General features: G+C 45.3%; 1 protein-coding gene across 1 annotated transcript; it reads left to right on the forward strand.

Moving 5' to 3' along the window:
* The first annotated feature begins 12,087 nt into the window (after window positions 1-12,087).
* On the forward strand, window positions 12,088-83,393 carry NUAK1 (NUAK family kinase 1). The gene is made up of 7 exons (XM_045553051.1): window positions 12,088-12,606; window positions 43,079-43,199; window positions 60,429-60,580; window positions 63,452-63,517; window positions 74,008-74,127; window positions 75,972-76,104; window positions 78,844-83,393. The coding sequence occupies exons 1-7, from the start codon at window positions 12,349-12,351 to the stop codon at window positions 79,995-79,997; spliced, it is 2,004 nt and encodes a 667-aa protein (XP_045409007.1). The 5' UTR covers window positions 12,088-12,348; the 3' UTR covers window positions 79,998-83,393.
* The last annotated feature ends 60,786 nt before the right edge of the window (window positions 83,394-144,179 follow it).

Genomic DNA, 144,179 nt, shown 5'->3' on the forward strand with positions numbered 1-144,179 from the left:
GGTTTCTTTGTCCTGTCCTTTCCCCAGCTCAGGGGATTCTAACCTGGAGCCTGAAACTCACTACATTCCATTTCATTTTAAAAAGGGGATGGAGACCCTGAAACTAAACAACTACCATGTATTTTACAAGTGGCCTTCACAAACATGCTTTTTTTTTTTTTCCCATTTTGACAGTGTCCCTACAAGGGAGGGTATCATTATTCCCATTTTATAGGTAGGGAAACTGAGGCTCAGAGGGACTGTGTGATGTGGTGGGACATGTTGGTAGATCCACATTCTAACCTGGCTCTAATCGAATAAATAACAATGGACACACACTCAGCTGACAAAGTTTTTGCATCTTTCTAACTTTTCAACCCATTCACCCAAAAAACCTGGTGGAGAGTTTTATTGTCATCCCTGATCTTACGGATCACACAACTAGTGACAGGCCTGGCCTCCTAATGCCATATTCTATTCTCTTTCCTTCATAGCATTTCTCTCTGGGCTCCTCAAATTCTTTGAGCTTCTATCCTGGAAGTCAGTATAATAATTTTTTTCTGTAAAGGGCCAGATAGTAAATATTTTAGGCTTTGGCAGCCACAGAAACTCTGTTGAAACTACTTAATTCTGCCCTTGTAGCTCAAAAGCAGCCGTAGATGTACACAAATAAATGGGTGTGGCTGTATTCCAATAAATCTCTATGGCACTGAAATATGAATTTCATATAATTTTAAGGAATCATGAATTATTATTCTCATTTGATTTTTTTTTTGCAACCACTTAAAAATGTAAAAATCATTCTTAGCTTTTGTAAGGCACAAAAACAGGCAGCAGGCCATAGCGTGCTGGCCCCTGCTCTATCTTCGTCTGTAAAATTGGGGAACAGTAGTAATACCTCTGTCCTGGACTTACAGGGATTAAACGAGATCACACTGGTAACATGTTTTGCGCAGAGTCCATCATCGCCCTTATGTCAAACTGTAAGAGCATGAACTTCCCTGGGCCTCAGTTTCCCCATCTATAACAAGGGAAGGTTTGGCCACTTCTAGCCCCAATAGTCTGTGAATTTTTGCCAAATTACTGCTTCATAAAGAGCTTCTACTGCCTGCCTTCTCCTTGCCCTGAGGACATCTGTGTCTCCTGGGTCTACCCAGAATTTCCCACCCCACCTGCTTTTTCCCAGCCCTAGGCGTTAGGTATTGTGTGCCTAGGCCTGCACTGAAGTGAACTAGATTTCTTCTCCCTGTTGCTTGGAGACGTTTTAGTGGGCAGACCCAGCCACTTGGTGGAGCTGTGGGAAGGTGTTTTTCTCATAATGGCATTTAGATGTTTCTACCGGAGGAGAACTTTGGGTTTAAAGGCTGGGACACCAGAAATGGTGCTTCGGGAGAAAGAGGTGTTGTCCACACCTGTGCGTGTGTTCCCAGCGTTTTGTCCACATCCTGTTAATTTGGGCGGTTGGGGCTCTGAATTCTGATGTTTCAGGACTCCCGAGTGGGGCTCTTGTACAGGAGGGGCCAGGGAAACACAGATCTCGCCGGATTCTCAATCCAAATTCTCTTAGTTGCCCCTTCTGTTGTGGAGGGAATCAGTTTCTCTCCTGACCTTGTATAACACACACTTTCTTTTTGAAGCCATTAGGTATATAATCAAATGGCCTTTACCTTTCAATGAGCTGACTTTTTGTGACTTTTACGTAATGACTGTTTGAGATGTGATGTCGCCTAGGTCCTAGCTGCTGTGTAGCCAAAATACCTGGGTTTGGGTCCTGGCTCCCCATTTGCAAGCTGCAAGACCTCAGGTTAGTCTTTCAATCTCTCAGCACATTCTATGAAAAATGAGGAAAATAAAAATATCTAGTCCCAAGTAAAGTATCCTTATGAGGATTAAAAAAGACCACTCATGGGAAAGTGTTTTGCAAACTGTGAAGTATGATACTGATGGGAGGCATTAGAAACTCCTGGAGGGCAGAAGACTGTCTTATACTTTCTGTCTGCATCCCTGGCACAATGACTGCATCATCATAGATGCTCAATTATTAATATTAATAACATCCATTGAGTGAACGAGTGGACAGGCAGATGCAGAGCGTCATGAAGGGGTGGGCAGATTGGAAATGTGCCTGTCATTATAAATTAAGGGTTTCAAAGGACGAGGCTGGGAGAGAGAGCGGGAGAAGCAGGCCCTTGAGAGGAATTTGGGGCACGCGTCTCATCTGCCAGGAAGGCAGCTTATGTACCCCTCGCTAGCTGGCTGCTGGGCAGCCTGGCTCCACTAGACCCAGCTGCCAGGCCCGGGGCGATCTAAGCCCTGGGTGACTGTCCCAGAGCAGGTGGGCCAAGAGCTTCTGCTTTCATAGGCAGGCTGGTGACCTGCCTGGAATGCCCTCCCTCTCGTGCCTGCTTTTAGAGCCTAAGTCCCTGGTGACAGTAAACATAACGCATGCAGGGCCTGACCCTGAGCCACTCTGGGTCACGGCAGGGTGGGGCTGAGGGACCTTTCTCCCATGGTTAAAAAATACAAATAAAAACAGCACAGGTAAATATAGGCAGTTATGTAGGAAATCCATGTCCCAAGCCTATTTTTTCCTGAACTTGTTTTTTTGTTTGTTTTTTTTTGGGGGGGGGGGGCAGAATTACTTGGGAAATTATAATTGTTTTACATAGTTTCGATAGACCTGTTAGAATAAATCTAATAATAATTTTATTATTTAAACAGTAATAATAGCGGTTCCCATTTTGTCAGTTTTTACTATGTGGGTGCCATGCTAAGCACTTCATAGACATTATCTTAATTAGTCCTATAAGATATTAATCCTGTAGGATTATATCCCATCAACCGTATGAGGTAAGTATTTGTACTAGATCTGTTTTACAGATGAGGAAATTGAGGTTCAGTTTCTTCCTGGGGTCATAGAGCTAGCAGATCAAAGAGCTGGAAGTCAAACCATTCATTCAGCCATTCATTCATTCCACAATGATCACCTGCTGTAGACCAAGTACCAGGGGTTCCTGGTACAGGAACTGGTGTGAATAGTACAGATAAAGATCCCTGCTCTGTGGAGACAAACATGACAAATAAATAAATGACATACTATGTTGCACATTGCTAAATGCATTGGTGAAGAATAAAGCATCTTGGGGAGGAAAGGGGAGCCAGGAGTGGGGTGGCCAGGGTGGGCTGCGGTTTTAAACAGAATGGTCAGGAAAGGCCCCCGTGAGAAGGTAGCATCTGGGCAAGAAGTAGAAGGTGCGGGGTTGCTGAGTGGCCTGGGTCAGAGCAGAACTTTGCCACCTGAGAACTTTGTCCAGTTGGCACATTGGTGTCCAAGGAAGATTTGGATTCACCTTTCCCTCAGGTTCGTTCTCACTCTCTTTCTTGGGCTTATCCAGGATAGAAGATGGGATGGTAAACTAGAGAGAAAGTGAAGGTAGTAAAATAAATTCATCTACCCATCTGTCCATCCACCCATCCACCCATCCATTCCATGTTTATAAGGTACCCATGACAAGCCAGATCTATGCTTCTATTAGAAACAAGAATAAGATCTAGATCTGTGCTATTGGGATATAGTAGCCACTAGCCTTATGTGGCTACTGAGCACTTGAAATGTGGTTATGCGACAGGAGAACTAAACATTTTAATTTTATGTAACCAAAATTAAAATTTAAATGAAAAAAACATTAAGTAGTGTAAAATATATATGTTTTTGTGAAATACAGCCTTATTGTTTTGCTACAGTTTCATTTCACTTTAAGCATTGAAAATTTAGTTCTGAATTGAGAATTATTCTAAGTATAAAATGCACAATGGATTTGGAAGATGTAGCTCAAAAAATGTAAAATATCTCAGCAGTGAGTTGTTTATATTGATTACCTATTGAAATGATAATATTTTTGACATATTAAGTTAAATAAAATACATTATCAAAATTAATTTCTCTTGTTTCTTGTTTTTAATGTGGTTGCTAGAAAAGTCAAAATTAACTGTGTGGCTCTCATTATATTTCTATTGGACAGTACTGTTCTAGACCTGGCCATTCCAGAGCTCCCAGGCAACCAGGCCTGCTGGACACACAATTGAGTAATTGTAATACCATGAGGTAAGTGCTATAATAGACACAGGAACTGAGTGCTCTGGGGACAGAGAACTGAGTCTTCAGTTCTGCCCAGCCCAGGATCAGAGGAGAGGTGACGTCCTTAGCTAGGTCTCTGAGTTTGTCATCTGGAAGGCAGGAAAGGGAGCATCTCAGGCTTTGGGTACAACATGTGCAAAGGCCAAGAGGGATGAAGTAGTGAGAAGTGCCCCGGGAATGTAGGGTGCTTGCAGGGAGGAGGTGACGTGGATACAAATCAGGAGAGTACTGTTAGGGTCAGGCCATGCAGGGAAAGGGACGTGAGCAACTACTCAGCAGGAGATGGGAGCATTGCTCGGCACCTGTGTGCCAGCCACTATGCCCGATGCTTTCTCGTACATTAGCTCATTCATTGATGCCCTAAATATTTGTTGGGTGCCTACTATGTGCTAGGCATTGTTTAAGGTGCTGACTATATAGCAGTGAACCAGACAGACAAAGCCCCTGCTCTCACAGGGCTGATATGCAGGTAACGATATCCCGGACAAGGAGGAAAGAGAACAAAACCAAGGTCAGAGAAGTCGAGTGACTTGGGCAAAGTCACCCAGCTGGTAAATGGTAAGCTGAATGATTCTAATCCAGGAATCCAGGTCTTTTTAATGCTATGCCAATGATCTCATTGCCCTGCCCTGTGTGTCGCACTACGGGGTTTGGTTGGGCTTTGTCCTGAAGGCCATAGATCAGCGGAGTCTTGGAGGAGGGAGACACAGGGTCAGACGTGTGTTTTAGGAATGAACGTGGTGGTTGTATGGAGGAGGTATGGCACTGAGGACATCAGCTAAACTATTGTGCTTCTTGCTTTGTAGTTCTTGTAGGTGCTTCTTAGCATTTGTCATAGCCACCTGCTCCTTTTCCCCGAAATCACTTCTTTCTCTCCCTAAGTCTATCTTCATCATAGCGGCTAGAGGGAGACTTTTCAAACCCAAGTCTGATTATGTCACTGCTCTAATCAGAATTGGGCAAGCAATGACTTTCTGCATGACTCAGAATAAAAAGTTCTAACCCCATCCCACAAAGCCCTATAGGATTTGTCTCCAGACTCAACACTTACTACTCTCCTTTTAGTCCACCCACCCACAGTGGCCTCCTTACTGTTCCTTGAACACGCCAAGGATATTTCTGCCTTGGAGTCTTTGCACATACCAGTCCCTCTGCCAGGAAGGCTCTTCCTCTAGATCTCCAGATTGTCCCCCAGACACCCAGCTTGTACGCTCCCTCACTTCCTTGAGGCCCGTGTTCAAAAGCCACCTTCTCAGACTTATTCTCTCCGGCCCACCCTCACATTCTTTACTCCCTTAGCCCACCTTAATCTTCCTGCTAGCCCTTACCATTGTCTGACACGTCATGCTGCACACTTATTTGTTTGTGGATCATTGTCTCCTGGCCCTGATGAAGTCAGGGACTTCTTTGTTCGCTTTTGTACCCCCAGTACCTAGGGTCACGATGGGCCCATGGTAAGCACTCAGTTACTATTACTGAACACTTCAGCCCGTTCAGGGAGCAAAGTGTCCCGAAGAGCTTTTGCTCTCTCTCCCCACCCTGCCCAGAGCCCTTGATTTTACCCCGGGCCTCTCCCATCACAGCCAATTGGGGTTTTGCTCCCACATGACCCCAGCATGTCCCTGCAGGTGACGTATTTACTCTCCTGACTCTCCAGTGGCCACTCTTTCCAGGGTGGCCACAGTGGCCACGGTGTTGTTTCTGCGCTGGAGTCCTGCCAGTGCCTTCTCTGCTGATGGAAATTTACCACGTTTCAGTTTCTTTTTTCGATAATAGAATCTTCCAATGAATTTCTGCTGTTTCATTCCCTTGGGAAGCAGCTCTCTTATTTTTCAGTATAGAGTTTATGACAGAGAAAGCAAAGAAAATAGAATTGCTGCCAACTGTCCACTTGCCCATCCCCTTTACACGTGCACCAAGAAGGGAGGAAAGAAGGAATGTGCAAGGAACGTGAGCCTGGAGTCTCCCAAAGGCATCAAGAATGTCAGTGTGGAGGGTGTCGTAGGTCATCTCTTGTTCTCTTGGTTGTGCCCCTACTGCGGTGGATACCCCAACTGATGCTCTTCCCAACAGGGTCCCCCGGCCCTCTCAGTCATCACGTGCATGAGAGAAATAAAATCTCAATCTGGCTTATTTTGGTTAAATCATTGTAATAGCCACTGATTCTATTCATACTTCTGTTTCCTCAAGTCATCCATCAACTCCCATGGAACCTTCTCTTGTACCCTTTTATACACAAAATATAACATCAGTGGCCAGGTGGCAAAAAATAGTAATAGCTGACATTTATTGGGTGCTAATACCTGTATCTTGCTGTTCTTGTGGGGTTTTATTTTTCCATTAACTCATTCAATCTTCAACAAAAACCCTTGAGAGAGGCATTATTATCGCCCCCATTTTAAAGATGGGAAAACTGAGAAACAAAGAGGAAGTTGCCCAAGATCATACAGTTAGAAAGTGGTGGAGTCAGGATTCGAACTTGGCTGGTTTTAATTCTGGAGTCTCTGACCCTTAGTTGCCATTCTTACTGTGACTCTAGCCACTTAGCAGGGGAAGAAGCATAGCTGTCTGCTTGGGTTTGTAAATTCTAGTTTTATTTTAGTTACATATTCCACATTCAAACAGCCTGGGTTGGCCCAAGCAGTTTGGTGGCTGGAGGTCTGTTGAATGCTGTCAGTTGTGCTTACTACTCATAGACTGGAAGCTTCATGAAGATGAGACCAGGCCTGTCGTGTCCTGGTGCATCCTCAGCCCCAGATGCCTGGCGTGTAGTGGGAAAATAACACTGTTGAATGAGTAAATTTGTTTCTTACTGTTTTATGACTGTCAAATATTCCCCTTATTTAATCTTTGATACGTGTAATGCAGGACAAAGAAAAAGAAAAATGCAAGCCCCCCAGCAATCTCCTTTCTCCTTAAACAAGTAAGCAGATATAGAATGTAAAAGTGGTATTTTTGGTTCCCACTATTCAGGTACTTGTTATAATGTAACATATAAACCCTCTAATTGCAGGGACTTAACATGATAGAGTTAAGTGTATTTCTCACTCATACACCACTTGAGTGTCCTGGTCAGAGAGTGCTTTTACCCTTCAAGGTGATGTAGGGACCCAGGCTTCTTTTTTCTATGGCTTCACCATCCCCTGGGGCCACCAAGTCCTCTGCTTCTAGCTAGGCAATGGGGAGAAGGCACATCCACTTTTTAAACACCCTGGCCTGGGTGCCAAAAACATCTCTTTTGCTCATGTTCCATTAGAGAGAACTAGTCTCATGGCCATCCTTGGATGCAAGGGAGTTCGGGAAATCTGTCCCCATCTGAGCAGCTGCCTGCCAGCCACAGAAGAAGTGTGACGTTTTTTGAGGATGATTAGCTTGCTTCTGCCACAGTGAGGACTAAGTACTTTCTTAGGCTGCTATTTAAAGTAAGATGTCCACCAGACAACATATTTAACTTAGAAATGTCACAATCTTAGGTAAGTTTTCAAAACCTCATCTAGAAAAATGGAAGAATGGTATCCATCAAACCATGGGCACTAATCAACATGAGCTTGGAATAGGGGTAGAAACAAAGCCTTAATCCTAACTGTAGTTACTGTTTGATCATAGACAACTTACTTAACCTTCTTGAGTAGTTTTATGCAGTTTCGTGATGATTAGAGGTGATATGTATATATGTAAAGGTCCTGGCAGACAGCAGATAATAGATAAGTGATAACTGGTATTACTATGTTTTCTGAACAAAGACTTATTCTTTTATTATTTGTAATTGGCACATAATTGTACATTTTATGGGGTACAATAGGATATTTCTATACAATGTATTTGTATACAATGTGTAATGATCAAATCATGGTTATTAGCATATCTGTCACCTCAAACAAAAATCTGCTCTTCTAGATATTTGAACATATACAGTACATTGTTAATTGTAGTCACCTCACAGTGCTATAGAACTGCAGTCCCCAACCCCAGGGCCATGGACAGCACCATCATCAGCGGTGGCATTGGGTTCTCATAGGAGCACTAACCCTGCTGTGGACTGTGCATGCGAGGGTTCCAGATTGCGCACCTTTGAAAGCCTGATGCCTGATGATCTGGGGTGGAGCTGGGGCGGTGGTGCTCCCCAGCCGCTGCAAGCGCAGATTGTCACTGGCAGAGAGGTTTGACCGTACAATGAACTACAATGAACGTGGTGAGCCTGGGTCATCCCAGGACTTCCCCACCCCCCTCCCTCCCCCCCCATCCCTGGAAAGATTGTCTTCCATGAAGTCAGTCCCTGGTGCCAAAAATTTGATAATGGCTGCAAACACCAGAATTTATTTCTCCTAACTAGCTGGAGTTTTGTATCCATGAACCAATCTCTGGCTATTCACTCCCCACATCCCCAGCCTCTAATAACCACTATTCTACTCTCTACTTCTATGAGACCAACCTTTTTTTGCTTCTACATATGAGTGAGAACATGTGGTATTTGTCTTTCTATACCTGGCTTATTTCACTTAACATAATGTCCTCCAGCTCATCCATGTTGCCAGAATGACAGGATTTCTGCACAAAGATTTCTTGAGTAAGCAAACACACCTTCTTTCTTTTAAATTGCTTTGAAAATAGAAAGCATAATGAAGGACAAGTAACGAGCCTTATGCAAATAAAAGACGTAGGATAGTGTCGATGTCATGCTTCCAAGTACAGATGTTACAACATCTGTCCTGTATCCAGCTCAAAACCAGAAATCAGAGTCTAATCAAGCAGTATGATTAAACTGCTCATAATTGCTCAGAATTCTAGTAGGAGCCATGGAAGATGAAAAATAAGCATAATATTATTTTCCATGATTTATTGAGTGTATATATTATATCACTAATCCTTATACCAACCCTGTGGGACACATTGTTGTTACCACCGCCATTAACACATATCTCGTTACCATTGCCATTTTGCAGATGGGGGAACTGAGGCCTAGAGAAGGAAAATAATTGTCCAAGATATTCATAGTAAGTGGTGGAACAGGGATTTGAACCCAGCCAGTCTGACTCTAGAGCTCAAGTTCTTAATCAAGAAGCCTGGGCTCTTGTTGGAGGAAATGCTTTATCTATGTGAAAACACTTGCACACAGTGCGTGATAACATTGTGCTGAAGTGTGGTTCCAATTATAAATACTGTAGGAATTCAGTCTGGAGAGAAATTCCCAGTGCTCGGGCATAACTGTGTGCCAGGCATTGTACTGGGTGTTTCTCATCCTTCCCAATTAAGGAGAGGCAGCACGGCATACATGGGAGGGGAAGAACAGGAGCTTTGGCACTGGACAGGTAGGGTTTAAATCCTTGCGTGGCTATTGACAAGCTGTACAATTTCAGGCAAATTACTTAACCTTTTGATACGGTTTCCTCAACTGAAAACAGGGATTGTAACAGCTATCTTACAGACAAGGGTTTACTGTCCTGAAATGGTACCCACATATGGTAGGTACTGTTCATTCAACAGATACTGATTAAGTCCCACACACTTGCGAGTTAACACTGTCAGCCAGAATAAACCACCTTATACTGCTGTAATAATACCCCAAATCTCACTGGTTTAACACAACAAAAGTTTACTATTCATTCACACTACTTTTCCAATGCAGGTTGGCTGGGACTGTTCTAACATCTTTACCTAGAGACCCAGGCTGGCTTGGGGAAGCTCCAACTCTCTACTGCCGTAATTGTCAAGATAGGAAAAAAAGGACATAGGGATTTGCCCACTAGCTCTTAAAGTTTCCATGTGGAAGCAACACATACCACTTCTGCTCTCATTCTCTTGGCCTAAGTAAGTCCTATGGCCACATCTAACTTTACGGGGATGGGCTGGTGGATTCCTACCACATCCCAGGGGAGGGAAAGAACTAGAAAATATTTGGTGAACAGTTTTAATTACCATTACAGACACGATCTGTTTACCTGTACAACAGATCTGCTAATCCATATCTTAGGAAGAGGAAACTGATGCTCTGAGAGGTTAAGTCATTTGACCAAGGTCACACAGCCAATCCACTGGGAAACCAGGACTCAACCCACATGCTACTCACTCTGATTCTTGAATCTATATGCACCATGTCCACTGACTCTGTAGAAAAGCAGAACACAGTTTCAGGATGGGGGCAGGGAGGCCCTGCAATATAGTGGACAGAACAGGAGTTAAATAAACACAGCCTTTGTGTTTGTATTACGTGATTGCTCCTGGGGAAGGCAGGCAGGGACAGAGGGGTTTATGTCAAGCATTGGCAGAAGAAAAATTTGGCCAGATAAGAAGACCAAGCACCGGCGTGCAGCAGAGGCAGGTGTGGAAGACATGGTGGCGGCAGTGTTTCAGGCCATTACTCTGGCAGCAGGGAGGGGTGTCACCGGGCGGACAGGCTGTTGCAGGAGTCCAGGATAAGGTGATGAGAGGTAGACAGGAGTGAAGACGGCAGGAATGCAGAGAAAGGGATGAACCTGAGAGCTGCAGAAGAGAGTCCAGCGAGGTTCACTGGTGGAAAAGTAAAGAACCGCTGGACGATTTGCAGAACACACCATACACTCTTTACACTTCACTCTTCCTATCCTAGCTGGTATACTGTACCATTTATACAAAAATTCCCTAAGGCCTCTTTTTCTCTTGTCTTCCTTATTTTTTCTTGCCTTTCCTTAGGAGAACGGGGACAGCCTCGCTGCAGTGGGAGGCCCTTTCTGCCTGACCGTCGCCCGCGGTGTGGGGTAGGGCCCCTGTTACCACCGCCAGGGCCCGGCCCTCCCAGTTAAAGGAGAAATCCCAAGGCCCAAGGGGGCCAAGGGACCTGTAAGTGGCCTGTTGCTCGGCAAAGGGGTTGCTCAGCAGGCCCGGGGCCCTGATCCATCCCAGGTCCCTGGTGTGCCCACCTCCGATGGCGGCCTTCGCCGGCAGGGTGGGCGTCTCTGCGGACCCAGCTCTGTCCTGGCGCCTTTAGCGCCCCATCCCTTACAGGCACCCAACTCTCCTCCCCTCCAGGGCGGTTGTCCCCGCCGGGGTCCTAGATGGTGTCAGAGGGCCGGCGGTTCGGCGGCATGTCCTGGGTTCAGCCTCAGGGCCTCACTTCGTCCCCAACTCCGCCTGTCTTCGGAAAGGGCTCGGGGCCGGGGCCAAAGCACCCCTCTTGGGGCTCCCCGGGGAGCGCAGCTGCTGCGGGCGGGCGCAGCCCTTCCCCAGCCGGAGGAGGGGGACGCGAGGCGGGAATGCCAACCTAGGCCGGCGGGCAGGGGTGCACACTGCGGCGGGAGGGGACGGTGACTCACCGCCTGTAACCCAACACCGCCCCGCCGCCCCTCCCCCCGCCTCTCCCCAGCTCCGGCCTGGCTGCCGCGGCGACACCTAAAAGAAAATGAAGGGGCGTCCGGGCCCGTGGCGCCCCCGGCCGGATCGCGAGCAGGCCCCGGCGGCCACCGGCTCGGAGCGCTCGCGCTGCCCCGGCTCCGGGGCTCGGCGCGCCGCTGCCGCCGCCCGGACGCGAGCGGGCACCGAGGCCCAGCGGCCGAAGCGGGAGCGGGCGGCGGCGGCGGCTGCGGACGGGCCGCGGTAGCTGCGGCTGGCGAGGCCGGGAGCGCCCGGGCAGGGGGCGCCCGGGCTTGGAACCCCCTGGTCCCCGTCCGTCCGAGCGAGGACAGAGCCCCCCTGGCCGCCGCCGCCGCGGCCTAGGCCGCGCCGCACAAAGGGCGAGTTGCGACACGCACCCATCCCCCTCCCAGTCGGGGTGGCCCCGGCCGCGGGTGGCGGCGGGGAGGTGGGGGAAGCCCCGGCGACACCGCCCCTCGCTCCCCTCCCCCCGGGGCCGCTCGAGCGCGCCGTCCCCGCCCCCGCCGCGTCTGCGCGTCCTCCCGGGGAGGGGCTGGGGGGCGCGGCGCCCCACATAACACTCCCCCTCCTGCGCTCGGAGCCACCCCTTTCCCCTCCCTCCTGCGAACACCACAGCCTCCCCTGCCACCGCCGCCACCTAGCCCGACGCGCCGCAGCTCGCCGCGGCCGGGGGGCGGTGCGCGGACCGTGCGCGCCGGGGGCGCCAGATGTGGAGTCCCCGCCGCCGCCTGTGACCCGCCGCAGCCCGAGCGGCATCGGGCCGCCTCCTCAATGCTGCGGGGGCGACACTGAGCGCACCCCGGCTTCCCTAGGCGGGGACCCCGACACCCCGAGGACTGTGCCCGGTCCTGTCGTCTGCAGCCCGGCTCTCCCGGTGTTTGGACATGGAAGGAGCCGCTGCGCCCGCGGCGGGGGACGGCCCCGATTTGGGGCCGGGGGCGCCGGGCTCTCCCCGGGAGGCGGGGGTGGGGGCGACTGCAGCCCCCGCAGCGGCGGCGGCCCCGGAGCCCAGGAAGCCGCACGGGGTGAAGCGGCATCACCACAAACACAACTTGAAGCACCGCTACGAGCTGCAGGAGACCCTGGGCAAAGGCACCTATGGCAAAGTCAAGAGGGCCACTGAGAGGTTTTCGGGCCGAGTGGTGAGTGGGGAAATCCCGGGGGGACGCCGGCTGGACGCGGCTTGGGACCGAGGGCGTGCGGGGCGGGGGTCTGCGCGCCCTGGGGCTCTCTTGATAGTGAGGGGGCTCCTCGGGACCCCCCAGATAGACTCCTCACTCTCCCCCCAGCACCCCGTGACTCAGGCGTGTCTCTCTCTCAACACTTGTTACATCCTGTCTGCACATTTTTTTCTTTCTTTTTTCCTCAAAATTGATACCACCAGCAAAGTAGTGTTTTAGAATTTGCACTTTGCAGCGTCAGGACTATCGGGGTCTTCCTTATGGGCACACATGGTCTGAATGACCATGCCCCGGAACGCCTTATTTCCACAACTCCAAAAGACCCACGTTGTCCTCAGTTCAGAGCTGGTCCCTCAAGTCCCATGTCCTGTAGGTGTCCTTACCCTGCTGCTTCTACCCATCTACCCACGGACACTCTGCATCCTCCTATTCAGACTCTCCATCACCCCGGTGCTGTTGTGGCTGCAAGGGAGGGCAGACTCCTGCCTGTTTTTAAGAGAGATGGTTAGGGAGCAAAAATAAGTGCTACTGCAAGCTTGAGGATTGTGACAGTTTGCGTCTGTCTGGCTTCTGAGATAACCAAAATGCTCAGGGCATGGGTAGCTGTGCAGAGCGCTGTGCTGAGTTGCAGCAGATTCAGTTGCGTTTCTGGCCCTGGCTGCAGGGCTACTAAATTGCTTAGAGGTTCCTGGCCCAGCTGCCCTTGTGACAGCTGAAACCCTGCCAGGGTCCCAGCACCATTTGCACAGCTCCAAGGAGTGCATTGAGTGCCCTGGGGTCTCTCTGCATTGGCCTGGCCTTGGTTTGTTGTCATTTTCCTTTCTGCAGAACAGGCCCTTGAAATCCACACTGCTTGTGGCTAGAGAGTTGGGTTCAAAGTGACTGACTGTTGCAGAAAGATTTTGTGTGGTGTGTGGCGGAAAATTAGCATGGTTCTTTGATTTGAAGCAGATCAGATGTATTTTAATGGATTTAGGGCCAAAGTCAGAAACTCATTATGGGACTCCTCATGTGCACTTTTGGGGGGTGTTTTGGGGTCCAGGGTTGCTTATAAACTTGACAAATGACTGCACAGAAAAAGCAAAATGAATTGTCAAATAAAATGGTAGGTTGGTATTGACATTTTTCTTCTGCATTTGTGCTGGGACAGTCCTATGGAAAATGAGGACCTGTCAGCAAAGTTCAGCCCCCCAATTCTCAAATATATGGATACCTAGATAAGCCCCTCATTTTTTAGATTTGATGTTTGGGTTGATGCAACTTTATTCTATAACTTTTTTTTAAAGTCTGTTATCAATTAATTGGAAATTTAAAATGTAATTTGTTTTCCTTCTTTTTAAAGCTGCCTCTGTAACAAACAAATTCTACAGCAAGCAAGTGGTTGAGAATTCACTCTGGGCAGGTGCCATTTCTGTAGGTTGAAAATTTTAGAGGAGATGGTTGGAAAGATGTCTTCTGCTGAATGCGCTTTCAGGTTTGTGGAAGAAGAGGCTGAGGAACGTGCACTTCATTCATGCTTTTCTTCTGAGGTGATATTCCCCAGGCTGGATGTTGAATAAGCAAAAACTAAGCTCAGCTCCTTGCTCATGTTGTCTTAATAGCTGTTGAAGAATCGCGCTGGGAAGTTGGGAAGCAGAATAATGAAAAACAGACGCAGTTCGAGCTGCAGGTTGAGAATGTGAGAATGCGAGAGGTTGCTGAATGGTAAGGGTTTGTCTGGGGTCTATGAAAGGACCCCAACATCTAAATGCTGGGGAGCTGCCTCAGACTGAAAGAATGAAAGCTTGTCTCATGGCAGATGCTTTTCTGAGCTTCAGTAGGGCTTCCTGTCTGGTCTGCTCCTAGCTGTCTGATCCACAGACTAGGTTAGACTGAGAGAGTGACTTGCATCAGTAGGCAGGAGCCTGCCTTTCTCTTTTGGTGGGTGTCTCTCTCTTTGCAGAAACGCTGAACATTCCGTCCGGAGTTAGTCGAACGGCCAGTAGGGGGCGCCCTGAGAACGAGAGAGGCTTATTTCTCAGCCGCAAGACTGAAGTCCTGCTGTGTTATTGTCCCGCCCTAGTTCATTTTCCCATTGTGCTATTAATTTCAGCTAAATCTCTTGTTTTACCCCAAAATTATGTAAAGATTTTGAAGCTGGCAGCAGACCCAGGCCGAGGAACTGGCAGTCCCCAACTTGCTTCATTTCTGCTTTCTCCTTGAGAGCTAAGCTCAGAATATAAGCAAGATCATCTGGTGAAAACCTTGCATTAAACAGATGGGAAGACTGAGGTTTGGATGCAGGGAAGTCCTCCTTGGCCCCGAGTCCTCTCCCTGCTGAGCACACTGCTCACAGATGGTGTCAGAACTTAAGTGAGAAACAGGAATTGTCAAGTGGAAAATTTCCTGTGCCTGGCTGAACAGAAAGTAACACAAAACAAAAAATTGGTCAGCAAGTTATTCTTGCCCACATAGTGCCTGATGACTCAGAATCTGTCAAGAGCAGCAAGAAATTTTCATCTCAAGTATGAACTTGGAGTTTTCTTCCAGTTCCAGTGAGGCACTAAACATCTACAGCTTGCTCTGGAGGTACAGTTGAGGAGGATTGAGAGAGCACTGTCTTAATTCTGCCTTTTCGATCTTGGGGTAAAATTCAGAAGTGATGCTTTATTTTTGTTTGCAGCAGTGCCTTTTACAGTGTCCCTCAAAAGGAGCAGTGGTCCTAGCTGGCCTTGCCAGTGTGAGTGGCTGAAGTCAGGTGCCGGGTATCATGCAAAATCAGCATTCCTGTCCAAAGCAGGGGCCCTGCTCAGAGAGGAGAGAAGTTTCTAAAAAATTAAGATGTTGTGGCTTGAACTTGCACATCTGGAAGGGCCTTCTGCATAAAACTCTCTCAAGAGAGTTGCAGAATCAGGAGCTTGGAGGACAGCTGGTCCAGCCCTCTGCGTGGTCCAGGGATGCTCCTGAGGTCTCACAGCCACTGCTTAAGCATCTCCACAGATAAGCACTTGAAAGTGGCTTGTTCCAGAGACTAACAAGCCCAACAGTGAGGCACTCTCACAGAAAGGCCAAGAGCCCTGGATCTAGCCCTTACTAGCTTAGTGACTTTGGGCAAGCTATGTAACTTTTTGAAACCCTAGCTTCCTTGTCTGTAAAATGAACTACAAATAGCACCAACTTCATGGACTTGTGAGAATTGAATAAAATAATCTATATAAAGCCTCAAAAGGGGAAATTAACCAATTTAGTTCCTCCTTTTATCAGATTTTTTTTTCTGATCTCATTTAGTATTTCCTTTGGATTTTAAGACCATCACAGAGGCATGATGCATTGCATCACACAGGGAGAGGTAGAGGAAATAATCAACTTTTCAGGGTAATGAAAGTAAATACCACATTCATTAGGGAGGTGTACTCATAGGAAGGTGAGATAGTTGGCCAGATTCAGATGGGATCTGAACACATGTGTAAAGTCTAGCATTTGGACCTTGTTTATTGCACAACTTTTATTTTGATATAGTTTTGGGCAGGGCCTCTGTGTTGTAACATGGCATGCATTTTCTTTGAGCCAAACTCCCTGAACCTTCAGACTGAACAAAGCATTGCCAAAAAATCCAAAACCAAAACCACACAACTTCTGGGGGAGAGGTATCATGTGATCCACCTCAGTGTCAAGGGCCAGGTTCACCTTTCTCTCTGCACAGGTTATCTCTTGTGAGCAGTGTATGGTATGGTGTGAGCTGGAGGCAACGTCCCAGGGAAAGGTCTGGGATGGGAGTGGCAGGACCTATGGGCAGTGTCCCCTCCCAAACCCTCAGTCTGCCATGGTGCTCCTGGCCAGCAGAGCACTAGCTTGGGTGATGGGGTATCCTTACCTCACAAGCCAAGTGATTTGATCAAAAATGGGTGTTTCAAGCACTGGCCCAAAGTTACTCATAGCCTTATGCTGGAAAACTGTAGGTCAGGGAGGCAAATTAGCAGCCTGGCCTGCCAAGCCAGGGGATGTGTGGACATCGCATATATGGTAGCTGAGGTACTGTGTTGCAGCTAGGCCCAAACCCAGTTTCAGGGTAAGGGACTGCTGCAAACATGTGCTCCACACTTCTCATCCTTGAGGTGGGAAAAATAAGGCACAGAAGTGTTAAGTGACTCTTCTGAGGTTGCACAGCTGTTAAGTGACTGAGCTGGGTGGAAGACACATGATTCTTAGTTTGGTATTTTTCCATCACTCATTTAATAAATCTTTACTAGAGCAAGACATAGGCCTCACTCTCGAAGAACTTACAATCTAGTAGCAAAGATGAAATGTACTTACAAATATTGAACTAATTTCAATCCGCTCAACAAAGATTTATTACCATCTGCCATGTGCTACTCCCCATGTTAAACGCTGACACGTAGACATGAATAAGACCCAAGAGCTTCCAGTCTGGTGGAAGAGACAGTAAGTAGTTGGTAGGCCATGAGTAACTCTTTTATAGAGGCCTCAATTGTTTCAGGTGATTTTCAAGTTGGCATGCAGCACATTGACGCTTAGTTCATCAAACTGAGTTTGATCCTGGGCAGGAACACCTCCTCCCTGTATTTCCACTGCTACTATTATTGCTACCAGCTGATATTTTTGAGAGCTTGGGGATCCGCTGTTCCACTTTACAGACATTTTCCCTCATTTAACCCTCACAACAACCCTATGAGATGTGCACTCGAGTTAAATCCATTTTACAGATGGGGAAAAGGACACGTAGGGAGGGTAGTTAAGTTGCCAATGGTTGTACAGCTGGATGGTGTCAAACAAGTCTGTCTGTTTGGAAACGCATTGCTGCTAGAGATATTAAGAACCTTCCTTAATATAGCACAGCTGTTGACCTCTGGATTTGGGCGTGGTACTTCCCTAATGGTGCCAAAAGAGCAGCCATGGGGTGAGTCTTTTCCCAGGTGGTTTTTTGTTGCTGGTCAGGAAGGGGCTATAGAGAAGGGCCAGGACATACTGGAGGATTAGGAGAGAGTGTCCTCCCCCAGCTAATAGGAGGGTAAGTGGTGTTGAAGACGACCCTTGATTTGGGTTTCAGAAGACTGAAATGTGGGGCATTCCAGGCAGAGGGCAGATTCCAGGGCATTCATTCATGTGTGGGGAAAGGTAGTCAGTCCAGATGGCTTGGAATGCCGGGTTTATGCTGGGATGCAGTGGGAGGCTCGATTGGTCAGGTAGGGTGGGAGTAATAACAATAATTGAAAATAATAATAATAAATAACAATGGCAGCTAACACTTCATGAGTGTTTGTAACATGCCAGGTACGTATTAACTGAATTCTCATGACAATCCTGTTATCCCATTTTCTGGATGAAGAAACTGAGTCACAGAGGTTAACTAGCTTTCTCAAGGTCACACAGCAGCAGAGCCAGGGTCTGGACCCAGGCAGTGTGAATGCAGAGGCCTTGACCTTAACCCTCCCTCTAGAGGTGTCTGAGCTGGGTTTAGATCACAGCAGGGCTCTGAGCCCATCAGTTTGGTGTGCTGGCTTGGAGCAGGGAGGTTTTCGCAAGAGTTGAGGTTTGAGAAGATAAGGATCGGAAGGAACCAAGTTGTCTGCTTCTTGTGAGCTGTCTGCTTGTTGGACCCTGAGGAGTGTGTTTTAATGAATCAGGTCAGGGAGCTCTCCACCTGGACACACACTGAGTTCTTTGTTCCCCAAGCAGCCTCAGACCCTGGAATTGCTAGGGTGCCTCGGGGGGTGAGCTGGTTCACTTCCCTGCCTGAAGACAGAAATGCACCCACACCATGCCAGGATGTCTTGATCTCGCATCCTCCTGGGAAGCAGCAGGAGATAAGAAGTTGAGTCAAGGTACTTTGTCTGTTCCTGTGCCCTAACTGTCTTGAATCTGTCCCACATTGCTGCCTATTGTCAACGCCTTGCACAGTGCCAAGCACATAGTAGGTCCTCAACAAAGGCTTATAGGATGGAACAGAAGTGAATGAATTGAGCAAGAGAATATCTTGGGAGGTATAGACAGTGTAGGTTATCATTCGTGACCTCAAGGGGCTTTCAAATTTGTTGGGAAGGAAAGACAAAGGCTGGAAATGAATGACGGGTTGCGCAGCAAAGTCTGCAAAGACAGGCAGACCCTTCCCTGCACGAATTCCCCTTCGGTTACATTTGCTCATGCATTCGTTAGGGAGAGATGTATATCCAGGGCTTGTCAGGTTCCTGGCCATGGCTTCCTGTCCTCAGTGGCTCTGGAGTCAGACAGCAGAAGTCTCATTTGTCTTTCCCACATGAAAGTCCTGGAGCATCTGTAAGTTATGATTTGTGAAGTATCTGCTTTAAAGCAGAATGCATTTATCATCATACTGGCCCAGACGACACTGTAGAGTGCAGGAATGAGAGGATCCCAGGCCCCAGAACAGGAGGGGCTGGGCCAGATGACCCACCCGTGAATGGAGTCTGGCTGGATTGATAAAATTCCCTGGAAACAGCCCAGGAGCAGCCAGATGTTGGCTTCACGGCGAGGCTCTTCGGTAAACTTTTAACTGCATGTTAAAATCAGGGCCGGGCGGTTCCACTCCTAGTTCTCCCCGGGAGAAATGCAAGCATATGTCCACACAGAAACTTGTACACAATTGTTCATAGCTGCATTATTCGTAAGAGCCCCAAAGTGGAAGCAACCGATGAATGGATAAATAAAATGTGGCATGTACATTTTATTTATGGAATATTATTTGTGATCTATTCCACAATTTTATTTATGGAATATTTATGGAATCTTATTTATGGAATGTTATTCAGCAATAAAAAGAAACGAAGTACTTAATACATGGCTGCAACATGGATGAGCCATGAAAACATTATGCTAAGCGGAGGGAGCCAGTCACAGAAGACCACATACTGTATGATTCCATTTCTACGTAATGTCCAAAATAGGCAAATCCACAGCGACAGAATGTAGAGTAGTGGTTGTCAAGGGCTGGCGGTGGGGTTGGAATTAAATGGAGAGTAGCTGTTAATGGGCGTGAAGTTTCTTCTTGGGGTGACAAAAATGTTTGAACATGGATTGTGGTGATGGTTATACAACCCTGTGAATAAACTGAAAACTCCTGACTAATGATATGTGAATTATATGATATGTGAATTATATCTCAATAAAGCTGTTATTGAAAAGAAACGTGGGGCCTCAGGGTGGAGGGTAGGGATGGGGTAGGAAGCCCATATCGCTCAGGCCTTCAGGAGTCCAGCCTGGGATTTGACACGCCATTCACACTCATTCTGTGTAAGAAGGAGAGGTCAGCATCCTGCGGAGAGCCCCGGAACCAGGCCTCCTGCATCCACGTTCACCCCACCCCTTAACAGCTGTGTGACCTTGGGTTAGTTATGAATCTTAATCTCTGTTTTCTCATCTGGGGCTCATAATAGTTCTTATTTTATGGATTGTCCAGAGGATTCAACAAGGCAATGTAGCTAAGCATTTCACCCAGTTCTTGGCACATAGTAGGTACGCAGTAAGTGCAGCCAGGGCTACTGCTAGTCTAAAAAGCACCTTTGTCTGAATTAGAAGACCTCCTTTAGGTGGGTATATTTGAAAAGGCTCCTGTCCTGGCCTGAAGCAGCCCCCCAGGCTGGTGGTTCTGCGAGAACAATGTGGGCTGGATACCATTCATTTGCTCCCCTGGCCAGGTGCCCTGCGCGTGTGTGTTCTGCACATCTCTGGCAGCCCTGGTGGTAGCTTTCGTCATTCTTCTTCTTGGCTACCACTTGTCGCTACTCTGTGGCTGAAGACTCGCCATGAGAAAGACGTAGCAAACATACACTGGTGCTGGGCACACCTGCTTTTCCTTTCAATCTAGCAAGAAACCAGGTAGTGTTTAACGAGTGCTTAGCAATGTGTGCCCTGCACTGTGGGAACGTTCAGAGAAGAATATGACAAGTCCTGCCATTGAGATACCCAGAATTTAGTTGGGGCTAGGTCATTAATGCATCTAGAATAATCTGAGACAGTGGAGTAGTTTGAGTATAGAAATGAGGTGTCCAGGAAGAAGTCAAGGCTATAGAATCAGACAGACTTTAGGGTTCAAGTTTTGCCTGCTACTCAATAGCTAGATGATCCCGGGAAAGCAGCATATTTTCTTTGGCTTCTGTTATCTCATCTAGAAAACTTGGCTACCCATATCCTGCCCAGTGGGATTGCCATCAGAAATAGGATTCGGATGTTTCCAGTGCAGAGCCTGGTGCTTAGTAGGCTCTTGGAAGCCAGAGCAGGTATCACTATTTTGGGGAGAAGTACTAGCACGTTGTACCTGGCCACCTTCTTATCTTGGCTCTCTTTGCTTAAAATCTTCCCATGGGGCGCGTGGGGACTGAAGTCTGAATCTGCCATGTCCTTCAAGGGTCCTGGGTCTGCAAACCCCCACTTACTCCTATTCCTCTGCCTCAGGCATGAGTGTTTCCTTCAGTGCACATGAGCAGTGAGGGTTGGAGTATTTGTCTGGAGGCCCCCTTCCTTTCCTCCCACATCAGAAAGGCAGCAGGGCTGCTGTGTGTCTCACTCAGCTGCAGCCTAGGACCAGGTGTGTTGAATGAATGAATGAATGAACAAATGAACACCTGCCGGTAGAAGGCGCTGGCAATCCTGGGAAGGCAGAGTTCCGTGAGGGTGAGAGGCAGCAGGGAAGGCCCCCTGGGACTCTGTGCACCTTTCCTGTCTCCCCCGCCACCGCTAGCCACCACTATGCACAGCCATGCAGAGTCGCACATGGCCAGGTGCCTGCAGCTCTGCACCACAGCCGGAGAGGAGGCTCGGGCCCACCCTGAACCCATCTCCCACCCTTGGCGGCTGCTCCCAGCAGCAGTTCTGCAGAGCTCTGCGGCGTCCTCGGGCTGCTCCCACACTTGCCCGGCTTCCTCTGGAGAGGCCAGTGCCTCATCTGAGACAGTCAGCTCTGCAGAGCACGTAAGCTTTCGATGCAAAATGCATCTGCGGGGTTTTCAAAACATTTCTCCCTGGGTTGTAAATCAAGTACTTTAAGAATTGTAAACCGGCTGGAGTGCAGAGTTAATGTATGTCTGGAAAAAACACCATCATGATTTGCCTTTTAAACTCGAGAAAAGAATTCCACTTCGTTTACTTTCATTAGAGATATTGAGATTTCCAGTGGGAAGGCGCTAAGAGGAGGCTGCGGTAGGTGTAGCTCCTGCCCTGGGAGGGGCGGGGGATGGTGGCGTGCAGGCGGCTCAGGGCTCAGCTTTCATCTGTTCCGCTGAAGGGCGATTTCCCGGTTTCAGAAAGGTAGCTGCTGCTTTCTCTCAGTGTCTCTAATGGCCCCTTTCCCTCGTGTCTGTGTCAAGCTGCTGTTATTCATGTGGCTCAAGGGCCACAAAGCATTTGATTGCAGCAGGTCCTAAGGCATCCTGGCTGTGGCTGTTGTCATTTCGCCATGAATTGGGCTCAGCTCCTGTGTGGATCCCCCAGCTGCCAGAGGACACTCACGTCCCATCTTCTACAGGGTGGCGGAAGGGAAGCAGACAGTCTAGTCACAAATAGAAAAGGGAGACTCTGGAGCCAGACTTCCTGGGTTTGAGAGCCCACCACAGACCTCCTGTGTAACCTTGAGGTAGTCAGCTGGGACTCAGTCTCTTCATCTGTGAAATGGGAGCTGCCGTGAGGGTAAGTGCGTTGTATGTCGAGTTCTCAGACACGTATGTGGCCCACAGGAAGCCGTCAGTGTTAGTCTGGGAAGTCGCCCTCCTGAGAAAGGCAGGATGGGGTCTCGTGCATCCCTGTACCCCCAGCAGTCTGGGCACAGGGCACTGTATGCAGTAGGCGCTCTGGTGTTGAACGCCCTTGCTTCACCTGTGCATGGGGGTGCTGAGACAAAAATGTCTTCAAAGGTCCCTTCCAGCTCATAGAAGAGAATCAATCCCAGGATTTGCTGAATGAAATTGGTGAAACGTAGACTTCATTTCCTATTGCTCGGTTTTTGGCAGAGGGACTCCTTGCTGGGGGAAGGGGTGGTATCTTCAGTTCTCAAAACTGCTTTTCAAGCGTCAGGAGCCTCTCATGACAGAGAGCTGCTGCCTGCGCTGGGGAGGTTTTCTCGCCTTCCCTGCTCTCTGGTTCCGTGGGATGCGCTCTGTTCGGCTCAAGGCAGCTATGACCTTCTTAATCATGTCTATGAGGTGGGTTCTGAACGTGAATCTGTGTGAGATAGAAAAGAACCTTCCGGTTTTCCCATGTGTAACATGGATGGTAGGGGTGGAATTTGCCTCCTAGGTTGTCAAGAGGATTCCTGGACAAAACACGTGCTGAGGACAGTGCCTGACACGCAGTCAGTGTCAGTCAGCGTTAGTGGTCCTTAGTAATACTTGAGATTCAGAGGAGGACAAGCTCATGTCCTGCCGGCTTGCTCGGAGGGGTCTTGCTCATTCCTCAGATGTGTAGATTCCAAGTGGGCTTTGCTTTTGGTCCCAGTGAGGCCAGATACTGGTGGCTGCCTCTGCTCTTGGTTGTGCTGCAGGGTCTCCCTGTAGACACCATTATTCTTCCCATGGCTTCAGCAGTGATTGACAGGCCTTCAGCACCCAGGGAGAGCTTGGCTTCTTGATCCTGGTGACAGGTAGGCTGGAGGCAAGACTCCAGGGAGCAGGAAAAGACTTGGGAGGGGCCCTCTCCCCAGGAGCAGGGACGTTTGTGGCAGTCTCCCTTAAACAAGACACTTGACTGATAGGTTTACTACAACTTCCTCCTTAAAGATGAACACATGAAGCTACCTTTATCGAGCACTTTATATTTGCCAAGCCCTGCGTTGAGCACGCTGCCGGTATCGTCTCTTTGAACTCGTAGAACCATTCCAAGAGATAGATGCTATCACTGTCCCCTCTTGGCCGCAGAGGGGAACCAAGGCCCAGGGCCACACTATTTGTAGCTTGGGGATGATGACAGGCATGCAACTCACATCTTTCTGAGCTCCAAACTGTGACCCTAGTTTGCTTCCTAAGAAGAAGGAGAAATACCTCTGTCATTTTTTCTTGTGGCAGGTGTTCCTTCTGCCTCTCCCGGGTAGCAGATTTAAAAATATTTATTCAAATATTTGTTGAGCTCCTCCTCAGTGCGAGGCCCTGTGCTAGGCACTGGGGGAGACAACAGGGAATAAGATATTGCCCCAAAGGGGCTCACCTACCTCTTGATTCTAGAAAGTGAACCTAATTTTTACCATATGTAAATCCTCAGTCTTTGTGGTCCACGCTTAACCTTCCCTGCTGCTCCATTTAAGGAGACTGATTTCCTGTTGTATTTTTTTTTTCTTGGCTTTAATCTCTCAGAATTTCATCACTTTGCATCAAACACATCCATTACGCAGCCTTGGCTTCCTCAGTATCAATTAGAAGAGATGCCAAAAAACTTTGAGAAGCTCTCAGTGGTCCTTGATGCAATATAATTACCTTGTGCATTTCTGAGTAGATTTGAAAGTGAACTGAACTCTTTCATCGATTAGCAGAAGTCGTGGAGGAAAGAGGCTAATAGTCCATTTCTCTGGTGAGCTCAGAGCCCAGCACGTGAACACATTTGGATGGAAAGACAGGGCAGGGATGCACTCACTCCGGGGAGTCCCCCGTTTTGCATCTTCCTCCTGGTTAATGGGTATCTGTTTTTCAGGCAGAGTCAAGTGGAACGCTCAGGGAGGGGCCCTGAGTGGGCGTGCAGGCAGCTGGGAGCAGAAATCCTGGAAAGGAGAGGAGAGGAGTTAAGTGGAAATCTCCACTTACTGAGTCGTAGCCACCTGCTTGGTCGTGTAGGAAGATCTAGAGCAGAGGGAGGATCCTTCCCCTGACAGTCCTAATAGCAGGAGACATTTATTGAGCTATGATGGGTGCCAGGCACTCTTCTAACTTCTGTATCTGCTTTCTCGCCTTTGAACCTGTGTGATTATCATGTTCATTTAGCAGATGACGAAGCAGAGGCTTAGAGGGTCTAATGACTTGCCCAAAGTCACAGAGCCGGGATTTAGGGCCGGGTTGTCTGACATCAGGGTTCACGGTCGTAACCACTGGGATCCATGGCCTCTCATGGGTACAGAACCTTGGAAGCTTCTGCAGCTCTCTGCTTTAGTTCTTCCTCAACCTAGCAGGATGCTGGGCACCTGTTTGACTTCAGACTTAAAGCTCAGAGAACTCATCTCCATGCCTGTGAAAGTAGCAATTTGAGGAACTCAGTTCCATAATCCCAGTCATTCTGTGTCTTACTCATGTATCTCCTCCTGGTGCCTAGTTCAGTGCCTGGCACACGTTAAGAGGGCAATAAGTATTTGGCCAACGGCTGTGGAGTGTTTGGAGTCTGGGAATGTTGTCAGGAGACTGGGGTGCTGGTTCCACCATTGCCACAACTTAAACTATGAACTTTGGGCAAGATATGTCCCTTCCATGGCTTCGGCTAACTTATCTGTAAGATGAGTGCTGTGGGCCACATTTTTGTTTTAGGATTCATTATTTATTCAGCAGATATTTATTGAATGCCTGCCCTGTGTCAGATACTGCCCTGGGCAATGGGGCTCCAGTAATAATGAGACAGAGGAGGTTCCTGCTCCCTTGGAGCTCACATTCCAGTCCCGTCCAGAAACTACATTTTGGGAGTCTTCATGTTTTGTTCCAGAATTGCCTCAGAGCAGCAGTTGCTGAATTCTCCTCTGGTTGTCTCCCTCCACACTAGAAGGCAAGCTCCACCAGGGCAGGGATTTTCATAATTTTTGTCTACTGATGTATCCTATGTGCCTAGAACAGTGTGCTTGGCAAATAAATCTCATTGACATGCGGGCATGCATGATTGGTGGCAAGATCTCTTTGCTGATGAAATCTCAGGCTATAAAAGTTCTAGGGCTGGCCGGGCGCGGTGGCTCACGCCTGTAATCCTAGCACTCTGGGAGGCTGAGGCGGGCGGATTGTTTGAGCTCAGGAGTTCGAGACCAGCCTGAGCAAGAGTGAGACCCCATCTCTACTAAAAATAGAAAGAAATTATATGGACAGTTAAAAATATATATGGAAAAATTAGTGGGGCATGGTGGCGCATGCCTGTAGTCCCAGCTACTCGGGAGGCTGAGGCAGAAGGATTGCTTGAGCCTAGGAGTTTGAGGTTGCTGGGAGCTAGGCTGATGCCACGGCACTCTAGCCCAGGCAACAGAGTGAGACTCTGTCTCAAAAAAAAAAAAAAAAAAAAAGTTCTAGGGCTAAAGCCTAAGAACAAAATTCGGGAGCAAAAGTCTCATTTTCCAGGAAAAACACTGTCTTTATACAGGCAAGATGCAGCTGAGATTGGGAAGGTTTATTATTATCCCTGCTAGTTGAGGGATTAGGGAGTCAGGCAGGATGCCTTGCTTTTCATCTGGTGATGCTTTTTTGCAAACCGCAGAGAAAACAAAACAAAAACAAAAACTCTCCCTTTCCCCCCACCCCTTTGCGTCAAGCAGAAAAAGCACTTGCTTCTTAAAACAGCTCGTTAAGGAAGAAGTTATAACAAATATTTTGCATTTTTCTGGTGGCGGCACAGTCTGAATTCCTTTCAGCCCCACAATGAGTTCTAATTTTATGAAATGTTTGGATTAGCCACCAATTTTCTGGTGGAATTTAGGAGGCTTGTATTCGTACTTATGCTTGAAGTGAAGAAATCTCATAAAATCCGTGCAGTGTCTCTGGCCCAGTGGGACGTTCTAGCCAAGGACAAAATGACCATCAACAGAGTGACAGAGAAGAAAGAGATCTCTCTGGCAGCTGTGGCCCGGCTTTGCCGAGGTAGTGTGATCTTGCATTGCAGTATCTGGGACTTGGCTGGGCTGCATACCATTTTCAACTGATCATGGGCTATGAAAATTCCAGCCCAAGCACAATGCCTTGTACCTGACCTTGTTCTTTCAATTCCCAGAGCCAGGGAACATTAGGGTATCTGGTAATTGGGTGAGAGACATTTGATAACATGTGGTGCTCTGTGTTCCCCTCCTCATAGCTCATATTGCCTTGTGTTGTCATTTCCAGCTCACATGTCTCTCTCTGCCTCTCTACCTGCACTGTCTAACATGGGCACATGGGGCTATTAAAATTAAAGGTAATTATAATTAAATAAAATAAAAAATTCAGTTCCTTGGTTGTATCAGCCAAATTTTAATTGCCCAATAGCCCTGTGTGGCTAGTGGCTGTCATTGGATGGTACAGAACAGATCATTTCCGTTATCATAGAAAGTTCTTTTGGGCAGAACCAGTGCTGTTGTAGACACTGAGTTGAATGAGTACAGGGACATGCTTGGCCCCTTACCTTACTTCATTGGCTCTTTAGCACTTGCTGTGATCTGTAAGTATCTCTAAGCACCCTTGTTCGTCATGTTTGCTGTATAGTCAGTGTCTAGAATGGGTACCTGGTATGTATCAAGCACCCAGTACTGAATGGGTGATTGAGCATTGCTTTATATATGCTTAACACATGCTGGGGTTTTGAACAAATGGAATGAATACTTCTGGGGTTGTAACCATTGAACGGATTCATCTGATATTTGTTGAGCATGGACCATAGGTTGGGCATTCTGTGAGGCTCTAGAGGTACAGTGATGAGCAAACCAGAGACATGGGTCCTTTAGTTAAGGAGCTTATTCAATCCAAAGGTTCGTAAATTTTTAGGGGCATGTGAATTTCCTGGGTGTGCCTGTTAAAACGCACCATCCTCGGCACCTACCCCAGAGTCTGATTAAGCAGGGCTGGGGTGGGACTTAGGGACACCTGGGTATCTGGCATTTTAAACAAGCAGCTCAAGTGAATGTGATGGCGATGGCCCGTGGTCTGCATTTGGAGAAACACAGCTCTTGACACTAGGAAGCTGGTTTCTGTGTCCATCTGGGGACACACTTCCCCACTTCTTCAGTCCACACCTTCTCTTGTGATAAATGAAGGGCTCTTATATTGGGCCTGAAGCTTGAGGTCTCTTTTGCTGTTATCTTATCATGGAGTAATAATCACGGCAAACAATTGCATAGCAGTAATTATGAGCCAGGTGATATTCTTAGCATGTTAAGTCACTGACCTAAATCCATCTTCATGGTAACCCTAAGTGGTACACACTGTTATTATCTCCATTTGACAGGTGGATAAACCGAGGCAGAGAAAATTAAATCACTTGCCCACATTTATGCTCCTTATAAGTGGGATTCAAACCCTGAACTGCTGCGATACTGCTGCTCACGGCCACTGGACTGTGAGCAGCTGCCTCCTGCATGCCGGGGGTGCCTTTTGTCTTTTTCTGCCAGTTGCTTGGAATCAAAGTTTAGGTATATTTATGAAATACCTGTTGGAGATTCCCATGTGTGGGTGTTACCAGCTATGTTGGTCTGTAAATGTCCATCCCTGCCCTCAGGGAGCATAATTATTGAGTGGACATTCCCTTGGGGCTGCTGTGAGTGAGCCCTGTGCAGTGTGCCCACGTGTGAGACCTGCACTTGGCTTGATGGCGGGACAGAGCCACAGGCAAAGATGTCCTGAGAAAGTGTCGCACACAAGGTAGGTTTTCTTCTAGACAGGAAAAGCAAAGCAAATCTTAAAGACTGGGTTTTCCCTCATTTTGCTGTTTGTGACTCGGTTTTTATATAGTTTTGCTGTTTCACCCAGTAGGGGTTCTGTGTGTGTGTGTGTGTGTAGTAGGGCTCCACCAACCCGTTCTCTTAGCACTCTTGTTCATACCTGCTTTTCAGAAAGGGTGTGCCTCCCTTCCCATCCTTTTCTAACCACTTAGAAAGGCAGGAAACCTCTTAAGAGTTGGGAGCTGCCCACAACTCCTGACCCACGTGGGAGGACTTTGAAGAGAAGAGTGAAAGGACGTGGGGTTGCCGTGCAGAGGCTCCTGCGAGGTGTGTGCCCCCTGCAGGGCACACTAGGTGAGGCAGTTTACATGCATTATCTCGTATGATCTTCACAGCAACTCTGTGGGATTCTCACTTTACATGTTAAGAAATTGATACTAAGAGTGACTGATCTGCTCAAGTAAGCAAGGTAGCATTGGAGTTAAAAACCCAGGTCTGCCTGATCCCACTGTGGGCTCTTCCCACCACACCACTGGCTTCCCGTCCTGGCTGAGCATTAGAATAACTTGGGGGCTTTTTAAAAACTCTGATGTCTGCCCTACCGCTGGCGAACTAAATGAGGCTGTCTGGGCACCCAGGTATCAGTATTTCAGACAGGTCTCTGTGTCATTGTCACATACTGCTTAGGTTGAGAGCCATTGGCGAGCTTGCTGATGGCAGAGGTTCAAGGGTCTGTACTCCCCAAAGTGTCCCCAAGCTGGGACCTTGCTCACAGGAAGGTGAGTCCCCTCCTCCGTCCTCGAGCCAGTCTTCTTGCTCCTTGGGCCTGGTGCGCCCACAGCCATCGCACTGGACCTGGGCCGGGACCTTTTGCTCTGTTGCGTCACAGGCTGCCCGTAAATCGGCAGCCGCTTGTTTTCTTTTTAGGCCCCAGTTGTAGTGACCTTCGTCTGTCTGTTTATTTCAGGGAAATAATTCCATCCTGCAAAATCAATTCCCTGGGGGCTGCAGAAGTACATTTGGAGGGACTTCTGTGAGTGGGGTGACCTGAAATGGCTTCTCAAGAAGGCTGCAGCTGCTCCCTTTCTCTCAGCTCCTCCCTCTTGGCCCCGGACATCGTCCCCTCGGCCACCCATTTGGGAGGTCTCGCTGTGCAGTCCTCATGCGCACGTGTCTCTGCGTAAGGCCTATTTGTTGATGATGATAATAATAAAATGATGATAAGAGCCAGCACTTTGGGAGCATATACTGTATGTTGGGCACAATCCCGGGCATTTTGTTTATGTTATCTCACTTCATTTTGCCTTTTTTTTGGAGACCATGAGAGTAAACCTAAATCTGAAATTGGGCTTTTTATCCTTAGGAGAGGGGGCAGTGACAATGGTGCCACAATTTCCTGGCCTTGTTGGAGGGCGAGGTGTTTCATGGACTATAGGGGCTGCCAGGGGGTGGGTAGGTGGCTGAGGGAGTGGATGGGTGTGGAAAAGACAGAGAGTAGCTCAACTTCAGCTTACCACGAGCCTCGGTCAAGGGAGTGGAGGATACAGATTAATCTGATGCCCTGGTCAAGTGGAAATACGAAGTTATAATAGAGAGCTCTAAATATATGTATATTTTTCCAGGTAATTGAAGCTCACCCATTTAAGAACCAATCCTCTTAAATATTGTAGGCATTTCTTAAGGAAATCTTCCTTGAGTGGATGCACACTTTCTTGCCCTTTTAAAACAAAGTATTAGTACCCCAAAGGTAGTCAAAACCTTTGCTTCATGACTCAGGGTAACTTCTCCTAAATGGCCCTCAGTGCTGTGCCTTAAAGTTCTCATATCTGCTGTTTATAGGTTGTGTATCTTTTCCCTCATCAACTTTCATTTCTTTTCTGTGACCTCTTTAAAACATAAAATTCTTCTTTTCCCTGCGGCAGAAATAGTGCATGCTCAATATCGAACACTCACCAGGCACAGAAAAGTAAAAGACTAAAGTCTAAAGGGAAAGTTTGTCGTCATGTCTTGTTGCTGTCATTGAGGCGTGTCTAGCGGCTTTCTAGTTCCCTTGGTCCAGATTCCCTGCAGAGTTGCTGTGACTAAGCTTGTTAGAATTGTGTTAGTAGGAACACTATGGGTGACTGTCTTTGCGGGGGTAAGTGCATGGATTCGATGGCATTTCTCTGGGTGGCTTTTCTAAGGGCTGATTTCCCTTCTTCATACGGTCTTCGGGCCTGAATGGGCCCTGATGGTGAATCTAGGAAGTTCTGTTTTCTCGTGTAACGGGCTGAGCTACATTGGTGGGAGCAGGGCCATTAGGGTCACCCAGTTAGTATGTGGCTGGGCTGGGTCTCTTGACTCATGGTCAAATGCATTTCCAATTTTGCTACTTCTTAACCTGTGTTTTAGATCATGGGTTAAGGGATAAGTGGTTTTGGAATGAAGGAGCTCTTGCTATATCTGGATACTTGAAACCAGGAGACACCTGCCTTTACCTCAGTCATCTGGGTTGCCCAAGTGACAGCTTTTTTAACTTCTTTTTTGAGGGAGTAAGAAGCAGAATGTAGTCCCCTCTTTAGCATGCCAGAGCCAGTCTCTGTTGGAACATCAGTCTTCGATTAATACTGAGATGGACTGAGAAACACACTTGAAAGCAACTTGCATTATTATCCGTACATAGCTTACATTTTATGACCTGCTTAAAGATGCAGGGAGCATAAATCTTGGGAAGGATTGTCTTATTTACTTGGGCGTCTTTTCTGCAGATGGGTTGCTCGCATTAGGGCCGGCTGGCCTCAGATGTCTGCTCCAGGATATTTTAGCTGAACTGTATGAGTCCATTAAACAAATGTAAGAGTTTTGGGGAAAGAAGAGCTATGTCTCAAACCAAATGTTTTACATGGAGAACATCTGGGGAATATTGGTATTCGTGTGTACAGTACATCAGAAAGCAGCTTGGCGCGGGTCCGCCGGGATGTTTCTGGCCTGTGGTTGCTGGATTTGACAGTTTTGTTGTAAGGGAACGGTTCTTATGAAGTGCTGCCATCAAGGCAGTGCTTGATCCAGGAAGGAGTGTCCTTGTTTAGCCGCACACTCAAATTGTTCTGATTAGCTCCCCAACCAGACCTTCCGCGACATTTGAACAATCTGATATCTGAGTTAGTTTTCCCCAAGGCTTAAATTCCAGAGAAAGGAAACATCACAGTGCCAGGGCTACGAATATTTCTTCTTTACAGCACAAGTCATAGATGTGACAAAATGTGGAAACAGGTGTGGGCCCGTGGACGTAGCACTGGCCACAGAACCCAAGTACCCGGGTTCAAACTTGGGTGTGGACCTATTACCTGTGGGAACTTGAGGAGTTCCTTTTCTCAGATTCAGTTTTCCTCTCATGCAAAATAACTAGCCTGTTTCACTGGGCCGTGGGAGAGATAAAATAAAATGGGGTGGCATTGTATATGTATAAGCAGGAGGTCATTTATCCAACATGCTATTGCCTCTGAGCATTTGTGGTCCTATCTACAAGTACAGAAGCAATGTGGACCAGGCCGGAATCTGGGTAGACTGACTTCATCAGCTGGGCCAGATTGGTGGTAGTGGGTGCATAGGTAAGAAAGAAATAATTATTATAAAAATTAAAACATGGTATTCATCATTTTTGATTCAATTCAACTCAACAAATATTTATTGAAAGTCTACAATAGTGCCTGAGGCTCTGCTAGATATTGAAGACAGGGTAACCAGGCAGTTGTGGGTGCTGTCTTGCAGTCTCCGTTTGCTACGTCAGGAACCATACACGACCCTCCTTTTTAGTAGGCTATATGTTGACTGTGATTTAGGTAGCATGGACAGTGAATGGTAAATATTTCGTCGGTGTGAACGTTCTTTGGCAGAGAATATGGTTGGACTTCTTGCAACTTTGTGCGGAGTAGGTCAAAGCTATCCTTACCGAATCCCTACCCACCAAAAAGGGGCAAAATCCTACCATAATTTAATATGGCATTTTGTGGTATTAGAGAAGTTATTGTAAAAATTAACATCTGAGTGGGCCCTGAAGATGGCATTTTGACTGGTACTGCTTAAAGTGTACTAGTCAAGTGAAACAGTCGTAGGCCCACGGATGGAGGCAATGGCTGAGTGTAAGGCACCTAGTATGGGAAAGGGACAGCAGAGACACTCGCTTCCTTGGCTCTTTATTTGGGATGGAAAAATGAACAACTGAGCAAAGTAAGACTCAGTTGTGGTTTGAATTGATTCTTGTTTAGGAGTGTCAGTAAGACACAGGGGTGCAAGTGGGAAGTGACATGTGGAAGGACTCCTCAGGAGGCCCCAGCTCTGCAGGTACACATGGGTTTGCCTGTGTCTCACACAAGAGCACTTGCTGGGCAGGGTCTTCAGGCCTTAGAGCATCTCCTGGGCCAGCTTCAGAGTCATGTGCCCACCTGTTGGCATGGGGAGGGTGGAGTATCTTGACTGATGGGCACTTTCAGACTACATCCAGTGGGGTGCGGGGTGGTCCCCACAGTGAAGTCAGGGCAAATGGATGTCAGGCAGGGGGCCCTGTGTCCCCTGCCCTCTCTGATTGGATTGTAGGCAACTTGCAGGGCAGGTCTAGGTCATGTTCTATAGGACTAGATCAATGCCTTATCCAGAGCAGATTTTCCAAAATTGCTGGCTGGGGAATTAACTGATTACCACATCATTTTAGGGACATGCCTCCCAGACCCTGGCCAGTTCTGCCCTTTGCCCAGCGGCCTCAGCTGGCCCCAGAGGGAGCAGGAAGGAACACAGAGATGTGCTTCTGAAGATGGAAGTGGTTTAAATATTAGCTTAAGAAAAAAAAAACACTTTTGGTGGGGGCAAGGCAGTACAGCCTTGGTGGGCCTTCTTGTCCAGATATTCTGATTCAATTTGTAGTTTTCAAACTTCCACTATGTGCCAGGCGTGGTGCTGATTGCTTTGTCAGTGTGCTACAAAGGTTAGGAGTATGCCCTTCAGGTTGTCCAGACCCAGCTCTCCTGTTGATTAGCTGTGTGCTCGAGGGCACATTGCTTAACTCTCACAGACTCAGTTTATATCCATTGAAAAAGCAGAAGTAATAAATGCTTTTGCAAGAATTTACTGAGAGAGAGGTCGAGAAGTTTAACAGAAAGGTACCCAGTGCCTGGCATGTAGTAAGGGCTCTATGACCGGTAGTTACTGTGATGACTGTTAGCTATTATTGTGAATCATCCCCCAATCCCTCTGGACTGGGCACTGTTTTTGTCTTCATCTGAAAGATGAGGAAGTTTGGGCTCAGTGATTTTGGGGACAAGAAGGGATTCAACACTTGAAAGATAAGCAAGTAAAAGACTTGGTGGCAGGCAGGTGGCTGGTGTTTAGGTTGGAATGATCAGATGTCCCGCTATGGCTTTATGTTTGTTAAGGGTCCTTTTTAGTACTTGGGCTCCATTCCAGCAACAGCTTTTTTTTTGTATGTTCTATACATTAGACACCTGCTCAGCGCTGGAGATGCCTTAGAAATGGTCTCTGTGCTAGTGAAGCTTACAAGTCATGGTGAGCGAGGTTAGGAGAGGGGGCCTGTCTGTGCATTTTGGGGGCTCAGTGCAGGGGACGAGCCATGTTTGCAGGAGATGGATTTGGAGGGGTTGGTCCACTGAAAAAGTTAGTTGCAGGAGATAGGATGTGGAGGGATCCTGGCAGAGAAAATGACAAGTGCCAAGGTCCAGGGGTATGAGCTCACTCCCCGAGCCAGGTTGCTCCTTGGGTCCCTGTGATGACCACAGATCTCCGCCCCAATCTTCTCCAGGGTAGGAACTGAGCATTGAGTGCTGGATAAGCCCACCACGTGATGGAGCGGCAGGAAATGCCCACCTGGGACTGAGCCCACTCCTTGGAGGTCAGGCTGTCGTGGCTTGAGGCTTCCCATTTGCAGCTGGAGGTGCTGTAGCTACGAGCATCGCTAATTAGGGAGATGACAAGCCTGCAGACGGATTTCGCAATGGGCTGTGGAGCAAGGATCAGCCTATTAACTCTGAATAATGGACAGTGAGAGTGTCCCTTGGAAGGAAAAAGATGCTTGCGAGGAGATGATGAATGAGGCCTCGGAGGCTCCGAAGAGCTCTCCAGAGGCTGTGGGGACGGGTTGCAGCCTGCGCCATTGTTCCCTCCCGATCTGATAAGTCTTTGCACACCCTGGTTGCTATAAATCAGGTTTCCAAATAAAAGGGATTCTGTCAGGATAAAAATAACTTCTGAAGAATCTTTTCTTTGACTTATCTATAAAATCATCCATGATTAAAATATAATATAAAATTGAAGGCCATGTGTCTTTTTTTTTTTTGCATGTTATATTTTTATCATTTAAGAAGTTAAAAAACTTTTTTTCTTTGTTCTGCTCACCTGGCCCAGCTAAACTCAATTGACTAATTTCTTCTCCCTTTGGACAACTAATTTTACTTCTTAGGTCTTTTGTGTCTGTCCCTGGCTCATTGTTTCCAAGGTTACTGATCCAGTAGCAGCCTGAAGTTAATATTTAAAAGCAATATTTGCAACGAATTAAGAAATAATGAGATAAAAATCTCCCAAGTGTGCTTATACATGTGTGATATCAAATCGGGCTTCAGAAATTGGAGTAAAGTTTGGATTGAATTGGTTTGGAAAACAGTGTCGCTGGGATAGTGATGTGAGGACAGCCCCCAGCATTAGATGGAGGTGAAATAATGCAGCCGGCTGTGAAACAAGTCATAATTTGCTTGCATGCTTAGGAGTAGCTGTCACTCGCCATCTTGGCTTATTAATAATACAGCAGTTTTGGGGATTTCACTGAGGCTGTAGGCTGCCTCCTATGTATTATAAATGTTGAGCCTTTTTGTGGCAGTTTCAGCCCTGCTGCTAGCTGTGCTTAGTATTTGGTTAGGATTTCTTGCTTGGGGTGTTAATTCCTCTTCCTGCAGTGGGACTCCGGACTCTGTTGTTGCAATTCCAGTGCTGCTGTTGAGTTTGTGAACTTGAGCCTGTACTTGAACTTTTTACTCAGTTTCCTCATCTGTAACAGGAGGAAGTTGCGATAGGATAGTCTAAGGTCCTTACAGCTCCGACATCCACTGGTGATAATGGTGCTTATTATGACTCTGCCACAGTTACTGTAATATTTGCCTTCTCCACCCTCCATCACATACACGGTCTGGTACGTTCCCACATCCACCTGGTGAGGTTGGTACTATCTCATCCTCATTTGCCACTGAGGAAACTGAGCTTGTGGCATGACCACCCGAGTGCCTCTCTTTGTAGGAGGTGCCTCAACTAAGTTGTGGTGACTGATGACAAGGCCAAGGTGCTGATGCTGGGTTTCTTAGCAGTTCTGGCTCAAGCTCTGTCGGGTTTGGAGGTTGATAAATAAAAGCTACACAACCTTAAGCTTATCCAAGCTGTGTTATAAACAGTGTCAGAGTGATCAGATGCTACCAGTTGAGGCTTAGAAGTAACCTCGGTCCTCTGGCTCATCCTTTTCTCTCCCTCCCCAGGACAGTTGTAACCTGGAAGAAAAACAGTTGCACTTTAGAATTCTGATTTCATGTTGCATTTGGCTTTCAGAAACATGGAAGTCCAAAAATACACAGCTGCTTGGCAACTCGAGTCTCTGCTAAGCAGCCTTGAATTTTCAGTCTTTCTTTGAGTCTGATATCGCCTGTGTGAGCATCTCTTTGTTACCAGAGGCTTTGTCCCACCCCAGGGTTGTGTGCAGATCATAAAGTCACCCGTCCGCAGCCAGCTTCAGTGGCCTTATGTCATCTGCAGGCCCGCCTCGGGCTAGGACGAGGGAAATATCCTTTGGGAGCAAACTTTCCATTTGCCAGGAGTAAATTTAATTCAGGTCACTGAGCTACCTCAAGGAAGCTTGTTTTTAATTCCCCTGTGTATAGATGGCCGGTTCATTAATTTTTATCAGTCATCTAGTGTGTAACAGGACTGTGTCATATTTAAGCCACAGAATAATAGGTGCTACCAGGGCCACATTTGATCTGCTTTAAGATGACCGTTCTCAAACCTCAGAGTGTTGCAGGATCACCTGGGAGGCTGTAAAGATACCAGGTCCCCCCATCCCCTACCATCTCAATTTCCTAGGTCTAGGGTGGGCCTGGGAATCTAGATTTTAACAATTGGCTCCCCCCCCACCCCCGACCCCCTGCCGCCAAACCAGGAGATCCGATGCAGGGGATCTGCTGGCCACGCTTTGACAAAGCTTGCTCAGAGACTCTGACTGTCCTTCTCGGGCTGGTTTGTGGCTCCCTTTTGGCACGGCCACCCAGCATGCACGTCCCACTGGCCTTCTGTCTGCCACTCCTTTGGTTCTTGCCCGGTCAGCTATGGCCACTATCTTGTGTTTACAAACCCCAACGCCATGCAGAGTGTAAATCTGCCCGAGATTTCTTAGTCATTAATTCCACTTCCTTGCGGCCTCACCACTTGCAATAATGACATTCTTAGCTCAGTTCTTGAAGGGAGGAGGGGTGAGGGCGGGTACTGGAGAGCAAGGGATGACAATCCCTGTAGATGGAAAACCTCTCAGCTCTCTCTCAGGTCCTCCTGAGCAGGCCCTGGCCGAGTCACATATAAATCTGCTTTGCTGTTTAAATTCTGGAAATAGAATACATTTCTCAGGGCAGGGGAGAAATCAGTATCGTTGGAAGAATCAACGTCCCTTTTATGGGGAGTTTTGGGAAATGGAGGATTGGGAATTGAGTTACAGAGGATTATATTTTCAGAACCTCTTACAAGATTAAAGGGCCGGTGGTGGCGAGTGGGGGATATGCCAGTCTTTGAAGGAACAGCTCCTACTCACACATGCCGCACTCCCTGGCATTGGTGCCTCTCCTCAGAGCCTGTTGATACAGCACTTGGCTTCCAACCCGCTTCTGTCTGAACAAACATCCATGTACTGACATGAATCGACAGGCCAAAGAGGAAGGGAAGACAGGCCCATGGGCCCCGAGGTGTAGCTGGCTTGGGTCCCCGGGGGTCCTGTTGCATCGTGGCAATTTGTTGGGTTGTTGTCCTGTGTTGGCTGGGCCCCTCCACAAAGAGCTGGGGGTCGTTTAATTAATCAGGGGCTTTGGTGGCAAGATGGCCTCCCCGGGGGCATCACCATGGTGAGCGTCGTTAGGCAGAGCCTTTCTGAGTGAAAGCCACTCGGTGATCTGGGAGCTTTGGGCCAGGGTGGCCCTGGTGGAGCCATGCCGCGCCCATCTCCCAGACCAGGGCAGGTGCCCTGACGCTGGCCTGCGCGGGACTTGGCTGCCCGCTCCTGCCGTGGGCCTCTGGGGCTCTCAGTGAGAACAGCTCCCCAGCGCTGCCTCTGACGTGGTGCCCTGCAGCTCCCGTGGAACGTGGCCGGGGTGAGATCACACCTTGTGAATGGCAGGGAGGTTGCCAGCTCGTGTTGCTGGGATTAGGACACAAACTTGTTCTCACTAAGTGATGCTAATGCCGTGTTTATGACCATGTTTCTTCCCTGCCGCTCACCCCGCAGCCCCACTTCCTGGGCGGGGCCTCCCATATGATCCTGTAAAACTTCATCTGCTTGGAGGGAGCCCATCTCACTAGGCTTTGGGCACCCTTGGGGATCCTCCAAGAGATTCTGTCACCTGTGATGTTTGCTGTCCATCCTGACTTTATCCGCAGCCTCAAGAACCAGTAGCCTCTGGGCTCAGCCTACCTGGACTCAAGTTCTGGCTCCATTTTTTTTTTATAAGCTGCGTGACTTTGGGCAATATTTATCTTTCCTGGGCCTCAATTTTCTCATCTGTAAAATGGGGGTATAAGGAGGATGAGATAAATGAGGTAGGTAGGTAAGCAAGATAAGGTTCACTGGTACATGTTTAACACATAAGAAATATCATTGTTATTATTGAGAATATTGCCACTGATTTAAAAATGTTGAGACGTCAGGGCCAAAGACAAAGCACTGAGTCCTGGCTGAAGTGTGGTCCCTGGACTGGCATTGCGGGCATCACCTGGGAGCTTGCTAGAAATGCAGAATCCTGGGCCCCAACCTTGATCTGTGGATTCAGAATCTGCATTTTAACAAGATGCCCTGGTGACTCCTGTTCGAGAGGCACTGTTCTAGAATATTCTCTGCAAGATGAGTATGTCAGTGAATGAGCATTCGGGGGAGGTAGCCGGGAAGGGAAGAGGGCAGGAATTCCCTTGGTTAGAGCCTCAAATACACGCAAGACTGCCCAGACTGTCCCCCACACTTCAAAGCAGGTGTGGGGAGGAGGAGGATGTGTATGGGGGTGATGGGAAGGAGAGAGGCCCATGATCTGATTTACTGTGGCCTCATTCCCCTTAAGTGTGGTTCATAGTTACCGCCGTTGCATGTGCTGGGTGCTTCACTACATATTTCCACTCCTCACAACGACACCAAGAAGTAGGACTTGTTAACCCCATTTTGCAGATGAGGAAACTGAGACCTGTGAGGCTTAGGGCTTGTCTGGGGTCATGCAGCCGGTAAAGTCTGAGCTTTCACTCTCCCACTCTGCGCCCCCCAACCCTGCTGCCTCAGTGGTCACAGTGGCCACTGTGGAAGAGGATGCCCAGCGGGCAGCGGAGCAGGTGGTTTTGGGTGATTATTCAAAAAAGGAAAAGCTGCCAGCCCGAGAGAGGAGGCCGGGCCTGTTCTATTTAACAGGAGATGGGAGTTGGCTGGGCTGAGGTCGCCTCTCCAATAGGCAGGCCCCGCAGGGCAGACTTCGCAGGTCCTCCACCAAACCCACTGCTGCATAAGGTTTAAACATTAAACTATAAGGGGGCCTTAATTTAAAAGCAGACTGTTTTATAAGGCACACGGTGCCGTCTAGACTTGGGAACGTTTATGAAAGTGGCTGTACTGCGTGTCAGGCTCAGACACCTGAGTGCCCTGCCCTGCTCCTGTTCTGTGACTTGTGCAGGAACAAATTGGATCTTGGGGGGCGGAGGGTGTGTGATTTCAGACATTTGGTAATCTCTTCCTGCTGGGCCCTTTCCTTACCCCTGTTTTTCTTTGTAGATGTGAGAATTGAGGAACAGTGGAGAGGCGGTTTCTTCCTTAGTGCCAGGCATGTCTGTACGGTTCTTTGGTAGCCTCTGGCCACGAGGGTGATTATGTAATTGCTGGTATAACTTTTGCTCAATGCCTGTACGTTCCCCACCCTGCCTCCCACCTCGAGGCCTGGGGCAGAACTATGTCAGCTTCCTCTTGTGTAGCCTGGTACATAGTAGGTGTGCAAAAGGAATAAGTGAATAAGCAGTGAAAATCCGTAAAGGCTGAAGTCGTTATCTCGAGGCCGACTTTTGATTCTAAGTAGGAACATTTTAACCCCCTGTTTAGCCGAAGGTGCAACCGTAAGAAGGAGATGGGGGAAGATGGTCCTGGGGTTGCTTTTTGGGTTAAAGTATTTATCCTCCTGCCTGGTTTTGGACTCAGGGGCCGTGATGATAATGTTGGGCCCAGCTCTTCTGAGCTTCCTGATGTTTCAGATGAGGTTCTAATTTAAAGACCCAAGATGGAGATTCTTTTGTCCCTTACGTACTTTGGGAATTTCTACTCACTGTCCCTTGAGGAACCAGGAGAAATTCTAAGTTTCTCCGAAGAGGAAAGAAAGAAAGGAAGGTTTGACTTATGGGACACTTACTCTGGGTTAAAATTGGCTGACATTTATTGAACCCCAGCCTAGGCATGTTCTTAAGCACCTGACATCTAGTTAGGCATGAAATATTATTTCTCTACGTGAAGAATGAAGAACCTGCCCAAGGTCACACGGCTGGAGAGTAGTTGTAGCCAGGATGCAAAGCCAGGTTCCTAACCGTTATGCAATAGTGTCTGTGCACTGGCTTAGTTTATCCTTGAAATTCACGAAGCAGGCACTCTTACAGGAGCTGCGCTTACAGATTTCCTTCCTGTTTCATAACATCCCTTTAAAAATGTGACAACCATTCCTAGCTGTCCGCTGCTACGGAAACAGGTTGAGTATGCAGCAGACAAATGAAGAAGAAAGATGACGTGGTGTGAAATACCCCAAAGAAGACAAAATGGGAAGGGTGTACAGAGAGGGAGGTGGCCACGAGCGTAGCCTTATCAGCTGATAAGGTCTCTCTAGGGGCCTGGCATGAAGCTGAAGTCTGAATGATGAGAAGGATGCAAAGATTTGTGTTGTAAAACCGCTGTAAAACTGTGTCTGTACCATATTTTTAGTGGTTAATGAATGCTGGTTATTAATACTGTTGTTGTTGTTGTTTTCTTGGTTTGCCACTAACTGGCTGTCTGGCCTCGGATGGGCCATCCGCTGCTCTGGGAGTGGAACTGAGTGTCTGCTCTCTGCCCTTGGCAGGTGCACAGTTTGAAGTGATTTCCAGCATTTGTCTCCTCCTCACTCCCCACCACTACTTCGAAACAGGGGAGCAGAATGAGCCCTCATTTACATTTTCAGTGGAAGATTCATTGCAGGGAGAGGGAAGCTTTTGTGGAGGGACAGCCACCATGGTTATTAACATTTAAGGAACCCCTTTAGTTTCCTCAGTGCTGAGCGGGGTTTTATGAGAATGTGGGCACTTTGCTTTTCATACCCGGCTGGAAGCGTCCCCCTGGCAATTGCACCGTGGGACCATCTGCCTCGCTGGACCATTAGGGGAGAATTGACAAGTGGGCTTATTTTCTTACCCCTTAGAATGTCGCTACCCTCCCTGATCCTGGAGGGTGAAAGAATTTATTCCTATTGTAATTTGACAATAGGGCCTCCTTGAGGCCAAGTTCAGCTTGCTGCATAATCAAAGGGGTGGTTTCTCCCCTTGGCCCGTCCTTAGCTTATGGAGGAATGTAGGAGTGGGTCCAACAGCCACCCACATCCTCCACGGCCTGTGTGTGTGCACTGTCTGCTTCCTCCCAGAACAAGCTCCCGCGATTGCAGGACTTGCTCAGTTAAAATAAAGCCTTCCAGTCATATCTTTACATTTGACGCAAGCAAAGGGAGGCTTTTCTTGCTACATACTGAATGCGGCTCTCGTGAGGGCCTGGGGTAGCTCTGAGCCTGGCACCGTGGTGAAAAGGGGCCTTTAAGCTGGAAGGCCCATTCATCTCTGCGCAGCCTCCTTCTGCCCAGCCACGGGTGCACCCATGGTCAAAGGGAGGGTGCTGCCTGCCCGTGGGGTTACAGCAGGGCATTCCATGTTTCGTATCTGACCACTGCATTCCTTGATTACCCATGTAGATAGATGTTAACGAAATCCTTAATCATCCTATTATCATGGCTGTCTCAGCAGTATTATTTAACTGAAGTGGTCCTTTTCTTTTTCCCCTAATTCCACTACCCCTTCTCTGGTCTGGGCTACCATCACCTACTAACATCAACCCCTCTCTCCCTCTGACCTCCCTCCTTTCTTTCTTCCCTCCTTCCCTTTCTGTCTGCCTGCCTGCCTACACTGTTTTCTCGGGTCTGCCATATGCCAAGCCAGGCGTTGAGGACTGGAGATAAAGTAGTGAATAAGATCCCCACGAGGGTAGAGTCAAGTAAAGACACACATGCTAATCTAATCATAACTGGGAGAAGGACTGCAAAGCTGCTGGTTGGGCTTAACCTGTCTTTTGGGAGGTCAGCACGCGGCAACAACATCGCCACAGCTTCCTAGTGCTTGTTGCGTCGTACATAGGTTGATGGTATTTCAGAGATGTTTCCATTTATAGTGTTTGGCAGAGAGCTGGTGCGAGGCAGAAGTTGTGCATGCTCCCGAAGGTGACTGCAGGCCCGTGAGGCTGACTGTGGTTGACCCTGTGGTCGTCAAGGGGTGGCCATGGGTTGCTGGTAACAAAGACAGGTTTTTCTCCAGGTAACTCTATGCCTTTATGATCCAGAAAGGTGGCTGAGCTGCCTTTCCTCTAGGAAAGGGTGGCACAGGTGAGAGTTGAGGTCACACGAGGACCAGTGTGGAAGGGAACTAAGCAGGCTTTCTGAGCCGGCAGCAGACCAGTTGGGGGGCTTCCTCACTACCTGTGTATCCCCCTCCCTTTAGTAGTTCCCGCCCCTCCACCTTAGAGCCAAGGTGATTAAATTACCAACCAGCTGGTTTATGAGCAAAAACGAATCCACTGGCAAACATATTTTCCTTGTTAGATTGCTATTGTCATTAAATGCCTTCGTCTTTATTATGTGTTTCTTTTGAGTAATTGCACTGTGCGTTGGCCCTTGGAGTTCTCTACAGTTTGGATTTGCAGACAACATTGGCACTGAGCTTTTGGAACTGACTGGGCCTGGCTGGGAGACTAGCTGTCACTCCCTTTGTTTCACCCTGATTTTTCTCCAGAAGAGCCCTTTTGTCACACCGCATGGTATTGAAGGTGCCTTGGGCAAGAGGAGGGATGTCATGTCAGGGGGATTTGGCTTCTGAGCAATTGCATAAACACTGCAGAAGCTGGAGTCTTAAAAGCCAAGGTTTGAGGCAGAGCTGGCCTTGAGGTTGGCCATGAAATAATTTTTTTTTTTTTTTTTTTTGCCTCTGCTGCTGCAGCAGCTGTGCGGTGGAGCTGAGCAGTACCAATGTCACCTAACCGTGTTTAATCATCAATACCCTGTAAACTGAAGTCACCTTTTTTTGTTTTTTCAAAGCATCAGAATTCCTAGAGTCAATGAATCTGGCCATGTTAAGCAGCCTTTGCTTTATGAAAAAAAAATCCACCATCCCAAACCCTAGGCCGTTAAAACCTGATGTTTTCTGTTGCCAGGAGAAGGGTGTTTTTGCTATAAATGAAAGACATGACGGGGGGTATTTCGAAGCTTTGTTTTGGTTATTGTCGGTTCTGCCAACAAGTAACATCTGTATTTATTTTCCAAACTCTTCCAATGGCTGATTTGCATCTGTTTAGTTCTCTGAGTAACATTTCATTTCCTGACTTTATAGGTTGCTATAAAATCCATTCGTAAGGACAAAATTAAGGATGAACAAGACATGGTTCACATCAGACGAGAGATTGAGATCATGTCATCCCTCAACCATCCTCATATCATCAGTATTTATGAAGGTCAGTGATTTTTTTTTTCACCCCTGTATCAGTTACCATTTCTCATACCATGGGGCCTGCCAAGACTTTTGGGTAATTGCCTTTCTGGGCGGGAGCCAAGTATTTTTACTCATGATGAAAAAATAGTCAGGCGTTATCTCTTATTTGGTACCTTGAACGCAACCAGACACATGAGTGCAGCTCATTTTGGTCATAAAATATCTCTGGCGGATGCCTTATTCTGTCTTCCCAAGTCCTTGGCGGTTGCTAAGCAACGCGTCTTATTGAAAGCCAGTCTGTGAGACAGCCGTGGTTTCTGAAAAAGGGCCGTTTGCTGGGTGACCAAATAACAGTGGATACATTGTAAATGCCCTTCCCCAAAGCCAGTTGCTTTGGTGGTGGTGTGAAGAGTTCTTCAAAGCTAGGCTCTTGGAGTTAGGAATGAACTCTGAGCAGGTCCGGGAAGCACCAGGAACGAGAGTTGCTGCAGCAGATGCTTTGCAAACGGAGTCTCAATCGTGTTGGTGTTTGTGAAAGGGCTGGGTGGGGAAAAGCTTATAAAAATGTTCAGGCTTCAATTCAACCCCTTCGTCCTTCCTGGGAGGAAATGGAGAGTATAAACCTCCCACAGACTATCATTTTTTAAAAAAAGATCCCATAAAGAAGTTACACAGCAATACATGTTTATTACAGAAGTGATTGAAATAGAAATGTTAAAATTAAAAAATAATTTCTGTTCTGACTTCCAGTTTGATAAATAGCTCTCTATCCATATGTATCAATGTATTTTTATCTATTTCTCTGTATCCAAATGTGGTTTTTATCCAATGTTAGATCATACTGTTTACACTGGTTTTTAGCTTGATTGTTTTTCCGTTTGTTATATCATACATCTCTTCCTGTGTCAATAAATATTCCCCTGTAAAGACATTTGAAAAGGCTTTATCGTATTCCATTTATGGACATACTATAATTTATTGAATCTGATTGCTTTTGCCAAACATTTAAATTGTTCCAAATTTCTCGTTATTATAAACAGGACTTTGGTGATTCTCCTTGTGTAACATATTGACATTCATTTCTGATTATTTTATTATGAAAAATTCTCAGTCTTGGACTTACTAAGTCAAAGTGTTTCCTCAGAATATTTAAAAATATATGACTGAGTCAGAAAAATGGACCTACTTTTGATTTTTGGTCTTATTATAAGATGTTATCAGGAGACCAGATGGTGACCCTAAAATCTCTCTGGTAGTTTTAGTTTTCCCTCATCTGGTTCCCTGATCTTTTTTACCATTCTTTTTTTCTGCTGCTTCCTTTTTTGCTTCTTAGCTAGAAGTAAATGTTGGTAATGTCTTATATTTTGTCCTGATCATTTTAAAACTCATTTTTGGAGCCCTTGTGGATTGGATTTTTAAGGGAAATCTTTATCCGTGCAATCATTTATTCATTCCACAAACATCTCTTGCAGTAATTCTTGAAGTGCAGTACCTAGGCCAGCAGCAATAGCGTCACTTGAGATTATTAGAAATGCAATTTCTCAAGCTTCACTCAGGACCTGCTGAATCAGAAACTCTGGGGGTAGGACCCAGCAATCTGAGTTTTAACAAGTTTGGGAATCACTGGTCTACTGTCTACTTGTTAAGCACTCAATTCAATGCAGTTAGACATCTAAAGCCAAATATGATATGGATCCCATACTCAAGAAGCAATACAAGGCAATATGGAAAAAGTATTGTGGAGACCTGTAGGCAACATATTCTGGGACCACGGAGGCCTAGGGGTTAGAAGTTTTCATGAAGATGTATGGCTTCTTGGCTGGGCCTTGAAAAAGTTTTTTGGGGGGAAAGAACTGGCAAAAGTAGAATTCCATGTTGATAAAAACAAAATCTGCATATGCCTGGTGAATGAGGGGAATTTCTAGAAGTTAGAAGTGAGTAGAGATACAAAGGTCAGGTGAAAGTGAGTTTTATTAAATTCTTAGGTGTTTTGTTCCATGTGGCCTGGTTGCCATAGAAACCTGAAGGCCACGTGAAGGATGAATAGTATGGTGTGGACCCATGTGGGTCCCATGCTCTGTGGGCAGTGTTGTGTTTTGGGTTCCTTGGCTTAGAGCAGGAGCCTTGTTTCTTCATCAGGAAGGTGGAGGGAGTTTATTCCCAGCATGAAGGTGCCAGGTTCTTTGTCTGGGACACAGCCTGTGGTAGCTGAAGTCTGGCATGGAGAAACCGGACTTCGTCCCCAGCACCATGCCCTCTTTGGCCTTGGGGATCAGACAGGACGGATGGGGAACAGGGAACCGTCTCCTGCCAAAGGCAAGGTCAGACATGAACCTTAATGGAAGAACATTTTATTATCAAGGTCTCGTTGGCCTCAGTGCAGACCCTGCTGGAGACTTGAAACAGAAGAGAATCTTTTGCTTATCACTTTAGAGATGGGCATGGGTGCCAATTAAAGTTCTTTTGGTGATTAGGAATTTCTATCAAGGCCTCAGGAGGGAGCTTGGGCCTCAATTCGTAAAACCCTTAGAGCAGATTTTTGGGAGTCAGGAAAGAGCTTGAGTTCAGACCCAAATCCTTCACTGTGGCCTGGGCATGAGACTTTGGGCAAGATGGCGGACCTCTCAGTGTCGCAGTAACTGCACCTATAAATGGGGATGACCATTCTACTTCTCTCATAGTGTTGTCAGTAGGATTAAACAGCATGATACATGCATCTGGTAAGCTCAGAAAAAATAATTATTGTGAGGATGCTATAATCATCACAAGTAGTTCTTACAAGGGCATTTGATAGGGGATTTGCAGGGCCTATGAACCCCCTGGAATAGTCTATAACTATACCATCCAACACAGGTGGATATTTAAACTAAAATTAATTAAAATAAAATTAAAAATTGAGTTTCTCATTCACACGAACCACATTTCAAGTGCTCAGTAGCCACATGAGGCTAGTGACTACTGTATGGGACAGTGTAGATACAGAACATTTTCATCCATGTAGAAAGTTCTGCTGGATGGTGCTGCTGTGTAATGTTTCGTGTGTTATGTGCATGGGTGACTTTTTTCTGAAGAGACGGTGTGTCACTTTCATTGGACTCTCAAAGGCATTCTTGACCTCAAATAGGTTAGAGAGAACCCACTGCCTTCAAGTGTTTAGTGACCTGCAGAGTACCATACAAACAAAAAGTATTGTTCTCATCCAGAAAACTCCCAGGGCCTTAAATGTGGCCTTTATTTCTTTTAATTTCTTAGAGCTCTCTGGTTTCTGTTCTTTTCCCTTTTTCTTCTCCCACGCAAGTTCTCTTTCTCCCACATCCACTAAATAACTGTGGAGGAGGGCAGCTCCCCTCCCGTTCCCAGGGGTTAGCGGGAGAGTGCAAAGGCAGCTCTTACACCTTGAGTTGACACCCCACAATCCCTGGGTCCCAGCAGGACCCTAAGACCCAGCTCTGAGAGTAAAGTTCAAAATGTCATCTGTAGAACTCTTCGTAGTTTACCAAGGTCTCCTTCATCGAGTCTCATTTGATCCCCACAGCAAACGAGTGAGGTGGGCAGGCCAGGTGGTCCCATTTTGCAGTTGTGGAGACTGAGGCTCTGGAAAATTATTGATTTGCTGGGTGTATTGGCTTGCAGGGCTACCATGACAAAGTACCACAGAATGGTGGCTTAAATGACAGAAATGTATTTTCTCACAGTTCTGGAGGCTGGAAGTACGAGATCGAGGTGATCTCGCTGGGTCGGTTTCTTCCGAGGGCTGTGAGGGAAGGGTGTGTTCCAGGCCTCTCTCCTTGGCCTGTACATGGCCGTCCTCTTGCTGTTTCTTTGTATTCTCTTCCCACTGTATGTGTCTGTGTCCAGATCTCTTCTCTGAAGGACACCAGTCATATTGGATTGGGGTCGACACTAATGACCTCATTTGAACTCAATTATCTCTGTAAAGACCTTCTGTCCAAATAGGGTCACATTCTGAGGCCCTGGAATTAGGGCTTCAACATATGAGTTTTTTTTTTTTTTTTTTTTTTTTGGTGGGGACACAATTTAGCTCATCACACCAGGTGTCATAGCTAGTTGGTGACCCTGACACACAGGTCTCCTGACTCCATTTGTCTTTCTCCCTCTGCCAGGCCTCAGCCCAGTATTTCTGATCTTGTGCCCTGTTTTGCTGGCTCTGCAGCCTTCCTCGGCCTGGCCTTTTCTGTCCTGACCTTGCCTGCCCCTGCTGCAACCCTGGGGGGTGGGGCGGCGGAGGGGGACAGATGGTGGCAGCAGTGGTGGTGGGGACCCAAGTCTGGCAGTCCAGAGAGGGGACCCTTCTCTCTGGAAGCTGATTGGTTGACAGGCCGTCAAGAGCCTTAGCTCAGTGCCGAAATGCATTAATTTGCTTAGTGAGAAATCAATGCCGTGGCACCCTAGTGGCTATTTGGACACTAGGCAAGTGAATAGAAGCTATTTAAGACCTTTACAGTTTCTTCTTCAGCGAAGACCTTTATGATTAAAAAACAAACACGCAGCAGCAGTAGCAGCAGCCGCAGCAGCGACAACAGTGGCAGTATGACAAAGCAATGACGTGCCTGACTCTGTGTGTTTAGGAACTTCGGGTATTCATGAGGGGGAGGCATCGTCTTGGACTGTACTAACTGTTGATATTGAAATACTAGTTCCAGATTAAAAAGTAATTCATCTGTTAAAAAAAAGATACTAATTAAGTGTCTACTATGTGCCAGGCCCTATTCTAGCATTGGGAACATAGGGGCAAATGAAACAAGCTTCTGTCTCTCTTGGAGCTGACATTCCAGGAGAGAAGACAGACAACAAAGTCAACAGTCAAGGTGGTCAGGGAAGGCCTTTCTAACTGAGTTTTGAGCTGAGTGATTTTTGAGTAAGTGATTTTTGTGCTGAGACCTGAATGAAATAGAGACTAAGCCCTTCAATGACCTGGGCATTCCAGGCAAAAGGAACAGAATGTGCAGATGCTCAGAGGAGGGCAGGAGTATGCGTGGGTAGAAGCGACAGGACCTGTGAGACTGAGGCAGGAGTGAGGAGGGTGGCAGGAGAGGCCAGATCTGGACCACGTTGGCTAGTGGAAGGAGTGTGGATTCTATACTGGGAATGATAGGAAGCCACTGGAAAGCTTTGAGGAAAAAGTAGCGTTTTTTGATTTGTACTTTAAAATAGTACTAATGATAGCTAGGAGTTCATGTTTGCCCTGTGCTAGGAGATGTGCCTGTATTTTCTTACTTAATCCTTGCATGTGTGAAATGTGGACTGTTAACATCCCTATTTTATGGCAAGAAAAATTTAGCTTAGAGGCAAGGTCCGTTTTCCAAGTTTGCACCAACTAATAAGTGGTGGATCCGACAGTTGAAGCCAGTGTTCCTGATACTAACTAGGTCAGTTGTTGGTCTGCAGCGATCTCTAGGCGGTGGAAAGATCTCTAGTTGTCTTCGACCCTGTGATACAGACAATTCCTAGCCTTCACAGAGGTTACTGTCTTATGTATCTTAGAGGATTAAGCCCCACCCTTGTAGGTATTTTAGGAAATATTTCTGTCAACATCTCAGGAGGAAGGCTGAGGCCCAGATCTGGTAAACTCATAGGTCAAATGTTTTCTACACCATGAAAGTGTTAAGTTATTTATATAAAATTCTCAATTCCTGCAGGCCCGTAGAATCTGTGCCTGAAGCAACTCTGTGATTCACCAAACCTCAAAAATAATTCCTTTCAAATGTGTCTTTCTCCATCCAGACCCTGGGGTTAACTCTCCTATTGACCTGGGGGTGAAGGTGATTAACCCTCAAATTTGTCAACTCTGTGTAAACACAAACCATAACTGGCTTCTAATGCTAAGTAAATAAAAGAGGATGGACAGACACTTTCTAGTGTGTGATACCGAGGGTAACCTCATCAAGAGAAAAGAGAGAAATCCCTGGCACCATCTCCAACATGGATCCCTGGTTGGAGTCAAAGGAATTCCATTCTCTCAGCGGGGAGGTAATTGACAATATGGAAAAAACAGCTGAAAAGGAAGTGCCCGCCAGAGCTTTCTACTTGGTTGCCTAGGATGGGAGAGATAAAAACAGTTTTTGCCCGAGGTTCTGATTTCAGGACCCGGAGTTCAAACATCAAAGGCACGTTGTCTCACTCTCATTTCCCCTTTGAAAGCCTAGAAGACCCAGTCTACAAAACTACTGGGAATGAACATCTTTAGCATCCCATCTGGTCACAGTCCGACATGGAAAACTGAAAAGGTGGGAGGTGGGGGAGATTCGGCCTGTGCCTTCAGTTTCATGCCCTTGGTTTTGGTTTCTGGAAATCCCTTCTCCTGGCCAGACAAGATTACATCTCTTTATTGGCCCTTTGCAATGTGACCTGCTAGAATTGGCCAGCTCTTTCATCACTTCTATTTAGGTAAGGGTGATCCTGGCTTTCTGGGATGGAGTAGGAAGCGTCTCTGGCATTTGTTAGCTGTGATCTCTCATCTATTGAAAGAATATCTCAAACTTAAAAAAAAAAAAAAAGAAAAAAAAGAACCAAAATAGACAAACATGCCTCCTTTGATAAACGTGTGAATCTCATGCCCCCACCCTGTGAGCCTTAAACCTGCTGCCATTGAGAAGATGTAAAAGAATCTATATTCTCAAATAGTCTCTGAATTCCTCCCATGGAGACACTTCAGATGAGCTCACTGTCAGTTAAAAGCTATTCTCATCCTCTTAGAAATTGTATTACTGGAAGCTTTTTCAAGCTACTTGTGCCTCCTGAAGTTTTGATCTTTCTGGAAGGGGATATCACTCTTGCCTCCTGGTGAAAATCATTGTTCTAAAAGTCCAGAGGAGCAGAGGAAAGGCCGAGGGACAGGGCCTGTGGAAGAGCCCGCAGCCCGTAAATTGTGCACTGCAGCCCCTCCCAACTGTGGCCAGGGGCAGTGGGGCTTTTGCAAGATGTTTCCACGGAATCCAGCAGAGGTCCTGGAGTCGGAAAGTGTGGCTGCCCTGTCCCCTGCTCCTGGAAAATGACCACTTGAGAATGGCAGGACCCTGGCAAGCTGCCCAATAATGCATGTGAACAGTGCTTCTCAAACGGGGGTCCAGGACCAGTGATCAGTGTCAGCTGGGCCCTGCCCCAGACCTGCAGGGCATGGCTTCCAGCAAGCTGTGTGATAACCAGCCTTCTGGGTAACTCCGATGCACTCAGGTTTGAGAACCCCACTGTACTAGAGAAACCAAAGCAGGGCTGCATTTCTCACATCGATTATTCGGAAATACCCACAGTGGAAGCAGTTCACAGCTCCCCTCTCAGGCTCAGCTGTGCTAATCCAGGGTTCTCAGGCAGGAAGACTTGCAAGCCTGTCCTGATGTAGGCTCTTCTGAAGGCAGAGATTGGCTGAATTATTCCAACAAGGTCAGTGGTCATTAATATTACCTACTGTTCTCATTCATTCATTTGCTTATTTAGTTATTCATTCATTCAGTCATTCATTTTACAAAAATTTATTGAACACTTATGTTCGAAGTACTATTCTAGTAGGGTGCGAATATGTTTATTGTCCAAATAGGCTTAGGTTTGAATGAGCCAATTGCTCTGCCAGTTGCTACTGTGTGACCCTGGGCTAGTGATGAAGCTCTCTGGTGCTCAGTTTCCTTATCTATAAAATGGGGCCAGTAGCCAGCTACTTTAAAGATAGTGTAGAGGGATTAAATGAGCTAATGAATATAATTGTTATGCACAGTGCCAGAGACATGCTAATAAATGGTATCGATTATTCCTGATGTGATGTTTAGGGAGCAATGAGATGTCCTTTCTGGCTGGAGTAGAAACTTCTATCGGGAAGTGGTAGGAGAGGAGAGAAGATTGAGGCCAGGTTGCCTAGATCAGTGATTCTGAATGTTCGATGCGCAATAGAATCTCATGAGGAGTTTGCAAAAAATGCTGATGCCTGGGCCTCGCCCCCCAAGGGTTCCAATTTAATTGGCCAGGCTGAGAAATGTGGACCTAATCTTGAGACCAAGAGGAAATGAGCCTTGTTCTGGAAACTTGTCTTGGTCCGATCGTTTGTCATCAGTGAATTCCAGAGAGGAACGTGTGTCTGGCAGCAGTCACCAGCGAGCAGTGAGTGATACCTTTGGGCTTGGGTTTACTTAGTTAGCATTTGGTCGCTGCCCTCATCAGGGACTCAGAGCCCCATGAAGCAGTTTGTTGAACTTGGCAAAGTGGTGTATTATGCTTGTGTTTACTCTTTTGAACCCATGGTGAATTGCTGAGCATTTTAACACACTCCCTCTGCTGCCAGATTCACAAGTTCCACACGAAGTCCCTGCAGACTGGATCCAAATTAAGGACTTGCCCTTGTTAATAACGGAGCACCAGAGAGGTTTCTCCACTTTTAGTCATTTGAACAACCCTTCAGCTGTGAGTCTGTCCAGCCACGTTTCTAATGAGTTTCCTATTAAGTTAGCTATTTGACCTTCAAGTGTATTATTTTCATTGTTTTCATTTGATTACACCCAAGTCATTTTTCTAGAGGCTGGAGATTAGAAATAAAACAACTACAAACTAACGCTACTCCCTGGCTCTCCTGCCTCTCCCTCCAGGGCTTCCTGGAATTCAGTACTTGCTAGTGCCTTAAATAACACCACTTATGCTGGCCACTGAGTTTTAAAGGAAAAAAAGAGAGACTGTATTGCCATTTGCCATAGGGTCTTTTGAAGTGAACTGGGATGGTTCTCTTAATTTGCTTATGTGGTCAGCAGCATGCATTTGGGAAGCTCACAGAACACACAAGAGGGGCCTCCACAATGACCACCACGCACGACAGAGGGGATTTGGATATTGAAAGGGGGGTTGGAGGTGACTTCTAACGTGCAGAGCCTGGGATTTCCTGATCTGGGAAATGTGTTCTCCCCTTCCCCGCTACGACTTCTGACAGTGGGCTCACCTGGCAGGTACAACTCAGAGGTGGACATCCATGCTTTGGAACAGCACTTGGGGATGAAGAATGGATGTATAGAGAGCGGGGCTTGTCTGCACCCCAGCCTCTGCTCTGGGCCCCTTGAGTCCTTCGATGTCTCTGAGTGTCAGTTCACTGTCTCTGCCGTTCTCCCACCTCCATCCCATCACACACGCACACACACACACCTCAGGGGCACAAATACAGTCTCAGGTTTGGATTCTACCAGTACGTATCCATAACCCTGGATCTGATCCAGGCGTGTTTTCATTTGTTCCTTCTTAAACTAAGACTTGCTGCCTGATAGTAGCAGTTAACATTTATGCCTACATCTGCTGTGATAATCCTCACAATGAGGACATAAGGTAGAGGCTTCATGTTAACTGATGAAGAAACTGAGGCACAGAAAGGCTAAGTAACCTGCCAGGTTCACCCAGCTGGTAAGTGGTAGAGCAGCCTGGATTTGAACCCAGGTCACCTGGCTCTAGGAGTCAGGCCCTTAACCACTGCACCGTGTTGCCCCGTGAGGCAGACTGCAATTTAGAGCTGGTGAGATACTCCTCACGGTGGCTGAGCTGGCCATACGTGGGGGGGTCAGAGCCAGAGGTGTGATCACCCCAGGCCTGGCTTTTCCACCATGGTGAGATGAGTCCCCAGAGAAAAAAACCTCTGCTGGGGTTTTCAGGAGTGGGAGACTAAGGCTGTCTTCATGGGAGGATCCTGCCCCGTCACTGCCGCAGCTGGGGGAGCACGGTTTTCTTAGGAGCTCACTGTACCGAGCACAAGAGCCCTCGCTTCAGGCTGGGGTAGTTGTGGGAGGTTCTGATCAACTGTCAGAGTCAGGATTGTGTGTGCGAGTGTGTGTGTGTATGTGTGTGTATGTGTGTGAGAGAGAGAGAGAGAGAGGCTGGGGTGGAGCTATAGAGGGGATGATGGAGGAGACGGGGGGGGGGGGGGGACGTGTGTGTGTGATGAGGTGTGTTGCTGACCAGTGCAGCCCATTATTCCCACCGTAGGGCCCTGTGTGGTTTCCATGGACATGCCCCCCAGGGGCGGTTGTGGAAGGAGGGTAGAGCCCAATGTCTGGTCCAGCGTGGTGCCCTTGAGTCCCCTCTGCCACGTGACTTCTCTCTTCAATCCTGGCTGTGTCCCCTACCTTCCTAGGATTTGACAGTGGGCATCCAGGTAGCACTGATAATCTTAGCAGGAACGAATGCTAAGGCTGTTGGCCTGCCTTCTGCATCCTCTCTTCTGCAGGGAGCTTCTGTGCCTTCTTACCATCTCTTCTGCCTTCCGCGAGGTCCACTGCTGGCAGTGGGTGGCCCGGCTGGCTGTGGTTCTCCTTGAGCACGCCAGCCAACATCCAGAGTTTTGGTTCAAGAAAAGACAATGAGTGAACTTAAAAGGCCTTTCGTTGTCCAAACCAGGAAACACGCTGACTCAACTCTGACCACCGGGGAGCTGCCAGTCCACTTGCATTTTCTCACCCTTACTGCCATGGGTTTTCCAGCTCTGGGGATCAGAGGACCGTTTAGGGAAGTCGTGAGCCCACGAGGGGTTTAAAATTTAGTTCTGGGGAGGAAATTTTTGAAGAATGAATCTTGTGTTGACTAAATGACCTGATTAGTTTGCAGACAGTTCTTTCCAAGGAAACATCACTCCATTTCTGAAATGAAAAATAAGCTACGTTTGTGAGGATCCTACTGACCTTTTGTAAAAGAGCATGGGTTAGGAGTGGAAAGCTACTTCTGTCTGAGGTTTTGGGAAAATAATAAAAAGGCTGCTGCATGCGGAGGCAGCGCTGTGGAAGAGACGGCAACGTCCTGGACCTCGTTTGGAGACGGAGCTGATAGAAGGCAAAGGTGTGAAGGGAATTCTCACTGGTCCACTCCTAGGCCCTTGGCCTTTTTGTTTAACTGCTCCCCACCTGCCCGAGGTTACATGTAAACCAGAAAGATACCCTCCATTTTTGATAACCAGGTCTTCACGGAGCATCCTGTAAGTTGATCCCCCCTCCTCTCCCAAGGCCGTTTCCTTCCTAAATGGCCTAATGTATTTGGCTCTGACATGGCCCGTGGATGGTTAAAATGCCAAGATCTCCTCACTCATCAGCATTCCTCCCAGGCCAGAGCATTGTTTTTATAACACACATTTTCTCCAGTTATACAAGTTGTGTTATTAACCTTGAGGGCAGCAGGAGGGAATCGTTAGGAGTTGGGTAATTAACATGGTTGTGAAAACCACGCTAATTACCCAGAAGGCAGAGCTGGACTGTCAAACTGAGCATCTGACGAAATTCAGGATTAATTTGGAGACATAGCTATTGCTATAGCAACCAATCCCCACTCTCCCTTGAAATGGAAAACAAACAGAAAACAAGAACAATAATTCAAGTTGGTGTCTGGGAATAAGGAAGGCCCTTCTGTGGAACAGTAGAAGAAAAGGGAGAGAGTTTAAGTATTGGGATATGTCGGAACAATGGTAAAAACCATCTCAAAAACAAAACCCAAGTCATTTTGGGTGGTTCAGTTCCATGCCTGCTTTCTCTAGGAGTCAGTTCAGGCCCATTCAGGCTCACCTCACTGGTTTTTCTCTCTGACCATCTAGGTACTTAGTACTTAAAGTCTGTCCTATACTGGTCAGCTCTTTCATTATTTTATAAGTACTGGTCATTTGCAACTAGAAAGCAGCTCTTTGAGGGCAAAGACTGCCTTATGCTCCTTGTGTATTCCCTTTAGCACAAAGAAAAATGCTCAGATAAATGCTTCAAATAGCCTGATAATAAAGCATTTTCAGGAAGGGTAGTGAGGTTGGCTCCATTTAATGAAGGAGAACCTTTATTGAGTTTAATGCAAAGAGAATGAATGGGTGATGGAGGAAGGTGGTGGAGAGTCATGGCAAGAACATGTGCTTTTGAGTCACACAAATTTGCCATCCAATCTTACTATCGACCCAACAGAAATACATGTAGATATGCATAAAAAGACATGCACAAGAATGTTCACATCAATACTGTTCGTAATGACCCTCAACTGGAAACAATCCAAATGTCTATCGACAGTAGGATGGATAAATAAACTGTGATACGTGTGCATGGAGTACTCTAGAGCAATGGCAGTGAACAGTCTTCGAGTACATTGAACAACACGGATTATTCTCATAAACATTAGGTTGAGTTAATGAAGCCAGACACAAAAGAATGTATACTGCATGATTCCATATTTTTTTTAATTTCAAAATTGGCAAAGCTCATCTGTGATTTTGGCTGATGTTCATCATATTCATGATATTGGCTTCTCCATTTCCTTGGGGAAATGGCTAATGACAGAAAGAGGACACGGGCGGGTATTTGCAGGGGGCTAGCAGTGTTGTTTCCCGATTTGAGAACTGGTTCTCTATTTATAAAGTAGGGGTAATATTGATACCTGTTTCATGGGATTGTTGTGAGAACTGTTTTAATCCATGGCATGTAGCAATTGTTCAATAAAGTTAGCTACTGTTATTATAAGCCTTCTAGGGAAGGAGAGGTCACTGTGGGAAGTCCTCTGGGAAGAAGCGAGCCCTGAACTATTTCATAGGTCCAGGACCCTGGATACTCCCTGTCCCTTGTTCCCATCTCTTAGATTGTTCTTGGCAATGTTTGATCACCTGACTGACTCCCCTAGAGCTCCTATGGGTGTTCCAGGCCTTGGTATTTTATTCCTCGTCCTCTTCTTTCTCTTCTCCTAGTCCCTGGCCCTGCCCACTGCTGGTGGTTCTCCTGCTTGCCGTGCTTCTGTTTCTGCCCAGGCCCCCTTCCTCATGCTGCCCTTCTACCTGGCCTGCCTTTCTCTCCCCTCTAAGCTGGGCAAAGTTTTCTTTCAGCATCCTCACTGTCCTCCGCACAGTAGGTGCTTTATAAAACTCTCTTGCTGCACTAAAAACCAGGCTGTGTGCCCCATGGACACGGCCCCCGTGCTGAGGGGCTGACCCAGGCTGAGCTCAGTTTCTATTCAGGGCTTTGATTTTCCTGGTCAGGCTGGCATGTCAAGGGCCATAGTTTTCCTTACCATTCTGGAGCCACCGGGCTTCTGGGTAAAGCTGTCTGGCCAAGAGACACAGGCTTTCATTTTTCAGAAAGGAAACCCTTCCCAACTGGTGGAAAATAAGCTTTTGCTTAGTGACTAATAACATAAACACAGACAAGATTTCTAGGCTTATAAATAACCAGTTGTAAAAGTGCCCAAGGGAAGCAGCCCTTTTTGCTAGAAGAATGGCCAAGAGTATTCCTGTTACCTCGCTGATAGTGACCTTAACCACGGGCAAGGAGCCTTGGGCTGAGGGTGCGGAAGCTGGTCATTTTTCAGTATGAATTTCTGAAGCCACGCTCTTATACATTGTGAATCTTGGACTATTCTGGAAAAAGAATAGGTGATCTCTCAGATCCTTTCCTGCCCGAAAATGCTGTGATTCTGTGGCAGCCACAACATGTTTTGAAGAGTGATCCCGGTAGGGAGAGGAAAGTCTTAGGGCTTTGTTTTGCCAGAGCTGCTGAAGAGACAGATGAAGTAATTATGAGAGTAGCTTCCATTTATTGAGCACGGGCCGAGGCTCTGTGCTGAGGGCGCTAGATCCGTGGCTCACTGAGTCCCCGGGTAACTGTGTGAGGAAATTATTAGTCTCACTGGACTGATGAGGAGCATGAGGTTCAGAGGGATTCAAGTACATGAACAGTAACTGAGTGGCTGAGGGCTTAGGTCTGCAGTCAGACTTCCCGGGCCCAGTCCTGGCTCTGCCGCTTGCTTCCTGTAGCCATGACAATTTTTAGTCACCTTGTTGTACCCAGGTGTTCTCATCTGTAAAACGAGGGTAGTCACAGGACCAAACCCATGTGACGTAATTCATGCAAAATGCTTATCAGCATGGTGCCTGATGTAGTGGCCTACACCAAATGTTGCTGTTAAACACGAAAGCACAGAAGCAGCTTCATCGGTAACACCCCACTTGACTTCTGTGATGAATCACTGATGCTCCAAGTCTGAAAACCTTGTTTTCTCTTAGCTAATTCAAGGTTACAATCAGGGCCTTGACCATGAGACTTGGGGGCTGCTTCTTATGTCAGGGTGTGGGTGGGCATGATGTCCCAGAGCCAGGCTCGGCTGCTCGGACAGTTCTCGGACCAGGCTGCTTACTGGCCCTGCCTGAGACAGTGAGGGGCCAGTTTTATTACTCAGGTGTCATCTCATTTATCCAGTGGTTCCCAAACTGGTCCCTGATTATCCTGATGAGTTCTTCTGGATGCCAATAAGAATATTGAAATGGCCAAATAACCGGGCTCCCCAGGGGCAATCGAGTATTGACATTTTACCTGTGTTGGACCGTGGAATCCTTTTTATCTCCAGGGTATCTCGCAGGACTGATGCTCCGTGGAATGTGCGTTTAGAGCTGTTTCTCACCCCCTGCAAGTGCAGTTGGCAGAGGGGCAAAGGCTGGCAACCCCTGGGGATGCGGGCAAGGGCTCTCCTGAGAGGTGAGACAGGGGGACAGACTCGGGCTATATTTTACAGGCAGGACCAGCAGGATTTATTGATGGAAGCTGCTTAGTAAAATATTTGGTGTATTGACTGTATTGAATTGAAATGTACTTGTATCTCCTTGGTACCAAATGAGCCAGTTGGAAAGCGAAGAATCCAGCCACTGAAACAAGGCCTGTCTGCATCAGGCAGGGGACCCACACCTTCCCCAGTGGCTTTGGCTCCTTTAAGGACACACCAGACTCTTTGGGGTGTGAAGTCCTTGTTTATTTACCTGTCAAAGTACTTTCCCTCTTTCTATATTCCTCCTTTTTAAAATTAGAAAATCTGCTGCCCTCTCCAGGGCATATCACTCTATCATTTTTGGAGCCTGAGCCGTGCACCCTGAGGCAGCCTTTCCAGTTTCCAAAGTTTATTGTTGAAAAGTGCACAACAGGCTGAAATCCCTGGCAGGAGCCAAAGCTGCAGGGTACACCGAGGCCAGCAGACGCCGGAGCAGCCAATTTTATCTGGCTGTTCTCTCCTCCTCCTCCTCCTGCCCTCCTCCTTCCCCCTTCATTTTATCAGAGAGGTTTGGCTGGACTTGAAGGAGCCGAAAAGGAACTGGAGGGGCCTGAGCCTCTCGCAGCCAGTGACAAGGTATGGGAGGACAGGGCACCCAGGCCTGGGGCAGTTCCAGCTCAACTCAGTTCTTCATTGGTTGTGTGTGTCTGTCTCGGTCCTGGGCCCTGGAGATCCAACAATATTGATACCAACGATATAATTGCTGTCATTAGTGAGTGTGTGCTGTAAGTGTAGACCTTGTAATCATCTAACATACCTGACATCAATAAATCCCCCCCACGGTTCTAAGAAGTACTTACTAATATTATTCACATTTGACAGTTGACTAAGCTGAGGCACAGAGAGGGCAGGTTCTGCAGAGTCACGCAGCCAATGCAAGGCAGATCCAGGAGTCCTACTTAGGAGTATCTGAGTCCAAAACTACGGTCTTTAGCTCTCTCAGTGCAAGCTCACAGTCTGGGCAGAGGAAATGGATGTGTAAACCAGCAAATAAACCTGCACAGTTTGTAAGTGCATGAGGCAAGTGTCAACTAGTGCAGGGAGCAGCAAAGGGGAGGCAGTGTGGAAGCCACATTGGAGCCATCTCAGCTGATGGGCTGGAGTTTACTTGGCAGGTAAGACAGGTGGGAGTAACAGCAGAGGGAAGACACAGAGGCAGGAAGTGGCAGTGTGTGTGTGTGATTGTGAGGAATGGCAAAAGTTGTGCATTGCTTGGCATAGGAGCCCTGACGGGAAGAGTAGAAGCTGGTGAGATGGAAGGAGGTAGGCACGGGTCCTTCAGGGAGGGTCTTAGGTACCCTACAAAGGTTTTTATACCATATCCCTTGGGAGTGATGGCTTTCAAAACTATTATCATTTATTTTGTCTTTGCTCAAAGGACGGCTTATGTGAAAGCCCACCGTGTGAGACAGGTGGCAGTGGAGTGGATTTGGCTGAGCTGGTGCCGAGGACCAAGAGTCTGTCCTTGGTGGCCTCCCCTTCCCAACCCCCAGGCATTGGCCCCTGGCCACCTGCGTAGAACCCTGAGTTTGCACATCACTGTTAGAGAGCATCAGAACTGGGGAGAGAGAAGCATTTATAAGTATTTTGGAAGGTGATTTCCGTGGTGTTGTGGAGGTTGGGTGAGAAGGACCTGAGGCTGGAACAGGGAACCGCCCCCCCCAGGTGATCGCAGCCGCAGTCCTGGCAAACTCCAGGCTGTGGCGTTGCCACTCCCCGTCTGCGCTGGGAGCCAGAGCGGAGCTGATTACAGCCAGCTCTTCGGGAGGCCGTCGCATCTAGTGGTTTTGCACTAGGTGTTTGGAGACAAACTGCCTGAACGCAGACTGCGTGCGTTTCTTAACCCCCCAGGCCTCAGTTTCCTCATTTTTCAAATGGTAAAATTACAGATATTTTCCTGATAGTTTTTTGTGAGGTTTAAATGAGTTAGCACATGTCAGGTACTCAAAACTGTACACAAGCTTGGTGCATCCAGAGCGGTATGTAATTATTTACTACTAGCGTTCAAAAATTCATTTATGAAGTTTGAATTTACTTATTTGATAAATATTGGGCCCCTACTATATGCCAAATACTGTTCTGGGTGTGAGGATACATCAGTGAGTGAAATAGACCAACCCTCATTTACATTTGAATGGGGGAGACAGAATAAATAAATGCACGGAATGGATGTGTAATGGGGCTAAGGGGCCCATGGCATCCTGGAGGACTTGGTGGGCCACACTAGGAACCTTGGGTTTCATTTGGAGTGAGATGGGACATCAGGAAGGTTTTGAGCAAAGAGACAAGATTTGGTACCCATTTCGGGGTCAGAGTAGGTCTCTCGGGTCTGGGTACCTGGTTTATATCAAATGGTTACCAAATGGTCGCTGTGTTGTCATGACCCATTCTCCTGTCCACAGGAGAGCTGTTCTGGTGGGAGGGGCTTAAGAGAAAGGACCTTGGTAAAGGGAGTGGGGTCCTCAGGAAGGAGAACCACATTTCCCTCAACATTATCAAGGCGTGTCCAGGAACAATGGTGACGATGTCATTGTCCACCTGGCTGGACGACTCTTCCAAATCCTCATAGTGTTGAATGGGCCGATTTGTGTCCTAACGGGTCAGTCGGTTGGTGGCAGTTTGCCCTCTGCTCAGTGACATCTCCGTTGTCCTCTCTCGGACTCTCTGTAGTCATAAGTGAGCTTGTTGGACATACAGGGCATTTGTTTATTGCTGTTCCCCCCTGCAGTGTTCGAGAACAAAGATAAGATTGTGATCATCATGGAGTACGCGAGCAAAGGGGAGCTGTACGACTACATCAGCGAGCGCAGACGCCTCAGCGAGCGGGAGACCAGACACTTCTTCCGGCAGATCGTCTCCGCCGTGCACTACTGCCACAAGGTACGGCCCGGCCCGAGAAGGTTTTCACGGCACCACGTCATTCTTTTCTTATTACAAAAGTGATACCTGTTTGCTGTAGCATAAACGGAGAACTCCTAAACTAGAAAGAAGAAAATCACCATCTCCTACAAGTCCAGAGTCCAGGGATAACCTGCTGTCAACATTTTTGCTTATCTCCTTGCAGTCTTCCTCCTCTTCCTCCTTACATTTATTTTTTATTTTAACCTTTTATTTTGAATAATTTTAGATGTAAAAGAAAGTTTCAAACATAGTACAGAGAGTTCCCATATATGCTTTACTTGGTTTACCCAAATGTTAACATCTTGCATTATTGTGGTACATTTGTCAAAACTGAGATACTAATTCATATATTACTTTGAACAAAATTTCAGATTTTATTTGGATTTCACCAGTTTTTCCTCCAATGACTTTTTTCTGTTCTAGGATCCAATCTGGGGTACCACAGTGCATTTTTTTAAAATATAATTTGGGTCCTTGCTTTTTCACTTAATATTTTAATCTAAACATTTTTGTATTTTATTAAAAATTCTCTGGCCAGGTGCAGTGGCTCAGGCCTGTAATCATAGCACTCTGGGAGGCCGAGGCAGGAGGATCGCTCGAGGACAGGAGTTCAAGACCAGCCTGAGCAAGAGTGAGACCCCGTCTCTACTAAAAATAGAAAGAAATTAGCCGGACAACTAAAAACATATAGAAAAAATTAGCCAGGCATCGTGGTGCATGCCTGTAGTCCCAGCTACTCAGGAGGCTGAGGCAGGAGGATCACTTGAGTCCAGGAGTTTGAGGTTGCTGTGAGCTAGGCTGACGCCACGGCACTCTAGCACAGGCAACAGAGTGAGACTCTGTCTCAAAAAAAAAAAAAAAATTATCTGTAATGGATTGTTGGACATTTAGGCTGTGTCTGATTTCTGGTTATTACAAATAGCAATCAACATATTTATACATGAATATTTTCCTCTCATTTGAATAATTTACTTGAGAGATTCCAGAAATGGAATTACTGGGTGAAAGGTCCTGGTACCTTTCCTTGAATAGGCTACCATATGCACATGCATTTTATTGTGACACAGCTCAGTGGGTTGTGCTCATAATACAGCCACAGGGTAGCTATCCTGGGCCTCTGGAGAAGGAAGTGAAGTACACAGATAATTCCAAGCCGCGTTTCAGCCATTATTGTTATTAATCATTTTAGCCATGATTTTCATCTCATTCAGACTTTCCCCAGAACTCTTATACTTGGAACAATCATTTATTTTGAGGACCATGTGACTTGAATCCAACATGGTATCCAAAACAGAGTCAACTTTTTCATACCAATGATTGTGACGGGGCCTTCTGGCTTGTTAAAAATTCTGTTTAATTGAGAGTGGCTTTGTAAGTAATTAGAAGACAATCATTCAAATCCAAAACCCTTAACCCACGTGAACATTATTTGACCTCTCTGTGCTGACTCAAAAGGTACTTGTGATTTGAACTGCACAATGTTTTGTATTTTATCATTGGGCATCATTGTAAAGCACTGCAGAGAGAGTGTTTCATTACTGGAAGTGTGTGAGCACTTGGATTCTGTGTGAATGGGGCTGTATTAGACTCATTCCATCTTACTGTGAAAACCAGGAATGCAACCACATTCCTGATGTAAACAAAACTGCTCCTGATATTTACAACTAAAAAACATCAGCTACCTTGTATTTATTCCATCTCTCTCCTCCAACTTGGTTTTGTGCCTTTCTGAATTCAAAACACCCGCTAGAAGGCCTGGATGAGACAAAGATTGGTGAAAATACATGTTTTCATCCCTCTCTGCAGTCAGCGCTTTTGGAGATACTGAAAACAGTCAGAAGAAAAGGAAAAAAACCAATTAAGCACCAGTTGTAAACGTGCCAGTTGGTTTGCTCAAATGAGCAGCTTCAATTGCAGACATCCTCTGTGTTGAATGATGTTCAAAATCATCCAACACTCCCTGTGATTTGTCCACTTGTCCCCAAATAGTCCTACTGCTCTTCCCAAACCACACATCCCCCAAAAAAGATAATTGGGTCTAAAACCAGCATTGAGCAGGCCGGTTGTTGCTGCTGTGTAGACCACCAGCCTGTGGGTTAATGACTCCTTTTCCCCTTTCAGCTGGCTGGCTGCTTGTCCCTGCAGGTCAGCCAGCCTCCAGCCTTGCTGGAGTTCCCTTGAATGAGAAGGTCAGACGTTGTGGCAGCCACCTGCTTTGCTCAGGCCGGTGGCTCAGGTCTTGCTGGTCTGCTCTCACACTGGACCTTTACCCTGCTGAGCAGAGAGGAACTTTCAGAATCTTCTCTACTGGCTACCTAGGAAATACCCTGTTATCCTCAAGGAAGGTCTAGATTGGTCTCTTGGTCAGAACAGATGGGCCAGATTCCTTGCCAGCATTTTGGTGAGGCAGACAGGCAGACAGACAGATGGGCAAGGCCAGCGAGCTCCACACTCTGAGACCCCGGCAGAGAAATATGCTTCTTCCCTGGGAATCCTGTCCCACATAGACATTATTTGCTGCTGCCTGGGATTATATTGCTTTCACACAGTGGAATTACATTCCAGCAAAGAATCCCCCTGCTGTTTTACAGGCTCTGGGGGAGAAGAGATTCCAGTCATTTTTCCTTTAACCACACAGCAAGTGACTAATGCTCTCCTGTCACTGGTCGGTCACTGGCTGGGGAGCAACAAGACAGTGAGAGCAGCCTGAAGGATGGAGGGGAAGACCACCGGGCTGGTGCATTTCTTTAATCTGTCAAACATTTCCCTTTGCTCGCCCTCCTCCTACCTCTTTCTCTCGCACTCATCCCACCGCTCCCATTCAGTTCTGTCCTTGTCTTCTCATTTCAGAACAGTGTGGTCCATCGGGACTTGAAGCTGGAAAATATACTGCTCGATGACAACTGCAATATTAAGGTAAAGCTCTTGCCTCGCTGATTGATACGCAGGGCCTGGGTATTGCAGCTGGGTAGAGCTTAACCCACTCCAAGCTGCAGCCTGGAAACAGGCAGCCACTTCCTTCCCCAGCAGGCAGCTGGGGAAAGTCTGTTTGCTTGAGCTCTCAGTTCACACAATTCAATTTGACAAGCATTTATTGATCTCCTACTACACGCCAGAGATGGTTCTACCTGTTGGGTTAAGAAGAGATGACTAGGATACAATCCCTGCCCGCAGGAAGCTCATAGTCTAATATTGTCACCATAAAGATACAACAACCAACATATTTCATATGTATTTTATATCATATTTGCCTTATATCATTTACATTCAATCTTTAGGACAACCCTATGAGACAGGTACTGTTATTTACATCATTTCACAAATAGGGAAACTGAGGCACAGAAAAATTAAGTAACTTGCCCAAGGTAGTGGAGTGGTGGCAAGTAGCTGAGCTGGGATTTGAAGCCATGTCTGTCTGATTCACAAACCCAAGTTCAAGTTACTATACTTGGTTTGCTGGCAGGGCCCTAAATTATTTTAGAGTTTTGGGACTGTTTCCCTGGCCACTTTTTTGTCACTCTTCACTCCATGTCTCCCACTTCTCCCTCTCAACCCTCCCACCTCTGAAGCCAGCCATGGACCTGGGAAATGGACCAGAGTGAGGCTGGAGTTTGCTTCTGGGAACTAGCAAGTGCTGGGGTTTACTTTTACGGAGAGTATTATTGCTGGCTGCCGCTGGGGCTGGAGAAAGCTCTCCTGGCCGACAGGGTTCAAGTGCCTCCTGGGGAGCCCTCCAAATGTCCCTTTGATCATGTCTACAAAATAAGCAAATACAGTTTCAAAATAAACAGAGCTCACCGCATGGGTTTCATTATGAAATGGTCTTAGCACTCCCGGTACCAGCGGGAGCCTCCCAATTGGCCGCTGGTGACGTTAGTGGCTTATCCCTGGTCCCCGGAAAAAGCATGGGAATGACTTTTTGTTGCTGGTGGTGCTGTCAGTGGAGGGTTGTATGAGGGGGACACTTATTTCCCTGCTTAGAAGGATGGAGTTGCCTTGTTTGGATTCTCTTTGCAGATCATGATGGCAGCCATTAGTCACCATCATCCTTTGAGAGGCCCCTGGAAGCTGTGTCCAAGTGACCTCTTGTTCTTGCAGGGCGGTTGACCTTAGTCACATATTTCTGTGTAGTGCATAGAGTAAGGAGGAAATAGTTGGTCTGAGCAGTTCTCTGCAGGAACTATAGGCTGTGACATGTCCCTGAAAACATCATTACACTGAAGTGGAATCTCAGGGTCTCTCCATTTATGGCGAAGTGGCTAGATCATGGTAGAAGCAGCACTGGCTGTAGAGTTGGAAAATTCTGAGCTGTGTGGCTTACTAGCTGTGTGGCTTACTAGCTGTGTGACATTGGGAAAGCCACTTAACACTGTTTCCTCTACTGTAAACTGGGGCAACAGTAATACCTCCAGGCTAGCTTTGAAGACTAAAGGAGGGGCACTCTATGTTTCGTTTTATAAATTGCTAAGCACTCCTGTGCCAATGAGTCAAGGTTAAGAGCAGGGGCTTTGGAGTTGGATAGCCTGGCTTTGACTTGCCACCCTGCCCGTTAGCAACTGCAGGACTGGGGGCAAATTACTTGCTGATTTAAGCCTTAGTTTCCTCATCTGTCAAGTAGGGATGCCAGTTCCCGCAGTTCCTGTCTTTGAGGATTATTGTTTATTTGTGTTTTTTCGGTCAGTATCTTCTGAGCAGTTAGTGTGTGCAATGCCCTGTGCCTAGTTCTGGGGAGTCAAAAACAAACGTGAAGATTTTAGACAACACGATAGTCAAAGCAATTAGTGGTTGACTATTGCTGTGCCAGGAGCCTGCTTCAGTGTCCGGCCATTGCAGAGGGAATGGAGCCGGAAGTCAGCTGTTCTGAAAGTGCCTGGGTCCTGGGGAATGGCGGGTGGGCCATGGCTGGACAATTGGGTCCTGGCTTGAGAGTGACATTCTAAGGGTTTGTGTCATTGACCTTAGTGACTTTCTCTCCAGATTCTTCCTGCCACCTGCCCCAGAGCTCTCAAAATTAAATGTCGTCTTTACAAGGCCTGGAATGTGAGCCTCTCCCCTGGGGATTGGGTTCTGTGGTACAGTGTGACCTCTTGGTCCCATGATGTAGTCCCAGAAGTGATAAGACACATAGCTTCCTACCGAGTCATAGAATTCCCCAATGGAGGAGAAGAATGGTTAGAATTCTGAAAGCAATTGTGCAGGGCAACAATGAGGCCCAGAAGAATGGCTCATTTGCACACGCGATGGGGTTCCCCTGTACCAAGTCCTTCAGCTTAGGATCCCTGTGCATTATGTAGGGAAATAACACAGAACATCATAAAAATTAATGTTTGGGCGTATCTTTCCCCTTGTCTTTCCCTTAAGAATTTCTCCTCCTGGCATTTCCCAAGAGACAACACACACACACACACACACACACACACACACACACACACACACACACACACACACACCCAAACAGAAACCAAATCTTCCCATTATCAAAACTTTTAAATTCCTTCTCTGCTTGTTCAAGGAGTCCTACTCAGGTCTGAGAATTCTAGAGCTTGAAAGAACTTTGAGGTTCATTTTCCAACCCCTTGTTTTAATGATTATGACCCAGAAAGTGTAGGTGATGTGCCCAGGGTCACACAGTGAATCGTATAGACTGTGTCGTCGTTTCCGCAGACTATACTATAGTGCTTGGCATACATACTGTAGGTACTTCAGAGCTGCTTGAATTGGAATAAAGAAACGATGAGCCAGGATTAGAACTCACATGTTTGACTTCCAGGCAAATTCTCTTCTCATCCTCTCTCACCCACTCCAATGTTTTTTAAAATGTGTTTCAGCTGGCGTTGATTTGTCTTCCGGCTGTATGTTCTCAGTTCTTCCTGACTCAGCATTTTGCTGAAACATATTTAGAAAGGGCACTTGCTGACACAGGCAGGCAGACACATGGCCACAAGCTGGCCTCTGTGTTCAACAGAGCCCAGGCCATCAGTGTCTGGACCTGGGGGACTGCAGACAGATGAGCTACCAACCATCGGGGCATGAGCATCAAGGGCGTCTCTTGGAGCTGCCTCTGGTACCTCTCTAACTGTGGATCCATCTTTCATGTTTAAAGGGTGGAGGACTTTGGCCCAAGAAGCCTATAAAAATGCTACTGGTGTATACTTGTCACATGTCACTGCAGTTTTGGTAAAAGCCATGTAGCTAGTTCCTTTCCTCTTCCTTGCCTGATGTCGATTCGCGAAGAGCACATCTGGCATTGGAAATTATTTATCTGGCCACTGAGAGAGGGTGTGTCTTCTAAAAATATTCACACAGTCGGTCGGCAGAAAGAATGAGAGCAATGTGCTGCTTTGGGTTGCATTCCGCTCGCTGTGGAAGCATGTCTACTAAAATAGACACCCAGCATAGCATTAATTTGCAATTAATAAAACCCGGGGCAGAGTCACATCCCACTCTCTGGGAGAATGGAATGCCGACAATTCCCATAGAAGGCTCCTGTACAAACGCCTTACAATGAGAAGAAGTCCAGGCACCAGGGTCAGCCGACCTCCCCAAAGAGGGCTGGGAATCTGCTGAGCTCCCAGGGCTCAGAGTAGAGGGGCAGAGGGGAAATGGCCTGTGGCCCCCTGTGACAATGGAAATGCGGCTGCCGTGGATAAGAAAAGAAGCTCTGAATTGCCAGGGCCGAGATGAGAGAGAAACCTCTGAAGCTTAACAAGACCAAGTGGGGCAGCTAAGAGTCATGGGCCTCTGGGCTTTGATGATATGAATGTGAGAACTCTGTGTTCATGCATTAATTAATCAGTTCATTTGTTCATTTATCCGTTTGTGTGTATGTCTGCCCGTGCATACCTACATCCGCTCATCCATCCCTACGATTGTTCATCGAGAAATTGAACCTCTCCTTTGGGCAATCTTTATTCAATCCAATATATTTATTAAGTTTCCTCTGTGTACTTGGCCCTGTGTTGGGGGTTTAATAGTGAGCTAGAATGGCCAAATCCCTGTCTTTTTGGAACTTGGACTCTAGCAGTTGTTAAGCCAGCAGTAATACTGAACTATGAGAAGGATACAGAGGTAAAAGAAGTTGATACCGTACCTGCCCTAATGGGCTTAGAATTGCAGTAGGGGACGTGAGCAACAAATGAATAAATACATAATGTAATTGAGGGTGAGAATGGAAAATGGAGTTTCCCTTTTAGCTAGAGTGGTCAGGGAAGGTCCCTGGTATAGGACTTAAATTCCTCACATCCACCAAGTTTCTTCTGGCTTCCTGACCTTGGCACACATAGTTCTCTCTGTCTGGAATGTTTTTCCCACTCCTTTTTGCCTGCCATTCCTTTGGGGCTCTGCTTGAATGCCTCTTCTTCTAGGAAGCCTTCCCGGATCCTTATTCTTTGGCAGGACCAGATGGCCCTGTGTAATATATTGTGGAAGTGCTGAGCAGAAAGTGGTGGGTCTGTCCAGCTGGATGGACCAGAAAGCCTTAATGGAAGAAGTGATAATTGAACTGGGTTTTGAGGGATGGGTAGGAGTTTTATGGAAAGGAACATGACAGTGGCCTCTCAAGGGGAAGGAATGGCAAGCACAGGAACAGGGCCTGGAGACTAGAAAAGGAAAGTAATGTTTACTGAGCCCCTGCTAGAAGCAGAGCCCTGCACCAGACCTCCCATAGCCTTATTGCATTTGGTCCTCGGGATGTCTCCACTGGGGTGCGTCTGATGACTCCCATTTTATAGATGCAGAGACTCTTGCAGCTAATGAGTGATGGGACTGGCTACAAACCTATGGCTATAAGACCAGACACCTGATAAATTCTATCCTCTACTGCCACCACCCAAATTTGCCCTAAATCCAAGAGGGCTTCACATGAGGGTGCTATTTTGGTCCTCACTTTAGTCAGCTTTACCTTGTCTGCAGGCAGGCTCTCGGACAGCTGTCCCTGGGAGAGACTCTCCAAGTGCTGACGGTGGCTGATGGCCAAGCTGCCTGAGTCGTGGTGGCCAGAGCAGCCATGCAGTGATGCCAGAGCTGTGTGCGTGAGCTGGCACCATCCGCTCGTTAGCATGCCTGAGAGCCGCTTCCTGGACACACCCTTGCTTAAGAGCTTCCCTAGGTGGCTCCCAGTTGGCAATTTCTTTTCTCTCTAGAGAGGCAGTGTGAGCTTAGATCTTCTGAAGGTGAAAGCTGACCCCACTCACTTCTGCTCATTGTTCCACTCCCTGCCTTCACTTCCTGAGCACTCATGGGTGAGGCTGTCATGGGTGAAGCCACAGCAGTTAACTACAAGGCAGGAGAGGAGCTATGGAGTGTGTCTTCCTGGATGGAATTGCTGTCTTCCCAAAGAGTTACTCAGAAAGCCCATTTCTTTGTCAGCCCCCTGAAAGCAATAGTTCCCCTTTATGGAGCACTTCACAGCCAACGCAGCCCTTCACCAACACGCTAGGCATGGGGTAAGCACTTCTCTTGCATCCATTCATTTGGTTTCTTACGGGCCCTTCCAGGTAGGTTGCATTATTATCACCAGCCCCATTTTACAGTTGAAGAATTGCAGGCTCAGAATGGCTAAGGTGCAAGTGAATCCCCAGGGGCTCTTGTGAGCCTGGGGTTTCCGATTCAGCAGGCCTCGGGCGGGCCTGAGAGGCTTAGTTTCTGAGACACTCCCAGGTGATGCTGGTCCCTGGGGAGGAATGAACCAGCGTGCCTCAAGTCAGGTGTTGGTGAGGGATGAGGTCAGAATTTGAACTCAAGGATTCAAACCCTGAATCCCTTACTTTTTCCATCACACGATGCGGCCTCTTACGCTGGACATGCCTAGTTTATAAAGGAGCGATAGGATCTCCTGGCTGTTTGCTTTCTGAGATGCTCCCAGGTGATGCTGTTAGTGCTTCCAGTTCTAAGTTTGCCTTGGCCTAGCAAACAATGGTCACGTCAGCCAAACCATCAGCCTTTTCCTAAGGGCTGTAATTTATAGTCAGTTGGTACCAGGACTGTTCCAGGAGCTTCACCTGTGTATTGAGGTGGGTTATTCCAGGTCCCAGTTTGCAGATGAGGAAAGTGAGTGACTTGGCACTTCCCACCAATCACCTAACAAGGCCAAGTTTAGCCCCAGGTTCTCCTGGCTACAAAACCTCTCATCTGTGGAGTGCGGCACGCTTCCTCATAGATACTGCAGATGACTGTCAGACTGTCGCTGGTTATTATCACTGTCATCAGCATCCTTTCCTCGCGGTTAATATCAGCAAGCTGACAGTTCATTTTTCACTAGGTGAGCTCATTATTAGCAGTGATCTGAGGTTAATCCTTTTCTTATGGTGGTAAAATATATGTAACATAAAACTTACCCGTCTTAGGTGTATTAGTTCAGCGGCGTTAAACATATTCACATTGTTGTGCAACCATCACCACTGACCATCTCTGGAATGTTTTCCTCTTCCGCTCTGAAACTCGGTTCCCACTGAACGATAACTCACCGTCCCCCCCCCCCCCCCTGCCCCAAGCCCCTGGCAGCCACCATTCTATTCTCTGTCTCTATGACGTTGACTACTCCAGGGATCTCACGTACGTGGAATCATACAATATGTGTCCTTTCGTGTCTGGCTTATTTCACTTAGCATAACGTCTTCAAGGTTCATCTGTGTTGTAACGAGGTTAATCCTTTTGCAATGTGAATAATCACTTCCTAATTTAGCGTTCCAGCTCTGATTTTCATCCAGCATGGCACGCACTTCTAGAAAGGCTTGAAAAGAACAAAAACTCCAAATAGTAAGGGTGTGAGCCTTGAGTTTTCTTTTAATTTCAAGGCTGAATGGACTCTGGTCCATCTCCCCTACCAGTGCAGGGACAGAGGGTGGTTGGGAACCAGTACCAGACAGGGGACCATCAGAACACCCAGCAAAAATGCCAGCCCGGTCCCGTCCTCCAAAGCTTACCTGTGCATGCGCAAAATACCAGTTTGAAAGCAAAGCCCGGCTGCCTCCTTGCTGGAGAGTCAGCCTTTGTAAACAGCTGGTGCTCTGTTACAGAGAGACTGTGCAGCCTGGGCAGACCCACGTGCTCCTGTACGCACTTGTTGCTCTTCCTTGTGACCTTCAGCAAAGCTTCGGATATCCCTGAACCTTCAGCTGCTTCGCTTGTAGAGCGAGGGGCAGGATCAGCATCTCTTAGGGCTCTTCCAAATCAAACCAATTCTGGGATGTGATGATTTTTGTTTTAGTATGTTTAAAATCAATATTTCCCAAATTTCAGGTTTTCTTCCGTTCTTTTCATGGATTTTGCCTTTCCCTAGTGTCCTCACTGCTATTTTACTTATTTAATATTTTTATTTAGTTCAACCACTATTTAAAGTGTTAGCTGTTTGAAAAGGAAGACCTAAATAATTACCTTAAATGGAAAACCAGTATCACTTACCATGAATAGAAGATAAGGTCAAAGATAAATATAATGGAAACCAAATAGTGTTATTAAATTGTAGCTTGAACTTGGTTATTGCCACAAGCTATGGGCCCAGCCCACATATTTATCATATTATCTCTTTGATAAATACAGAGGTGCTAAAGACACAAGACAGCCCAATTGAGACCTTTTCCTAGACTTAATCGGATTAAAAGAGAATCCAGAAAGGAATGAATTTTTCGTTTTGTGATTCAAAGTTACCTAATTCTGTTATTGTTCAGCATCTAAAACTTCTCTATTTCTTCACTGTTGAAAGTCCTTGGTGTTGGGATCAACTCTGTTTCAAGTATCATGAAGTTAATTAGCTCTCTGGATTTAAAGGTGGGAAGCAAGTAGTTACTGAGTTCCAACTCTGTGCCATTGCTGTTGTAAGCATTTTACATACTTGATGTCATTTAATCTTCACCATGACACTGTGGGTGTACATACTCTTCCTATCCCCATTGTACAGATGAGGAAACTGAGGTTGGTTTCTGGGAGTTTTCAGAACCAGTGGCCATTCCCCCTCTTATCAAGAGTTGATATAAGCTCCATTTGGCGTTAAATCTTAGATCAAGCCCAAGTTTGAACGGCCTAAGGTTTGAGTGTGTGTGTGTGTGTGTGTGTGTGTGTGTGTGTGAGTGAGTATGTGTTGATTAATATTGCTTTTCCGTTAAAGTGCCAAGAACATGGGCTAATCTAGATTTCGATTAATCTTGTGTCAGCGGCAATGACAGCTTTACTGGGAGAGGCTGATAAGCATCAGTCTGTGAGGCTGGGAGTGGGCCATAACATAAACACACTTCCCCAGAGTGGCCACAGAGCAGGCAGGACTGTCCGGACTTGGAGTGGGAACTCCCAGTGTGAGGTGTCCGTGGGCAGCCAGCGCCTCTCACGCACATGCGTATTTGGAAGCTGCCCCAGTGTGGCAGATGCTCCGGGCGGGAAGGGAATGCATTTTCCCGTGCGCAGCCATTCCATTCCTCTGTGATTGAAGGGGCACACTTCATAAAGCTTCCAACCAACTTCCTGCGAGCCAGTCAGGGGCCTTGATAAAAAAGTGGAATTCAGGGCAATTAAGTACAATCTGAGCCCCGAGAATGCGTTTTCTGAGGGCGGTTGTACACCAGCTGCTTTCAATGACATTCCATTCATTCAGGGACGACTGACAAAATAGGCTTATTCTAGGGGCTGCATTCAAAACAGAGCCTCGGCGGCGTTCGGGCTGGGCTGATCTCTGGGCATGTGAATCGTCCAGCCTATTTATAAGCCTCAAATGGAAATCAGCTTGGGGAAGGGCAGAGACCTACAGGGGCTCAGCTTGCGAGGCTGGCTCAGACTGGAATGAAATGAAATGTGCAGGTGGTCCAGGGGCAGTGCGGCACGGTGGCTTGAAGCTTTAGAGACACAGGGGTTTACATTCCTAACTAGTTACATCTCCATGGATGAGTAACCCCATCTCCCTAAACCTCAGTTTCCTCATTTGTTAAATGTTTTTTTTTTTAATTGTGGTAAAAGATCCATAACATAAAATTGACCATTTTTAGGTGTCCCGTTCAGTGGCATGAAGTACATTTACACTGTGGTATAAATGAGATTTTTGATAGGATTAGAGAATGTAAAGTGTTTAGCATAGTACCTGATAATTGGAAGTTGTTCAATAAGTGGTAACTAAGTTTATTATTATTATTATTTTGCATTATCTTGTGCTTTTCAAAATATTACGCCTTAGGCTGGACACGATGGCCCATGCCTGTAATCCTAGCACTCTGGGAGACTGAGGCAGAGGATGGCTCAGAAGTTCGAGACCAGTCTGAGCAAGAGCAAGACCCCGTCTCTACTAAAAATAGAAAAATTAGCCAGACATGGTGGCGTCACCTGTAGTCCCAGCTACTTGGGAGGCTGAGGCAGGAGGGTTGCTTGAGCCCAAGAGTTTGAGGTTACAGTGAGCTAAGATGACATCAATGCACTGTATCCAGGGCGACAGAGTGAGACTGTTTCAAAAAACAAAGAAACAAACAAACAAAAAAACAAAATATAATGCCCGGTCTAGTGACAAGTGTTTCCAGTGACAAGTGTGGGCAGGTGCTAAGTAGTGGATTATACAAAGATAAGGGGAAGATGTGGAAGCTGCCAACTGCCTCAGGAGACTAGAGTCTGGTAGGGAAGGCAAATATATATATTATGTATGTATATATGTGTATATACATGTGTATATATATGTATAAGTGCTGCCATAAAGTATTATATATACATATATGTAAAAGTGCTGCCATAAAGTATTATAAATAAAACACTTCAAGAAACCAAAGGAGAAGAGAATGATCCCAAGGAGTGTGCAATGCAATGAAAGCAGCAAACTTAGGTAAAACATTTGCATGAAACTTGAAGGTTATGAAGCACCTTTGCACTCATGGTCTCACCTTGATTGCATTTTTTGCATATCATTCTCATGATGATCCTGTAGCTAAAACAGGGGAAGGATCATGGATTCCCGTTTTCTGGTGGGTAAACTTAGGCTCAACGTTGCCAAGGGACCTGCTCAATGTCACACCGATGCTAGGGGCAGAGTTGGGGCTGAGACATGATGACTCAAAACCCAGTGCTCCGAGTCCGTTTCATCTCGGGTCACCAGGCAGGCACAATACTGTTCTGATCAGAGTGTGAGCGGATAGAAGGGTGGTGGTACCAGCTGCAGAGGTCAGGGTTTTCCACAGTGTGATACGCATACCTCCATGGGCACAGTGCGATTGTGGGTAGACCACAGGGGGACAATTTCTAAGTTAATTGTTGGATACTTTAATGTTCATCAGAAACACCAAGTTGGTAATTTTGTGAATGTTATCTCTCAGGGCAAGTCTAAATCGAGGTTAAAATAGAAAGTCCATTTCCGTTTTGCGTGCTGTGTGGGGTGAACTGATCCATGGCAGACACAGTCTGGAGAGCTAACACGTCTCCCTGGGGCTTGTTTCTCTTTGCAGATTGCTGACTTTGGGCTGTCCAACCTGTACCAGAAGGACAAGTTCTTGCAGACGTTTTGCGGGAGCCCACTCTATGCATCTCCTGAGATCGTCAATGGGAGACCTTACCGTGGGCCAGAGGTGAGCAGGTTGCCTGGTGTGTTTGGGGGGCGGAAGGAGTGGGGAGAAAGGAGGGAGGGAGGGCAAAAACTGCATCTGGGAAATGCTTAAAAAACAAAACCCAAACAAGCAAGCAAAGAAAACTTTTCCTTACATGGTTAGAAAAGCAATAATACATAAATTTGGAAAATCTAGAAAAGCCTAAAGGAGAAAATAAAGTTACCTGGAATCCTCCCACGAGAGACAGCCACGTAGTATTTTTGTAACTTTTCTTTTAGACTTTTTCCAGTGTAAATCTCTGCATTTCAGAAATAATTGAGATCAACTCAAAAGTAATTAAGTCAATAAAAGGCAAGATGTACATACATATATGTTTGTGTCACATACATATGTATACATTTTATTAACTTAAAACTATATGGTGACATTCTTCAAATTTATTATTAATAGTAAAAATATGATTTTTGATGACAAAGTTTTATTGATGAATATACCATAATTTATGCAATAATGTTCTTAGATTTAGACATTCAGTTCTCTCCTATTGTATCAAAACAGACAAACAAAAATCCTGATTTTGGAGTGAATATCTTCTTCACATATATTTTTTGACAGCATATGTATATTTGACTAAGGAAATACATTTTAATTGTATCTTCTGATTTATGAGAAATGTATTTCTCTACATACCTAAAGCCTTCAGGGCTGCTATAAGATGTGCATGTGAAAATGTTCTTTTGAAAATGATTTGAGAGTGATTATTCTCTTTTAAAAAAAATGGTTCTCTTTACAGAGGGAGTCATCCACTCGGTATCCTTAAATAGCAGCTGTTCAGTGTGTTGAAATGTTTTCTTCCAAATATTTATCTGTTTGAGAGTGTTTGGGGGCAGGGCTGGAGGATGCAGAGAAGGATGCCAAGACCCTGTGTCAATTACAGTGAGGGGAAAGTTTTTTAAAAATAAGAATACAAGGGAGGAACATAGGACTTGATTTACAAAATTGGAGAAACTCAACACTATTAATTTCTTGTAGACGACGAATGCTTCTTTGATCTCGGATGGGCTGTTTCTGAGGTTCCAAGCTGGCAGCCTATTATCTGGCCAGCAAACTTGCTTTATTTGGCCACATTAGTCTTTATGAAAAAAAAAAAAATGTTTGGGAGATTTCACATACAAGTCTGATTTCTGACTTCTCTTAAAGAACCAAAAGATCTAGCAGTGCTGGGCCTACATTAGTGCAAGGCAGGAGTTAGCCAAGGAGAGGTTGGCTGCGTAAGACAGCTGAGTGCACTCCACAGCTTGTCTCCACCCACAACACTCCATGTTGGACCCCAGATTCTTTCTTGCTTTATTTATGTCTGTTGTTTGCCTGACTCTTGTAAGATTTAAGTTTGCAACCCCTGATCCATTTGAAGACAGTGCAGGAGGGCATTGGTTTCTGGATTAGGAGTAAAGAGCCCTGTATCCTAGTCTTACCTTCATTGCCGGGACAGGGCCTCTGGAGAAACCATTTAGCTTCCTTGAGCCTCAGTTTTCTCATCTGCCAAATGGGTCTGAAAATAATCCAGGCCCTAGCTGCTTCACAAAAATTATAGTGAGGATCAAAGAAGATAGTCTATTTAAGAAAGTTCTTTAATAGGTTGGGATTTTTGGCCTCTGTTCAAAGTGGAAAGGCCACCTTCGGTAGCGGGCCTCAGCTGCGTGGGTATCAGTTGTCAGTCTTTGGTGGCAACCTGTCTACCAGGTGCTACATTCAGTTCCTGGGGGCCTCAGGGGTGGCTGCTCACAGGCTGTGATGCAACTGGTTTGGAAGGCATCCCCGGCATCTGCCTCCCAGCTCCTATGTGTCCTGTCTCTCTGCTCCAGGTGGACAGCTGGGCCCTGGGCGTGTTGCTTTACACTCTCGTTTACGGAACGATGCCCTTCGATGGTTTCGATCACAAAAACCTCATTCGGCAGATCAGCAGCGGAGAGTACCGGGAGCCCACGCAGCCCTCAGGTGCGTGCCCTGCGGAGGGTCAGAGGTTAAGGGGAGAGTGATTGGCTTACACCACTCACACTTTTTGCTTTTGTTTTAATATGTTTGTAAGGAATCTCCTGATTTTCAATTGCTTTGTCCTTACAAAGCTTTGTCATCCTTGGCAAAGCTGGCTTGTTAGGCTGCTTTACTCAAAATTTTTCAAGTGAAGTTTTCAGAGGATGTGTTCTAGGAGTCCAGTTTGCTTGCCACGTGAACCTGGGCGCATCACTTAATCTCTTTGGATTTAGTTTCTCCACCATAAATTAAAATATGGGGAAAGGTATTATGTGAAGTCCTTTTCAGTCCACACAGACATATAAACCACTCTCCCTAGACAGCAGGTGCCGAGGGGGTGGCAGCTGCTCATCTGTCACTACTCTGTCCCCCGGGCCTGGGGTAGCCTCTGCTTTATTATCTACTGCTGTGTAACAGCTCTATCCATTCCCCCAAACAAACTCAGTGTTTTAAACAGCCATGAAATCTTATCTCTGATTCTGTGGGTTGGGAAGGGCTTTTCTGGCCTTCCTTGAAATTCCTCCTACAGTTAAAGTTGCAACAGATGGCACCTAGGCCACTGCGAGGGCTGAATGTTGGACACCTTGGGGCCATTCTATGTGGGCACAGCTTCCCCACAACTTCTATTTCCAGGACAGAGGCTGGACTTCTTCCATGGCAGCCCAGGGCTCTAAGGAGGAGAAGAAGCCACCAGGCTTTCTTAATGTATCTGTGCTTGCAAGATAGATACTGTCACTTCTGCCATATTCTGTTGTCCAAAGCAACCAAGGTCATGAGCTCCATCTCTTGATGGGGAGTATTATCTTGGACAGAGGGTGTGGACAGGTGGCCATCTTTGGTCATTTTTGTTAACAAATGAAGTTAACACAGGCACTTCATTTATATACATATTATCTGTATGTGCATATACATACATACACAGTTGATTCTCATTATTTGCTGTAGTTTTGTTCTATAAAGTTGCTGCAAATACTGAATTAGTGAATACTGAACCATTTCTCCTAGGGAAAATACAGGGTTAGGTTCCTCAGAGCCTCTGGTCACAATACTTTTGTCAACTGATCAATATATAATGTTGTTTTATGTGTGTTTCTGTTTAAAGACACCTTATGTAATATATATTGTTGATTCATTAACATCAAACTCAATGGCCAACAGCACTGTAGCTCATGCCTGAACAAAGCTAGCTGTAACACACACATCTTCTCCATAAGGCACATCATAGCCCTCTTGTGTTTAGGAACACTAGACTGTGCTTCAGCACTCTTTGGGGAGTGGAATAAATAGTGGAATCATCAAAAAAAGTCCAAAAACATGAAAAACATGGCGCTAAATAGACTGAGAAAAGGACACGTTATCATACGAGAGCAAGAAAGCAGAGTGTTGCTTTGTTTGACCTCAGCTGTGAATACACGTGCACGTTGGGGTGACTCAAATTTTTTGCTGCTCTGTGCATGGACGAAAATGACTGCAAAAGAGCTGAGAGTATTGATTTTGGGGTTACAAATAAATTTTAGTGAGTAGGCAAATATGCAAATATAGAATCTGTGGATGAGGATAACTGTTGTATATGTGTGTGTATATATACATATAGATGTGCATCTATCTATATATATTTTTTTCCAATAAGCCAGCATATTCTTTTTGGGAAATTTTAAGGTGACCCCTGTGGTGGTCTTATTTGCCTTGCCAGCTAGCTGCTGCCAATGCAATTCCTGACACATTGTAGGGTTCAAGGAATATTTATTGAGTGACTAAATGATCATCTTGTTACTTTTCAGGGGTGAAGCTCACCCCGTTCCCCATTGCCAGGCCTTTGCCAGCTACTCATTAGCCCACATAAGCAGCTGAGCAGAGGGGCAGCTTCCCAGGATATAATTCATCCCAATTTGGGGAAGAACAATTTGATCCTAAAAGTCAGTTTATAAGCTTTGAGAGTTAATTGGTTCCTCTGGCCTCCTCAACATCCCTTTGGGGCTTTCCCCTAATTCTCAGGAAGCAGAAATTTGCAAGTGGAATTTTTCAGACAGGCCGTGAAGAGGTGGCAGATAGAGATCAGCTCTCTGGTCTGACAGCTCGGTAAGATCCAGCTTATGTCAGAGAGGAGAGGAGGTGAGCTCACTGGGTGTGGGTCTCAGAGCCTGGCAAAGACCTTGGCGTGAGGCCAGCTTTGGAGACAGCCACTCTCACTGCCCAGGTGTGCCAGGTAAGTGCTCCACTTCATCCTCTCTCTGTAGACCCACTTTCCCAGGGACCTCAAGCACTGCATGTTTGTACAAGGCTACCTGTGGAGGAATAAAGAGACCCATGGTGATCTACACCTGTTTTCCTTTTGGCAAAATGACACCCACCAAAGGAACTGGTATGGAGTTGGGTCTGGATTCTTTCTTGGTTACCTGGCCTCCCACATTTTATAAAGATCCGAGATGACAGAAAGCTCAGTAGCTCCATGACATTGCTCTACTCACGTGGGAAAACATGCCAGGAGAGGAGATGGTGCACAGGCCTGTGGTTCCAAGTCCTGAATGTACAGTCTGAAAGGCTTTGGCTTCCTGCTGCTTAGTGTGGCTGGACCAGGGCTCCAAATGGATTTTTCCTAAAGTGAATGTGTTCCTTTAGCTGCGTCTGGAGGGTCACCCCCATCACAAAGCTGAAAGCCCCCACAGAATGAATGCCTGGTTCTTTTTGTCTCTTGTTCCCCAGATGCTCGAGGACTCATTCGGTGGATGCTGATGGTGAACCCTGATCGCCGGGCCACCGTTGAGGACATCGCCAACCACTGGTGGGTGAACTGGGGCTACAAGAGTAGCGTCTGTGACTGTGACGCCCTCCACGACTCCGAGTCCCCACTCCTGGCTCGGATCATCGACTGGCACCACCGTTCCACGGGGCTGCAGGCTGAGGCCGAAGCCAAAATGAAGGGTCTGGCCAAACCCGGGGCCTCTGAGGTCATGCTGGAGCGGCAGCGGTCGCTGAAGAAGTCCAAGAAGGAGAACGACTTTGCCCAGTCCAGCCAGGACTCGGTGCCCGAAAGCCCGTCCAAGGTGGGCTCCAAGAGGCCCAAGGGCATCCTGAAGAAGCGAAGCAACAGCGAGCATCGCTCCCACAGCACCGGCTTCATCGAAGGCGTCGTCGGGCCTGCCCTACCCGCTGCGTTCAAGCTGGAGCAGGACTTGTGCCGGACTGGCGTTCCCCTCCCAAGCTCCCCCGAGGCAGAGGTGCCGGGGAAACTCAGCCCCAAACAGTCGGCCACGATGCCCAAGAAGGGCATCTTGAAAAAGACCCAGCAGAGAGAATCGGGTTACTACTCGTCCCCGGAGCGCAGCGAGTCCTCGGAGCTGTTGGACGGTAACGACGTGATGGGCAGCGGCCTCCCTTCTCCCAGCCCCCCGGACCCAGCCAGGGTGGCTTCCCACGGCCTCTCCTGCCGGAGGAAGGGCATCCTCAAACACAGCAGCAAGTACTCAGTGGGCGCCACGGACCCGGCCCTCGTCAGCCCCGAAATGCCCACACTGGAATCCTTGTCAGAGCCCGGCGTCCCCGCCGAGGGCCTCTCCCGGAGCTACAGCCGTCCTTCCAGCGTCATCAGCGACGACAGCGTCCTGTCCAGCGACTCTTTCGACTTGCTGGATATGCAGGAGAACCGTCCTGCCCGCCAGCGCATCCGCAGCTGCGTCTCCGCCGAAAACTTCCTCCAGATCCAGGACTTTGAGGGGCTCCAGAACCGGCCCCGGCCCCAGTACCTGAAGCGGTACCGGAACCGGCTGGCAGACAGCAGCTTCTCCCTCCTCACGGACATGGATGACGTGACTCAGGTCTACAAGCAAGCGCTGGAGATCTGCAGCAAGCTCAACTAGCATGCCAGGGTGCAGCGGGCAGCGGGGGGTACCGGGGAGGAAGGGGAGCAAGACTGGGCTCACAGGCTGGTTACTTCTTTGCTGGCTGTGATAATAGACTGAAAAAGGATTGGCACCATCTCACTTGCAGCCTTGAGCCAGCGCCGAACAGGGAGAAGAGGGCCCTCTGCCAGTTCAACCCACTGCCAGTCAGAATTTGGATCCTAATTGGCATTTGCCTTATGGCACCTCCTAAAGGAGCAGCTGTCCAGGGAAGGTGGTGTTGACCAGCACCTGGTGGTGAGGAAGCATACGGGGGAGAGAGCATTTCCCTAGACATCCTCCAGATGCTTCTGGAGGAGGGGCAGGAGAGACTGGGGCCATCTGCTTTGGGGTTGCCCAAAGAGCTTGCTCCTTTTCTCTTCATGTTAACAAGCTTGGTCTGACTGCATGGGCTGACAAGGAGATTTTAGCAACCTGAGCTTGAATCGATGATCAATTGATAGTGGCTGGCGGTTGTGTGGGTTTGAGTAGCCCAGGGTCCTCGGGAAGGAGTGCTGTGATTGACTAGCAATGGCTGCCATGGGAATGGGAAGGGAGGCAGTAGCACTAATGCCATGTACTTGTCATCGTTGACCTGGCTAAGCCCTGGGAAGTAGGTTAAAGCATCCTGTGGGATCTGTGTTAACTCTTTCGTGCCACTGGTGAGGCATTTCTTAATTTGTTACTCCACCTTGAATGGAAGGCAGGGCATTGGTCAGAGAGAGAATGCTCTGAAATCTGCTAAGGACATAGAGTCAGGCATGGGGATTTTTCGACGCCTTGCTGTTTGTCTCCTCCTTCCTGATGACTGCCTTGCTCTTCATCACAACCTGTCCAGGGTGGACGGGGAAGAGTTGATGGTGTCAGAGGTCAAAACTATTGTCTGTGATAGAACACAAGACCCTCCGTGGTCTTTGCACAGATGAATGGAAGTTGGTGTCTTTAGTGTCTCAATATTAACTGGAATGCTCCCTCTTGGGTTCTCACCTGCATAAATGGCTTTGGATTGGATGTGACACTGTCCACAGTCTCCAAAGGATTGCCTAACTCAACCATTGCCCTGTTCACTAATAGCAAATGGTTTCTCTGTCCACCTAGTGTAGAATCCTCAAAGGTGGACAGGTTGCTTCTTGGGAGTTAGTGTGTAGGCGGGATATTAGGATGAGGAAAGGGAAGTCAAAGAGAAGGTGCTCCCCCACCTCCCCTAATCCAGGATTCTGTGTTATGGTTTTGAACTTTGACATGAACTCGTGGGCTTTGGGGAAAAGGAAAGTCCCATTCATTTAAATGAATAAGGTGTGGAAAGAGTAGAGTGGGTTGGGATGAAGCATATGGGAGAGGGAACATTTCCTTAGAATTCATCCAGATGGTTTTGGAGGAGGTGGAAAAGAGGTGTGGCAGGATTCTTATCTTAAGTAAAAAAAAACTAGGTATGTAATTTCTAAATACCCAGATTACAGGTGACAAGATGTCATCCCCACAGTGGGACACCTTCAGGAGACTAGGCTTGGAATCACTGGTCTCGTTGGGATGGTTCAGATTCCAATGGCCTAGGCAAATTGAAATGCTTATTTCAAAGTGGCAACCTCTGAGAGCCACATAGATAGATAGACGAATGGTCTTGGGGTTATCTTTGGAAAAACCAACCAACAGTAGTTCCTAGGGAGATGAGAAAGGAAGGATTCACCTTGCAGCACTAAGAATGTTAACTGAATGATATCGCCCTCTCCTTAAGGAGGCAGCTCTGTTTCTGCCCTTGACACCGGCGCTGGTGTTTTGGCTTGTGCATTCCTTCAGGTTGAGCTGAGCAGTGTATTATGGGAAGCTGCTCAGCTTCCTTTCATTCAATTCCACCTCCTTCCTGAACTCCACTAGAGGTTAAAAGGGAAAAAAATAAAATAAAATCTGTAGATAGCAAACTGTGTGTAAGGGGTGTGGGTGCATGGAGGGCAGCCTGCAAGCTCTGAGCTCCCTACCCCTTGCCTCATTTTATGCAATCTTTCCTGAACAGCCTATACTGCCACGCTGCTGGCCCCTCATGTGTGGCAGCTGGCCACGTCAGTAGCTGTCAGTCTGACTTAGGTCCAACACCTGCCTACTGGTTGATGTGTTCTTTCCTTTTGCCAGTGACTGAGTCTGTTTAGTATTTTCCATTATTCTAATTGTTAGGAAAACATGATACTATTAAGGAAAATCATTCTACTTCCTTCTCCCTGCCCCCAAACACTTGTATGTTCTCTTTTGTCAATTAACTTAGACAGTGGATTGTGGCAGAGAAAGTCCTCCCCTCAGAGACAGAGGCTGAGTTAAGTCTCAGGTGGCCTTTGGCACCTGCATTGTTTGGGAGCCTTCAGTGAGGCATGGAGGGGTGGATCAGCTGGTCTCTGAGGCCCTGCTCAGTTCTGACACTCTGCTGACATCCTCTGCTTCTAGATGTGATGTTGACTGTCCTTTCAAGGAAAAACTTGCAATAGAGGGAAAAGCCCTGAAAGCAGCTCCCCTGCTTCATAATTAAGTCCTATCATCCCTACCGGCCAATCCCAGTTATCTGCTTCCATGGAATTACAAGTGAGAGACACTTGTATGGCCTGGTGGACAAAGCAGGAGATTCGACGTCAGCTGGTCCTCTTCCTTGCTTCGGTGGGCCTTTCTGCGTCTTAGTTTACACATCTGCCAAAGGGGTAGAATTATACTTCTTTTTACAGGTGAATTTCAAGGCACGATCAGTTTTCAGGAAGTGCTTCAAGACCCCAGGCGAAATGACAATGCTAAGTACCCTCTGAATTTCCATCCCTGTTACCAGGTGCTGCTTCTTCAGATGATGGGGGGGGCACTTTTCAGGGTGAAATTCAGGCAAATTTTGCCCAGGCCTGCTGTCTTGAGTACAAATGTGAATGATCGACTGACTGCTTGTTGCCAAACTGGAAATGTTCTGTAGGGATTTACTGGCATGGTATCATTCCTAGAAGAAAAAAAAAAAAGAAAGAGAAACTTGACTGCACATTGTTTTTTTTTTTTTTTTTTTTTTTAAATCCGTGTTGTGACTTTTATTTAATTTCTATTTTTTGTTTTTGGTAATACAAAGTTGACTTTTTTATTTGAATTTGTCTTTTTTTATTTATTGGTCTGAAAGGCATTTCAAAGGTATTATAATAATATATTGGTGTAATTTAATTGGTGCAACATGCTTTATGGCTCCAGTCAAAATTGATTTTCACTCATTTGATTGGTTTGAGCCCAGAACAGCCTACAGGGAAAAAAAAAGCTGGATAACCACCCAAAGTGTTTGTATTTTCATTGGAAACTGATTTTTGTTTTCATTTTGGTTTTTGTTTCTGTTTTTATTTTTAAATTAAATAAATTGCAATGAACTGAGCTGAACAGAGACCTTGCTTCTTTATTTGGTGGGTTTTCTTAGTCAAGTAAGTGACAGAATGGGTGTAAGTGGCAGAGACTACCCAAGCTAGCTTAAACACAAGGGGGAAATTATTCAAAGTTCTCAAAAGATGAAATGCAACTTTCAATGCAGCTGGAACCAAGAACTGGAGAAGTGGAATCCAAGAGGCCTGGGTACCCTCTTTTCTGCTCCTCTTTGGACACCAGCTTTCTTCTTCTCCCTTCCTAGCTTGGTGTTTTCCTCCCTGTTGGTGGGATCCACTTTGGTTTACCCCATAGCTTCCAAATTTACATGTTCTCAGTTCTGGTTTCCAGAAGAGACTACTGACCAAGTTCCTTCAGTCTGGACTGGAGACCTCATCAAACGCTAACACTCAGCCTCGCTCTCTCCCCATACTCCAGCTTCCGCTGCCTGGCCCCCTCTGGGGCCCTCTCCACTGTCCCAAAGGCAGACAGACTGTTAATCTGATTGAGATTAAAGGGAATCTAAGATCAATGGGCCGTTATTTCCTAATGGGGAAGGCCACTACTCTGCCTATAATAAAATAGCATTTTGAGTCCCATTTTGCTATTGTTTCTTGTGCATCAGACCCTCTGGACAGCTCTTGGAAAGAGGGATGCATACTAGGGTAAGATTGAAGAGTTCCTGGGTCTTGGCCATAATGTCAAAGGACACCAAGCCCTACCCTACTGTCAAACATTAGAGAGTCATGCTCTGCATTGAATAGTAGTACTATAGTAGTACTGTAGTAGTACTATAGCAAGAAAACTCTGACTTTCCAAAGAAATTACAAATTGCGCCACTATTCTGATCTACTGGAAGAACATCTGTTGTAGCATTGTCACACTTAGCAAATAAAACTATAGGATGCACGGTTAAATTTGAATAGATAATAATAATCCATTGTTCAGATAAACAATGGATTATTTTTTTAGTATGAGTATGTCCCAGGCAATATTTGAGTCATACTAAAAAATCATCTGAAATTCAAAATTTACCTGGGCAGACTGTTTTATCTTGTAACCTAATCTGATGGGGCTTAATTGGCCAAATTGAACAGGTGTTGGGTACGGTAGGGGGTTTGGGAATGGATACTTATAATTGGGACCTGCCAAATTAGAACATGTTGGTGCCCCTCAAGCTGGGCTGAGAGAGAAGGAATTCCAATTCTAGTATTTATTTGATAATTGCTATTGAGTCAAATTGCTACACCTCTTTGGGTCTCAGTTTTCTTATCTATCTGATGGGTATAGTAATTGCTTTCTTACTCAACTCTTAACAGCACTATGAAGAATGAATGAAAGAAATGCTATGAAGTTACTTTGAGTGTAAAACTCAATGGAATAGGAAACAATAGACCTTTTTTTAAAGGGCAATATTCACTGACTTTTAGAATAGGACATTAAAAGGCAATCTGCCTGGCCTCTAGGCTCTTAATTCTTGCTACAGTCCTGGTTGCCAGTAGCAAATGGCAGTCATTTGTAGAGTAAGAGACTAAGAGAAAGTTTGCTTAAAGTGAGGCTCTTTGGAAAGACGTGAATAATTCTGCATCTAGGTAGAGAGAATGGCATGTGCCTGGCCTAGAGGCTGGACCTTATGTGAAATATGAAGGGTACTGAGGAAATGGGGGTGACTGGAGTGGCAACGTTGACATGTTGCCAACTGTTGATGGGTCACCAGGCAGTGAGGTGTGGTGTCTCTGAAGAGGTGACCTTTGGGCAGAGGTCTGACAATGAAGAACCAGCCGTATGAAGAGTGAGCATTCCAGGCGGAAGGTACAGTGTATAAAAAGGCCCTGGGTTCTTCAAAACAGAGCTTTACAGAGTTAATTTCTGGTCCACTGGCACAGGACAACCGTGGTCCAGGGAGTGTGGTGTTTGGTTAAACATGTGTGGCCACATTCTAACATGGACTGGCTGTGATCACTTATGACTTTGTGTACCAATGGCTGCTTCCTTCAACAGGTGGTCCCCAGACGAGACACATGCTGTGATATGCAATTTTAAATGAGAATATGTTCCCACTGCAGAAATTCATTGCCAACTTATTGAAATTTATGGAGAGGATGTTTTTAATTCACAGAATCATGCAAAGTTTGGGGCATGGAAGTGGAACAGCAGTGATGCTCTGTGAAGACCAGAAAGTGCAGACAAAGGGTTTTGCATCACAATCCCTGCCTTGTGCTTGCACAACTGTTTGGTTCCAGAAGGAGACTGTGAGGGAAATTTGCAAACAATTTGGTTGTAAATTGTGACAGTTATTTTCCTCCTGATTAAAAATGTACACTGCCCATCTCTGCCCAACTGGGAATATCCACTGTGTCTTGACCAGCTGGTTCCCCGTCCACTCCCTGTGCTAATTTTCATTTGTGAATCAGTCTGGACAGGCCATGTTATGCTGAAGTAACAAATAAACCCTGAAATGTCAGGGGCTCAATATAGTAAACAATGATTTCTTATTCTTACCACGTCCGATGCAGGTTGGGCAGTTCTCCTTTCATGCTGCCTCCAAGTAGGCACGTGGAGATCTGAGCTGCTTTTGTCCTGTGCTTCTGCCATCTCGGGGTTCTTCATTTCTGGCTGTGCAAATGAGGGAGACAGCACAAGTCAGAAGCTCTTAAAGATCAGCCCTGGAATTGGTGTATGTCATTTGTGCCCACCTGCCACTGGCCAGAACTGTCACCTGACCCCAACCGAAATTCATGGATCTTTCTGAAGTCTACAGTATTCAAAATGTGGAAAGTAAAATGGAATCAGATGAACACTTAGTAATGTTTCTGTCACAGCTTATTTTTGCTTCCCATGGGGAGCTCCCAGCATAAAGATTAAAATAATTATTGTTAATATTAACCAAGTGCTTACTGATCAGCAGTGTGTGTGCCTACTCTGTACATACATCATCTTTTTGAAGGCTCCTCAAAGTCCCTTATATCCGTTTACAGAGGAGGAGACAGTTTTGGAAAAGGGCAGTAACTTACCCAAGTCGCCCAACAGTTAAATGTGGAGCTGGATTCCTATATGGGCCTGGGTGACTGACTTCCAAGCCCAAGCTGTTAGTGGCTCTACTGGGCATCTGGGGTGAAACTTCTGCAGCTCATTCTCTTTGATCATAAGCCCCAGCCTGTCGCCATCCCTGTTCATGTAAATAGCATTTTCCTGCAAGAGCTGAACAGAGATCATCTGGTCTGAAGACCACTGTCCAAGTCAATGCATTCTGCAGACACACATGGAGAAAACAGCTCCTAATACCCCATTGGTGTCAAGTTCTCAAAGATCAAATCTCAGCAGATGGAATTAATAGACTGATTTGGTTTCTTAACTCCTCTACAGTGGGATGGGATGGAGGACTTAGTCTTTTTTCCATCCTGACATGCAGTGGCTCAGAACTCAGTAGAAGGGACAGCAAGCCTTCAGCGGCTGGGTACCTCCTGTCCAAAGCTGTGCATACACACATTCCAGCAGGCCTTCACATGCTCTTTCCTGTGCTGTTGTGCCTCAGGGGACCCTGCTTCTAGAGGACTGGGAGCTCGAAGCTACCTGCTTGGAGCCACGTGGAAACACAGGGTACCAGGCTGGGCTGCATGGACCTGCCAGGGGACAGGTACTGAAACGGGAACTCCCATTACACAAAAATCAGGGCATCACCATGTCTTCAAAGCCCAGAGCAGAGTGATGACACAGGTATAGGCCAAAATTGGACTTCCAGAGGAACACCTCACTGTCGGCAAAACCGAGGGTGGGGGAACAGTTCATTTTGGAAGCAGCTGGAGAAAAGGGACTCCGAAAAATAGCTAGCTTAAGAATGTTCTGCAGATTGGAATTTGTGAATCGCTGAAGCTGAAAAACATCTGATTCAGCAGTGCCTAGGGCATTCCAGAAGCTTCAGCCATCAGGCTTTGGAGCCCAGACAAAAGCACGTGTGCAAAGCAGAAAGCTAGACAGACCTCTGAACCTGTCCTGCTGGTCAGCACCAAAGAGGCACGGTTGTGGGTTCATGCCTCTCTGGTGCTGACCAGCAGGACAGGTTCAGAGGTCTGCATCTGGCAGATGGTCCCTGGAAGTGGTCCCTGCTTAAACTGGCTTCTCATAAACATGTATAGCTGGGACCATAACGATGACATGAAGAGACATGAAGTGCTGGGGAAAATTGCCTCCCTTCTTAGAGAAACAATCTACAATCACCTGCTCAGGTCCTTTGGGGATACGGAATGGTGGGATCATATTGCCCGTGAGGCTATGCTGGAGCTAATAAGAGTGTTCCTTATTGAGAAGAGGACTCCAAATGAAGGGACAGATTAAAAGAGGTAAGTCATCCTCCAAGTTTCAAGTGCTGTCACAGCACGTCAGTGCTTTCACTAGTTTCACCTGAGGCCTTTCCTGTCCTTGCATCTTCCATTCTGGCTGATCTACTCATGATCCAGCTGCCACACCCAGCGCCAATCACGTTGCTCACAGCCAAAGTCCTGGACCTCATTGCTTTTTTTCTTCCTCCCCTTCACCTGCCCAACCATTTCTGCCTTCTCCTGGACCTTGAACTCTTGCCTTGCCTTTGTTGTTAGCCTCACACTCATTCCTTGAACGTGACCTCTAGCATGGATCAGCCGCACCCTTGACCTGCACTGGGCAATCTTGCTGTCCACCCAACGCCTAACGAATGATTGGGAAGCATCCCTTCAAGCCAAAGAAAGTCAGGGAGCTCGGTCTCTTTTCTGGACTCCGTTTTCCTCATCTGCAAAGGGAAGGGTTGGATGGGAGCAGTGATTTTCAAACTGTGCTTGTGAGATGATCTTAAAGGGTAGTCAATCACCTGGGTCAAGGCAAGTGGCGAGAAAAAAATCTGAGTTGGTGGGATTTAGAAAAACCTTCCCACACCTCAACCTAAACTCTTCCATTTTATCTGTGTATTGTACCTCTTGAAACGTTTTTGTTTGAAAAGTGAAATTCGTGGCTAGAAGAATTTCAAAAAAGCACTGAGTTATATAGCCTTAGCCAGTGGTGGGCGGGCAAGCACTTAACAACTGACTCTCTAGGGTCCAAGCAGCTGGGTGGTAGGTTATTATTATTTTTCCATTATATATATAATTATGAAGAGTTTGCCTTTTTAAAAGTAAACTTTATTGAGGCATAATTTACATATAATAAAACACATACCTTTTAAAAGTGTTTAATCTTTAGGAGTTTTGAAAAATGCATACACCTATGTGACTACCACCACAATCAAGATAGAGAACATTTTCATCACCCCCAAAAAGTTTTCTAATGCCCCTTTGCAGTTAATTCACTCATCATACCTTTGGCCTCGGGCAAACTACTAAGATGCTTTCTGTCACTATAAGTTAATTCAGTACAGTGTTTTCAAGATTCATCTATGTTGTTGCAAGTATCTGTAGTTCATTTCTTTTTATTGCTATGTGGTACTCCATTGTTTGAACACACCACAAGTTGTTATTATTAATAAAGCTTCTGTGAACATTTGTCTACAAATCCTGTGTGGCTATATGTTAGCATTTTCTTGGGCAAACACTTAGAAGTGAAATTGCTGGATTGTATGGTCAAGGTATATTTAATTTCAAAAGAGCCACAGAGTTTTTCAAAGTGCTTGTGCTATTTTACATTATTGCAATAAGTATATGACAGTTCCAATTGTTCCCCATCCACTCCAACAATTGGCATTGTCAGGCTTTTGAATTTTAGTCATTCTAGTGGGTATGTAATGGTATCTCATTATAGTTTTAACTTGCATTTCCCTGCTGACTAATGATGTTGAGCATCTTTTCTTGTGCTTTTTGGACTGCATATGCTCTTTTGTAAAGTGTCTTTCTAATATTTTGCCCATTTTTAAAATTGAATTGATCATTGCTATGGTTTCAATGTGTCCTCCAAATTTCATGTGTTGGAAACAATCTCTAAATTTGCATCTTGATGGTATTTGGAGGTGGGCCCCTTGGGAGGTAATTACGATTATATAAGTTCATCAGGGTGGGGACGTAATGATGGGACCGTTGGCTTGATAAGAGAAAGAGAGACCTGAGCTGCCATACTTCCTCTATCTTGCCAGGTGATGCCCTCTGGCCACCATGTCATGACACAGCAAGAAGGCACTCGCCGGGTGCTGGCACCATGCTCTTGGACTTCCCAGCATCCAGAACAGTGAGATGTAAATTTCTTTTCTTTATAAATTACCTAGTCTCAGGTATTTGGTGATAGCAACAGAAAACAGACTCACAGACATCTTCATATTATTGAGTGATAGTGTTCTTTATATATACTAGACACAAAAGATTTTGTGAGATATATGTTTACACATTTTCCCAACCTTTGAATTTGCCTTTTTATGTTCTTAATAGATTTGAAAAGCAGAATTTTTGAATTTTGATAAATTCCATTTTATAAATTTTTTAATCATTAGTACTTTTTGTGTCCTAAGAAAATTTACGTACAACAATGTTGCAAAGATTTTCTCTGTGTTGTCTTCTAGAAGCTTTATATTTGAGCTTTTACATCTAAGTATATGATCTATTTTGAGGTAATTTTTGTTTGCTATGTGGGGAAAGGGTTTAGTTTTGTTTATTTTTCTGTATGGCTCCTCAGTTGTTGGAGTCATGTTTATTGAAAAGACTATTCTTTTTCTGTTAAATTGACATAGCACCCTTGTCAAAAAATTAACTACAGATGTGTGGGTCTATTTAAGACTCTTTATTCTTTTCCATTAATTTGTTGATCATTTTGCCAAAATTACAGTGTCTTGATTATTGTATCTTTATAGTAAAATTTGAAATCATATAACTTTCTTCCTCTTTTAAAAATTATTTTGGATATTTTAGGTCCTTTGTATTTCCAAATAGATTTTAGAATCTGCTTGTCCATTTCACCAAAGCAGCCCGCTAAGATTTTGGCTGCAATCACAATGAATCTACAGACCATCTGGGGAGAAATGGTATGTTAACAGTACAAAGTCTCCCAATTCATGGACAGAGTATATGTATTTATTTAGGCCTTCTTTAATTTCTATTTAATTTAATTTAATTTTTTAGGAGATACAGTGGTTTTATTTTGTTACATGGATGAATTGTATAGTGGTGAAGTCAGGGCCCAAATAGTGTACACTATACCCAGTAGGTAGTTTTTTCTGTTTGTCCCATATATTTTTCTGTTCCCTTACCCCATTTTTTCCTATCTTTTTTGGATTAATTGAATATTTTTCAGTATGCTGCTTTATCTCTACTATTTTGGGTATTAGGTATTCCTCATTGCTTTATTTATTTAGCTTTAAATTAGTGGCTCTAGGATTTACAATATCCATCTTTAACTGATCACAGTCTACCTTCAAATATTATATTATTCCACTTTGTGTATAATGTATAAACATCACAACCATATACTTTATGTTCGCCTGCTGTTCTTTATGCTACTGTTTTCACACATTATATTTTTATATTACTGTTCTTGTTTTAAGTTATTAACTTTAAAATTATCCTTTAAATAAATAAACAAATAAATAAACTCACAAAATCAGAAAATATCTTTTCTATTTATGCATAATTGTATGTTTGCTGTGTTTTCACTTCTTTGTCTTCCAAGTTTCCCTCTGATATCATTTTTCTTCTTCCTGGAGAACTTACATTAACATTTCTTCTTGTAAAGGTCAGTTGGTGACAACTCTCAGCTTTTGTTTGTTTGAAAAAAAATCTTTATTTCAACTTTATTTTTGAAAGGCATTTTTCCTGGTTGTCAAATTTTAGGTGACATTTTTAATCTTCATCCCTCAAAGATATCATTCCACTGTATTCTGGTTTGCATAGTTTCTCATGAGAAGTCTGCGATAGTTTTTCTCTTTGTTTCCTGTGTTTCAATGTCTCTTTTTCGGCATAGCACTGCATATTTTCTATTTATTATTTATTTCTTCAGCAATTGATTGTGATTTCTTTTGGTATGCGTTTTCTTTGTGTTTATCCTTCCTTGGTTTCATTGACCTTCTTGCATCTGTAAGTTTATCAAAATTTAGATTTTTAAAATTGCCATTATAAATTCAAATATTTTTCTCTATTTATTCTTCTCCCTCCTCTCCTTCTAGAACTCCAGTTACTTATAAGTTATACCATTTGATATTGTCACACACAGCTCAATGAGGTTCTGTTCCCATTTTTCAGTCTCTTTTATTTCTCTCGTCATTCATTTTGAGTTTTTTTTTGGTATGTCTTCCAGTTCACTGACCTTTTTTTGATAGTGTTTAATCTGCTACTAATTCCATCTACTGAAATTTTGTTTTAGATACTGTGTTTTTATTCCTAAAATTCCATTTGGTATATACATAAATACAATATATGTATAAAAATATATATGCCTTCATTATAGTCATGTTTTTCTTTCTATACTTGAGCATACCTATGTAACAAATATTTTACAGTCTTTGGCTGATAATTCATTTATCTTTAAAATATGTAAATGTTTCTATTGATTGATTTCCCTCCTTTTATGAATCATATTTTCTTGTCATATTTACTTTTTTTATTGGATGCTGGGTATTGCACACTTTTTATTGATTATTGTTGGATATTGTTATATCCCTTTAAAGAGTGTTAGGCTTTGCATTGGTAAGTAGTTGAGTTACTTGCTTGATTCTTTTGGGGTTTGATGTTGACATTTTTAGATGGCTAATTTAACCCCTTTACTCAAGGGCTAATTTAGCCTCACTACTAAGGCATAAACCTCCTGAGGTGTTACTAAATTCTTTGTGCATTCAGCAACGTCTCTGTGCTCTGGCTGCTGGGAATTGAATATCTCCAGCCCTGGGAGAGCCCTGCGAATTGTTCAGCTTGTAGCTCCCTATTGATTGTCCCCCCCACACCCACCCCATTATTTTTCTTAGCCCAGCCTCATGGAGTTTCCCTCTATGATGTGCAGATTAGTATTTATCTAAAGACTCAGAGTGCCCCTATGCAATTTCTTGAGTTCTTTCTTTGTATAGATCTTTCTTTTCCAGTGCTCCGTGCCCCCAAATCTAGATGCCCTGGCCTCCCTAATCTCTCTCAGTTGCTCTGTTTGGGTTCATCCTCCTGGTGATTCAGTCCAGAAATTGCTCCAGGTTAAGCTGGGGCAATTGTAGCATTTACCTTATTTTTTTTTTTTTCCTTTTACTGGGGATCATGGTCCTTTGTTGCATGTTGTCTAATGGCTGAAAATAGTTGTTTAATATATTTTGTTCTGTTTTTTTTTTTTGTTTGTTTTCAGTGTGTCAAGAAGATATCCCATAGAAGTGTCTCCTTCATGGGTAGAAACAAAAGTTGAGGTTAAGTCTTTTGCCCAATCACAAATAGTTATTGGGAGACCTGCGTCTAAAACCCAGATATGACAGACTTCAAAGCCTACGTCCTTCACCATTATCAAGGTCCCATTCTCCTCTCTTTTGGATCACATTCCAGACAGAAGGCAGGTAAGAATCCAGTCAGTGAAAAGCAAAGTGGTTATTCTGCTTGCTGGCAGTTCCCGTAGAAAGGATTAGCCAGGGAGTTTGCTGTTATAGTTGGCTACTTCTCAGACTTAGCTGCCAAAGTTAGCTCTCATTTATTTTCTTCCTTGTGAGTGAATGGAGGAAGTATAGGGCAGTTCTTTATTTATTTGTTCACTCATTTATTAATTCTATCATTTATTCATTCATTCAGGATTATTTATGGAACACCTACTGCGTTCCAGGCACGGAGATTTTCTTTTTGTTGGAAGGGAAACATAGTCCCCAACAGGTTTTCCTTTCCTTTCTTCTTCCTTCCTTTACTCAGTCTCCCAAACCTTCAATGTGATCATGTGGAAAGACCCAGAAGGTTACATTTTAGGGATGGCTCCCTGGACTCTGGTGGAGCTTCTAGGTGGTCAGGAGAGAAATTAGGGTCTCCTTCCCTATTAATATAAATGCTAATACCCCTAGGAGGACATTAAACCACTGTCTGCTAAACCTTGGCTGGCCATTAATGTTTCAGGAGAGATTTACTAAGTGTTAATGAAGACTAAGAATGGTGAATAACATAGGCCTCTTGAGAAACGGGACAGAATAAGAAAGCAAAGGAGTTCTCACAGGAAAGGTGGCAAGGATAGACTCTGAAATTTTGTTCAAGCTGAGCCATTTAAATATATGTCCCTTGCCTTCTTTGGCTGGGCGAGTGATATTTGTAGGTTACAGGTCCCCCCACACTTGTTTTATTCCTGAACCCACCTCTCAGTAGCCCTTGGAGGTAAACATTAATACGGCTGCTGGAATGGAAACTGGGAGAAGGAAAGTCACAGGCTCAAGTTATCTAGCAGGTAAGTGCACGGTCTGCATTTGAACCCTGGCTATCTAAGTCCAGAGCTTCTTGTTCTAATTCTGCTCTGTCATCTAAGCATGCAAAGTTGCTTGCTATGACCGAGTCATCTCTGTCTTCATTACTGGTGCCATCAATTAAGCATGTGGCATGTGCAACGCCCCCCTCCACAGAGCACCAAGTTTTGTATCCATGGTCAGCTGGGCTCTTTGCATGTCATCCAGATAGATGTCTGTTGCCAACCTTGAGCACAATTGCTTCCGCTTTGTGGCTGGTTGATTGGGACGGAAGTGAAAAAGCCTGTCTGTTGGGCTACTGCCTGGAAGACCAGGAAATGATAAAGAAAAGGACACAAAGATGTTCTCTCCTAAAGCTCTGTACAACATGTGAGCAACTAAATCGGGATGAAGGGGCTTTTGAGGAGAAGTAGGAATTAAACGCTAGTCTCTTGTCAGGTTTACTGCTGCCGGAAAACAGAACGCAATGTATTTGTAGGGTGAGATTGTAAAGCTATTCTTAAGAGAGGCACCACCCTCAGGCTCTAAATGCAGGCTAGATGGGTTAATGAAATAAACGCATTTCCTGCTTCTCCGTGATTTATATTTCTAAGGCTGCACTACATAGTAATTCAATAAAGCTGAAATGGCAGGAATGTCTGGCAGATTTTTTTGGAATATGATACTTGGCTCATTATGGTTGTTTAATTTCAGTATCTGGATAAGGGTGAGATACAAAGGGACGTCAGAAACAATCTTTTTTTATCCTCTTTCTGTCTGTGCTGCCTTAGCATAGCCTACGCCATCTCAGCTATACTCACGTCAACATAATAGCTTATTTATTGAAGGCTTCCTGAAGCTTATGGTCTATTTGAGAATGATGAAGTATTCACTGCCTGCCAATCATGGTCTTCACAATTAGGACGTTTATGCTTCAGTTAATGATTTTTCTTTTCCTCTCGGTGTAACAAGAGACTTTATCACTATCCTGTTAGTAATACTGGGATTGAGCCTCATGGCCATTTTCCTCTGTTGGGGCCCCAGGGACCTATTTAAAACCACTTCCTTGTGTGTGTATGTGAATATGTACATGAAAAAGAGAGACTGGAGAGAGAGAGAGAGAAAGAGAGGGAACTCTTTTAGTTTCCATTCTAACAGTGTTTACTGAATACATAGTCTGTGCCAATTATGGTTCTTAAGTGGAAATCTGCTCTTTTTGTCAGTTCTGCATCACTTCATTTGGAGGTACTATCTCTCACCTGGTTGTAACCACCCTCTACACTATGGGGGCAAGCTCTTCACCCACTCTGACTAGCTGGATTTTTCTTTCTCGTGGACCTAATAATTGGTCCAAGGTTCATTCCGAAAGCCAAACAGGGCCAGTCAGTGCCATTTGGGTGGTCAGGTATCGACGCTGAAGGAGAGGGATTTGTGATAGTTGTCTTCTTCTTTTTATTTTCTTTCCTTTTTTTTTTTTCTGGTATTACCATAAAGACGATGTAACCTAGATATACTATTAGTGGCAAATTTTATCACAAAGTGATAAAAGAGGTGGTCTGGGCGTGAAGCCAAGAGAGGGTAAAACAGAACTAAGAACGTAAGTGAAATGCTCACCGTAGCATCGTTTGATATTCTGAATCCGGCTGTCCTTAAAGCAAACACTAACCTGAGACTTCACAGTGATGAGAGTTATTCCCTCTTTGGGGCTTAATTAGTTTGACTGGGGTTTCTGTCACTTGCCACTAAAGGATTCTTGACCAATGCAGGTTCTAAGCATAATGTGGGATAAAAAGGCCAGGGAATGCTTAGTGGTGCAGTGATCAGGACAACCGTGGCCTCCGCTCTCACATTGTGCATGGTTCAAGGGGCCATTGTTTCAATGCTTGTATCAGCTAGAGTTCTCAGCTTCAAACACTAGAAACAAATCCTTGTTCTTTTAGGCAGACATAGAAATTATTAAAGGCTGTTCAGTAAACACAGAATCTTCAGGGAAGCCAGACTTTGAGACTGCATGGGCAGAAACAAAATTCTGTCACAGAACTGATCATCCGGAGACCCAATGCTAGCTCTAATGGTCACAGACAGTGCCCCATGCTCTGCCAACATCTGACGGGATGATGTTGGGGGAAGGACATTAATGATGCAGTATAGATCATAGCTGCCTCTGACAATTAGAGGTAGCTGCCACCACCTTTCCCAGAATGGGCTCCATGAGGGATCTGCATCTGGGTCAAAGTTAGACATGGGCTTATCTAAGTGGGAGAGAGAGGATCTGCCCACACCCAAGTGGCAAGGGAAGCAAATACCTGGTTTCTATAGCAGAGCTAAGCAACTTATGCTTCTCCATTTCTCCTTTGCTTACAAATTACCTTTTGGTAGAATAATAATAAAAAAATGGTATAAAATCAACTTCTGGTTTGGGATTGATAAGGTAATGAATAATCTCACTTTTCTCTGCCCCAGGTTCTGATCAATTGAGAGACCAATCCAGGGATAAACTTTATTATTAGCCGTATTGCTGATAAGGCAACATTAGAGAATATGGCTTGGACCCTACACCTAACATGGGCTTTTTGCTCCTTCTTTTTTCAAGTGAACGTGTCTAGCAATGGCAGGCAGAGAAGATAGATGATCCAAGTCTCCTGGACACAGGGTACCTCACCTGGGACCAGGGGAAGAAAATGGCCAAGTGGAGAGCAAGAGAGTGACCCAAATGGTCTTGGGTGACCTTATTCTGTGCCCCTTTTCTCATCCCAGCCAGACAATCACTCATTCCATAGGAAGAGAGGGGTAAAGACAAGGGCAAGATGTGTCCCTTTTACCCAGATTCCCTCCTGTCATATAGAAAAGGAGTTCCCTATTCTTTCTCGAAACAGGAGGAATAAGCACCCACCTAATAGTGTCATCAGCTGAGGTCTTACTCTGCAACAGACAAGGTGCTAAGCGCTTTACAAAAACGATCTCCTTTAATGTTCATGAAAATCCTATAAATTAATATAATATGAGCTAATACTTATTTAATGTTTACTCCAGTGCAGAAAATTTTTAAGCCCTTGGCATGTATTATTTTGTTCATTGCTTACCAGCTTTTTTCATGAAATAGGATAATTTGAGGAGATTTTAATAAAAGGACAGTTTAAGGCGGCTGGGACAGTGAGAAGGGCAGGCACCAGGGGTCTGCAGCACTCAGGGATGGTAAGGAGGGTGTGAGGAAGGCAGCAGTTACTGGACTCTAGGGGGAGAGAGCTCTGTCAAGAGGGCCAGGGAAGCAGCCAGCCCAAGGTGACCCTGTAGGGAGGGAACCCGGGGAACGACCACCTTGGCCTCTGTCTTCTCCCTTCCTCCCTTCCTCTGCCAGAGAGCAGGTGTCTGTTAACATAGTTGACATGGCTGAGCTTCCAAGGCCCAGAGCAGGTGCAGAAGGGTAAAGGTGCCCTTAAGGGGCAAACCCGAGGAACTCAGCAGACGTACATGCTATTTCTGTCCCTATTTTATAGATGAGGAAACCAGGGCTCAGAGAGGTCACACTGATCATGGGCTTAATACTATATCAGTAAGTGGCAAAGACAGACAGCAACTCGTTCCCCTTGACTATAAAACTCTTGCTCACCGCACTCATCCTGGCCCTGGGGCCTGTGGTTGGAACTGTTTGCCACTGAAAAGAGGCCCACGTGCCTGCATGCCAGGCTGGAGGAGGGGGTCTGACATCGACTGGGCTTCCGCATGTCGGGCACTGTGCTGGGCGTTTTACTAACAACAGGCCTACTGAGATAGCTACAACTGACTCGGTTCTGTATGTGAATAATCTAAGCCTCGGAGAGGTTAAGAAACTTGCTCAAGGCCACACAGCTGGGTAAGATACTGACCCTAGGTCTGTAGGATTCCGGAGCCCATGATCTTTCCACTGGGAGCCAGGGCTGGGGCCTGAGGGCTGAGCGCGAGGGGGAAAGGAGACGAGGCGGCTGTGTGAGACGTTTGGGGAAGGGAGGCAGGAACAGAAGAGAATTCAGGTGGCGGCGCCCTTCTTGGGCCTGGGAAGCATAAGGCATGTGGGCAGGAATCCCAGAGTGCCATCTGGAGTTCCAGAACATCCCTAAGCAGGCTTCATCTCTGCAAAATTAGGCAAGCGGGCCCGTGCCGGGCTGCAGGCTCACATGGAAGCATCCAAGCCTCGTGCTTCGGAAGCAGAAACCAGCGTGGATGATTATGCAGCAGATGGGAATTCGGAGTCACATGTTCGGAGCAGGCACAGCCAGGGGACTCTGACTCCTGGGCTGTGCTGTCCTTGCGTCTGAGATGCTGCTTCCTCCCCTGCCTGTTCTTGCCACTCCCTCCTCCCTCTCTCTCCTCTGCTTTCACTGTTAAAAAGATCTTAAAAAAATTTTTTTAGTTTAAGTTTTCTCAAGTTTCCTCTCTGCTCCTTGCTGGGCATGGGGACACATCAAAGTGTTCAAATTGAAATCCCTTCTCCCCCCCCCCATCAAACCCAGTTCTCTTCCTCACTGGTTGCCCACTGGGCTTACTGGCATCGGATGCCTGGATGGAAAGCTGGGAAGAGCCAGCTCTGCTTTCTGCATGGCCCCCTTCCCTCCCTCCATCGCCGGTCAGTTCCCTCCTCTGCTTCCCTGCCTGGTTCCGCCCTCCCCCTCTCCCTCTGGGGCTCTTCGGATATTTTCCAAGCAAATTCCCTGACTGTTTTTCTATTCTTGTTTCCTCCAGCATGTTGCCACAGGTTGGACCTCTCTTCAAAACATTTTCTAGGTGTTACCGACAGTCTTAGCAAGGAGAGAAAATCGAGGCATTGCAGGGTGCCTTTGGGAAGGAGAGTGCAGTGGGCAGACTGACAGCCCCACAAGACTCCAGCCCTAATGCCTGGGCTAATGTTATCATACGTCCATGGCCAAAGGGACTTCAGAGGTGTGACTGAGGTTAGTAATCAGTCGACTTTAAGACAGGGAGACTGTCCTGGATTAGCGGGGCAGGCCCTCACGTGCAGAAGAGGAAGGCAGAGGGAAATTCAGAGAGATCTGAAGTATGAGCAGGATTCAAAGCTGTGCTGCTGGTTTGATGATGGAGGGAGGTCACAGGTCAGGGAAATGGGAGCCTCAGTCCTACAACTGCAAGAAACTGTCAAGCACTGCCAACAACTCCAGTGAATTTGGAGGTGGGTTCTTCCCCAGAGCTTCCAGAAGGGAGTGGAACTCTGAAGACACCTTCTCAGCCTCATTAGACCCTGAGCGGGGAGTTCAGTCGTGTCGTGCCAGACTTCTGAACTACAGAACCATAAAGTAACAGTTGTTGGTTTTAAGCTCCTAGATCTGTGATGCTTTGTTATGGGAGCCCTGATACAAACAAACACAAACAGAAAGCTCATACTGATGGAAATTAGCATGCACTGCACCCTTGCTGCCGACCAGACACTGTGGCAAGTCCCTTTGACTGCTGTGCCAGGCAGGGCTCTGAATTGCAAGCAACAGAAAGTGACTTTGGTTGACTGAAGAAGGGAAAGAATTTATGAAAGAATATGGAGCAGCTCCCAGAATCTCCAGGAAGGCAGGAAATAAGGCCTGGGAAATAGCTGGGAAAATAAAGGAAGAAAGGTGGCGAGAACTCAGCCGAAGTCGGGCCACAGAGCCAGTTTGCTGAGCAGGCCACAGCTACCCTGGCTGGCCACTGGCATTGTGGCTGCTTTGCTACCACGGCCAGGTCTGGCCACTGGGCACTGCTAGGGGCACTGCTGCCCTAGGAAACGAGATGGTCCTGGTCAGCACAGTATTGCCAGAATGAATTCTCCCCCACCAAGGCTTCTGTGGATTGTTCATTTCAGATTCGAAATCCCGAGCAGGTGTGTCTGACTGCCCTGCCTGTGTCACAGGCCCAGAAGGTTCGAGTGCTGGTCATCCAAGAAAATGACTCACAACCAATGACAAATCATCCTATTCCATCACATTTAATCCACATAACTGCCGAGCAGGGTACTATTTTCTCTCCACCCCACCTTTCCTTTCCCCTTTAATATTACCCCATTTATTATTTATTTATTTTAGAGTCAGGGTCTCACTGTGTTGCCCAGGCTTGAGTGCAGTGGTGCGATCACAGCACACTGCAGCCTTGAACCCCTGGACTCAAGCCATCATCCTGCCTCAGCCTTCAAAGTGCTAGGATTGTAGTCCTGAGCCACCATGCCTGGCCATTATCCCCGTTTAATAGATCAAGGAACTAAGGCCCCAGCAGGTGAAGCTACTTTCCTGAGATCCTGAGCTTGCACAGGGCAGAGCTGAAACTTGAACCGGTCATTTAAGTCTTGAATGCATCACATGGTCTCTCCTCACTGGCGGTGCTTTCAGCTGAGTGAGAGTCCAGGTTCAGATCCCTTCTGAGGAAAGAAGAGGCAGGTGACTCCCATTTGGTCCTTGGTTCAGAGGACTCTGGGAGACAGGTTGAATGGGAGCAGCAGGAAGCCAGACACGCTCTGACCCACTTGCTCGTGAGGCCTGGGCATAGCAGAACTGACTTTTTTCCTATTTGGTGAAATATGCCTTCTAATGTCTGTGCTGAGTCAGTCCCTTTAGTTATTTTATATTGTGTGACACGACCGAGCCTCCCTCAACCTGAAATTTATTTTTTTCTCTTTCTTCTTCTTTTCTTTTTAAACATGCCCTTGCATCCTCAGATCAATCTGGAATTTCAACACGGAATGTTGAAGCCCTGCTGATGAGACCACCCCTGGACGACCTCATCCTCTCCCTGTCCCGCCTGTCCTCTCCCTTTGTTGCCCTTCTCCACCAAGCGTTGCAGAGGGACTGGGAGGACTCCCACTCACCCAGGAATCTGCCTGGATACGACCGACGGTAATCACCACGGTCAGTGTGCGGTCAGGGGATCCACCCGGCACACGCAGTACTCCGGGCCATCGAGCATCCTTGCTACAGGTCCCTTCTCTGCCCGGTGTCCTCCAGCTTGGAGCCAGGCCCATGACAGAAAGAACAAAAAAAGGCCTCATTTGGAGTCTACTTCCAAACTTGGGATTTCTGAGCAGTTCCAGAGGCAGTACAGTGGGATGGATCATTATAATGCTGCTATTATGATTAATCATCATTAGTACTGGAAATGATTGAAATACAGAGAGCTGATGGTGACACCTGTTATCTCAGCCACAGCCTGTCGGGATGTCATTCGGGAGAGACCACTAGATGAAGGACAGGGTCCTTTGTCCAAGACTCACTTCCTGTATCTATTTAGACACATTTTGCTCACATAACACATCTGATCCTAACAACTGACCTTAGAGACTATTATCCTCTTTTTGCACTTGAAGAAATTGATACATAGAAAGAGACTAAGCAATTGCTTGAATTTAGATAATCAATGGGGATCTGCATCCTGGCAGACCCCAGAGCCTGCTGGCTTTGCCACTAAGCCGTTCAGCCTATGGCTCAAGTGCTAGGCCCGGTCACATCCCAACAAGCGTGTAGGATTGCCAGGCTTCACTCATAAAAGCATAGGATGCCTAGTTAAATTTGAACTTAGACAAAAGATAGTAATTGTTTAGTATAAGTGTGTCCCATGAGAGATGGCCATGTGATAATGCCGGGAGAGTCTGTTAACACCTGGCACAGAGTTGGGGCTCAGAAAGCTCTGTTTCCTTCTCCTCTGGCAGACTGCTCGCTGCCTACCCAACTCCTGCTATCTGTTGCTCCCCAATAACAAATCCTAGTTTCCAGCTGGGCACATCACCCAGCTGTGTTCCCAGGCTGCCTTATAATTAGGTGTGAACAAGTGACTAATTATATCAAATGAAGTGTAATCACAAGTGTTGTTTGTTGCTTCTGGAAAGTTTCCTTAAAAGGGAGGGGACAAACTATTCTTCCTTCCCTTTGGTGTTTCTCATTTCCCCCTTCATCTGGCTTGTAATGTAGATGGAATGACTGGCATCTGGCAGCCCTCTTGGGCCAGTAAGGTGACCTTGAGGATGAAGCCATCGCATGAGGTCAGTGGAGTGGAAAGATGTGTGTCCCTAATGACTGTAGATCCACTGTACTTGCCAGGCACTACCTACCTGTACACATCTTTTGTGCATAAGTAAAATAAGCTTCTTCTTATGAGGTTCGATCTGTGTTAGTAGAAGTCAAATGCCATTCATAACTGATATGTCTCTATTCAGTAAACATTTCGTGTGCACCTGTTAGAAGCCAGACGTGCTGGGTTCTGGAAGTAAAGGAATGGCATCATGTAGCTCATGGTTATTTATTTACAATTTAGATTAGAGGTAGGAGAAGCCTCAGCAGTTACTCAAGTTGATTCATTCATTTTATTTATTTAACATCTGTGTTTTCACTTGTCGCCTTGTGTTCAGAGAATTTTGGAAGTTACTTCTCTCAGCTCACAGCACATCATCCTCATTAGCCCCTGCAAATGCTTTCTCTTCTTTTATTTCCCCCCTCTTTGTCCTGAGCCCCATGTCTATTCTCTCTCCTACAATAGGTACTCACTCTAATGTGATATATTAGATATACATGTCCTTAAATACAGCTGTGTCCTTATAAAATATTGCCAGTATATGTGCCTGTAGTTTTCACAAATGGTAATATGCTATAAATATTTTTCTTTTGTTATTTTCTCACTCAATACTATGTTTTTCTAAAACAAATATTATTACCAAAAATAAAACTATTGAATTGTGGTTTGTGGAGTATCTCCTGCTAAAGATGAATAGTTAGGGTATGTGTTCAAAAGTTTGTTTTCAATTTTGGGGTTTGTCTTTTCCCCACTCTTTTTGGTTTAACTATTTTTTGAATGTGTAAAGCACACAGTTCAAAAGACAAAGCTAAATAAAAAAATTCTACTCAGAGATATCTTCTTCCCGTCCCTACTCCTTCCTCCTATTTCTGGCCCCCATAATCATTAGAGTGACCATTATTATTGGTTTCTGGTTTATATTTCTGACAATTTTGTGAGCAAAAATAAACACGTAAACATATATATGTTCTTATTACTTTTTCTTATTACATGAAATGTAGTACATGTATGAACAGCACCTGTTTTTTTTTTTTTTTCACCTAACAATGTATCCTGGAGTTATTCCAAATCAGTATATAGAAATTTTTTTTATTCCTTTTACCTTTGCATAATACTCCATTGTGACAATATACAGTAATTTTTCAACTAGTTTCCTATTGTTTGAAATTTAGGTTTCTTCCATTCTCTTACTGTTACAGACAATGCCACTGTGAATAACCCTCGGTGCATGTTGTATTTGTGGAGGTGCATTTTCAGGGTGGATTCCTAGAAATGGACTCACAGGGTCAAAGGACAAATGCTGCATCACTTTACTAGATATTTCCAAATTCCCCTTCGTAGGGGTTGTATCGTTTGTATCTTCTCAGCAAATATATGTGATACCTGTTAATCCACAGTTCTGCCAACAGAGTGAAGGTGAGTTTTTATACTTTTAAAAATCTAATAGATCAGAAATAGTATCTCAATATAGATTTAATTTGTATTTTTTCTTATCATGAGAGAGGTTGTATGTCTTTTCCTGTGTTTCTGTACTGCTTGCTTGTTTTACATGTCAATGCTGCACATTTGAAACCTACCCAGGTTGCTCTGTGCATGTAGAGTTTGTTGCTTCTTTTGTTCCCTTGCATTCCGTAGACTACATTCATTACACTTAACTTGAACTTTGTTATTTTTCCTAGCATCTCCCATTACCATAAACCATTACCATAAACCATGGGGAAAGAGAATTTCTTTGGGATACGTATCCAAGAGCACATATGCACATTTAATTTCATTCAGGGCTGACAGATTTCTCTGAAATGTCTGCAGTCATTTACCTTCCCACCAACATGGCATAAGAGTTTTTACTTTGAATTTACTCATTTTACAGATGAGACAATGAGGCCTAGATTGGTCACAAAGTTAGCCAGTAAGAGCCAGGATTTAAACCCTGGTCCCTTAAGTGCTTTTCCATCATTGTTGACTAATGCCTTATTCTATAAAAATGAGTTAATTCAAGGAACAGTTATGGAGTGCTCACTGCATGGCAATAAAGGTATCAGGCACTGGAGACACCAGGAGAAGGTTATACTCTTGAGGTGTAGGGTGGGGGGAGATCAGCAAATAACCAAATGGTGACAGTCGAGATTTGTGTGTTTGCATGTGCAAGTGTGCGTATGTCACGTGGCTGTCCGTGTGAACTGGCCAGGCCGCCCTTTCTTCTTACTCTTGGCCGAGTCTGAGCAGGATGAAGGAGGCTGGTGGTTTTACTCGTTCGCTTCTCCAGCTTTCCCTGTTGGTTACAATCTTATTTTATGAAGCTTTGTGGGAGAGTTTCCATATCTAGAAAGGTTGGCCAACTAGCCTGCCATAGTAAGAAGTTCCCACCCATTTCACAGATGAGGAAACTGAGGAGAATTTAGGCCCAAAGTTTAGTAGCTTGCCAGACTCACAGCTAGTAAATGGGGCTGCCAAGATTCCGGCCCAGCCCTCTCTAACCCCAAGGCTGCTGCCCATCTGCTGGGTACTGCTGAGGGCAGCTGCCCCTCCTGCCCCTCCTGGGCCCTCTCCTCCTCACACTCTCTTCTACTCCTGGTTTTGAGATTCTACTTGTACTCCATGGGTGTCCGTATCTGTGTATCAATCATGATTTCTTCTCTTCACCATAATTGATAGGGCTTTGTGGTTTATGACCCACCTTGTCAGTCACCGTCTTGTCTCAGCTGGTTCTCATAGTAACCAGGGAGGTCAGCCAGGCTCAGATGATTAACTCAACTGTTACCAATGTGCAAACCACAGCTCAGGGGACTTAAGCAGAGCCCCACAGTTCATGGTGGCATGCAGTGGGTGCCTAATAATGGCATCACACCCTTGAACATTAATCTTCTCCCTACGAAATCTTTCTCTGCACTATTTGTTCCTCAAAAAGCGGCAGGTGGTGAGTTGGCTGTGGATCCAATTGCGGGCTAGTGGGTGTCCTAATACTAACCCTGGCACAGACAGCCCTACCCACAGTGGGAGGCAGCCCTGGGCCACCTACCCCAGCGAGGTCAGAGCCTGTCCCCAGGTCACTCTCAACATGAGACAGGAGAGCAGGGCAGGTGTCTGCATGGGCACTATGGTGCCAAGAGGAAAAGGAGGGAAAGGGAGGGGAGGGAGGAGAGGAAGAGAAGCAAAAGGACTTCCTTTCAACCTCACCAATCCGGTTAAGTCCCCCCTTCTTCCCTGGGGTGGAGGGTGAGAGAGGGGCCGAGAGAAGCTCAGAGCATTACTGCGGGAGAGCTCCTGCCACTGCGTGGAAGGAAACATCGGGAGGAGAAGGAAGGTTTCCCTCTAACATTGCTTGTTGATGCAGAGTCCTGGGCTCTGAGAGTCACGGAAGGTTCCAGGGAGGCGTCTTGTCTGGCCCTCAGATTGTTGACATACTATGGATGTTTGAAGGAAAGATCAGGGCAGTGGGGGTGTGAGGGGAGGGAGGAGAGGGGAGCACACAGAGGCACTGTCACTGCTAAACTCCTGTCCTTCTACCAAGCATGCGTAGTAGGGAGCTGCATGGGCTTTGAGTCTGACAGATGTGGCTGTAGGTTCCAGCCATTTGCGGTGGGATGTGAAACACATCTTGGAACCTCTCGATCCCGTGCTGTTCTCATCTGTAACACGGAGCTCATGCATCCATCAAGTGTGCTTATCAAGAGGATTTAAATGACGTGCCTGTAAAATGCCTGGAACATAATAGGTGCTCCATAAATACCAGCTCTGAGAAAACCCAATCTCCCCGTCACAGCCTGCAAGCCCGCGGTGATCTGGCCCTGTCCTCTCCCTCCTGTCCTCTCCCTGCAGTTTGCTGCGCACAGTACAGACACACTGATCTTCTTCCGGCCCCTCGACATGGCAAGCCCGTTCCCACCTCAGAGCTTTTGCCTGTACCGTCCCCTCTGCCTGGAGAACCGACCTCCCCAGTCTTCAGGCTCACGGCTCTCCTCATCACGTGGCTCTCACCTGCAACGGCGCTTCCACTCATCTCCTTATCCATCTCCTTAGTTCACCCAGGTTCCTCTGCCCCACCACCTGTTTCATCTCTTTTACATTTACCATCATCTGAAACGATCTGAGGTTTCTGATGGTCTTTCTCCCATTAGGATGGAAGTTCCGTGGGGGCAGAAACCTCAGTGCTGCTCATGCTGCATCCCCAGTATCTGCTACATAGTAGGCACTCAATAAAATCTCCTGAAGGAGGGGCTGACGATGGCCATGGTGGCAGTGACGGTGATGGCGATGGGGACTCAATACTCTCCTCCTTCCCAGCCTTCAAGCAATGTTTTTCTTTTCTGACCTGCTTCTGCCTCTGTCCCGCAGGGGTTTTGTGGACAACAGGCAGTGTGGGACAGCAAAGAACACAACCCTCGGGGCGAGTTTTTAGAAGGAGAGGGCTCAGCCTTTGGGAGGAAGGCAGGGCCCGTGGGAGACCATGACGTGAAACAGGCATTTTCTTGGCCTGAGGCTTGAGACTCGGAGTGAGTTTAGAGAATGCTGTCCAGTTATTACTCTTGTTGCTGAACATTTACGTAGCGCTCGATGTTGGCCAGGATCTTTTACGGTTCCTTGTATCAAATTTGCAAAGAGCTTTACAAACTTTTTTTATTGGCTATTAGTTATTAACCTGGCAGGGGTAAACCTGTATCAAAATAAGGGAACGCTTAGGTTTTGTGGGACGGGAATGCTTTCCATTCTCAGATGCCTGCGCTCCTCCCCTCAGCTGTTGGCACTGAGGGTTAGTTAGGCCTTTAACATAATTTTTTTGGGGGGTGGGAGGAACACAATTCAATCCACAACAGTTCCCAATCATTGCCAAAAGGACATTAGTCCACACAATTTCATTTTTGTTTGTCTTGATGGAAATACTGACGTTTTGCAATTGTAGTCTGCTGTGCAAAAAAAAAAGACAAATGTTAAGAACTTACAAAATTAGCTAATATATCAGAAGGATGTATAAAGTGGAATTTCTAGGTCAATGCAAAAGAACATTTTTAAGGACTTCAATATTCATTGCCTAATTTCCTCCAGAAAGACTGACCCATGATGCTGTCAGGGCAATGGGTAGGCATGCCTCAAGGGCTGAGATTAGGCCTTATTATCTTTGTTTACTAGGTTGTGCCTGGCATCTCTTAGATGTGCAATACATATTTCAATGTAAAACTAAGTTACTTCATTTACTTCATTTTTTTAAAGCATCAATATGTATCAAATACTGGATGGGATATACTTAAACTGAAAAATTATTCACTGTTTGTTTGAAATTCAAATCTAAGTAGGTATCCTGCATTTTTATTTGCTAAATGTGGCAACCCTATTCATTTATACAATGGGAATAATAGCAGTCCCTCTCTCATGACCACAATATGATCGCCGTGATCACTCAAGACAGTCACCAATCCAGTGGCTGACATGGCCCTCTTCAAAAGACACTTAAAATCGTAATTGTTTCTCTCTACACTTGCCATTTCAGGCAACTACCATTTATTTGAGCACCAAAGAAGTTTCAGGCATCTTAGAGACATTATTCCTAATCTTCAAAACAATCACGGTCAGTAAAATTACAATTTACAGCTAAGGCAACTGAGACCTGAGAGGTGAGTAAACTTACCATCCCAGGCCGTGTGGAAGTGAGATTTGACTCCAGGCTGCTTGGTTGCAAAACTCATTCTTTGACCCCTGCCCCAGGCTGCCTTGAAACTCCCAAGATGAGCTGTTGATAGAGGCTGCATTCCTGGTGACAGTCATTCGTTCGTTCAGCACACCTTCATGGAGCTCTGACCAGGTGTTCTGGTAGAGACTACAGTGGAGAACCACACACATAAGGTTCCTGTATTCTTGATATTGGCATTTTAATAGGGAGGAGAGACAGTAAATGGCCAAGTAAATAATAAAGTTTTGAATGGTAGGAACTGGTGTGAAGAAAAACAAAGTCAGGTAAAGGTGTGAAAAATGATAAGGTGTGGGGGTCTGGTAGGGCTGGGGAGGTGATCTTCAAGTACAGATCATCTGGATGAAAAGAATTCAGCCCTTGAGAGATCCAGTGAAGAGCCTCCTAGGCAAAGGAGGAGCTAGTACAAAGGTTCTGAGTCAGGAAGAAGCTCAGAATGTTTGGGTTTTGGCATTCAAGAGACAGAAAGAAGGCTGAGGCAGAGACTGGTAGGAGAGGAAGTTGAAGTTGTAGACAAGGGCCAGGCGGTGAGTCCATAGACGTGGAGGATAGAGCACATCACATGTTGTCCTCTTCCTCTGCCTGGACACACAGCTGGACTACATTTCCCAGCCTTCCTTGAAGCCAGCTGTGGCCATGTGACTGGTTTCCAGCCAATGGCACTTCCTGAACCCAGTACTCCATGCTATTTCTTCAATATGATGCTGTTAGACTCCAAGTGTATAAGATGGTGGAACCAGGAGACAGAAAGAGCATGAATTTCTGTATCACTATGTGGAGGTGAGCTGCCCCTCAATCAGGATCATCTGTTCGGATTTTATGTACGTGAGAAATAAACTTCTATTGGGTTTGGCCGCTGAGCTTGGGGGTTGTGCCTGATACAGGGGCTAGTGCTCCTTTAACACCTGGGTAAGGAGTATGAGTGTGTATTTCAGGTGCAGTGGGAGCCAGCAGAAGAGTTTCAGAAGCATAGGACCATCCGATTTTAGTTGTGGCTGATTTGATGTTCTAGATGTGGTTTGTTAGCGGACTTGGTGAGAAGGTGGGGTTAATGAACTCAGTGAGAATTTCATCTGTCAGCATGTCTGTGAGATTCATTCTATTTTTGCAGCCAGAATGCTAGTTAGCCTTGCAGAGAGGGCTGGCAGGGCAGACAGTGTGAGATCCTGCTCAAGACCTCTTTTTTACTGTGCAAATGATCCAAAGTGTCGGGTCTCCTGACGGCCAGCCTCTATTGTCTCCTTTGGACAGAACTTTCAATTCCACCTCACACCCCTTCCTAAGCCTGCCCCTTACCCCTCCCACTGCTCCACCTCAGTCAACGGCCCCCATCACGGCCCCAATACTCAGCAGTCATTCAAGTGTCTCACCATGATGGACAAAGCCCTACTTGATCTGACCCTTTCTACTTTCCAACCTTTCCGACACTCTTGCCCTTGCTCACTTAGCTCCAGTCACACTGCTCTCCTTTCTGTTCCTCAGACAAAGGCCAGCCTGTCCAGGCTTCAGAGTTTTTGTACAACCTTTTCCTTCTGCCTGGAACTCTCTTGCCCAACCCTTTTCCATGACTGCCTCTTCTCACCATTCAGATCTTAGCTCAACTCCTGTTCCTCAGAGAAGATGTCCTGCCCACTCTACTAAGGCTGCCCTCTTCTTGTCATCAAGTCACACGCATGTCATCTCTGTGTTTTGTCTGCCTAGCACTCCTCACTGTCCAAGGCAGAGTCCCACAGAGAGGCCAAGGCCACAAAATAGGAGGGAAAGTCAAGGGAACCATGTCAGTGACCCTTGTCAGACTCTGGTGGCTCCAGGCCACTCAGCTCTGCAGCCTTTCAGAGGGGCTGGAATGAAGAGAGAGTCAAGCTGTGAGCTGACCAAACCTGGGCAGGATGTGAGGCACCCAGATGTGGGGAAGGGCAGGAAGAGTCATCCCTGGGGCTAGAGAGAAAGACAGGGGCTGCTGCTGCCTGGTGGCTGGAAGGGGACATCGATGAGCACACTCAAGGTCCCCCTGGGACTCCTTGAACTTACTGGGAAAAATCTGATAGGAGCTGGAGCTTCCCTGACTATGTGGGGATAGAGCCAGAGGAATTCTATCTGCTAAGGCCCTGGGTAGTGGGGAAACTTGTGGCTAAAATTACAAATCATCTCTTTAATGGAGGAGGGGTACGGCTAATTGGACTAAGGCAGAGAGAGCTGTAAGGAATGCTGACTTCACTCAGCCCTCCCCAGAAGCCCCACAGGACATTTTTGTGGGCCAGTTGTAAGGGGTGATCTTAGCTTGTGAAGAACTTTGGGTCTTAGTAGTCTTCCGGCTGCGTCAGTCCTAGGAGCATTTGGTGGTGGTGGTGGGGTGAGAGTGTTGGATGTGTGTTGTGATGTGGGGAGGAATCTTTTCTCCAGCCAACTTGAAGCTGGATGCTTTGATCCAGACAGTCCTTTAGGAGAAAACTCTTCCCCTATTCTTTTGTTTCCATGAAGAAACTTTGCCCCCTTTCCAAGAAGTGAAAGCACTTCCTACCTTCTGCTCACTGAATCTTCCTTCAGGGGATGGGGAGGGCCTAAACGGATTGGCCAGACCAAGAGGAGCTGGATATGTGTGCTCACCTCTTCCTCTTTTTCTCCTCTCATGATGACCTGTCTGCAGGATGCAAGCTTTCTCCTAGAGTCCCCAGAGACAGCTTCTCAGGTAGTGCACTGCAAAACTCCATATGGTGCCATTACAAAGAGAGAGCAAATGGTACCTCCTAGAGTAGAGCAGGGTGCAGGCCCTGAATTCTCCTCCAACTCCATCCAGCCCACCCCCATGGTCCAGAGGCAGGTATTAGAGACAGATATGAAAGCCCCTCTCTTGCTGGCCCCATATTGGACTGCGTGGTCCCAGCCCCAACATGTCCATGTCTTATTCCCTAGAACCTCTGAATATGTCACCTTATATGACAAAAGACTTTGCATATATGATTAAGGGTCTTGAGATGGGAATCTTATCTTGAGTTCTCTTGATAGGGCCGAGGTAATCACAAGGGTTCTCATAAGAGGGAAGGTGATGTGACAAGGAAAACAGACAGACTTGAAGACGCTGTACTGCTGGCTTGGAAGGTGGAGGAAGGGGCCATGAGCCCAGAGAGGAAGGACGATTCTCGCCTAGAGCCCTCAGAAGGGAACACAGTCCTGTGGCACCATGATTTTAGCCCATTAATTCCTGTTGGATTTCTGACATCCAGACCTGGAAGATAATAAATTTGGGTTGCTTTAAGCCATGAAGTTTGTGGTAATTTTTTACAGCAACAATAGGAAACTATTATAATACAGAGTCAATTAGTATTTCCAATCTTGCTGCCATGGTGTCTGACTCTTCTTCATGGGGTGAGATCTAAAGTCTCGACTTGCATTGTTTGATACAGTAGCTACTAGCCATATGGAGCTATTTAAATTAAAATAAATTAAACACAAATGTAATATTCACTTCTTTAGTGGCATTAGCCACATTTCAACTGCTCAGTAGTCCCATGTGGCTTGTGGCTACCGGACAGCACAGATACAGGACATTTTCATCATCACACAAAGTTCTATTGGGTTAGACCTAAGCGGAAGTCGCAGGAACCCATTTAGCCAGAGGGGACCAGCCACGTTCTCCAATTAGGCAGTACCAGTAACATAGTTGATAGTGTATCCTCCATCTGACTTCTATACTTATAGTTCTAGGTGCATTTTTCCCTGGGGGCAGTGAGGAAGAAGTGAGATTAATCCCTCTAAATCCCAACCCAATCATGCAAAGACAAGGGTATCATAGAACTGGGCCTTCAAAGGGGGACTGGAAGGCAGGAGCCCAGCTGCCAAGGGACCAGTGGATGCCAAGCCCAGCACACAGGAGGACTGACCCCAGGAGAGATCCGGGGGAGAGGGAGTGGTGAAGTCCTTCAGAACCACAGACAACAGCTCCAGAACCCTTGAGATCCAGATAAAATTGGCTTCAAACCTCATTCCATTCTCTGAGCAGTCCAACTCTCTTCCCCAGATTTCTGAATATTCTTGACATTTGCAAGATCATTTTCAGCTTGAGGCCAACCTTTCTGTGCTACATAAAGTGAGACGTGACTTTCAGCTCCCTCTTTGATTTGGATGCACCCCCCACCGCCCACCCGTGCCAAGTGTTTGAGAGGCAATGTGGAGCGTTTGCTCATTAAGAGTGAGGACTCTTAGGTCAGACTGCCTGGGCCTATCACTTACAAGCTCTGGGACCTTGGACAACTTACCGAACTTCTCTGTGCCTCAGTTTCCTCATCTGGAAAACTGGGATAATAATTAAGTCATTGTGAGAATTAAATGTATTAATTTGTGGAAATTCCTAAGACAGTTCCAGGCACATAATAAGCCCTTTAAAAGGGTTAGTTAATATTTGTAGGTATATTAGACTTCACTGAAAATTTGGGGTTCAGAGGAAGAAATTAAACTGTGAACCTTGCTGCAAATAATTCAAGATATCCAATATCTAATTAGTCATTCCTGGTCTTAAATATCTGTTCAGCTTCTGGTACTGAAAGCTCTAATTATCCCCCTACTGCATGTGGTATCTATCTTCCCTCTGTCTCCTTTTCTTTTTCCTCTCCTTTCTTTGCCTGGAAGTCTGCAGAGTGGGGGTTCCAGATGGCTACAGCAGGGTATGGGGTTTTAGAAAGCCCCTGACTGCTACTTTACAAGGCGTTTTTATCAGTCCAGATTTATCTTCATGTGTTTATGCCAGTGGCATTTTGGGCTAAAATAGCTGTTGTTATCTATTGCAGAGGAAGTGGGAGATGGGGGCTTTCAGACGTCTGTGAACAATCGGCTGCGGTTTTGAGTCAGTAATTCCTGATCCTTTTTCTGCAGAGTCTAGGCTGGGGCCTGCAGGGGAGCTGGTCTCAGGTTTATTCTGGGGTGTTGCCTAAGCCCAGTGTAAGCACTCCCCTCTTTGAGAGAAAAACAAAAGGACTGTGGGTGGTGAACGTGGGAGGAGCTGGCATTGATCTTAGAGTAGAAAAGACACAGGTTTCATGCCAGCTCTGCTACTTAACAGCTCTGTGACCTTGGACAAATTACTTCATCTCTCTAGGTCCTGGTTTCCTTACATGCAATATACTAATAATATTAAATAGCTACCTTATAAGGCTGTTGTTACAGTTCAGTATAATAGTGTATTTAAAAGGCAATAGTGCATTTAAAAAGCCTGGTATACAGTAGGTGTTCAATAAGCAGTAAGTCATAGCTTACTTTTTTCAGTGCTCATAACATGATTATGAGGTAGATGTTATTGCCCCATTTTGCCAGGCAAATTGCTGCAGGTCACGAAGCTAATAAACACTGGAGCCGGGTTGGAAGCCTGTCTTGATTCCAAGTGTTATGATTTTGTCTTTTTTATATTAGACAAAAGAAATCCATGAGCACAGTCTCTTTGTAAAAACTCTTACCAATTCGGAAGCATGTAGGGAGAAAAATTGAATTCATTCCTCTTCTGTTGATGCCATTCTCCTCCTTAGAGAGAACTACCGTTAACAGTTCACTATGAGTGAGTAGGAAGTTTCATCATAATTTTATAACAATTTTCAAACACTTTATAAAAGTGAATGGGATCTATCTACTTTATATTTATCTATAAATATTTACGTCTATCTATTCTATTAATATCATTTATCTATCTACTATCTACCTACCCACCCATCGAGCCAGTTTTGTGACTAATTTTTGACATTTAACCCTATCCTATGTCTTGGAGATTTTTCCACTTCAGTACGTATAACTTTGCATCATTCTTTGTAACCATTACTTAAGTGTCCATAAAATTGCTGTATGATAAATTCTGTAATCAAGCTTATTAATAATTTCTGTATTGAAAAATATTTGTATTGTTGCAGTGTTTCACTTTTTAACTTCATTTGTTGGTTTTAATTTGACAGGGCTTTAAATTCCGAGGTAGTCACATCTGTCAATACTTCTTATAGCTTCTGAGTTTTGCATCTTGTGTAGGAAGGCCTTCTCCCCATCTCAAGGTTGTAAAAATGTTCTCCTATATTTTCTTCTAGAGTGCTAAAACCCCACTATAATGCTAGAAGTGGGGACCAAAGTACATGTTGTCACTTAAAATGTGAGGTTGGTGTATTGAGCTGCTGAAGATGAGAACTAATTGCCAATCACTGGTCATGTTGTGTCTGAATTCATTAGTTATGGAGCACATTTTGTAGTTTTCGTTTTTATGTTGAACTCTAATGCATCTGGGATTTATTGTTTTGAATGGTGTGGAGTGGGATCTAATTTTATTTTTTCCCTTATACATTAGAGGTTTTGTTAATACCATGTATTGGATATGGATAGTCTTTCTTTTCCCCTTGTAATTTAAATGGTCACCTTTATCATTAACATATATCCCTATTTATGGGTCTGTTCTGAAATCTCCTGTTCCATTAATATAGTTGTAGGGTTAATCATATTCATCATCAGTTCTGTTCCATTGCTTTGTCCTTGAGCCAATACTACAGTGGCAAAAAGTGTTCAAATAATACAATAAATATTTTTGAATGAGTTAATGTGGCAAATTATAATAATAGATGCCTTACTTCATGGTTCTGGTATTTTTTTTATCATACGGCTAATCTGATCTGTTAATATTTATTTGGGATTTCTCATTTAGCTTAGTGAAGATGGACTATTGTTTATTATTTATGTGCTCTCCTTGTCTGGCTTTGGGAATAGCAAACAAGTCCTATGGTTATTTCCACTGGCACCGCCTCTTCCTTGAATTTCCACATATGTTAGTGACAGATTTTATTCTGGCAGTCGTGACAGTACTATAGCTCTGGAGCATCAGTGAGAGGCTGTAACTAAAGAAAAACTCAGATCTTGATCCTGGAGGAAATTGCTGGAACCTGGGAGGTGTAGCGAGGGGGTTGCAGGCTGGATGGCTCGGCTCAGTGGCGGGATCCAGGCATCAGCTCCAGGAGTCAGTATTGTCAACTTGCCTAGGGCGGGTGCCAGGGTATAACCTCCACCGTGTGTGAATGTGTGTGTATCTTTACACTATGCATTCGCATGTGTATTTGCATATGCTTGTGATAAGCCTACATGCATGAATGTAGAGTGTACACACACATATGTGAACACGTGAATGAGTCTATATGCCTGTGAGTATATGTATATGTATATGAATATGTGTGTTTTGGAGAGTTTGTGTGTGTGTGTTGAAGAAATTCCTACCTCATTCCAGGGCTGGTTAGGACACTGCTGCAGGGATTGCTTCAGCCTTCATGGGTTTGAGGGGTGTGTGGATCAGATGGCCAAGGTGAAGTACAACTGGGAAAAGCGGCAGGGAAAGCAAGGCTCAGGACTGACAGTGTGGCTTTGAGAAAGTGACTTAATCTCTCTTAACCTCAGTTTCCTCCCGTAAAACATGTAAGAGATTCACCCCCACCCTGTCCCCTCCTTCTGCCTTCATCACAGGTCAAAACGGAAGGAAATGCCATCAGGCTCTGGTTTCTGGTTTCCAAGATATGCTGTCACTAGCAAGGCTGGGGTGGTGACAGAGGGGCCCTGGAGTGGCTCTGTTTCCTTCACTCTGGGCTGTCAAACAAACATGGGGGAATGTGCTTTCCCCCAGGGGCTGGTGTCCTCGGTCCCATGTCACAGGGCTTGGACACTCTTCAGATGTAAGCCTGCTTTACTTCTCTGCATCTGTGGATGTAGGTGCTGGCACCTCTATCCCACTGTCCCCTCCGCACACTGATGAGCCAAGACAGACAAGCTGTATCTCTGACCAGAGCAAACTCTGGACTCGCAGTACCAGCTTGAAAGTTGCCTTTCGGGGCAACAGGAAAACTTCAACCACGCCCTCTTGCTGAACCTTCTGGGCAGAATCCACTCACTTTCCCTTAGGTAACTGTCTTTGCAGGTTTAAAGGTGACTGGGATGGACTTAAGAAAAGTGGCCCCAATTCTGCTTCTCCTTTTTAGTATAAGTAACAGAAAAAACAAAACAAAACCAGACCACCCAAGTCAAGTTAGCTTAAGGAAAAAGTGAAATTTGTTGGCTCACATAAATGGGAAGTCAAAATGTAGCTTTCAGGCATAGCTGGATTCAGGACTCAACTATCTTCAGAATGCACTCTCTCTTCATCTCTTTGCTCATTTCCCCTCTGCATTTGGCCACATTCCCTTCTCCTACAGACAGGTTAATTCCCTGTGATACAGGACGATGGCCACTAGAAGATCTGACTTCACATCCTCCTGAAACCTCTCAAGTCATCTTCCCAGATTGCTTCAGCAGAAGAGTTTCAGTGAAGGCTGATTTGGTCAGCTCAGGTCATGTGTCTACCCTTGTCCAATCACTGTTGCTGAAGAGACAAAGGGCTCTGATTGGCTCATGTGAATTGCTGGCCCACCCTTGTGAGTGGAGTAGGGAGATTGACAATTCCCTGGTAGCACTTGGAGTAGGGAAGGAGTACATCCCCAAACAGAAGGGATTTTGGACAATAAAAAAAAGTGTGTTTTCTACAGGAAGAATAAATGCTGGCTCAATTTAGAGAAAATGGGTCCTTTGACTTAAGTTGCTTTCTGAGCCTTGGTAGACAACATTTTCCATTGCTTTGAAGCCATCTCAGAGTAGAAGGAATGAGATGGGTGATTGTGCTGTTGAAGTTAATTGTGCTGATGTCCACCTCCACCTCCCATTTCCAGGATCCTTGCAGTGAGGGCATCAGTGGAAGTTATTTATGTATGTCTACCTCCTTCTTGAGACTCTGAGAACACAGCCTGGAAAGTTCATCCTAAAGTTTCCCTGGATGTCGCCTTCCTTTTAGTTTGATCTCATTTGTGAAGAAGTTCAACGTTGGATGCAAATGTTTGAGAGGATCATTGATATAGTTTTTGAATCTAGCAGACCTAATCTATAGATCCAATCTAATTGGATCTGGAGAGATCTACCCACGTGGTAAAAAGGTCTTAGACATTTTATTCTTATGAGGAATCACTGAAAAAACTGGAGATATTCTTTGTCCTGAAAAACAGAAGACATACAGGATCTACTGGCCAGTAATTTTATCTATGGGGAGGACTGATCTGTGGAAGTGTATTATTCTGCTTGGGCTGCCATAACAAAATACCATAGACTGGGTGACTTAAGCACACAGAAATTTTCTCACAGTTCTGGAGGCTAGAAGTTCCAGATCAAAGTCTGACAGGGCTGGTTTCTGGTTTGCAGATGGCTACCTTTCTGCTGTGTCCTTACATAGTAGAGAGAAAGCAAACCAGCTCTCTGGTGTCTCTTCTCATAAGGACACTAATTCTATGGGATCGGGACTCCCTTGTCCCCTACTTATGCCCTCATTTAACCTTAATTATAATAGTTCTATAAAAGTTTTATCTCCAAATATAGTCACATTGGGGGTTGGGGCTTCAACATATGAATTTAGGGGAGGAAACATTCAGTTCATAATAGGAAGGAACAGTGGATTTATTCTCAATCCCAGCAAATCTCAATTTCCTTATCTTAAAAATGGAGAACAGTATGTTTGTTTATTAGGATTAGCTCAGATTTGAGTGACCCAAAATTCAAATTCAAAATAATAGCTGCTTAAGCAAGATAGAAGTTTAATTCTTTCTAATAAGAATGAGTGCAGAAGGGAGCGGCTAGGGCTATTTTGGCAGCTCTGAGATCATCAGGAACTCTACTTTCTTCATTTCCTTCTTCCGTGTTCGACACATGACTTCTACCTCATAATCCAAGATGGCGGTTTGAGTTCCACCCACTCCTGTAACATTCCAGTCATCAGGATAGAGGAAGGGCATGTCCGCTTTCTTAAGTGTGCTTTCTGGATGTGGCACACGCTGTTTCCTTTTATGTCTCCTGGCTGGAACCCCTACACCGATCCGACTTGGATTAAAGGACTGCCAGAGTGCCTTTCCAACCCACCTATCTAGGATGCGTCTTATGAGTAAATAGCAAAGCTCACCATGAGCGTTGTGAATGTTGACCCATAAGACAGACTTGTTTTAACATCACTGCCTTAAGATTGTGATAATTTTAGGCAGGCACTGAAATGAAATAAATTTTTTCCTCAATGTAAAAAATGGATTAGTAAGCAAAAAATAAGCTAGAATATAGTGGGATAATTAACATTTTAGAAGCAATACGTGTTTCAAACACAGCTCAAGAAGTCATGTACTTGAGAATCATTGGTTGACTAAGTGGAAAATATTCTTATTTATTGAATAAAGCAGGTCCCCTAAGCTTTGGTTTTAGTTAAAAGTCAAGGAATTTTATTAAATGACCTCCAAGGTACCTTTCCAATAATTCTATGAAAATTTGAGCGCACAATACAATAAAATTTCTAGGTTTGCCCCACCCAGCTAGTAAAATGACCTATATATCCTCCCTTTTTTTGTCATCTTCCTTCTCCCAGACAACTGTTGCCATGTAACAAATGACCACAAACAGTGGCTTAAACAAGCATTTACTCTCACAGTTTTGGGGGTCAGGAATCTGGGCATGGCTTATCTGGGTTGTCTGCTTAAGGGTCTTTTGCAGGGCTGTCATCAACATGTCAGCCAGGGCTTGGGGCCCGTCTGAAGGTTTGACCACTCTTTCATGCAAGGTGGTGCTGGATGGCTGGGCACATCTTACATGCACAGTTTTGTCTATTTTTCTCAAAGAGGGCCCCCCAGATTGTAAATGCTTCAGGCCCCCCAAAAGGAAGCTGCCTCTGTCTCCCTCTCACTATTGATTCTGTCACTGGGATGCTCTTTGTAAGTAGCCGAGTGCCCGCGAGTGGTCAGCAGGATGGAGACCACAATGCTTCTGCTTTCATGTCACCCCTGGGGTCCCTTTCAGCTCTTACAGCAGAGTCAACAGCCAGCAGGCCCGGAGCGACGGCCTGACCTAGGTGCCTCTCAGGAACGAGACTATTATTCATTAACAAGCCTGGTTATTTTATAGGCCAATGAACTAGGGGGGCCGTGGAAGGGAAATTCCAACATTGTGCAAGTCTCCATCTCCCCCTCGTTATCTCTTTTTTCTCTCCACTGCAGTTTGGGTCTCTGCCACTGTTTAAATTTAAGCCGACTTGCTATCCCAGCATCTGCAGTTTGATTATTTGACTGTTGCCTGGCTCTCGGTCAAACCACTGGGAAGCCCACTAGCCAGCGATTAAATCTGGGCCATGATTATAATGGTTTTATTTTAGTTGGGCCTCTGTTTATGGGCCCACTGGTATTAGAGTACAGTGTTATTGTAATGAGGTATTAGCCTCATAGAAATAATCATGTGAGGCAAGTAGGCTGAGGAACGCCAGACAAATGGAGTCAATTACTTGGCCAATACATTTTTGCTTGATCTTTCATTCTGTTGTGAAAGAGAGAGTGTGTGGGAAGACAGGAGAGGAGATTGGACATTACTGAACATTTAGTGTGTACCAGGTGAGATGGAGGCACTTTTCAGTGTTATGCATTTTATTTTCAAATGATCCAGCAAGGTGGTCTCATTAGTAAACCTATATTTACACAGGGGGCACAGAGAAGTTAAGAAAATTTCCCTGAGTCACACAACTGGCAAATGGAGGGGGTCTATGCTAAACAGAGTCTGCTTGTCTTCAAGTGCTTGATGTGGATGTGCTTGGATGAACACCCAAGCCCCTGGGGGTCTTTTTTCTGGATTTTGACCCAAGAGTCCCAATTTTGGAGCTGTTCTCTGTGGGGTGCTAGATGCTTGATGGGTGGAAGTCCCTGAAAGGCAAGAATTCAGGTAAGGTCATTTGTAGGAAGAATCACCAAGATTGCTTTGGAGGCAACTCTAAGTTTGTCATTTTGCTTCTTGCCTTTTCAGTGAGCACGATGCAGCCTTGGGAGACAGATCGACCTGCTATCCCAGAGCAGGGGCTCGTTCCAGGCCTGCTGTGGACTTTTGCCTTTTACTTAGATAAGTAAGGCTCTGCCTACTTCTCCAGCATTAGCACCTGCCATTTTCTGTCTCGCTCAGGCTGTAAGAGCTTCCCAGAATGCAAGTAGTTTATTTGTTAAGTGCTCTCAGGAAACACTGATGAGAGAGGAGACATGAGACGAAGAGAGGGAGCGAGCCAATAAAGAGTGGATTATCAAGTACCATTCCTCATGGGCAACCGCAGCGTGATCCTGCTGGGGTCTCTGGGGGCCAATGTAGAGCACACACCACAGGGTTATCCCACCTGAGGTCAGAGTGACCTTCTGCGACTCCGGAGAAAGCACTCTAAGAGTTGCAAGTTCAGCAGTTGGAAGACTGGCAGGTGTGCACGGAACTGCCCAGTGCCAAGAGGCTATGGGAATGTTCCTGATAATATTCTGATACAATAAGAAAAATAAACCACAATTCGTTTAAGCCACTGGGGCAGAGTTTACGGTTTTTTACAGCTAAAGGGATTCCTAAGGTGAGCTCTTGGTAAGGAGACCTCACTTTCTTTCAGTCCTGTGGACATGCCGCACTTCTCGCATTGGGCAGGGACCCCTCTCATACTCCTGCCTCTGCCTCGTGTTCTTTCTCCTCTACTGCCCCTTTTCAGCCTTTCAGTGCAGTGAGTGCAGTTTCTGAGAGGGGCTGTGTCTGATCAACCAGTCACAAGTAGCATCCTCTCTGCTCTTTGAACCGAGGTCTGCCCATTTTTTTATGGTTAGATTCAACAAGGATACAATCGCCTGTCAAAAGCTTCAGCCTATAAAAACTCACTGCCCATGCTACAGAGTAGCTCTCAGAACCTCTTCTGGTTCTGAGTGCTGCCCAATTCATGAAGCATTCTTCAAATAAACCCTGCTAAATTTATTTTGTCTAAAGTTTTTCTTTTAACACTGGTAACAGTTCACTCTCCAATTCCAGGCCAGGGACCACACTTTGAGTAGTTATATCTTTGTACAGTTCTGGCCACTGTGTGCCCATTGAATGAGGTTTTTGTTAACTATTGATGCATTAAGAAAATAATCACTCCAAAACTTTCTGGCTTTAAACAATTATTTTATTATCTTGCATAATTTCTTTGGGTCAGGAATTTGGAAAATACTCAAGCTATTCAATTCTGGTTTGCTGTCTCTTATGTGGTTGCAACCAGACAGTGACTGAAGTTGGAACAGTGCAGGGCTGGAGCAGCGGGGGGCTAGGTGGGCATCTCTCTCCCTCTGTGTGGTCTCAATGCTATTGTATGTGGTCTCTCCACTTGGGCTTCCTCCGAGCATGGTGATCTCAGGGCAGTTAACTGCTTACATGGAGACTTAGATATTAAGAATGAGTCTCCTGGTGAGAAAGGTGGTATCTGAGTCATCTTTTAGGAACTGACCTCAGAAGTCATGGGACATCATTTCTGCATACTCTATTGGCTGAGATAGTCATAAAAGTGTACCCATATTCAAGGGAAGGGTGAATACACCCAAACTTTTAGCAAGATTCTAGAACATATGAGATGGGAGATATTACTGCAGCCATCTTTAGAATATGCAATCTGTCTCTTATGGGGTGGCATATGTGTGCTGGGGGTGGAGGGCAAAGAATGAAGGCAGAAAGCTTTGTTAGTAAGCTGGTCTGGGTGGGAAATGGAGGGGGATAGCATTTAGACAGTGGGAAAGAAGAGGAGGGCCTGGTCTGTACTATTTAGGAGGTAGAAAACACTAGGAAATGGTGACCAGGAAATAAAGAGCAAAGGAGAAAGTGGAGCAAGGATGGACCAGAGGTTCCTGGCTTGGTGGTTTGGGTGGATGGTGAGCTGTTCACTGAGCTAGAGGATGTAGGAGGAAGAGCAGCAGGCAGGAGTGGGGCTGATGATGGGTTTGGCTTTGGATATGCTGAGTTGGATTCATGTTGCCTGATTCATTAAAATTCTTCCCAGGGTAGGACTGAGAGACTGTGTGGATATTGGAAAAGGCTATATCCAGCTCTTCAGAATCTCTGCAGAAGAATATCTGGTGTCCAAGGAAACTGGGCAACAGAAGGGCTGGGTTATAGGGCAGATTGATACACCTGGGTAAGGAGGCTGATGAATGCAACATTGCCAAACTTGCCTCACTGTCAAAGTCACCTGGAGAACTTGTTAAAAATAAAAATTCCCAGGCCCCACCCCAAGTGTACAGGATCAGAATCTTCAGGGGAGGGGCCGGGTAATCCTTCTTTTTAATAAATGCCTCAGGGGAGTCTGATGATCAGGCAAGTTTGGCAAACACTAGGGGAGTGATTATAGGGCTTTGCATACACTGCAGCAGAAGTGTCATTCACATACACAAAATGTGAGTGGTGCCCCCAGTCTCCACATGTGCTAAACTGTCACCCTGGATTAAGAGCTCAGGCTCTGGAGTTAAACAAATATGTGTGTAAATTTGAGCTCTACTGCTTCCTTCTATGTGATCGTGGGAATGCAAAACTACTCTCAGTGTCAGCTTCTCATCTGTGAAATGGGGTGATGAGCCCCTTTCTAAAGCTGTTGGCATGATCGTTTGAGTGTATTTCAAGGCTAATTTGCCCGCAACAACTGGGTATCCTGCAATTCAATTCGATTCTGGCACTAACTACCTGGAGTTAGCATCCAGTCCCACAAGTTAAAGGGCAAGGTCCCAAACAAGTCTGCCCTGCCCTTACTTCAGATGTTAGCTGCGATTGGGGTCCTCAGGCTACCTGTCCTTCTGTTCAACTTGGCTACAAGTTCGGAAGCTCTCACAACCCCCTCCTAGGTTTGATAATTTGATAGAACAACTTATAGAACTTGGGAAAGCACTATACTCACGGTTACCATTTTATTATAAAGGATACAAGGTACAGCCAGATGAACGGCGCATAGAGCAAGGTCTGGAAGGGTCCCACTCACAGAAGCCTCTGCCCTGTGGAGTCTAGGGAATATGTTCACCACCAGGAAGCTCCTCCAGCCCACCGTTCAAGGTTTTCATCAAGCTTTCATTCTGTAGGCATGACTGCATGATTGATTGAGTCATTGGCCAAGGGATTTAACTTCATCTCCAGTCTTCCCTCCTCCCCAGAGTTTGGAGGAGAGGGTGCTGAAAGTTCCAGCTCTCTAATCACATGGTTGGCTTTTCTGGTGAGCGGCTCCCATTCTGAAACTATCTAGGGAAACTGCCAGGAGCCACCTCATTAGCATAGCAAAGACATTCCTATCACTCAGGAAATTCCACGGGTTTTAAGGCTCTGTGCCAGGAACTGGGAACAAAGACTAGATATATGTATTTTTTTTATTATACCATGATGAGCTAGTGATGTAAAGTGCTTAGCACAGTACCTGGAATATGGCAAGCATTCAATAAATAGTGAATGTGGTAATAAATAAATAAAATAATGATAGTAATAATAGGAATTAGCAATAATGGGAGTAGTAATAATACTAAGGCTGGAGTTGTCAGGTCTGCAGCATAGTGGAGCCTGGGTCTGGGGATGCATGTAGTTAACAGATTTGAATCACAAAAGCTGGACCTATACTAGGAGTGAATAACTGGCCACATCCCAGGGCTTCAAGCTGGAGTGCTGGAATCCCTTCATCCGAGGAGCAAGATTGCTACTAGCACAGCCATTCTTAGACTTTGGTGTGCACCGGGACCACCAGTGGAACTTATTGAAAGTGGAGACTCACAGATCTTATCACAGATATTCTCCTTGGTAGAGCTGGGGTAGGGACAGAGCACCTGTAAATTTTTTTTTATGAATTCTCCAAGTAACAATGATACACACTGAAGTTGGAGAACCACTGCCCTAGAGAGTCTATGTGAGAATCAAGTTCTCTGAGCTTTGGGAGAGTCTAGAACTGGAGAGGATGTGGCAGACACCACTGGTTTCCTCCCCAGCAACCATCCCTCCACTTGCATACTTGCTACCAGGACAACAGTTTGGTTTTAAGGAATGGACGGCTGTGCTATTCTGGAAAAGCTGCACCCTTCCCTAGCATCAGGGGTGAGTTGTGATTGGTGAGAGCCAATCTGGGTACTCTCATTTCACTTGCCACTGGCAGGTTTGGGTGTGGCCAGGTGATACAATGCTGCCAGAGAGAGAGGAGGGGAGGCCTTCTGAGGGGTTGGGAATGGTGATCCTTGTTGGTTAGATTAAAAATGTAAGGAGGAGTAATTTCCCTTTCTGCCTCTGGAGCTATAGTTGGCAGGTGGTGCCTGGAGATGAAACAGTCATCCTGGAAACACAAGGGTAGCAGCCTAAGGAGACGGGCCAGCACAGTGAGGATGGCGCAGTGGGAAGAAGCCAAAAAAAAAGAAGGGTCCTTGAAGACATCACTGGGCCACTGGAGCCACCTTCATGAATCCAGCATGGAGCCCCTCTCTCTCTGGCACTCTTAATATAAATAATAAGGAATATATAATGGAACTTTTTCTATTCTTGACTTAGGTCCCAAACATGAGTCTTACAGGCACCTCTCCCCTCCTCTCAACATCATATAAAGGCAAGTACTAGACCAGGGTTTCTCAGTCTTGGTGCTATTGACATTTGGACCAGGTACTTCCTTGTTATGAAGGGGCATCCTGCGCACTGTGGGATGTTTAGCAACACCCCTGCCCTCAACCCCCTACACACCAGTAGCAGCCCTCCAGGTGTGACAACCACAAGTGTCTTCTGACAGTGCCAAATGTCCCCTCGCAGGCACTATCCTACTTTCTGTCTTTATGAATTTGACTATTCTTGGTGCTCACACAAGTGGAGTCATACAATATTTGTCTTTTTGTGACTGGCTTATTTCACTTAGCATAATGGCCTCTGGGTTCATCCATGTTGTAGCACATGCCAGGACTTCCATCCTTTTTAAGGCTGAATAATATTCTGTTGTATGTATAAACCACATTTATTTATTTTTGTTTGTTTGTTTATTTAGACAAGGTCTCACTTTCTTGCCCAGGCTGGAGTGCACTGGCGTGATCATAGTTCCTTGCAGCTCAAACTCCTAGGTTCGAGCAATCCTTCTGCCTCAGCCTCTTGAGGAGCTAGGACTACAGGTGCCTGCCACCACACCAGGCTAATTTTTTAACCAAAAAAAATTTTTTTTGTAGAGATGGAATCTTGCTACGTTGCTCAGGCTGGTCTCGAACTGCTGTCCTCACATGATCCTCCTTCCTCAGCCTCCCAAAAGTTCTGGGATTACAGGCGTGAGCCACCACACTGAGCCTAAGCCACATTTTTAAAATCCATTCATCTACAGATAGATACGGGTTACTTCCACCTTTTGGCTATTGTGAATAATGCTGCCGTGAACATGAGTATAAAAATATCTCTTCGAGATCCCGCTTTCAATTCTTTTGGATGTATAACCAGAAATGGGATTGCCGGATCATATGCTAGTTCTATTTTTAATAGAACCCCTGTACTATTTGCCACAGTGGTTGCACTGTTTTACAATCCAACCAATAGTACTGTTTTATTTTTGTTTGTTTGTTTTGCTTTTTAAAGAAAGTATGGATGTTTAGTTTCAAGAGTGAAAAACATTCTTTTTCCTCTACCTCTCTCCAGCTGCCTTTCACCTAACTTGCAGGCGGCCATCCCTCAGGTATAAGATGTTCCTTGATTTCTGCAGAGTAAGTTGGTACCCTTTCTACCTGCCTCCCTAACACCCTGTACCTTCCCTTTTGCAACACTCTATAGCTCCCACCTGTCTTCCCCAGGGCAAACACTGTGAGGGTAGAGCTGGGCTTGCCTCCTTCCCTGCTGGGTCTCTGGCCCAGGTGGCAGCACTGCACGTAGCAGGTGCTCACTAAATGAATCTTGTTGACTGAATGAGCTGCAGCCTCCCCTCTTGCCCTTGCTCTTACATCCCTCCCTCTCCAGTTCTGCTGTTAAGTAGCCAATTGGAGCAAAGGGCACGGGTGATGAAAATATGGATGGAAAAAGGGGGTAAGGAATGTTGTGCAAATGGACCACATTCAGCAACAGCAAATTCACCACATTCTTTAGAAGCCTGTGAAAATCTGGCAGACAAAAGAGGTTCTTGTGAATGGGCGTGTTAAATGGTGAGTGTAACCATGGATGGACATTTTTTAGGGGTGGGTAAAGGGGTGAGGATTTGTTGTGTCCTCTTGGACAAGAGAGAACAGTGTCTTCCAATTTTAAAATGGTTCTTCTTTTCTATAAAGGGTCAATTGATGGTTTAGGAGGATTTTCTCCCTTGGAAAGGCAAACTCCGCCGAGTTAGTATCAACAAGGAAGCCTCTAGAATGAAGTAGTAGCTTGTAGGTGAAACCGTAGAGAAATCCTGCTCCACACCTGTGTGCTAAGGAGCATTCATGGACAGCGAAAAGATTGATTCTTTGTGTTCCTTCTTTCAAGACATTTTTATTTTAATGTAGCTCCAGATCTGTGGAAAAATGATTAGTATGGAGAATTCTTGAATATTCTTCACCTAGATTTTCCCAAAGGTTAACATTTGCCTTATCATCCTGTCTGTATATATGTGATCATTTCTTTTTCTGAACTGCTTGAGAGGAAGTTGTATACGTGATGTCCCTTTACATCTTAATACTTCAGTGTAGATTTCTCCAAGAATCAAGAACATTCTCTTATAATCATCAAAATAGGCAATTTACGTTGATCTAATACTATCAACTAACCCGCAGATCTTACTCAGAGTTTGCCAATTAATCTAACAATATCCTTTATAGCAAATGAAAAAACATGTTGGGATCCAATCCAATCACATGTTGAATTTAGTTGTTTTATCTCTGTTTCCTTCAATATGAAACAGTTCTCAGGCTTTGTCTTCATGACCTTGACAATTTTCAAGAATATGGGCCAGTATGGGCTCTCAACTTGGATTTATCTTGTGTTTCCTTACAGTTAGATTCGGGTTTGTGTCTTTGTAGGAATATGGCAGGAATGATGCTGTGTCATAAAGACTGATTTTAGAAAGGCGATGTTTTCCAAGAATTTGGCATTCGGGAGTATTTGGAAGCATCAGAGAGTGGTTATGATCCCAGGCTCTGGGACCACTTGATAGATATGCAGTAGGTGTGACCTTGAGAGTCACTTCACCTCTCTGAGACTTAGTTTCCTAATTTGTAAAATGGGAAGAGTGGTTATGGCTTACGCGATATTGAGCACTTACTATTGTAAGAGACTTTTTAAAATGCCTTATACGCAGTGGCTCATTTAATCCTCATGACAACCTTTTGACAGATGTATTTTAAACACATTATTATCCACCTTTTACAGATGAAGAAACGAGGCATAAAGGGGTTAAGTAACTTGCCCAAAGTCACACAGCTGACATGCCTGTGTAATCACTACGCTATATTGACTTTTTGAAGTTACACCTTAGCAGGATGTTTGTGAGAACAAAAGAAGGATATATAGGACAAGCATCTAATCCAGTGCCTTGCACATAATAAATACCATATAATGATTTTTAATGTCTTCCTTTATTCCATTTGTTTCTCAATTTATGAATGACTTAAGGAGATGTTTCCACTTAATGATATTGAACGATCAGGGACATGAGGCTGTCCCTAGAGCAGCTGACATTTATGAGGCCTGGGCCTCAGGAAGCAATGAAGTCAACCTTGGGCTGTGGTAAGGGTGAGGGAGAGGAGGGCAGCTCTGCACCTGCACTTGGCCAGTGGATGGCTCCTGGGCATTCGCAGACGGTCAACGCCCAGTGCAGGCTTGGCTTGCTGAGTGAAGCCTGACGAGGAGACCCCAAAGCCATTTGTTTTTGGCTTTGGAAGGTTTGGGAGGTGTCTTAACATCTTGATGGCATTTTTCTCAGGCTGTCATTAAAGCGTGTTTGCATTTCATTAATTCTGGCTAGCTGGGGAAACGCAGGGAGAGGCAGCCAACTCAGATCCTGCTGGACAAGAGCATTGATGCTGTGGGATTAGAATGAGTAATGTCAGTGAGGGGTGGAGGAGGTAGCTTCAAGTGAGCTGAGTTCATCAGATTTTTGCAGGAACCACCACCCCATAACCATTTTTTTTTCCTTGCTGGATGGGAGAGATATCAAACAAGTGTTATATTCCTAGCATGTAGGACAGGGTACGAAGCAGGTTTCATGAGTAGGTTTCAGGGATTCTGTGAACTCCTTGGATTGTATGTTCAGAATTGTGAGCCAATATAAAAGTGTGTTTGCATGTATTTTCCTAGAGAGAGATGCCCAGTTTTTATCAAACCCTCAAAATGTTCTGTTACATAAAACAGAAAAAAAAAATATCCTTAGTGGTCAGGGAAAGGATGTGAAAGAGAAAGGGAGAGACAGTGTGAGAGAGAGAATATCATTTCACAATAGTTATACAAGAAGTTGCTAGGAAACCATTCATTGACTTTATGAATTATAAACATTTTCTTCTTAAACCCCAAATAAATAGACCCCATATCAGTCTGATTAAGAGAATACAGCTGTTTGTGTTGGGAAGGAGTGGGGCTGGGTGTGTGTGTGTGTGTGTGTGTGTGTGTGTGTGTGTGTGTGGGAAGAGGTGGAAGTGGGCCAGAAGGGGAGGAAGGGAGGTGGGGGAGCAGTGCTCTCTGGGGGACACAGAGACCAGGCACCCGAGCTTCTTCCTGTCCTTAAGCAGAAGCACAGACTTGCCGGCGGCAGATTTCCCATGAGCATGATCCTAGGTGGCAATGCTGGTGACCACAAGGTGACAGAACCAGTCCCTATTTACCTAATGAATACTTGGAAATTTCTCCTTTCCTTCAAGTTTGTAAACTTCACAAATGATTCATGTCTCCTGAAAGGAAAAACCAAAGAGAAATAGATGCTTAGCCATTTGACCTTTGCTTTGAACTTTTGGGGTCTTATTCTTGGTGTAGCTTCGGCCTATCTCATGTGGGTTATAGAGACAGGTGACTGGACTTCCTGGATTTTCTGGGCATCCTGATTTCAAATACTTGGTTCATTTGCTAGACAGTTCTAGCTTGGCTCTGTCTCTTTGAGGGTCTGTCTCCCTCATCCTGGAAGATTGCCAGGAGCCAGGAGCCCGGCCCCACCTCCCCAGCAGAACACTCAAAGAACATGAGGGCGGCAGCTTCTGACTCTGCCCCATTCCCTAAGGGAGTCTTACTTATTTCTTTCCTCCTTGCTGAACATCTTTGCCAGTTCACTCTCTTTGCCTCTCCCAAGTCATTCACTCATTCACTCATTCGTTCACTCTAACATGTTTATGAAGGCCTAGCAAGCGCAGGACGCCAGTGCTGGGTGCCGAGTGTTCACAGGCAACAGCATGAGGTGCAGCCTCTGCTGTCACAGCTCAACGCTCCTGGCTCAGTGGATGTTACAGACAAATGAACAGGCAGCTAAAAGACAGATGCTGAGTGCCACGATGGGGGACATGCAGGGAAGAGGGACGCGAACCCAGCCCAAGGGCACATTAGGTAATATTTCTAGAAGGGAGTTTTGAAGGATGAGTTTTGAAGGATGAAGGAGAATTTTCCAGGCCAATAAGGGTGGGAAGCATGGGCTGGGGGAGTCCATTGCAGACAGAAAGAGCAAGATGTACAAAGGTAGAAAGGCAAAAGCCAGGGTAGGGGGGCCTGGAACTACCTGTGGTTCAGGTTGTTGTGGGGACTAGTGGGCTCCAAAGCTGGGGGTGTGGGTGGTCACAGTATCCTCCATGCTCAGGTGTATGGCCTTTTAGACAGAGGGGATAGGAACTAGTGAAAGTTCTTATTAGGGTCAGATCGCATTTAAAAATCTTGTTCCAAGAGTGTGAATTAGAAAAGGGACCAGCTGGGAGGCAGGGAGACCAGCTGGAAGGCTGTCACAATATGAATAGAAATGAGAGTGACCGAGATAACGCAGCAGCAGTTTTTGCTTCATGAATGTCGGTGCTGTCCCTGGGTCCTTGAAAATCGGTGACTTCATTCTAATGGAGTTCACCTTGTATCAATCTGCAGCGACCGTCTTTGTCCCAAATACCACGCATTCTGGCTTCGCTTTCTGCATGATCTGCGATGGCTGTTGGTACCTCTGCTTTCTCTTTGTTCCCGTCTGTCTGTGTATCCGAGGACACCGGGGCTCTGGGTTGAAAATGTTATTTTGCAGGTTAGTAACTAAAGGTCAAGTCAAAGTTTTCACCAAGTAAAGCATGAGGAATTTGTGGGGGGAAGAGCAAGGGTTGGACAACCTCCACACATTTCGTTGGTACTTTGTGGCAAAAAAAGAACATTGCTAGTACAAAGAGGATGGGCTTGTACAAAAACGGATTGTGTCAAGTTCTAAGTCAAAGAGTGTTCCAGCTTGAACTGGCAACTTAACGGTATGAAAACATGCCCACAGGTAGGTCAGGGCCCTGAGGGTATGTAAGAGGCACACTGGCCACAGGAACCAAAGAGAGGAGCCAGGGAGACATGGCAGGATTAGTAATGGCCATGGTATTTTGATTTTTACTGGCCCTGGTTATGATTTTCCCTGGAGTTAGATGCTGTGGTGTCAGAATGAGCGTTCATGAATCCATTCCCCCACCTGTCTGAGGCACTGCAAGTCAGTTGGTCAGATGTTCATCCATCGTTTTATTTTTAACCATTTTAGGCTATTTTCTTCTAGGTGACTCTCTTACAGGCAGCATGTAATTAAACATTTTTCTTTCTTATGTCCTCTAAAAGTCTTTGCCTTTTAACAGGGTTAATTAACACATGTATTTATACAACCGATGTTTTTGGTATTGCATGTGGAATTTTATTATATGCCTTCTGTTTTTCACATATGCCTATTTCCTTCCTCTCACCTTTTCCAGGTGGTATAGATGATTTTGTTTACTACTTATCTTTAGCAGTGACTTGAAAGCTAAGAATTCTGTTTTATATTCTACCACAAGTTCAGTTGTCTTTAAGATTATAAACTATGTCTTGAAACCTACATTTCTTTAATTTATCAGAGTTGAATGCCAAACAATAACTTTTTTTTTTCCCCTTAAACAACAGAAATGTATTTCCTCTCAGTTCTGGAGGCTGGAAGTCCAAGGTCAAGGTCCTGGCAGGGTTGTTTTCTGATGAGGCCTCTCTCTTTGGCTTGCAGACAGACGCCTTCTTGCTGTGTGCTCCCATGGCCTTTTCTCTGTGACAACAAATGATAACTTTGAATCCCTGAATACATGAGGACTTTAGTTTACCTTTTAATCTCATCATCATTATCATCATCACATCTTTTTTGGTAAAACCATGTAAATATTAGTTTTTAGTGTAGCTTTGGGCTTTGAATTAAAATGTGTACAAGGGTTATTCGTAAGTACCTTAGTAAACTAGTTTCCATGTTCACACCCAATCTTCTATTCCATGACAATCCTACCCTCCCATCCATGCCGTTCCAGTGTCCTCGCTCACTCTCCTTATCTGTCCTCTTCCTACTCTAGATGTACTGCTCTGGTTAAATCCAGTCACTCAAGGGTATCTCCAGCAATTCTCCCCTCTCTCCCCTACATTACCAATCTTTACTCTTTACCAGATTAAACTCAAAAACATACACACATGCTGTTATCCCTTGTACCTTAAAACTAATGAACTTTTTGAGACCGACTTCCCTGAAGCCATTCTGTTCTTTGCTTTTCTTTGTAGCAAAATTCTCTCCTTTCCTCCCACTCTCTCGTAAGCCCACTCCAATTGGGTTTCTGCCCCATCATTGCACTGAAATTACCGTGGGCCCCAGTGCCTAACCTCAGACCTTATCCTGAGGTCAGTTCTTAGTCCTTATCTTACTTAGCCTCTCGGTATCCATTGCATATACGTAGCTAATCACTTTAGCCTTCTTGACTTACCTTGGCTTCCAGGGTACCACACCCTCTTGGTTTTACTATTCTCTCTCTGGCCACTCCTCTGTTTCCTTTGCGGGTCTCTCCTGTTATTGTTGGAGAGCCCTAAGCACTGGACTTGGTCTTCTATATTACACCCATTCCCTTGATAATCCCACCCAGCCTCATAGATTTAAATTCCATTCATATGCTGAAAACTCTGAAATTTAAATTTCTATCCCAGATTTCTCATCTGAACTCCAGACTCTAATATCCAACTGCATACTCAACATCTCCGCTTGGGTGTCTGATAGATTTTTCAAACTTAACATGTCAAAAACTGAACTCCTAATTTTCATCTCCTGAGCCTACTCCCCCATAGGTTTTCCCAAACTTGGTCAACTGATAGCAATTCCATCCTTCTGGTTGCATTCATCCTTGACTCTTCTCTCACACCCCATGAGCAATCCATCAGGAGATCCTATTGACTCTACCTTCCAATATGCCCAGAATATGTCCATTCTCCCCACTTCACCATTTCCATCTTGGTCTGAGCTGCTGACTTCTTTCACCTGGATTACAGCAATAGTGTCCTAAAGGGGTTTCCCTGCTTCTCTCCTTTGCCCCTGTAGTCTAGTCACAATACAGCACCCAGAGTGACCCTTTTAGAGTCAGCAGAGACTCATACTGGGAATACATTGCAATACCAACATTTGTTGAACCAAAACTTCTACCAGTAAAATTTATAAACCAGGGAATTGATCCTTTTAATGGGGACTGAAAAGTACTATATTTGCATAAATTTACATAAGGTAATTTTCATTTCATTACTTTATAGAATTTTCGGTTCCATTCAGTGCTGTCAATACATGAGTTCATTTTTTTTTCTCTGTCTTTAAATAATTGCCTCTGATTTGTGTCTAGCTCAAATCTGTCTTCTCATTTTTAAAAGCCAGTGTTCAGGAAGTAAGTTCAGAACAATCAAAGCATGATGAGTAACCTTGAAACTGCATTTTGAGATCCAACTGTGTTTTGAGATTTCTCTCTGACAGCCTGGATTGGTGAATCCTACGTAGCGTGTAGCCTAGTACCTGTTCATTTTGAGAATTAATATTTTATGATATTTATAATATCTTATAAGAAAATTATTTTGCTTCAAAATGAGACTTATAAAAGGTTTATGTTGTTCTTTTTTTAATTTAAAAATATTTGACATATAAAAACTGCCTACTGTATATTCAAGGCATACAAGGTAAATGATTCGCGATATGAATGCATTGCATGATGGTTACCACAAATTAACACATCCATCACCACCCATAGTTACCATTTGTGTGTGTATAGTAGGACACTTAAAATCTGCTCTCTTATCAAATTCAAGTAAACATCACATTATTACTAAGTGTAGCCAATGTTGGGACTCAGGAACTAACACCACAAAGTATGGAGCTTTGACATGCTGAACTGAAGAAGCTTCAAGATCTCTCTGCCCTCCCCCACCCACTATCTCTTCCAAAGCACAAGATGAAGTTGTTCCTTTATCTATCCTAAGTCAGGACCCACCGAGGAGAACAATCATTTTTTCTTCCTCTCCCTATTATCTTATCATCTATTGCAGAAAAAAAGACCAAGAATGTAACCACACCTGAGCAGATCCTTTTACAAGAAAGATAATATCTGTCTCTGAGGCTGTTCATATTCCAAAGAGAACTATTTACAAGTTCCCTGATCCATTCATTTTCCCTCGTAACCATTTACTGCCCCTCAATAGAATTACTCGTCTCTCTCCTCCCACAACCTGTTCTGTCAGGATGGTATACAAGCTTCTGAACCTCACTGACGGGCGGGTAATCACTGGGATTCCTGTTCCCTGTCGTGTACAGTTAATAAATTTGTATGCCTTTTCTCTGATTGATCTAACTTTTGTGAGAAACTTCAGAGGGTGAAGGGGGAAGTTTTTCCCTTGGCCTCTGTATCACCATGCTGTACATGAGATCCTCAGAACTTCTTCATCTTATAACTGATAGTTTGTGCCCTTTACCCGACATCTCCGCATCTCCCTTCCTTGGGTTTGGGGTTTGGTTCTCCGGCGGCAGGAAGTCAGGCCTGTGTTCAGCAACTTTCCCTCGGGCTGACACATCCTTTCCCCAGATACCCACATGCTTGCTCCCTCACCTCCTTCAAATCTTTCCTCAAATGCCACCTTCTCAGGCCAGCCTGCCCTCAACACCTGTTAAGAGTTATAGACTGCCTCACCCCTGCCATCCACAACATGGCACTTGGGCTCCACCACCCTGATCCATTTTCCCCTTTGTTTCACAACCCAGATCACCTTTTAATTTGCTAAATAACTGCCTTATTCACTGTTCTTGTTTGCTATCTGTCTCCCCCTGCTAGAATGTCAGCTCCCTGGGGCAGGGATCTGTATTTGCTTTGTTTCACTGCTGCATCCAAGTGCCTAGGACAGTGCCTGGCACATAGTAGGTTCTGAACACATACCTGATGAATGGATAATTGTCTTTCTTTGCACCTTTGTCTTCATCTCAGTTCATTTGCTCCTTGTGTTCTCTTATGATAAGGATGACAAGCAGATAGATGCCTTTAAACACTTCATGTTTCTTGTAGAAAACTATGATCAAAGTGCTGTTTTATTTTTAGTCTCCAAAAGATTGCTTTCTCCTTTAAGCTACAGAGTCTTTCCATAGATATATAGTTTTTCTTTGTGTTTGCTGTCCCTTCGATGGAGATCTTTGGGTCTATCTTGGCTTCAAGTTTGCCAGTAGAGAAGGATGGAGAAATAAACATCTTTAGTGCCACTTCCTATCTACTTGGATACCAGAAGGCCCTTGCCTGGGATGTAAACCTGAAGCTCAGATTTGCTCTTCTTCAAGTGTGGGTACACCTGAGGGACCTGTTCCTATGTGTTCTATGTTCCTGTGTGTCTCCTGATGTGTTCTCTGCATTTTGCAGGTACTCTTTGAAAACCAAATTCCTCCCGCCACCGTGCCCCTCCCTCCTGCTTGCACTCAAAGTTTTGTTTCCTTTTATTTGCAGTGTGCCCAACTATCCCAAGATGGTGCCATGTTTATGCTGCGAGTAGTGCTTTCTAGAGGGATCTCTGGATAGAGGAGCTGATGTGGGTGAAGAGAAGATCAGGGTTTTGGCTGGCTCAGACAGTTTCTCTTGCTCTGGAGCCTGGTCCACAGGGAGAGACAGTGTGAGTGAGTCAGTGAGTTGGCTTCTCCTTTCGGGGGGTTCTACTGTTCTGGTTCAAGGTAGAACATGAGAGGCTCTAGAATATACTTTCCAAGGCATTGCCTGTCATAAAATCGGTGGACGAACTTCTAATTTACAATCTTTGCTTATCTTTTGTTAGCTCTGTTGAAGGTGCTTTTGTCTTTTGGTGCATCTTCTGTGGTTGTGACCCGGACCTTACTCTGCTAACTTATGGCCCATCCTTGTTTAATTTTCTTTGCATTCCAACAGCTCATCTGATTGGCATACAAGACATTTTATGATCTGGCTTCTCCGGTGTCCCCTCCTGTCTCTTTCCTTTTGCATAGACCCTACTGTGCCTGAACTACTTCCAATGCCCCCAAATCACTTTTTCTTGGCTACTGATTCTTCAAAGCTTAACTCAAATGTCATTTTCTTTCTGGTAGCCTTTTCTGATTTTTCTAGTTAACATTTAATCATTATTTTTAACAAATATCTATTGAGTGCCTACTATGTACCAAGTTCTGTGACAGATGCTGAAGGTGAAGTGGAGGGTGAAACAGATGTAGTCCCCTCTCATGGTCCAGCACTGACCACAGAAAGAGATAACATCAGCATATTTGTTAGGTGGAGCTGGGTGTAGGGTGGACTTATTCCCGACTCCTGATATTTCTTTTCAAATGGAAGGGGCTCTGTTACCATAATGCTCCTGGATTTTCTCTACCTCCTCCCCTAGGTTAGGAGGAACAAATTTTTGGTGAATTTGGGAAAAGGAACTGGGAATGAGTGGCTTAAATCCTTCTTCCCTTGTTCACTGGTATATAATCTACTTTGCAGGAAACATACATTCTGCTTGACTTCTCCAAAAGCTGAATTTACATGGCTGGTCCTCAACATGGAGCCAGTGATGGCCCGGCACTGTCTGCAACTGACCAAGTCGGTAGGTTTGATTCTGGAATTTTGTAAGAAGAAGTTTAATTTCCCATAGGCCTAAAGTCACACTCTCTAATATCAGTTTCTTTTAAAATTTTATCTCTTGACGGGTTCAGATGCAGGGAAAAAATACCATTATGAGCTGGGCTCCCTCAAACCTGAACAGTAGCATTGAAATTTGAATGGACCTTCTAGTTTATCCTCTTGTACTGCCTTTCTCAAATCTCTTTTATTATTGATATTACACTGCTGTAATAATCCATTTATATATGTCTGTTTCTTTAGAGGATGCATCTCTGCCTCTGGTTGTGTAATTTGTGCACTGGACAAAGCTGTCCAACTTGCAGGGCAAGTGGGAGCTAAAATCTAGCCAGTGCTGTGTGTTTCAATAGCTGCATCTTTCCCTGGGGTTGCATCAGTGAGGCACTTCTTTGTAATTTGCACAAAAGTTCCTCATGTGCCAGCAAAGCCCTGTATCCTTGTATTTGATTAATAAATAAGTGCATGTTGTTGAGATGAGAAGGACTATTGAAGTACTATAGAGTACTATAGAAGTACTATGTACTCATACGGAAGGGAGGAATCACATCCATTTAATTCACTTTCATTATCTCTTGTAAAATTAAGAAGTCAATACACCAGGAATGACTTAGGCAGATTTGTGGAGGAAGGAGTATATCTGCTTTCTGGGCCATTTCCTTTGTAATTATTATTATTTGCATTGAAAAGTAATTGAACAAACAATGGATTGCATTTTAAAAACCCTAAAATCTGAATCTTAGTTTTCTTATATCTAAATGGAAGTCTTGTAGATATCAGTGGGTTGCAGCAAGGACAAAGCAACACGATATGTGAGAAAAAGTACTGGGCACCATAAATTCATATGGATGTGAGGGGTTATTACTATCACCCCTTGATTGCTTAAATTATACGCAGGAACATTTACCAGCTCAATGAATGTGTGAGCCTCACACTGACGATGTTGATTCTAATGATAGCAGTGTAACACACTTATTTCTGGAAAACACCCAGAGGCATCTCCTTGAATTATTCATTTTCCAACTACTTTTTTTTTTTAGGTTTTGCGATATAATTTGAGGAGATCTAAACCTACATGCCAAAGGGTATTCCATTTAGCACCCGCGCTTCTGTCTCTGTGTGTTTCCTTCTCTTTCTGTTACTTCACTTAATTCCTTGTTTAAAGGAATAATTTTTAACAGATTCCACTGGATGAAGCCATTCTGCTTGTTAATGAGATTATACCCCGTCTCATAATTTTTCTAACCGAGTGTATTCTAGCAGAGCAGGAGCATCCTTACAATGTCTATTCTAAAGTCCCTGTGGGAGTGTAGTGTGATGATTTTGTAGAACAGGGCAGAAAACCAGGGCTATTGTTGATAGGCAGACTAGAAGGTAGAGGTTGGAGGTGTCAACATTAATTATTTGTATATTCCCGATAGTCTCATTGTAGTTCCCCCAAAATATGTAGTAGAAAACATATAGAGTAAAAGAGGTATGTAGTCCACCCTGAAAAGCAAAGGCAAAATCAAAACAGAAATACCAGAAAGCGTAACACTTAAGGATATGAGTACCAGGAGTGAGTAGAGGTATCCAACTGGCCAAGAGTATTCACTCCATAGCACCAGCAGACAGATCAAACAGCAACATATTCTTAGAGCAATGCCCAGAAGACTGTAAGCATCCACTACATAGTTGTCATGACTATAATCATTATATTAATACCAGTGTATTAACTGGTAGCTTCTGGACACTATAAAAATAAATAAAGCAGTCAGGGTGGGGCTTGGGAAGCTTCTTGGTCTGAATTCAAAACCCAGCTCTCCCACTTACCAGCTGTATGAACTTGGACAAGTAACTCAACCTCCCTAAGCATCAGTTTCTTCCTCCAAAAAATAAGAATAAAATCAGTATCTATTTCACATGTTTTCCAGAGACCTAGATTATATGATGAAAGCGAAGAACGTGGGCACTGGATACCTCACATGAACTCAGAGCCCTCAGCTCTTTCGTGTTCCTGCCCAAACCTCACTATTGTCACTGGAAGGGAAAGAGTACACAGGGGATTCTGGCCGTGGGACACTGGGGAAGTCAGAAGACTGAGTGCCACCTTATGGCTCTGTCACATACCTGAAGTTCTTTCCAGATAGCTGGCTTGTGGGGCTTAGGGGTTGCCCGGGATTACTCATGTTGCCAGGACACAGCGCCTCTGCCAGCAGCAGCTAACAGGGCAGGATCAAGTATCACAGCTAAAATTTTAGAGGCAAATCATTCATTTCCTATTTCCACCCCGTATGTCTGGGGGATTGTCTTACTCTGTTTATGTTGCTGCAACAAAATACCTGAGACTGGCTAATGTACGAAGAACAGAAATCTATTTCCTCACAGCTCTAGAGGCTGGGAAGTCCAAGATCAAGGCACCAGCAGGTTTGGTGTCTGGTGAGGGCCCCAGTCTTTGCTTCCAAGAGAGTGCCTTGAGTGCTGCGTCCTCACATGGTAGAAAAGCACATGGGAAGAGGGGCCTAAACTAGTTCCCAGCAGCACTTTTGTAAGCATTGATCCATTCATGAGGGTGGAGCCCTTGTGACTTAAACACTTCCCCAAAGGCTTCTCCTCTTCACACTACAGTGGAAACTGCCAAACTGAATTTTGAAGGGGGCACATTCAAACCACAGCAGGGACTTTAGGAAAATGACTTAGCCTTTCCGAGCCTCAGTTTCTTTATCTGAAAAATATAGATGATAATACCTGCTTTGAGGATTCAATGAGAATATAAATGCAAAACACTTAGTACCTGGCTAGATAAATGGAAGCTATTTTTATTAGTCCAGCAAAAATCATGAAATCATACAATTCAATAGCTGGTTATTGAGTGCTGATCCTATGTCAGGTACTGTGCCCAGTACTATGAGACCACCAATGATTCATTCAGTGAATTTTTTGATTGTTTTCTGTGTGCTAGACAATTATGCCAGGTGCTTATCCATCAAGATTTTCAAATCTAGATAAAATATTTCTTGAGACTATTCAGTTTTACCACTTGGTGAGAGCCCATGTTATGAACCAGTTTTTCTTAATTCATGCAACAAGCATGATGCCAAGAACTTTAGTGAATAATTAAAAATATAGTAGTTCCTGCCTTACCTGTGGTTTTCCTTCCATAATTTCAGTCACCTGCAGTCAACCATGGTCTGAAAAAATTAGTTGAAAAATTCCAGAAATAAACAATTCGTTAGTTTTAAATTGCATGCCTTTCTGAATAGTGTGATAAAATCTTGAGTCATCCCTCTCTCTCCTGCCTGAGATATGAATTATCCTTTTTCAATGTATCCATACTGTATACATATGCTCCCTTGTCTGTTAGTCACTTAGTACCCTCCTCAGTTATCAGATGACAAAAACATAGTATATACAGGGTTCAGTACTATCCGTGGTTTCAAGCATCCACTGGGGGTCTTAAAAAGTATCCCCTGAGGATAAGAGGGGAATACTGCATAAAAGGCCTAAAAGTTGGCTCTACCAAGGAGAGATTTCTAGCTAGGTAGAGCCACTTTGGCACCTCTGTCTTAATTTTTCTTTTTTCCTTTGGACATCCTCTATCCTTGGTATCTTTTTTGTTGTGTACTCTATGATTATATCAATTAATTTATTGGATATACATATATTTACTGTGTATCTACTATGTGCAGGCCATAGTACTAGATTCTACTCAAAATCTAATAAGGAAATAAGACATAGTTTCTAACTCTAGGAAATTTGTTTTTAAATTTTGTTTTTTATTTTATTTTATTTTTTTGAAATTTACATTTTTAATTGACTATAGTCACCCTGTTGTGCAGATCTTACAACTCATTCCTCCTGTCTATGTGAAACTTTGTAGGCTTTGACCAACAACTCCCTGTTTCCTTTCTCCCACTCCCACCCCCGCCCCCAGCTTCTGGTAACCATCATTCTGTTCTCCACTTCTATGAGTTTGACTTTTTAAAATTCCACATATAAGTGAGGTCACATAATATTTGTCTTTCTGTGCCTGGCTTATTTCACTTAGCGTAATGTTCTCCAGGTTCATCTATGCTGCTGCAAATGACAGAATTTCCTTCTTTTTAAAGGCTGAATAGTATTTCATTGTGTGTATAGACCACATTTTCTCTATCCATTCATTCATTGATGGACACCTGGGTTGATTCAGCATCTTAGCTATTGTAATGTTGCAATGAACAACAAGAAATATGTGCAGATACCGTTTTGACATATGGATTTCATTTCTTTTGGATATATACCCAGAAGTAGAATTAATGCATGATATGATAGTTCTATTTTTAATTTTTTTGAGAAACCTCCACATTGTTTTCCATAATGGCTATACTAACTTACATTCCCACCAATAGTGTGCAAGAGTTCCCTTTTCTCCACATTCTTGCCAGTACTTGTTAACTCTTGTCTTTTTGATAATGGCCGTCCTAACAGATGTGAGGTAATATCTCATTGTAGTTTAAATTTGCATTTCCCTAATGATTAGTGATTTTGAACATTTTTTCATATACATGATTGTATGTTTTCTTTTGAGAAATATCTTTTCAGATCCTTTGCCCATTTTTTCATTGGATTAATTGTTTTCTTCCTGAGTTGTTTGAATTCCCTAAATATTTTGGATATTAACTCTTTATCAGATGTATGGTTTGCAAGTAATTTCTCCCATTCTGCAGGCTGTCTATTTACTTTTTAAATTGTTTCCTTTGCTGTGCAGAAGTTTTTTAGTTTGATACCATTGCATTTGTCTATTTTTGCTTTCACTGCCTGTGCTTTCAGAGTCATATCCAAAAACTGTTGCCCAGATCTGAGTCATGGAGCTTTCTTCCTGTGTTTTCTTCTAGTAGTTTCACAGTTTCAAGTCTTTAATCTATTTTGGGATTTTTTTTTAATATGGTGTGACATAAGAATCCAGTCTTATTTTTCTGCATGTGGATAACCAGTTTTCTCAGCATCATTTATTGAAAAGATTGTCATTTTCTTATTGTGTGTTGGCACCTTTGTCAAAAATCAATTGCCCATAAATGTATGAGGTTGTTTCTTTCTTAGGGTTTTCTATCCTGTTCCATTGATCAATGCATCTGTTTTTATTCCAGTACCATGCTATTTTGATTACAATTGCTCTATAATATGTTTTGAAATAAGGGAGTGTGATGCCTCTAGTTTTTTTTTTGTTGTTGTTGTTTGTTTGTTTCTGCTCAAGATTGTCTTGGATATTCTGGGTCTTTAGGGGTTTCATACAAATTTAAGGATTGTTTATATTTTAGTGAAAGCTGACATTGGGATTTTCATAGGGATTACCTTGACTCTATAGATTGCTTTGGATAGTATGAACACTTTCACATTATTAATTCTTCCTATCAGTGAACATGGGATATATTTTCTTCAATTTCTTTATCAGTGTTTTATAGTTTTAACCAAGAGTCTTTCATCTCCTTGGTTAAAGTTACACCTAAATATTTTATTTTATCTTTTTTGCTATTGTAAATGGGATTGTTTCCTTAATTTCCTTTTTGCATAGTTCATTATTATTATATAGAAACACTACTGATTTTGTATCCTGTAACTCTATTAAATTCATTGATCAGTTCTAACACTATTTTCTATATATAAGATCAAGTTGTCAGCAAACAGAGAAAATTTCATTCTTCCTTTACTATTAGGATGTCTTTATTTCTTTCTCTTGCCTAATTGCTCTGGCTAGAACTTCCAATATTATATTGAAAAGAAGCAATGGAATTGGGCATCCTTGTCTTGTCCCTGATCTTAGAGGAAAAACTTTCAGCTTTTCACCGTTGAGTATGATGTTAGCCACAGGTTTTGCACATATGGCCTTTATTGCATTGAGGTACATTCTTTCTGTACCTAACATGCTGAGAGCTTTTATCATGAAAGGACATTGAATTTTGTCAAATGCATTTTCTGCATCTATTGAGATGATCATATGATTTTTAGTTTCATTTTGTTAGTGTGGTGTATCACATTTATTGATAAGTATGTGATGAACCATCCTTGTATGCCAGAGATAACTACCACTTGATCATGGTGAATCATTTTGTTAATGTGTTGTTGAATTTGGTTTGCTAATATTTCATTGAGGATTTTTGGATCTATGTTAATCTGAGATATTGGCCTGTAAATCTCTTTTCTCATAGTGTCCTTTTCTGGCTTTGGTATCAGGGTAATGCTGGCCTCAGAAAATGAGTTTGGAAGTATTATCTCCACGTTGATATTTTGGAAGAATTTGAAAAGAATTGGTATTAGTTCTGTATAGTAGTGAAGCTATCTGTTCCTGTGCTTTTCTTTGATGAGAGACTTTTTGTTAGTGATTCAATCTTCTTAATTGATATTGGTATGTTTAGATTTTCTATTTCTTCATGATTCAGTCTTTGTAGTTTGTATGTGCCTAGGAATTTATCCATTTCTTCTAGATTATCCAATTTGTTGGCACATAATTGCTCATAGTAGTTTCATATGATCTTTTGTATGTGTGGTATCAGTTTTGAACTGTGGCATCAATTGTAATGTCTCCTCTTTAATTTCTGACTTTGTATGTTTGTCTTCTATTTTTCCCAGTAATTATAGCTAAGGATTTGTTGATTTTGTTTATTTTTTGAAAAAACCTACTCTTAATTTCATTGATTTTTTCTCTTGTTTTCATAATCTCTATTTTATATATCTGTTCTTTGTCATTTCTCCTTTTCTGCTAACTTTGAGTTTAGTTTATTCTTTTATTTTTTAGTTCCTTGAAGTATAATATTAGATTGCTTATTTGAGGTTTTTCTTCTTTTTTGATGTAGGCATTCCTGGCTATAAATTTCCCTCTTAGAACTGCCTTCGCTGCATTTCTTAAGTCTTGTTATGTTGTGTTTCTGTTTTTGATTGTCTCAAGGTATTTTTTGATTTATACTTTGATTTCTTCTGTGACCTATTGATTGTTTAGAGACATGTTGTTTAATTTTTACGTATTTGTCTATTTTCCAAGATTTCTCCTGTTATTCATTTCTAGTTTCATGCCATTGTGATCCAAAAAGATAATTGAAATGATTTTAATCCTCTTAACTTTGTTAAGACGATGACTTTGAGGGAGTATCATGGTTAGAAAGCATGGACTGTGTATGCAGATGGATCTGACTTCAAGTTCTGGCTCTGCTCTTACCTTGTAGCTTTGCCAAGTCTCTTAATCTCTCTAAGTGAAAGTTCTGCTATCTTTAAAATGGGACTAGACATTGTAAGTATTTACTGAGACAATACTTGTAAATGCTTAGCACAATCCCTAGCATAGAGAGACATATTTTTTAGTCATTATTACCAGCATTTATATTATCATTGTCATATTCACTCACAAACGCTCACAGTCCCCTCTGTGCATGGGTGTGCATATCTGTCTGTGCCCATTGTGTTTGTATGGTTAGACATTTCACTTGTCACCCCATGATCTAATCTGATTAAAGAGATTCATTCAACCATCCACCCACCGAATAAATATTCACTGAATGCCTACTATATGCCAGGTACCGTCCTGGGCGTTGGGGATACAGTGGTGAATAATCAACCCCAAGAGGCAAGGTTTCTGTCCTAATGGAGCCAGGAGATACATGTAAAAGATACACTGTGATGTCAGGCAATGATAAAATGGTACACTATGAAGACAGGGGATTGAGCACTCTTGCTCTTGCTGTGACACAAAGAGTATTTAATTCCTGAACCTGTCTCCTCATATCCACAGCAGGAAGTCACTGACCTCTTTGTTCAAGTCACTGTTCTCTTTTCACATTTTAATCTCTGAATCAACAGTGCGTGCCTAAAAGGCATTATGGAAATCAGCATTGAGTGTCTCTGGCTCTCCTCTGAAGCATATGGGCTGACATGACTAGGAAATTAGAGGCTGAGAGATAAAAGGCCAAACCCGAGAGAATAGCTAGACTTTGCAACGTTAGAAGAAAATTGTGGATGCTCCATTGGACCTGAATATTGGTCAAGATGCATGGCTTGAGTTGCTAGTAGCCAGCAGGGAACAGCTGCTTTTGGTGTGACTGGTCCCTTTTGGTTAGCCTGATTTATTGAACTATTGAACATCCGCTGGATATTCTTTATTTTACCATTATTTATGACTTGCTGAGTCCTGGCAGTAAGCGCCATAAGAAATAAGGTGCAGGTGCACCCCGGGGCTGAGGAGCTTCCAAGGTAAGGAAGAGGAAAAAGCCACAGCCTCCCCGGCTCTCAGGAAGCAGTTGGACTGAGAGGGTGGTGACATCCCAAGGGGTGAGTCCGGCAGATCCTCCTGGGCTCCTCCTACACCTCCGGCTGTCCCTCTGCTTCCCGTTCCCGGCCCTCCTCCTCGGGGACGCGTCTCCCTGGCATGCAGACCGCCGCGGTATGGAATGAAGCGTATATCCAACCCGCGGCCCAGAGGTCTCTGGGACTTGGTGTCTCAGCCCCGGCATCACATTTGATTTTTATAAACATCCAGAGGAAAGAGACCCAAGAGGAAAGGCGTGAGCAGGCAGGAGAGACGCGCGCGAGGCCCTTTTGCTCCCATGCAGAGATGCAGATATTTCTCGCGTTCCATTTTCCACTTCTGAGACGCGGGGGTGTCATCCCTGGACGCCCCCAGGGCTCGAGGTGGGGGGTCCGGCCAGCGGCCTGAGGTGAGCCGGCGGTCCTCCCTCCTGGCCCCGGTCACGCACTGGCCCCGAGGACGCCACGGCTGTTTACATTCCCTTCCGGGGATCCGCGGGGAGACGCCCTCTGACTGCCACACAGCGTGGCCTTGGCCCCAGCAGCCCTCGCTCGGACGCTCATGCCACCAGCCCAGCCCTGCCGTAGCTGGGCACCTCTCCGGCCCTCCTGTCCTCACTGCCCCCGGACCGGCGTCTCTCCTCGGCCCC

The sequence above is a fragment of the Lemur catta genome, chromosome 6, assembly GCF_020740605.2.
Source record: "Lemur catta isolate mLemCat1 chromosome 6, mLemCat1.pri, whole genome shotgun sequence".
Lineage (NCBI taxonomy): Eukaryota > Metazoa > Chordata > Mammalia > Primates > Lemuridae > Lemur > Lemur catta.

What these genes read in the sequence shown, in the direction of transcription:
- NUAK1 (XM_045553051.1), top strand. Translation starts at nt 12,349, where the DNA reads ATGGAAGGAGCCGCTGCGCCCGCGGCGGGGGACGGCCCCGATTTGGGG. An exon ending in AGAGGTTTTCGGGCCGAGTG is followed by an intron (nt 12,607 to 43,078) that starts GTGAGTGGGGAA and finishes CTGACTTTATAG; the next exon opens with GTTGCTATAAAATCCATTCG. An exon ending in CCGTGCACTACTGCCACAAG is followed by an intron (nt 60,581 to 63,451) that starts GTACGGCCCGGC and finishes TTCTCATTTCAG; the next exon opens with AACAGTGTGGTCCATCGGGA.